General features: G+C 53.2%; 9 protein-coding genes across 18 annotated transcripts; 4 read left to right on the top strand and 5 right to left on the bottom strand.

The window, feature by feature from the left end:
* The first annotated feature begins 412 nt into the window (after positions 1–412).
* On the top strand, positions 413–14,070 carry ACTL6B (actin like 6B). Of its 2 annotated transcripts, XM_044233397.1 has the most exons (14): positions 413–505; positions 965–1,041; positions 1,245–1,410; positions 1,690–1,790; positions 7,899–7,996; positions 8,679–8,773; positions 8,855–8,961; positions 9,647–9,736; positions 9,892–9,953; positions 10,065–10,179; positions 10,339–10,419; positions 10,547–10,642; positions 10,839–10,925; positions 13,950–14,070. In XM_044233397.1, the coding sequence occupies exons 1-14, from the start codon at positions 481–483 to the stop codon at positions 14,028–14,030; spliced, it is 1,281 nt and encodes a 426-aa protein (XP_044089332.1). In that variant the 5' UTR covers positions 413–480; the 3' UTR covers positions 14,031–14,070. The 2 variants fall into 2 exon arrangements, with proteins under 2 accessions (XP_044089332.1, XP_044089333.1); XM_044233398.1 differs by lacking the exon at positions 965–1,041 and having other exon boundaries at positions 445–505.
* A 586-nt stretch (positions 14,071–14,656) lies between these two features.
* TFR2 (transferrin receptor 2) lies at positions 14,657–29,213 on the top strand. 2 transcript variants are annotated; one of them, XM_044233263.1, is made up of 18 exons: positions 14,657–14,677; positions 16,081–16,330; positions 16,439–16,625; positions 20,307–20,447; positions 20,554–20,665; positions 20,766–20,888; positions 21,260–21,376; positions 21,508–21,647; positions 21,927–22,090; positions 23,089–23,208; positions 23,725–23,807; positions 23,883–23,946; positions 24,033–24,100; positions 24,184–24,260; positions 24,340–24,424; positions 24,513–24,740; positions 25,052–25,192; positions 27,902–29,213. In XM_044233263.1, the coding sequence occupies exons 2-18, from the start codon at positions 16,207–16,209 to the stop codon at positions 28,184–28,186; spliced, it is 2,259 nt and encodes a 752-aa protein (XP_044089198.1). In that variant the 5' UTR covers positions 14,657–14,677; positions 16,081–16,206; the 3' UTR covers positions 28,187–29,213. The 2 variants fall into 2 exon arrangements, with proteins under 2 accessions (XP_044089198.1, XP_044089197.1); XM_044233262.1 differs by lacking the exon at positions 14,657–14,677 and adding an exon at positions 15,413–15,836.
* An 867-nt stretch (positions 29,214–30,080) lies between these two features.
* Positions 30,081–32,930, bottom strand: MOSPD3 (motile sperm domain containing 3). 3 transcript variants are annotated; one of them, XM_044233085.1, is made up of 6 exons: positions 32,857–32,930; positions 32,113–32,376; positions 31,812–31,887; positions 31,351–31,580; positions 30,393–30,557; positions 30,081–30,294 (listed from the first exon to the last, which is right to left on the bottom strand). In XM_044233085.1, the coding sequence occupies exons 2-6, from the start codon at positions 32,312–32,314 to the stop codon at positions 30,263–30,265; spliced, it is 705 nt and encodes a 234-aa protein (XP_044089020.1). In that variant the 5' UTR covers positions 32,315–32,376; positions 32,857–32,930; the 3' UTR covers positions 30,081–30,262. The 3 variants fall into 3 exon arrangements, with proteins under 3 accessions (XP_044089020.1, XP_044089022.1, XP_044089021.1); XM_044233087.1 differs by lacking the exon at positions 32,857–32,930 and adding an exon at positions 32,764–32,833; XM_044233086.1 differs by lacking the exon at positions 32,857–32,930 and adding an exon at positions 32,608–32,623.
* A 2,640-nt stretch (positions 32,931–35,570) lies between these two features.
* Positions 35,571–40,588, bottom strand: PCOLCE (procollagen C-endopeptidase enhancer). The gene is made up of 9 exons (XM_044233084.1): positions 40,378–40,588; positions 39,392–39,500; positions 38,707–38,965; positions 37,685–37,809; positions 37,073–37,209; positions 36,551–36,780; positions 36,228–36,305; positions 35,935–36,105; positions 35,571–35,802 (listed from the first exon to the last, which is right to left on the bottom strand). Exons 1-9 carry the CDS (start codon positions 40,470–40,472, stop codon positions 35,636–35,638), a joined length of 1,371 nt encoding a protein of 456 aa, XP_044089019.1. The 5' UTR covers positions 40,473–40,588; the 3' UTR covers positions 35,571–35,635.
* A 966-nt stretch (positions 40,589–41,554) lies between these two features.
* Positions 41,555–50,100, bottom strand: FBXO24 (F-box protein 24). Its single transcript, XM_044232541.1, has 10 exons — positions 48,910–50,100; positions 48,539–48,637; positions 48,257–48,440; positions 47,070–47,308; positions 46,599–46,833; positions 45,890–46,048; positions 45,498–45,619; positions 45,099–45,230; positions 42,478–42,648; positions 41,555–42,160 (listed from the first exon to the last, which is right to left on the bottom strand). Exons 1-10 carry the CDS (start codon positions 49,141–49,143, stop codon positions 41,798–41,800), a joined length of 1,938 nt encoding a protein of 645 aa, XP_044088476.1. The 5' UTR covers positions 49,144–50,100; the 3' UTR covers positions 41,555–41,797.
* A 1,242-nt stretch (positions 50,101–51,342) lies between these two features.
* LRCH4 (leucine rich repeats and calponin homology domain containing 4) lies at positions 51,343–62,518 on the top strand. Of its 3 annotated transcripts, none has more exons than XM_044232539.1 (18): positions 51,343–51,598; positions 55,338–55,482; positions 55,627–55,753; positions 55,911–56,016; positions 58,125–58,261; positions 58,403–58,518; positions 58,660–58,759; positions 58,996–59,086; positions 59,178–59,254; positions 59,373–59,434; positions 59,525–59,653; positions 59,788–59,856; positions 59,948–60,051; positions 60,180–60,263; positions 60,474–60,559; positions 60,733–60,870; positions 60,970–61,047; positions 62,377–62,518. In XM_044232539.1, the coding sequence occupies exons 1-18, from the start codon at positions 51,379–51,381 to the stop codon at positions 62,479–62,481; spliced, it is 1,974 nt and encodes a 657-aa protein (XP_044088474.1). In that variant the 5' UTR covers positions 51,343–51,378; the 3' UTR covers positions 62,482–62,518. The 3 variants fall into 3 exon arrangements, with proteins under 3 accessions (XP_044088474.1, XP_044088472.1, XP_044088473.1); XM_044232537.1 differs by lacking the exon at positions 62,377–62,518 and adding an exon at positions 61,364–61,999; XM_044232538.1 differs by lacking the exons at positions 59,788–59,856; positions 62,377–62,518 and adding an exon at positions 61,364–61,999.
* On the top strand, positions 62,495–64,655 carry SAP25 (Sin3A associated protein 25). Its single transcript, XM_044232542.1, has 7 exons — positions 62,495–62,575; positions 63,158–63,310; positions 63,486–63,586; positions 63,677–63,783; positions 63,885–64,038; positions 64,158–64,255; positions 64,338–64,655. Exons 2-7 carry the CDS (start codon positions 63,165–63,167, stop codon positions 64,623–64,625), a joined length of 894 nt encoding a protein of 297 aa, XP_044088477.1. The 5' UTR covers positions 62,495–62,575; positions 63,158–63,164; the 3' UTR covers positions 64,626–64,655.
* Positions 64,656–64,866: 211 nt separating this feature from the next.
* LOC122896052 (insulin receptor substrate 2-like) lies at positions 64,867–67,121 on the bottom strand. Its single transcript, XM_044233993.1, has 2 exons — positions 66,707–67,121; positions 64,867–66,521 (listed from the first exon to the last, which is right to left on the bottom strand). Exons 1-2 carry the CDS (start codon positions 67,119–67,121, stop codon positions 65,383–65,385), a joined length of 1,554 nt encoding a protein of 517 aa, XP_044089928.1. The 3' UTR covers positions 64,867–65,382.
* Positions 67,122–70,930: 3,809 nt separating this feature from the next.
* AGFG2 (ArfGAP with FG repeats 2) lies at positions 70,931–93,653 on the bottom strand. Of its 4 annotated transcripts, none has more exons than XM_044232937.1 (12): positions 93,144–93,653; positions 84,585–84,678; positions 83,620–83,735; positions 82,443–82,596; positions 81,666–81,831; positions 80,804–80,929; positions 74,631–74,751; positions 74,377–74,459; positions 74,114–74,200; positions 73,068–73,196; positions 72,655–72,740; positions 70,931–72,364 (listed from the first exon to the last, which is right to left on the bottom strand). In XM_044232937.1, the coding sequence occupies exons 1-12, from the start codon at positions 93,362–93,364 to the stop codon at positions 72,305–72,307; spliced, it is 1,443 nt and encodes a 480-aa protein (XP_044088872.1). In that variant the 5' UTR covers positions 93,365–93,653; the 3' UTR covers positions 70,931–72,304. The 4 variants fall into 4 exon arrangements, with proteins under 4 accessions (XP_044088872.1, XP_044088873.1, XP_044088874.1 ...); XM_044232938.1 differs by having other exon boundaries at positions 74,114–74,197; positions 93,144–93,651; XM_044232939.1 differs by having other exon boundaries at positions 93,385–93,650.
* Positions 93,654–121,896: the final 28,243 nt, after the last annotated feature.

Here is a 121,896-nt window from a genome sequence, read left to right as displayed (position 1 = left end):
GTCTTCCCTTCTTCCTTTCCCTCCTTTGCCCTGTGATTTCGTTCAGGCTTGAGTATGGCAGAACCTTGCTCAGGAGCCCGAGAATGGACAACTCTCCAGGACTACGGTGCATATTTACAAAAGTAAAGGAGCAGGGATCCCATCAGTCATCCCGCGGCGTCCTGGTCCAGATGGACAAAGTTTCCATCTCTTTCGTACGCGTGCTCTCTACCTGGCTATCCCTTGGGGTCAGTCTCAAAGTCCTTGACTATCCTCTCCCAAATCTTAAAGTTGTGGTGTCTGCCCCTTTAAAGCAGCAGCCCCCGGTCAGGTTATTGTCTAGCCTTGTAGCCAATCGGCGGCGCCATTGGGGGCGGGGGATCCGGCCTTCTGATTGGCCACCGCGCGCCCCGCCCCGCCCGGGATCCCGGGAGCTGTCCGGCCGCCTCGGTGCTGATCCCGCCGCCGCCCACGGGCCGTGAGCAACGCTGAGAGGGCATTATGAGCGGGGGCGTCTACGGCGGAGGTGAGCTAACTTCGGGCTTCAGGCTCCCCAGCCTGTCGCGGCCTCACCGGCAGCCCTGCACCCCGAACCCGCGCGACCTAAGCTCTGGGCACCCCAGGGCCTGTCACCCGGCGCTCGAACGGGTTTGGGTCCTGCGCCACTCTTACCTTGGTTCTCCCGGGTCGGTAGCTCGCGCGCACTGGGCTCACGCTCCACCATCCAACTCACCTCCTCCCGCACCCCGCCTCCGGCCCCTTCTTTCCCGGCAAAGAGAGTGACCTGAATAAGGCCACCGGGCAAGAAGGGACTCTGTAGGCTTGAGCCCACTCCCAGGACCCCAGACTCCAGGCCGAGCTCCCACCTGCCCTGGCAAGCCCTGACCTCCTGACCTTAGAGCTATCCAGGGCCAGGGGGCGGGGGGGGGTGGATAGCGGGGAGAGTTTGGAATAAGTCCCCTCATACACCTGTCTCCCTGCACAGATGAGGTGGGGGCGCTGGTCTTTGACATTGGCTCCTTCTCAGTCCGCGCTGGGTACGCTGGGGAGGACTGCCCCAAGGTGAGCTTTTCAGCCCCATCCCCGAGTCCCAGGGGCTCCAGACTCCGTTCCATGCTTCCTAGTGACCCAGGGTTCTCACAACCCAGAGAGAAGCTCTGGAGACCAGGAATGTGGGAATAAACCCATGGGTGGGCTGTGGACCTTGCTATGGGCCTGGACAGGGGCAGGAGGTTGATCCCTCTTCCTGCTCATGTTCCCTCCAGGCTGACTTCCCCACCACGGTGGGGCTGCTGGCCGCGGAGGAGGGGGGCGGGCTGGAGTTGGAGGGGGAGAAAGAGAAGAAAGGGAAGATCTTCCACATCGACACCAACGCCCTGCATGTGCCTCGGGATGGAGCGGAGGTCATGTCGCCCCTCAAGAATGGCATGAGTAAGGAGCCCCCACCCACCGTCTCCCGCCACAGACCCGGAGCCCACACACCACAACCCGGGACACATCACCCCACACCCATGGAGTCTACCTTGCAGCTGCCCACAGCTGCCTGGTTCCCAGCCCAGGGGCCCGACAGATACCTAGGAAGGGGGGATTTCTGCTGGAACTGATCTCACTTCCCCTCCCCTGGACTTGGCCTCCCTCCTTGCTTTGCTTCCTGTCCCTGGACCCTTGCTGGCCCACCCTCATCTCTCCATGCTGGTCTCCTGGCCCCAGTTGAGGACTGGGAATGCTTCCGTGCCATTCTGGATCATACCTACAGTAAACACGTCAAGTCTGAGCCCAACCTGCACCCAGTGCTCATGTCCGAGGCCCCGGTAAGTGCCTTACCCAAACCCCAGTCCTACCCCAGGGGCTCCCTGCCTCCTTTCTGCCTTTCTCTTCTCTTCCCCACCCTTAAAGCGTCTGCCATCCATCATCACTCCACTTAACTTTTCAGACTTTTCTTCCAGCTCCACCAACTTCAAGCACTTTTTTCCTCTCTGGTTTTAGTCTTTATCCCTCTCCCTCCTCCTGTTTTATCCATTCATATCTTTTACGTATTCCTGCTTATTTACTGCTGTTTCTCCCCTCCCCCCACCAAAGTCCTTTTTGGATCTTTTAACTTAAAAATTTTGCCAATGTTCTATATGTACATAATCAGTTTGCTTTATAAACTATGTTAAGGAAAGAACTACCACTCACATCCCCTTCTTTCCATTCCCCTTTTCCAGAGGCACCTGCTTTTCTTTTAGATAAGTTTTGTCATGTTCTTCCATATCTCTAAATATCACACTCAAAATGCTGCTTATGGATTTTACAGTTTTAGCATTGGTTTCCCATCACAGAAAATCGGTAGAATGTTGGGACGCTTGATTTTGGCTCAGGGCATGATCTCAAGGTCCTGAGATAGAGCCCCACCTGGGGCTTCATGCTGAGCTGGATCCTGCTTGGGATATTCATTCTCTCTCTCTCTCTCTCTCTCTGTGCCTATGCCCCTCCCCTGCCTTAGGCATGTGCACACTCTCTAAGAAAGGAAGGAAGGAAGGAAGGAAGGAAGGAAACGTTGAGCTCTCTTTCCTCCTTCAGCTCACACCACACACTTCCCTCATTCCCCACCTTTAAATATTGTTTTATTTTAAATTTTTTAAAAAATCATTTTCTGGGGCACCTGGGTGGCTCAGTTAAGTGGATGCCTTTGGCTCAGGTCATGATTCCAGGGTCCTGGGATCGAGCCCCACATCAGGCTCCCTGCTTAGCAGAGAGCCTGCTTCTCTCTCTCCCTCTGCCTGCTGCTCTGTTTACTTGTGCTCTCTCTCTTTCTCTCTGTCAAATAAATAAATAAAATCTTTTTAAAAAGGTATAAAAAAATTATTTTCTGTATTTATACAGTGATGGTTATGTATGCTGATCAGGTCTGGGATGGGCAATAAGCTACTGCCACTTCTCTTTCCTGCACAGCTCTTTTTCCTAGAACTGAATATTATACTGGTTTTTATTTTGCTTAGCCTTCTATTTATTTAATAATATGACCCTAAATTATTCATCTGCTTATTACTTATCTGTTTATATCTATATCCTTTCTAAAAACATTAACTCCATTAGTTACTCTTTTTTTTTTTCCAAAGAATTTATTTATTTGGGGCACATGGGTGGCTCAGTGGGTTAAGCCTCTGCCTTCAGCTCAGGTTGTGATCTCAGGGTCCTGGGATTGAGCCCCACATCAGGCTCTCTGCTCAGCAGGGAGCCTGCTTCCCCCTCTCTCTCTGCCTGCCTCTCTGCCTACTTGTGATCTCTCTCTTTCTGTCAAATAAATAAATAACATCTTTTTAAAAAATGGAGGCACCCCTCCATTAGATATTCTATCAATTTCATCTTCTTGAAGAAGTCTCTCCAAAAACCCACTGATTTGCTTCACCTTGGCCTTGTTTCCTTCTACACAAAGGACATAGCTCTCATCCTGACATCTCTCTTCACCTTCTTCTTAAAGCATCCCTTTACCTCTTTCCTATGCTAGAGGTCCTATTTCTTATATCTCATTACTCCTTTTCTTGATGTACTCCCTTGTTTTCCTGGAGCACATCCTCTAGTAACTGCCTTAGAAAGGTCATGAGAAGTAAAATTTTTAAGACCTTGCATGTAGGACCTTGATTGATAGCTTAGCTAGGTATAACATTCCAGATTGGAAATAATTTTTCTTTAAAATCTTGAAGGTGCTTCTAGCACCTATTGTTGTCATCAAGAAGGCAGAGCCCTGGTGATTCACAGATTAATACCCCTGGGGATAAAAATACATTATTTGTTTATAAAAAAATTTTAAAAATTTACAAACAAAACAAAACAAAAACAAAAACAAAACAAAACACACACACAAAAAAGGCAGAACTATCTAATTCCTGAACTTTTGGTGTAATGTTTTTCTTTGTGAAAGTTTGTAGAATTTTCACTTTGTCTTTAGTGTTGTGTAATTTCTCCATATTGTATTGTTTAATTTTCATCCATTGCTCTAAAAACTCAGTATGTCCCTTCAATCTGAAAACCTATGTCTTTCAATTCTGTGAAAAAATAAGTCAGTAATTATTTAATTAAGTAGTTTTAATTATTTATTTGATGATATATTTCCTTTTAAAAAAATATTTTATTTATTTATTTATTAGACAAAGAGAGACAGCGAGAGCAGAAACAGAAGAGGGAGAAGCAGACTTCCCACTGAGCAGGGAGCTCAATGTGGGGGTTGATCCCAGGAACCTGGGATCATGACCCCAGCCAAAGGCAGACACTTAACAACTGAGCCACCCAGGCACCCCTTGGTGATATATGTCTCTCAATATTCTCTGTTCTGTCTTTTGGAAAATATCGTTTGGATTTTGCACCTCCTGAACTGGTCCTCTCATTTCCTTGTCTTTTTTCTTGTGTTTTCCTTCCTTTTCTCTTTTCCTGTAATTACCAAGATATTCCCTCAACTTTATTTTCAGCCCTTCTATTGATTTCTTCATCTCTCCTCCTGTATTTTCAATTTCCAAGAACTCTTTTTGTTCCATGAATATTACTTTTTAGGACTTTCTGTCCTTCCTTCGTGGGTGCAGTGTCATGTGTTTTCTCAGAATAATATTAGTTTTGTTTCTGTTTTGGGAAGTTTCATTTCCCTGCATGATCTCTGTTCTTCCAAATTGCTTTTCCCCCCTGCCCTTTTTGGGAGGTCTCTATCTCATTTGTGAGACTTTTCTCAGATTTCTGAGAAATCTTTGGTTGTGTGCTTATGTTTGCAAGTGGTGGACTGAAACACTGGTTGGAGGCTCTGTGGGTTGGGGCACTCGTTGACTGTCATGATAAAGGATGTTGCTATAGGATGGCTTGCCTGGGATGATTGTTAAGCAGCCTCTGATAATTGGCGTCTTTAGATCTCTGATGTAACTCATGGGGAAGACTTGTACCCTACAGACAGGACTGGCCATCCCCTTTCTGGGAGCCAAGTGAGGGAATAGGGCTGAGATTATCACCATTTAATATGCATGGAATCACTTACTTCTCCTGTTTTGAGTATAATGTCTTCACTCCTGACTGTGTCAAGTGTCTCACCAGGACAGGGACCCTCAGTTTTACTCTAGGGAATAAATCTCCAGTCTTCTGCAGAGGTTGGGGTGGGTACTATCCCAGTGACATGGAACTGGGGAGAGAGTTTGGGGAGCTGTCACTTGAATGGCTTTAAACAATCTTATTTTAGCTTGCCCTTGACCGTAACTGCCACAGGTACCCGAAACTACCAATTCCTGAACGCTCTGAGGATTCTACAGTTTGACACAGGTTGTTCCTGGCTTTTTCCACTACCAACTTAGGAGTCCATGTTCTTGAATCTGTTAAGTCAGTTACCACTTAAATATCTGATTTCCAACCTTCAAAACTGTGTTGCTGTTTTTTCCTTCCTTATTATTCTCAAACCTTTGAGGGTGTCTCTCTATCTCTTCTTCTATCTCTTTTTTGAGGTAAAATTCACACAACAGAAAATTAACTTTTTTAATGTTAACAATTCAATGGCATGTAATACATTCACAATGTTGTGTAGCCATCATCTTTTTTTTTTTTAAGATTTTATTTATTTGTCAGAGAGAGAGGGAGAGAGAGCGAGCACAGGCAGACAGAATGGCAGGCAGAGGCAGAGGGAGGAGCAGGCTCCCTGCCAAGCAAGGAGCCCGATGTGGGACTCAATCCCAGGACGCCGGGATCATGACCTGAGCCGAAGGCAGCTGCTTAACCAACTGAGCCACCCAGGCGTCCCTGTAGCCATCATCTTTATCTAGTTCCCCAACATTTTCACCACCCCAAAAGAAAGTACATTTTCTTTTCTTTTTTTTAAGATTTTATTTATTTATTTGAAAGAGAGAGAGATCACAAGTAGGCAGAGAGGCAGGCAGAGAGAGGGGAAGGGAATCAGGCTCCCTGCTGAGCAGAGAGCCTGATGTGGGGCTCGATCCCAGGACCCTGAGACCATGACCTGAGCCGAAGGCAGAGGCTTAACCCACTGAGCCACCCAGGTGCCCCAGAAAGTACATTTTCATTATCCAGTTTCTCTCTACTCTCCCTCCTCTTGGAAGCCATCAGTCTGGTTTGTGTCTCAATGACTGTGTCTATTCTGGATCTTTCTTATAAATGGAATCATACAACATGTGACTTCTCATGTCTGTAATCTTTCACTTAGCATAATATTTTCAAGGTTCATCCATGCTGTAGCATTTATTTGGCATTTTATTCTGTTTCATGGCTGAGTAGCATTCCACTGTATGGCTGTACCACAATTTGTTTTTCCAATTTATCCACTCATGGATTTTTGGGTTGTTTCCATCTGTGGCTATTGTGGATAGTGCTGTTTTGAATAGTTGTGTATGTGGATTTATTTCAGTACCTGTTTTCAATTATTTTGGATATATAACTAGGAGTGGAATTGCTGGGTCATATGGTAATTCTGTGTTTAACTTTTTGAGAAACTGATTGTTTTCCATAGTGGCTGAGCAATTTCATCTTCCCACCGCAATGTACAAGGGTTTCAGTGTTTCTATGTCCTTCTTTCTTCCTTAATTATTATCAACACTCTAGTGGGTATGAAGTGGTATCTCATTGTGCTTTCAAATTTCATATCCCTAATGGCTAACAATGTTGAGCATCTTCTCATGTGCTGGTTGGCTTTTGTGGCTTTGTGTCCTTTTTTTTTTTTTTTTTTAAGATTTCCTAATTTATTTTAGAGAGAGAGAGAGCACAAGCAGGAAGGGTAGAGGGAGAGGGAGAGAGAACCTCAAGCAGACTGTGCACTGAGTACAGAGCCCAATGAGGGGCTTGATCTCACAACCATGAGATCATGACCTGAGCTGAAACCAAGAGTCAGACACTTAACCAACTGCACAACCCTGGCACCCCGCCCCCCTGTTTTGAAAAGTAACCTCTATGCCCAATGTAGGGCTCGAACTCATGACTCCAAGATCAAGAGTTGCATACTCTACCAACTAAGCCAGCCAGGTGCCATGGGTTTATATCTTTTTAAATTGTGCCCCCTTTTTATTTTATTTTATTTTTTTAGAGATTTTATTTATTTATTTGGCAGACAGAGATCACAAGTAGGCAGAGAGGCAGGCAGAGAGGGAGGAGGAAGCAGGTTCCCTGCCGAGCAGAGAGCCCAATGCGGGGCTCGATCCCAGGACCCTGGAATCATGACCTGAGCTGAAGGCCGAGGCTTTAACCCACTGAGCCACCCAGGCACCACTGAGCCCCCTTTTTAAATTTTTATTTATTTATTTGAGAGAGAGACAAAGAGAAAACACGAGTAGGGGGAAAGGCAGAGCTGGAGAGGCAGACTTCCTGCCGAGCAGGGAACCTGATGCAGGGCTCGAAACCAGTACTCTGAGATCATGACCTGAGCTGAAGGCAGATGCTTAACTGACTGAGCCACACAGATGCCCCTAAATTACCCCTTTTTCTGGGATCTTGGAAGAGGATAACATGGGATGTTTTAAGTCAACCCACAATTCCTACCAGAAATCCTCTTCTCTGCTTTCTTGCCTCTGAGATGCTTAAAGTGAGGAAGAGAGGGATAAACTGGAGGCTCAAAGGAGTCAAAGTACATATTGTACAATAAAGTGGCCCGTGGCCCTCTTGATAGTGGCCAGAAGTCAAGAGACTATGACTCTACCAAGCTCTACCAAGGGCTTTGTGTGTGAACTTGGTCGAGTCACTCTCCCTGAGTTTTGATTTCTTCAGCTGGGTTTGGATTGTAACCTTTGAAATTCTTCATAGTTCTCACACTCTAAAGGTCTGTGTGGATCAAGAGACTTGATCTCTGTCTTCAGTCCAAGTTCGTGTGTGTGTGTGTGTGTGTGTGTGAGAATGCGCGCATGCGTGTGCGTGCGTGTCTGTGCCTCTCCCTTTTTGAAGCCTCCCCTCCTGCACTTTCTCCCCAGTGGAACACACGGGCCAAGCGGGAGAAGCTGACAGAGCTGATGTTCGAGCAGTACAACATTCCTGCCTTCTTCTTATGCAAGACGGCTGTGCTCACCGCGTATCCTCTGGCATGGGCTGCTCTGGCTGGGTGGAGGGCCAGGGTGGGGATTGCGGTGTGTAGAGCAGGAGGCTGGACCTGATTCTGTGGAGATAGTGTCCTGGAGGGGCAGACACCCACCTTGTACCCCATTAGTGCAGAAGGACTCCTGTGGGCTAAATGCCTTTGACCCTGGGGTGGCCAGATCAGCAGCTCTTTCCTATTCCTTGAATCAGGCTGAACCAGGGTGGGGAGTGGGGGTGGGGGAGAGTGGGACCACATTGACAGCAGGGGCTGGGACTGGAGAAAACAGGGAGAAATATCTAACATTGAGGAGTTTCCTCCACAAACAGCCAATCAGCATTCATTTTTTAAAGTCTCTGCCTTGCACTGACCCCTGCCTGTGCTAGGCACTGGGGCAATAGGGCCCCTCATCTCAAGGTGCCCACAGAGCACTGAACAAAGACTAAAGAGAAACTGGGAGGGCAGAGGAAGGAGAAAGAGGAAGAAGTTGTGATTCAGACAGGGAAGAAGAGACAGGGGTCTCAGGAACCGTTCTCCAGGGGTGGGTCATAAGCCAGAATGAGAGATTTGCAGACTGTGGATCGGCTGGACCAGGAAAGCAGAGAGTGACCAGGCCAGACCTGAGCCCCAGTCCCTCACTTGCTGCTGCTATCTCTTTGACCTACCCATCCCACACCAGCTTTGCAAACGGACGTTCCACGGGCCTGGTGCTGGACAGTGGGGCCACCCACACCACAGCCATTCCAGTACATGATGGCTACGTCCTGCAACAAGGTGGGGGCCTCGACAGGGGTCGGGGATGCTTTAGTTGGCGGGGGGAGGGGATCCAGCCCCTAACACCCCCTCCCTTTCCAGGCATCGTCAAGTCACCCCTGGCAGGGGACTTCATCTCCATGCAGTGCCGGGAGCTCTTCCAGGAAATGGCCATCGACATCATCCCACCTTACATGATTGCAGCAAAGGTGGGGTCTCCGGGGAGTCTTGGGCACTCACCCTGTGACTGTTGACCCACTGACCCGCTAGATATCAGAGCAGGGAGCAGCAGGGTCCCCAGAGGACCCTGGGTCCAGTTCCTTAATTTACAACCAAGGCATTAGAGATCGGACAGGCTGGAGGTTGTGGCCAAGGCCATACAGCCAGCTGGTAGCAGGATGTATGAGGGCAAGCGGGATAGACCCAGGTTCAAGGTATGCCTTTGCCATGTAAGCGCTGTGCCACCCAGAGCAGGAGATCAAAGCTCCCCGCCCCTTGGTGTCTTCGCCTGCAAAGTGGCATTAACAGCATACGGGGCTGCTGGGAGTGCTGAGACACTGCCCGCGGGGGGTCCACCCTGGACCCCCCCATGGAACATGGCTCAGGAAAAGCCTGCTTCTTTAAGGTTCTGGTCTCCTGCTCTTTTCCCCGTGCCCTCAGCTTTCTCTGGCTGGGGGCTTTCAGATCAGCTGTCCCTGCTGCATGAGTGACGGACATGGGGACAGGCTCTCCCTGTTCTCTCTCCTTTGACAAGGGAAGGCAGAGAGACCCCTTTTGTAGGCAACAGAGCAAAGAACCCAGTGCCTGTTAGCGGCAGCAGCACGGGGGTGGTCGGGGTGGGGTGGACAGGGGTGGACAGGAGGAAGGGTGCTCAGAGGCTTTGCGCCCCCGCAGGAACCCGTACGGGAGGGCGCCCCTCCGAACTGGAAGAAGAAGGAGAAGCTACCCCAGGTTTCCAAGTCCTGGCATAACTACATGTGCAACGTGAGGAGCGAGTCCCCCGAAACAGCCCCAGGCCCTCCCCAGCAACTAGTCCCCTGCCATGAGTAGAGGGGAAGGGACAGGGAGGCCTGGCAGGTGGGCGGCTCGGGGATGCTGCGGAGGGAGCCCGGGCCCTGACCAGCTCCCTGGGTCCTCAGGAGGTGATTCAGGACTTCCAGGCCTCTGTGCTGCAGGTCTCGGACTCTCCCTATGATGAGCAGTAAGTGGCACCCCCGGCCCGGGGTGGGCAAGAGGGCAGGTCTGGGACTCTGGGGGTGCCCCTGGTCCTCTGTGAGCACCCCCAGGCAGAGTCTCTCTGTTTCCTGGGCAGGGTGGCTGCACAGATGCCCACAGTGCACTACGAGATGCCCAACGGCTACAACACAGACTACGGTGCCGAGAGGCTCCGCATTCCAGAGGGCCTGTTTGATCCCTCCAATGTCAAGGTTGGCCCCCCCACCGCCCCGGGGGAGGTATTGGTTCGGGGCTGGTTGGATTCCTCAGAGGCCTGCGTTTTGCGGGGGGTGGGGGGGTGCTGGGAAGGATCCTGGGGTCTGGGGAGAGAGGGTAGAGGGCCCCAAACCCCAGGTCACCTTTCTCGGCAGGGCCTGTCGGGGAACACCATGCTGGGTGTGGGCCACGTGGTGACCACCAGCATCGGCATGTGTGACATCGACATCCGCCCGGTGAGGCCTGAGACTATGTCTGGGCAGAGGGGCCCGCGGGGGGGGGGTGCTACCGGGAGACTGGGGGGGGGCTGCGGGGAGACTGGCAGGGGCTGGGCCCTGAAGGCGCGCTCCTCCCTGCTCCCAGGGCCTGTACGGCAGTGTCATTGTCACTGGTGGGAACACGCTGCTCCAGGGCTTCACGGACAGGCTCAATCGAGAGCTTTCCCAGAAGACCCCGCCGGTAGGGGCCCACCCCGACCAGGGTCCGGGCTTAGCTCTTCAGGACCCCGCCCTTCCTCCTTCCCACTGGTAGCAAGGCTTCTAGGCCACCAGAGCCGACCCCTCCCCGCCTGTGGCTTCCCAGACTTCCCCACTTCCAGCCCTGTCCCTTCCCGGAACGCAGGTGTCTGCTTCCCCCAGCCCCTCTTTCCCCCCAGAGCATGCGGCTGAAACTCATCGCCAGCAACAGCACCATGGAGCGCAAGTTCAGCCCCTGGATCGGGGGCTCCATTTTGGCCTCACTGGTGAGAGGGAAGGGGCCCTGGCTGTGGGAAAGGGGCAGACCCACACAGCTCCATCCCCTTGCCTTGTTATTCATTCATTCAACAAATTTTTATTTATTTAAAGATTTTGTTTATTTGACAGACAGAGATCACAAGTAGGCAGAGAGGCAGGCAGAGAGAGAGAGGGGGAAGCAGGCTCCCTGCTGAGCAGAGAGCCCGATGTGGGGCTCGATCCCAGGACCCTGAAAGCAGAGGCTTTAACCCACTGAGCCACCCAGGCGCCCCTTACTCTTATTTTTGAGAAAGAGTAGTTAGTGCTCCCAGAAGGGTGACTCTGCCATCAGGACAAATCAGGGAGGGCAGGAAGCTGGAGAGACTGGTGGGGGTTGAGACTGTGGCTGAGGCTCCCACTGTGCTAAGCAGAGGGGAGACACTGCAGATTGGGGGCGAGGAAGAAGTGTGACAGTCCCAGTCGTGTTTGGGAAGACTACGTCAGGCATGAGTCTCTGGAGATCAGGGTGTGAGCTGGACACGGTGGGGGGGACCTTGCGAGGAGGCTCCTTCCATTGGTCCGGAGTCACAGAGTGAGTAGCAGTGAGGACAGGGAGCTGGGTAAGAGGCAGATAGAAGGGGAGACAGGCAGGCTGGTTCTGGGGCAGTAGGTGGGGAGTTCTGTCTGCGCCTGCTGTTGGGCACAGGCAAGACGCTGAGTGGGGAGCTGGAGTTGAAAACTGCATCTCACGGTGTCAGTCCCACCGAGGGGACATTGGGGCCTTGACATAGCGGAAAGGACAACGCCTAGAACGGCAGCCCCTAGGGAGACAGACAAGCATCAGAAATACAGGAAGCTGGGGCGGGTGCCTGGGTGGCTCAGTGGGTTAAGCCTCTGCCTTCTGCTCAGGTCATGGTCTCAGGGTCCTGGGATCGAGCCCCACATTGGGCTCTCTGCTCAGCAGAGATAATATATAAATAAATAATAAAATCTTTAAAAAAAAAAAAAAGAAAAAAAGAAATACAGGAAGCTGACAGTGCAAAGTCAGCTGGGGGCCGGGAACCTATCAGCCATACAGTTCCTGTGGCCCCACCTGCGTGCCCGACCCAGTCCCCCGCTCCAGGGGCAGGCCCTTAGACGAAGTGTGGGGGTGTTCCTTCAAGGGAGGACCTGATCTAGTTCAAGGGTCACGAAGGGCCTCCTAAGGAGCATTCAGGCTGAGATGGAAGACTAAGAACTCTCGAGGCAAAGAGAGAGACGGTGCCTGGGCTATGGAAAGAGGCAGGCAAGACCTAGGCGATGGGCAGACACGGTCGGACCGGAGGTCAATAAGCTCACTGGGGCAGCCGAGTGGAGAGCAGCTTGAACAGGGCTGCTGTGGTCTCCACTGTGACGGGGTCTTGACAGAGCAGTGCGTGTCAGGCTGTGGAACCTGAAGCCCATCACAAGTCCAACGGACGGGATGTGGGCAGCATTTGGATCCAAGAAGATAGAGGGAAGGAGCCCAGGAGGACACCCAGGGTGCTAGCTCCTGGCAGCTGTGTCCAACAGGAATGTAATGCGAGTCACACATCCAACTTTAAGTTTTCTAGTAGCCGTATTTTAAAAGAGCCCCAAGAATCAGGAGAAATTAAGTTTAAAGAATATACTTTATTTGGGACGCCTGCCTGGCTCAATTGTTAGAAATGCGACTCTTCTTCTAGGGCTTGTGAGTTCGAGCCCCATATTGGGTGTAGCATTGGTGGTTCAGTGGTAGAATTCTTGCCTCCCATATTGGGTGTAGAGATTACTTAAAAACGGAGTCAGCCAGATGTCCCTCCTTTAAAAAAAAAAAAATCTTTAAAAAATGCACCTTATTTATATCCAAAATGTTATCATTTCAATATGCGATCAACATAAAAATGAGATTTTAAAAAATATTTTATTTATTTATTTGACAGAGATCACAAGTTGGCAGAGAAGCAGGCAGAGAGAGGGGGGGAAGCAGGCTCCCCACTGAGCAGAGAGCCCAATGCGGGGCTTGATCCTAGGACCCTGGGATCATGACCTGAGCCGAAGGCAGAGGCTTTAACCCACTGAGCCACCCGGGCGCCCCTAAAAATGAGATGTTTTTACATTCCCTTTCCTGGACTTAGTCTTCAGTATCCGTTGTGTATTTTATAACTGTAGGGCAATCTCAATTCCGACTAGCCACCTTTCAGGTGCTCCGTGACCACTAATATTGGCCAGCGCTAGTGTAGGAGGTGAGAGAGACCACTGGAGCAGGTCTGGGTCAGGCCTGGGGGAGCTCAGTGTGGTGGACGTGCTGAGTTTGCGGTCCTGAAGGACTCAGAAGGAAGTGCCCAAAAGACAGCTGAGTATTTGGGTTCAGCAATGGGAGGTTGAGGGAGGGGTGGAGTTTTAGTGCCTGAGCAGAAGTCCTAGGAGTGGATGAGCAGGTTCAGGACTGTGAGCCCAGGAGAGAAAAAGGGACAGTACCGGGGACCCAGGCACCAGCTTTCAGGAAGAGATGAAGCAACCATCAAAGAAGGGACAGTCCGAGATGCCCAGCACAAGAGACCCTCAAGGAAGGTTCAACGTGGGGGGGTGGCATGTAGAATAAAGACAACTCCAGTGAGGGCAGAGGAAAGATTCTTCTTGGGAATGTGGGAGACTGGACAAGTTTGTAAGGCCTGATGGAGTGACCGGTACAGGAGGAACTGGGGGGCGGGGAGGCTGGTTGCCCTGCGGCTGTAAGCTCCACTACCCAGCTCTAGCCCAGCGCAGGGCCCAGGGCAGACAGACATGCAATAAATACTTGTTGAATGAATGAACGAACTTCATGACTGAACAACGTGAGCGGGGGTATTCACCCTCTGAATTTGAACGAGGGCTGGGAGGCTTGAGGAGGTCCCTGAGGGTGGAAAGGCCGGGGTCCGAGGGCAGGAGAAGGGTTTCCAAGGGGCTGGGCCTGCACGGGTGGAAAGTGGGAGGACGCGACCCCCCCCAACCCCCCCGCTTTCCTCCAGGGACGTCCTGATGGCCTCTGTCGTCCCCCCCTCCCCCCCTCCCAGGGCACTTTCCAGCAGATGTGGATCTCCAAGCAGGAATATGAGGAGGGAGGGAAGCAGTGCGTGGAGCGGAAGTGCCCCTGAGGGCGCCCCCTCAACACCCACACGGCCGCCAGCCGCCCGCCGCCCGCCGCCCGCCGAGGTGGGGTAGGGGACGCCAAAGGCTGGGAGAGGGTTTCCCGGCTCGGCCTCCGCCGGCGCAGATCAAAATCCCCACCCGCCCATGCCCTCGTCTCTACCCCTCCCTTCTCGTCCGCTTAGATTGTGATGTTTCTGGGTTGAAAGGAGTAAAAATGTTTTAAGAAAACAAAGTTTGGCCTCCTTGGGCCGGGGGTGGGGTGGCGGGAGTGGGGACAGGGTGGCTGGGGGGAGGCGAGGAGAGGGCTACACCTGCGTCCCTTGGTGATCCCGCGGTGGACGCCGGGGCAAAGTCTGCGGGCCGGGGCAGAGCCCCGGGAGCCACAGGAGCCCGGAAGCCTCAAGTTTCAAAGGGACCGCGACCCAGGGAGGACCACGCAGCGAGGATCCGGCAGAAGCCCGCGAGAATGGGTCCGAGCTAGGAGCGGGGTTGGGGCGGGAACCCGGTGCTGGAGACCCGACCCTGAGCCAGGGGTGGGCGGAGCCAGGGGCCAGTCCCGGGGCTGGGTTTGGGCGGGGCCTGAGGCTCGGGCTGCGGTGGGCGGAACCTCAGGTGGGAGGCGGTGCCTAAGCCTCCGCGGACCTGCGCTCAGGTGAGCCCGGCTGCGCGGCGTCTTCTTTCGGGTCTTGGTGGCAAGAATGGAGCAGGGACTGGGGCACTAGTGCGCCCCAGCAGCTCTGAGTTTCTCTCCTAATTTGGGTAGGAGCTGAGGTTTCCCAAGGGAGACCCCGACACGGGGCCCCTGAGACCTTCTATTCCAGAGCTACTTTTCTGGGGGTCCTCGCTAGGGCTTGGGGACCAGCACCCGTGTGTGAAATTCTGGGTAAAACTTAGCAGTTCGTGCCTATGATGTGTTTCTGGGGTGCCCAGACCCAAAAGAGGTAGAAATCAAGTCCTTCTGTCACCAAAGAGGTGCCCAGAGAAGGCCGTGAGTTGTTGAAGGTCATCCAGTTGTGCTCAGGTCTTGACCAGGACTTTCCACCAATGCCTGGTGGGCTTCGACCCGCAGATCCTGGAGAACCCCGACTTGGAGCGCTCACTTGTCCCACTTAACCTATGCTCCCACCCATGCCCCTCCCTCCGCAGAAGTTAATAGCTTGAGACCCACTTTTTAGCCTGATTCCAATGAGACAGTCATCTGCAGGGCCAGACCAACCCCCAGGTCACACCATTGTGACCAATTCAGTTTAGGATTGCTTGGGGGCAGGTGTTGGGAGCCAGGAACTAATGTGTTACAAGGCCCGGCAGCGCACGTGCTTGGTGCCGGATGACTTGAGGGGGAGCGAGGTTTTCATGGTGGGGAGCTTAGGAAGGGGTCCCCAAGGACAGTGGAAGGGGTGGAAGCAAGAGACGGCATCCTTATCTTTTTGCCCTCCCCAGCCATCAGTCCCCCCTCCCCCACCCCTGACCGGAACTAGGAGGCCAAAGTCTGCCCCAAGGTCAAAAAAATTGATTGTTTTGCCGGGAAGGAGCGGGAGTGGGACTGTGGAGGGATTGGCAGGGGACGGCACAGCCCCTTGTCCTCTAGCCTGGGCTGGGGGTTCATATCTGGAAGGCTGGACGGAGGCCAGGACAGTGCCCCCACCCCTTCGAGGGGGAGAAGAACGGCTTGGGCCCAGGCTGCCTGCCAGGGCTGATAAGGGGCCCTCTTGGGGCTCCCACAAACGGTTTATCACTGTGGGGGGAACGGCCCGCAGGGCTCAGGAGGGGGCATGAGCATGGAGCGACTTTGGGGTCTACTTCAGAGAACGGTAAGACCAAATGGGTTGGGGGCCACTTTAGGCCTTCTCTCCAGGTCCTTCCCCCCCCTCCCAACCCCCAAGGCTGGTCCCTCCCCTTCGCACCGCCATCTCTCCCCTCCAGCTTGCCTCTGGGGACCCTTTCCCCTGCCTTGTGCTCCTTTGGCACTCCAGAGCCACTGACCGTTATGGCCAGATCCTACCCCCTGTGCCTCTTTCCCCAGTCTCATGCCCACCGTGCCCCCACCCCCTGCAGCAAAGGTTGTCCCCACGACCCTCTCAGACCATCTACAAGCGTGTGGAGGGCACCCGGCAGTGGCGCCTGGAGGAGGAAGAGGAAGAGGGGGAGGAGGGGGCTGAGCCAGCAGCCCACTTCTGCCCCATGGAGCTGAGGGGCCCCGACCTGGGCTCTCGAGCGGGGAGGCCAAACCTTGGACTCTGGGCAGCAACAGGACGAAAGGCTGCCCCCTACCTGGTCCTGACAGCCCTGCTGATCTTCACTGGGGGTGAGAGTCTTCCCGCCCCCACCAGGGAAGGGCCTGGGTTGGGGGGATTTCCGGAGTCCGGAGTCCGGAGCGGGGCACCAGGGGAGTCTCCATCTTGCCCTCCCCCAGCTTTCCTTCTGGGCTACGTGGCCTTCCGCGGGTCCTGCCAGGCATGTGGGGATGACGTGTTGGTGGTCAGCGAGGACGTAAACTATGAGCCGGGCCCAGATTCCCACCAGGGCACCTTGTACTGGAGCGACCTCCAGGCCATGTTCCTGCGGTTCCTGGGGGAGGGGCGCCTGGAGGACACCATCAGGTAAGGATCAGCCTGTCCCCTTCCCCTGGCCTTGTAAACCCTCATTCACTTGGTTGGACTCTGCTTCCTTAACTCTCCTTCTAGGACCCTGATGTGGGGTCGCTTCTGAGTTCTTCCGCTCGCCTCCCTGGCCTCCCTGTTCAGTGTGGTCCTGGGAAGGATGTATGTTTGGAGCCCAGGGGCGGGAGAGTGTTCTGGAGATAAGAGGGCAAAGGGCGGGACGCCTGGGTGGCTCAGTGGGTTAAATTCTCTACTTTCGGCTCTGGTCATCCCAGGGTTCTGGGATCCAGCCCCATATCGGGCTCTCTGCTCAGCAGGGACCCTGCTTTCCTTCCTCTCTCTCTGCCTGCCTCTCTGCCTACTTGTGATCTCTGTCAAATAAATTTTTTAAAAAATTTAAAAAAAAAAAAGAGGGCAAAGGACTTGGGGTCTGAACAGCACGCTTGGGAATTCGGGAGCGAATGAGGGAGAGCAGAAAGGAGGCAGGACAGATCCAGAAAAGTCCTGAATGCCACATCACGGAGCGTGGATTTTGACCTGGGACTGTGGGGAGCTCTAGGGGCTGGGGGCAGAAGGAGGGGCAGGGGAGCTCTGAGGAGGGATATTTAAAAGAATCAGAAAAAAAAAAGAAAGAAAGAAAGAAAGAAAGAAAGAAAGAAAGAAAGAAAGAAAGAAAAAACAAGAAACAAAAAAAACAAGAAAGGAAATGCATTTGAGAGCACAGACCATCTACATTATGGGAGAGAGATGCCAGCCAGAGGCAGACCACACGGGGTTTCTCTTGTTTTGCTGAGGTCACTTTCCCCATTGGGAAGGAGCTGCCCAGGCAGGTCCAGAGAAGAGGTAGAATCACCAGGAGCACTGTCTTGGGTCAGGAATAGTATTTCAGTGGATTCTCCTGGGGTTTCTAAGTAGAAGCTCACATAAGCCATAGATAGTAAGAGATACATAGTTTCTTTCTCAATCGTTATGCCCTTTCTTTTTCATTGCTTTATCACATTAGAGAGGACATGAATTTAGGTAATGATGACAGGAGATAGGCTTGTCTCCTGACTTGCATAGAAATTAAAAAAAAATTTTTTTTAAGATTTTATTTATTTATTTGACAGACAGAGATCACAAGCAGGCAGAGAGGCAGGCAGAGAGAGAGGAAGGGAAGCAGGCTCCTTGCTGAGCAGAGAGCCCAACATGGGGCTCCATCCGTGGGTCCTGGGATCATGACCCAAGCCGAAGGCAGAGGCTTAACCCACTGAGCCGCCCAGGTGCCCCAGAAATGAAGACTTTAAAACAATAGAATATCATGGTCAGATGGGAGGGGGAGGAGTTTTTAAATTTTTTTAAGGTGAGTGGCAAGAACAGTTTATAATACTCCTGACACGGTGGTTCAGTATCTCTGTGAAGGGCTTTTTTTGGTTTGGTTTTGTTTTTTAAAAGATTTTATTTTTAAAATAAAAGCTCAATAAAATTTTAAAATAAAAAGCTCAAGCTTAATAACCCTGAGATCAGGAGTCCCATGCCCACTGACTGAGCCAGCCAAGTGCCCCAGGGAAGGGCTTTTTAAATATCCCTCCCTAGCCCATAGCCCTCTTTCCCATCCCCTCCCCCAGAAGCAATTCATCTTTTTTTTTTTTTTTTAAGGTTTTATTTATTTATTTGACAGAGATCACAAGTAGGCAGAGAAGCAATGGGCAGGCAGGCTCAAGCAGAGAGCCTGATGCGGGGCTCGATCCCAGGACCCTGAGATCATGACCTGAGCCAAAGGCAGAGGCTTAACCCACTAAGCCACCCAGGTTCCTCTAGAAGCACCTCATCTGATGTTTGCTGTGTGTCTTTAAATTCACACATGGCCTTGCTATACATGTAATGTTTTATGGGCACATGTAGATTTTTCAAAACATAAATGTTTGCCTAAAATCCTCTGTGTCCATTATTTTAAATGTTAAGCCATATGGAAAAATACAAAGAGGAAAGTTTAAAAAAAAAAAAAATCAGTGGCGCCTGGGTGGCTCAGTGGGTTAAAGCCTCTGCCTTTGGCTCAGGTCATGATCTCAGGGTCCTGGGTTTGAGCCCCACATTGGGCTCTCTGCTCAGCGGGAAGCTTGCTGCTTCTCTCTGCCTGCCTCTCTGCAAATAAATAAATAAAATCTTTTTTAAAAAAATCATTCCAAGAGGCACTGCTTGGATGTAGCTATCTCTGTTGTGTGTTTTTAATTTTGATAAACTTTTTTTTTTTAACTTAACATGGTGTTTTCAAGGTCTATCCATATTGCAGTGTGCCCATCAAATTTATTGTTAGGCACAGGAATCCACACTGCGCATCACGTATTTTACAAACATATACTAGCTTGCTCTTTCTTTCTTTCATTTTTAAGATTTTATTTATTTGAGAAAGAAGAGGGAGAGCATGAACGGGGGAGGGGCAGAGGGAGAGGGAGAAGCAGACTTCCTACTGAGCAGGGAGCCTGAGGAGGGGCTCAATCCCAGAACCCCAGGACCCCAGAACCCTGAGATCATGACCTGAGCCAAAGGCAGACGCTTAATGGACTGAGCCACCCAGGTGCCCCTGACAGATGCAGTTTCAAACAGATGCTTGAGCTCCTGGATTGGGATGGGAGGAGGCAGCAGGGATGGTACCGAGAAAGCCCCACTGACCACGAGTCCTGGGGTGCAGGGGTCCTCTTGAGAGCTGAGGGGTGGAGGCTGGGACTAAGGCACATCCTGCACATGGATTTCGAAGTGGCAACATGGACTGAGGGGACCGTGTGTCGAGAGGAAAATGCTAAGCCAGATGCCAAAGTCCTTGATGAAAGCAGACAAGGGACAGATTGGCTGGAAGAAGGGCAGAAGAGGGGAGAGCTGGATGGCAAAGGCTTCAAAGGGGGTTTACCAGAGGAGAGATGGTCAGAAATTCCAGCAGTGGAGCGGGGAGCTTGCTTCTGCTCCAAGCCTGGGTGGTATAAGAACCCGAGTTCTCTCCTGAGCTCAAGAGCCCCACAGGAGACCTAGCCTCTCAAGGGACAGCTTGGGTTTCTGCCAAAGCTACAGGTAGAGGGGTACTGGATGAGGATGCTGAGGAGGGAGGAGTCTGCCTTGGAGCAGGCACAGGTCAAGTCCCATGGCAGGGAGACGGGGGTGGGGGGCAGTCTGTGGCAGGAGTGAGATGGAAGAATAGGGGGACAACAGGCTCACTTAGGTGGTGACAATGGAAGAAGACAAGGACCCGCTATCCTGTCAGGAACCATAGTATCAGATGTCTCTGTTCGGTGCAGCTGGAGGACGGGGGAGACGGAGGGCTGACGGAGACGGAGTCCTTTAGAAGAAAAGCGTTTTCATGGGTGGCCAGTGTGCATGTGTGTGTATGTGTGTGTGCACGTGTGTCGGGGGGCCGTAGATAGACTGGTGAGTTTGCCTGGGCAAGGAAAAACCTAAGGGATGGTGGGCAGGATAGCACGGTATCGGATGCTAAGGCTTTAAGCAGAAGGAGGTGACCTTAGAGATAGCCCAGGTGGTGACCGGATGAATGTGATGGCCCGGGTCAGGGAGAGACTTAGGAGCCCCTCGCCGCCCAGAGCCCAGGGCGACCCCACGTCTCTGGCATCATTCCCTCCTCCCGCCCTCTCCTCCAGGCGTCCAGAAGTCCCTCTCCCCTTCCGCGCCCCAATCCCGCCTCTTCCCGCTCAGGCAAATCAGCCTTCGGAAAAGGATGGCTGGCTCGGCCGGGATGGCCGCTCTGGCTCAGGACATCCGGGGGGCGCTCTCGAGCCAAAAGCTGGACCACGTATGGATGGACACGCACTACGTCGGGCTGCAGTTTCCCCACCCGTGAGTGCGCAGGGGGGGCGCGCTGGGGTTGCGCGGGGGGCGCGCGGGGGGGCACGCGGGGAGCACGCGGGGAGCCACGGAGACGCTCACCACCTCTGCTCTTCAGTGCTCATCCCAATACCCTGCACTGGGTCGATGCGGCTGACAAGCTAGGGGACCCCCTGCCACTGGAGGACCACGACGTCTACTGTCCCTACAGCGCCACGGGCAATGCCACGGTGAGCGCCCCCTGTCCCGCCTCCAAGCCAGCGCGCACCCTTTCTCGGGTGGCGGAGGAGGGACCCGGAGGGCACGCCTTACCGTCTTCCCCATCCCCAGGGAGAGCTGGTGTACGCCCACTACGGGCGGCCGGAGGACCTGCAGGACCTGCGGGCCCGGGGCGTGGAGACGGCGAGGCGCCTCCTGCTGGTGCGCTTGGGGGAGATCAGCTTCGCCCAGAAGGTGAGCGTCCCTGAATGGGGAAGTGGCGTGGAACCAGGAGGATGCGGGGCTGGGGAACAGGATAGCAGCGGATGGGACGCGTCTAGGAGGCTGTCGGAGAGAGAAAAGAGAGAACCAAGTGGGTCGTAAGAAAATGTTGGCAGGAAATGTTGGGATGGGGAACAAACACGGAGGAATGCAGAGGACGGTGGGACAGTGCCAAGGCACTGGGAGAAGGCGGGAAGATGAGGGTCAGGCGGTGCCCACAGGCTCTCTGTGGTTCCATGACAGCAGAGCGGAGCCCATGCTACTTCCCTTTTCCTTGCTTCTCCTGCCCTTACAACTGGGTGCTCTCCAGGAGAAGGAGTCCGTTAGCCACTCCCCTTCCCCAGGTGGCCAGTGCCCAGGACTTTGGGGCCGAAGGAGTACTCATATACCCCGATCCAGCAGACTTCTCCCAGGACCCACACAAGCTCGGCCTGTCCAGCCACAGGGCTGTGTATGGACATGTGAGTCTGGGGAAGCCAGCAGTGGATTCTTGGAGTCCCCAGAACTGGACCTCCTTGTCTGGGATGAGGCTGGTAGGCTACCCCTGGGAGCCCAGCTCACAGCTTTGGTGTGGACATCCCTTTCCTCGCAGGTGCATCTCGGAACTGGGGACCCCTACACGCCTGGCTTCCCTTCCTTTAATCAAACCCAGTTCCCTCCAGTCCAGTCCTCCGGCCTCCCTAACATACCCGCCCAGCCCATCAGTGCGGACATTGCCTCCCTCCTGCTAAGGTGAGGGGCCTGTGTGGGCCAGGATGGGAAGAGGAAGGGAGACATAGCTAGCCTGTAAAGTGCTTTTGCGTGAAGTAGGAAAAGGTCGATCTACTGCGTGGGCTCAGCCTCAGTTTGAGCAGGACACAACCTGCACAACTGTCCACGGCAGCAGGCAGAAGGCAGAAGTCGAGCTGGAGCAGGAAGGTGGGAGGGAAAGCGCCCAGAGGGAGCTCTGGGCACTTCTACAGCCTGGGCCTCTGTGTCGCTTCTGACCCTTTCTGCCCCACCTCTCTCCAGGAAGCTCCAAGGCCCTGTGGCCCCCCAGGAGTGGCAGGGGCGCCTCCCAGTCTCCCCTTATCGCCTGGGCCCTGGGCCAGGCTTGCGTCTCGGGGTCAACAACCACAGGGTCTCTACCCCCATCAGCAACATCTTTGGCTGCATCGAGGGCCGCTCCGAGCCAGGTGTGCTAGCTTGCCCAGCATCCCCCGCGGCCAGAAGTTGGGGAGCCACCACTCATGAACCCTGGCTAGAGATGGGGATGGGGCAGGTGGCCCTGGGGGCGTGGGCAAGAGTGGTGCTCAGTGGAGGGGGCGGCAGGGCTGAGCAGGGAGGGAGGCTGGCGAGTTGAGGCCGATCTGGGACCGAGAGGGGTGGCAAAGAGTAGATCCCATGGTCAAATCTGTCCAGAAACGGGATGGGCAGCTTGGCACAGTAGTGAGTTCTCTAGCACGGGACGGGAGCAAGCATGAATTGGGTGATCTTATAGCATGAACGGGACTTCCCATGAGATAGATGAACCTTTCAAACCTAACTAGATGTAGAGAGCAATGGGCAATCAAAGTGGGTTTTTGAGGGGCGCCTGGGTGGCTCAGTGGGTTAAGCCGCTGCCTTCGGCTCAGGTCATGATCTCAGGGTCCTGGGATCGAGTCCCGCATCGGGCTCTCTGCTCAGCGGAGAGCCTGCTTCCCTCTCTCTCTCTCTGCCTGCCTCTCCGTCTACTTGTGATTTCTCTCTGTTAAATTAAAAAAAAAAAAAAAGTGGGTTTTTGAGCCAAAGAGGGTGGTACCTACAAGCACTGATGGAGAGACACGGGGTGGGGTGTGGGGGGCGGGTGGCGGCTCAGAGGAGAATTCGGGAGCAGGGGCGGGGTGAATTAGACAGAGGCGTGAAGGAGGAAAAGCTGTCAGGACTTGCACAGGACATGGCCCGGCCAGGGAGGTGATGGAGTCCAGCATGAGGCCAGGCACCCTGCTGAGGGAGCAGGCCATCCAGGCAGGGCCGAGGGGAGGAGGGCCACTCTCCTTGAGGACAGCAAGGATTGCAGGGCTGGGAGGTAGAGAGAGTGGTAGGGGGGAAGGACTGGGAAATGGTGGGGAGGCCCCATGAGCACGCACCCTCCCAGGTAGTCTCTGGGTTCTCCCAGTGTAAGGACGTGGACCCCAAGTCTCCCCTCCTACAGATCACTATGTTGTCATCGGGGCCCAGAGGGATGCGTGGGGCCCAGGTGCGGCCAAGTCCGCCGTGGGGACGGCCATCCTGCTGGAGCTGGTGCGGACCTTTTCCTCCATGGTGAGCAACGGTAAGGTCAGGGCCTGGGCCGGGCAGCTGGGGCTGTGGCCCGAGCCAGCACAGGGCAGAGAGGCAGGCGGGCACAGGCTAGAGGGTGGCCAGGCAGACCTGGGCTCCAAACCTAGCTTCCTCACGTCCCAGCTGGCCCCGGACAAGTCGCTTCTCCTGTTTCCTGCTGCGAACAGGAGAGTAGAGTTGGCCCTTGAGCAGCACCAGGGTCGGGGGCGCTGACTCCGCTCAGCTGAAGATCTGCATGTGAGTGGACCGAAGTGGTTCAAACCCAAGTTCAAGGGGCAGCTGTAGTAACGGTCCTCGGTCTGAGTGAAGTATTAGGCAGGAGACTCCGGAGGAAGGCTAGCTCCGTCCCTGTGATAGTGGAGTCTGGGCAGACCAGGTGAGGTGGGCTGGGCTGAGGACTTGGTGGGAGGAACGGAGAGACCCCAGGGCCGCAGGACAGAAGAAGACAAAGGTGTGTCTCTGCTGGGCCTCCAGCGGAGCCCGTCCTCCTGACCCGCTCTGCTTCCAGGCTTCCAGCCCCGCAGGAGTCTGCTGTTCATCAGCTGGGACGGAGGGGACTTTGGGAGTGTGGGCTCCACAGAGTGGCTGGAGGTAATGTGGGGTCCAGGGCAGGGGATCAGGCAGTAGGGAGGATGGGGGGTTAAACTCCACATCCCTTACCCACAGGGCTACCTCAGCGTGCTGCACCTCAAAGCCGTGGTCTACGTGAGCTTGGACAATGCAGTGCTGGGTGAGTGGGGATAGGGGGCACCTGCTGGGTGCACGCTGGCCGCGGGGCCCAGCCTAGAGCCTGGCATCCTTTGTCCCTCTCTACAGGCGATGACAAGTTCCATGCGAAGACCAGCCCCCTTCTGATCAGCCTCATAGAGAACATCCTGAAGCAGGCAAGAGCCTGGCCGGGAGCCGGGGACGAAGGGAAGCTGGTGGCAGCCAGCGCCTGACCCGTGCCCCGCGTCCTGCCCCCCAGGTGGACTCCCCTAACCGCAGTGGGCAGACCCTCTTTGAGCAGGTGACCTTCAACAGTCACAGCTGGGACGCCGAAGTGTAAGTTGGGGCCAGGAGGGCGGGAGGACAGCTGTGGGGGGAGCCGAAGCCACACGCCCTCCAACCTGCCCACTCCCAGGATCCGGCCGCTGCCCATGGACAGCAGTGCCTATTCCTTCACGGCCTTTGCGGGGGTTCCTGCCGTCGAGTTCTCCTTCATGGAGGTGAGACTTCCTGGCCCTGCCCCGGAGCAGCAGCCCCCCAGCTTCTGTGTCCCCTGCCCCTGCGCCAGCCCGCGCCCTGTCCCGGCAGGATGGCCAGGCGTACCCGTTCCTGCACACGAAGGATGACACGTACGAGAACCTACACACGATGCTGCGAGGCCGCCTGCCTGCTGTGGCCCAGGCTGTGGCCCAGCTCGCGGGGCAGCTCCTCATCCGGCTCAGCCACGATCACCTGCTGCCTCTGGACTTCGGCCGCTACGGGGACGTGGTCCTCAAGCACATCGGCAGCCTCAATGAGTTCTCCGGAGACCTGAAGGTCCAAGATACCAACCCTGCTCCTGGCTTCTGGGGGTGGTGGTGGGGCGCTATATCCCCTTAAAGCGTTGCCCCCGCTCCTCACAGTCCTTAGGGTCTAGTCCCCTCCGGCAGCCCGGCCCCTTGACTCCTGCCCTACGACCCAGCTGGGACCCTCCCAACGACCCAGCTGGGACCCTCCCAACCACCCAGGTCTTCCCTCTCCCAGCATCCCGTCCCCCTACAGCCCCTCCTCCTGCCACCCCGGGGGTCCCAGCCTAGGCCAGGGTCCTGGCCCCCGCGTCTGGCCCCAGTCTGCATCTCCACCCTCAGGCCCGCGGGCTGACCCTCCAGTGGGTGTACTCCGCGCGCGGGGACTACATCCGCGCGGCAGAGAAGCTACGAAAGGAGATCTACAGCTCGGAGGAGAGCGATGAGCGGCTGATGCGCATGTACAACGTGCGGATCATGCGGGTGAGGCCCCGCCCACCCCTCCCCCCTCCCTCCGCCCACCCCCTCCCCCTCCCTCTTCCCCCTTCCCCTCCATCATCACACACCGTACAAGAGGCACAAGCTTCTGGCCCAGGAGGGGCAAATGCTTAAGAAATTCAGAGCAAGGAGAGCTCTCTTCCTCCTGGTAATAAGGTGGGTGAAACCCAGAGAAGCTGCCTGGGGGAGGTGTCAGGTAAAGTTATACAAGACCTTAGTCCTTGGCCCATTCCTCCAGCTTAGTTTTGAAGACTTTGCAACCCACACAACATCTCCTGTTCCATCCCCCCAGCTTCCTTCCATTTCTTTATCCCAAGAACTCGGTCTGGCCACCCACTGATTTTGGAAAATGGGATAAGTAGGGGCTGTGGGCATGGGGGAAAGTCTACAGGGAAAAATTAAAAACTGGAGCATCCTCTGTGAGTATAGAGTAGACAGCGGATTCTCAGTTATGCCCGACATTGAGTCCTCCTTGAGTCCCTGCCTGTTTTCCTTGGCATCACTCATTCTTTCTGTTTACAAACCCACCTCTCTTGCTCTTTCGTCCTTGCTCTTTTCTCCTGACCCCCCTCATTCTCTCTCTGCACTTTCCTCTTCCTCCCTACTTCCTGGCCTCTCCACCTCTCTTCCCCTTTGTCCCCTCCACGAAGACACCAGTGATCCTGCAGGTGAGACAAGAGATTGGGCCTGGTTCCTTCTCATTTGCAGATCTTGTTCTAACCCCTGCTGTCCCAGACTCCAGGAACACAAAATGATCCTCCCCTCGCCTGACCCCCTAAGTAGCTACATGCCCCCCCCCCCCATCTGTGCGTAAGGGACATGATTCAGACTCAGGGCTGGAGAGTTTAAGAATCAATACTTCAGAACCAGGAGCATAGAGCTGGGCCAGACCCAGGGAAGGTCGTGGCTCTAGACCAGGGGTATGTAAATGATAGCCCGTGGGCCAGACTTGGCCTGGTCCCTATTTCTGCAAGTAACGTTTTATGGAAACACAGCCACGCTCATTGATTTTCATATTGTCTGTGGCTGCTTGTGTGCTGGCTGTGGTGGTCAAGTTTAGCATTTGCAGCAGAAACAACATGGTCTGCAAAACCAAAAATATTTACGATGTGCAGAAAAGGTTTGCCAAGCCCTGCTTTAGACTATGATGTTGGCCTTGAAGAATGGACAGAACTTGGGTCGGTGCAAAGAAAAGACATTTCGGAGTGGAGAGGCCCAGAGTAAGGGTGTGGTGGGGACACAGGCCTGGTTGTCCTTAGGAGCAGCGTGTGGGCTAGCAGAGCCAGAACAGAAGCCTGTGGAGAAGCAGGGGGCAGAGGTACACCAAATAGTGGGATAGAGTTCACCGATGAGGAGCCTTGAATGCCAGGATGAGAAGTTTGGATTTTTAAGGGTCCGGGCATCAAGGAAATTAGGAAGGTGTTTGAGCAAGGAGGTGATGTGGGCGGAGTGGACTTTTAGGAAGGATTTGGCCAGGGTGTAAATGGAGAAGAGGGAATGAAGTTAGCAAAGACTGAGGTCTGGATGAGAGTGGCAGGTTGCTGATGAGCGGCAGAAGATGCCGCCCGTGCGTGAGGGAACCGGAGTGATGTGAGACGTGGAAGGAAACGGACAGACAGGGTGTTGAGGGAAGAGAAGGAAAACCACAGCAGAGCTGCCATTTACTGAGGGCTGTGTGGGAGGCTGTGTCAGGTGCCCCCTTACCCACTGGGGAGGTCCAGAAGGGTGGAGGGCAGGATTCCAGTGGCTCATTTGTCAGGTAGGCTTGGCAGTTATCCCACGAGGTCCACGGCTGAGCCCTTGGAGTGAAAGATGGAGGACTTGAAAAGATAGGTCCTAATGAGCTTAGAGATGACAATTTTCCTGGGGAGGCACCCACCCAGTGGGTATTGGAAAGTTTTCCAAGTGATTCTTTTTTTTTTTTTTTTAATGATTTGTTTTATTTATTTGAGAGAGAGAAGAGAGACAGAGAGCATTGGGGGCAGGGGGGCAGTCAGAGGGAGAAGCAGACTCTCCACTGAGCAGGAAGCCTGATGCGGGACTCCATCCTGGGACTCCATGGTCATGACCTGGGCCCAAGGTGGTCGCTTAACCAACCGATCCCTCCAGGCGCCCTCCCCAAGTTGATTCTGATATGCAGCCAGAGAAGAAAACTAATGGCGTGTAGGTAAGGAGATCAGAGGGTGTAGGTCGAACCCTGGGCTTGGCCGTGGGTGGTAGCAGAAGGAACCAGAGAGGGTGGAAAGAAGGTGGACGAATCCGGCTAGGAGAGAGACCGTCTCTGGAAAGACGTTTTGCAGGGAGGACAGACAGACAGGCACTTAATTAGGGCTTGCCAGTCCCTTTGACCTTTGACTCTGGGCTGTGGACGTTCCTGGCGGTGAGGGGGAATGTAGACTTCTTTGAGGCTTCAGCCGGGTAAGTGAATGGGTGAAGAGGGAAGACTGGGGAGACGTGGACCCAGGCTTGGAGGCCCAAGGCTCAGAACGGGATAGAACCCAAAACACAGCCCGAGGACACATCCTACCCAGCTGCTGGTGACGTCAAGGAATGGCCGCCCCCGATTGGGTAGCCACAGGGAGGTGGGACTTGAAGCAGCTGCAATGGTCCCAAGCTGGGTGGGGAGTTGCTGTTCTGGCCCGCGCTCTCGGCCGGCCGAAGCCCCACCCCGACCTGATCCCCTTCTTGGCGCAGGTGGAGTTCTACTTCCTGTCCCAGTACGTGTCGCCGGCCGACTCCCCGTTCCGCCACATCTTCCTGGGCCGCGGAGACCACACACTGGGCGCGCTGCTCGACCACGTGCGGTTGCTGCGCTCGGGAGGCTCTGGAGACCCAGGGGCCGCCGCCTCCAGGGTGGCTCCCGGCCTGGGCTTCCAGGAGAGCCGCTTCCGACGCCAGCTGGCCCTTCTCACCTGGACGCTGCAGGGGGCCGCCAACGCACTTAGCGGGGACGTCTGGAACATCAATAACAACTTCTGAGGTCCATGGTGGGAGGGTGCGGGGGGGGGGCGGGGAGAAGCTGGGGCATATGCCCCAAGCTCTTGCTCTCCCGTTAGAGTGATTTCTGGGTGATAGGGGTACCTAGTACCACCTGTCATTGCTGACCGATTTCTCATCAGCCCTTCCGGTCTCTGCAAGGGGCCCAGCCGAGGTGCCAGCACAGACACCCACCCCCAGGCCCTGCCGTGTAGGAGCAGGTGAGCTGTGCCTTCCACGATGGGCTGGCCATACTGTCAGCTAATCTGAGAGCATCCGCATGCTCATCGCACAGCCTCTTCCCCTTCAGGAAATGGGGTCCCCCACACCTAGCGACGCCTCTGGAAGGTTTCCTAGGCCCTGGGGAGGGGGCCAGCCCTCTTGGTGGGAGAATGGCTGGAACTGCAGCCTATAGCCCCAGCAGGTGGTCTGTGGCGGGAGGGGCTGGGGTTTGGACCTGAATAAACTAGAGGGTGGCAACTGTTCTTTACAAACACCTTTATGCTCGTTCCTTACTCTCACTCCACCCAGTCGTCCCTCACTTGAGACAGGGAAGGGTTGGGCAGAAGGGCCAGAGAAGGCAGAAGTAGGAACACTCTCTCTCCACGTCTTGGGAGGCCGCAGGCTGCGCTCTCACGTCCAAGGCAGCTGCATAAATCCTGGGGCTGGTCTTTGGGCTACTCCATCCTCTTTTGTTCCCAGTATGGCACAACAGGTCCTACCCTGGTTCCAGCATGAGCCTCTGCCTTTGCCCCTGCCCACCTCCTTGAGCCCCTTGATCCAGACTGGGTTCTCAGGAGCCTGGAAGATGGTCAGACCCTCCTCAGCTATTTCCTTCCCTGACATACTGTCCAGAACAAATTTCCCAAAGTGGTTTCTCGGCCCTTTACCTTGTCCATTTGCTTCTTGTAGCACACAGAATAGTGGTCTGGAAAAAGATGTTCATGTCGTAATTCCTGGAACCTGTGAGTGAATGGTACCTTACACAACAAAAAGGACTTTTTGGATGTGATTAAATTGAGGATCTTGAGATGGGGAGTGTTTCACGCTGAAATATGTCCCCCTCACCGGAGCTGAAGCCTGACCCTTAGTACCTCAGAGTCTGTATTTGGAGACAGGGACTTAGGTTTGAATGAGGCCATTAGGGTGGGCCTAATCCAATCTACTCAGGGTCCTTATAAGAAAATTTGTCACAGGGGCATCTGGGTGGCTTGGTCAGATGTCAGGCTCTTGACCTCAGCTCAGGTCTTGATCTCAGGGTCATGAGTTCAAGCCCTACACTGGGCTCTGCACTGGGTGTGGAGTCTACTTTTTAAAAAGGTGGGGGGTCTCTGGGTGGCTCAGTCAGTGAAGGGTCTGCCTTCAGCTCTGATCATGACCTTGGAGTACTAGGTTCAAGCCCTACATTAGGCTCTCTGCTCAGCAGGGAGCCTACTTCCTCCTCCCTCTCTCTGCCTGCCTCTCTGCCTACTTGTGATCTCTCTGTAAAATAAATAAATAAAATCTTAAAAAAAAAAAAAAAAAAGGCATCTAGCTCAAGACTATGAGACTGGATATGTGCAGTGGGCGGGATCGGGCCAAGATTTGTTTCTTTGTAGGTTAAGTACATTAGTTTAGGGACGGGACCCTATTTGGGGGGCTAAAGGGGACCTTAAAAATCTGCTGGCCCAATCCCCTCATTTTAGAGGTAGAAAGAGAAGCTCAGAGAAGTTCAGTGACTTGCTCAAGGTCACACATTTTCCCGGTGTGACACTAGGACCAGAACCCAGGTCTTCTATATCCTCACTGGGCTCCTTGACTGTCCCCCACCCCTTCCTGGGTCTCCTGTGGCCGGAAGGAGAAACTTCAGGAAAGAAGTGGGAAGGAAGGGGCTGCTCCCTCCATTTCTCAGTTTGATTTTAAAAATTTATTTTATTCAATTTGGAAAATGAATACAAATCCCTGGGTGCCTGGGGGAGGGAGGATGGGCGGGAAGAAGAGGGAGTAGGAACTGAGGCGAGGCATAAGCATCACAGTGGCTGTCTCATGGGCACGTCCAAGTCCCTGCCCCAGGAGGTGGGGGGAGGGTGAGCAGAGAGCTCAGGTCCGGAGGAACACCGTGGTGAGGAGTCCTGGAGAGCAGAGAAAGAAGACCAAGGGGGTGAGCAGCCCTGGGGCCCTGCTAGCCTCCCTCCTAGGTCCCCACGCCCCCAGCCACTACTGTGCTCACCCAGGATGTAGGCTGCCACCAACTTCTGTCCCAGGGTGACGTGCAGGATTTGGGGCAGCTGGCTGCCGAGCTCGTCCTGGAGCGGGAGCAGCAGGAAGGCCACAGAGACTATGCCGGTCAGCAAGAAGAGGAGGAAGGAGCTGGTGGCCAGTTGTGGGGGGCGGTCTGGGAAACAAAGGTCATCAGAAGCTCCACCCGCCCTCCTGCCCAGCCCAGCGCCCTCCAGGGAGGAAGCTGGAGATGGGAGGTGTATTTTTATGGGCCTCCAGGGGACATGTTGCAAGTGTCCCCTCCTTCCTGTAGCTTCTGTCCCCACAGGCATGAGAGACCCTCTCCCCTCTGGGCCCTCAGCACTTTTTTCTCTTCACCCTGCCTTCATTATTGACTCCTGTACATGTCCCTCAGGCAAGGGACTCTCCCATGTGCTGCCCACAGCTTGGTTTGGCGTAGTTGCTCAGTATGGGTTTTTTATTGAACTGAGCAGAGAGGAAGCAAATGATAGGAAGTACTGAGGTTAGAGCTAAGGAAGAACTTTTCCTTCTAAGTAGAAGCCAGAAACCAGGGGAACTAAAAAGCCTGCTTTTTGCCTAACCTGATATAAAATCTAAACTCCTAGGAATGCTTCTACGAAGAAGCAAAACACGGAGCCAGAAGACCCCTTCAGCTCCAGCTTAGCCCATCTCTAGGGTAATGCTCAAGAACTCGGGGCACCTGTGTGGCTCAGTGGGCTAAGCCTCTGCCTTTGGCTCAGGTCATGATCCCAGGGTCCTGGGATTGAATCCCGCATCGGGCTCTCTGCTTGGCAGGGAGCCTGCTTCCTCCACTCTCTCTCTCTCTCTCTGACTGCCTCTCTGCCTACTTGTGATCTCTCTCTGTCAAATAAATAAATAAATAAATAAATAAATTCTTTTAATTAAAAAAAAAAAAAGAACTCGAGAATTCCCATCCCCCGACTCACTCTCTGGGAAGTGTCTGGCCTTGGGTGGTGCTGTCCAGGAAGGAGGCCCTGGGTGGGGTGTTGGGTCAGGCTGTCCCTGAAGCTCGAGGGGGTAGGCTGGGGCCCTCAGAACCGAAGTGATGTCCTTGCGCCCCACCACTGTACCCTCAGCTCCCTCCTCAGACAGCTCAATGCGGAAGCGGTCCTGGACGTCATAGTGGCTGGGAATGGGGGCCACGTGGCGAATCACACTGGTCCCAAAATAGGAGAGAGACCCAGTGAGAGGAAGTGAGTAACAGGCAGTGATCCAAGTGGATCCAGGCCCCACCTCCCAGAAGCCTTCCCCTTAGGGACGCAGACAGAGGTGGGGAAAAAGGTTGCAGAGAACCAGGTCTGAGCTGTATGTTACCAGCTCCGGTAATTGAGACAAAGGTGGCACCGACCCCTGGCCTCCGTGAGTCCCCTCCACCCTCCTCACTCACATGTCAATGCAGGATTGAGGCTTCACATATCCTTCTGCGTCAAACACCGTGTATTTGGCCGGCGCTGTGCACAGGACTGAGGGGTAAAGGCACACAGAGACCGACTATTGCTTCAGAGACAAGCTTGCCCATGGAGGGACATTAGAGTCCCCCCTCCCTTCTAACCCAGGGCTGGACGTGACTCTTCCAGCCAGCCAAGCTTGGCTATCTGACCCCACTCATCTCACTCCTCCAGCCCGCACATCCCCCAATGTCCTGCTGCCAGACCCAGATCCCCGGCATGAGGCGCCCATCCCTTCACCTCGGAAGCGAAGCGCGGCTCCCGTGGGGTTATAGAGCGTCAGCAGCTGCCGGGGTCCGCTCCGCTGGTCCGCCCTGAATACTAGGTCCGGGGGAAAGACGAGGACAGGGACAAGTCCCGAGAGAGGAGGGGCGCCCCGGGACCCCCGCCCAGGAGCCCCCGGGCCCACCAGCTCCTGGTCCTGGGGCGCCCCACGGCGCATGCAGGCTGTGGACGGTGGACATACGAGGACAGAGCTCAGGGGACAGGGCCTGGAGTCTAAAGCTGGGGGACGAGAGGGGAGAAAGGGATTGGAATGAGATCGGGGGGGCAGGGCCTGGTCTGATGCCGCCGCCGCCGCGTCGGAACCCCGCTAGATGAGGCTCCCGCAGACCAGGCCCAGGCCCCCCAAACCCTTCCCCTCTCCAGCTCTGTCCCGGGTCCCTTTAAGCCCCGCCCCAAGCCCCACCTCATGGTCACGCCCACCCCATAAACCCTGCCCCAGCTGTTCCCAACCCGGGCCTCGTCTCCAGGCCCGGCTCCCGATCTCCAAAAGCCCCGCCCGCCCCGCCTCGGGCCCCGCCCCTTCCGGGCGTCCCAGCTCTTTGGCCAGACTCCGCCCGCCGCAGCGCCCCCCTCCGGAGCCGCCCTTTCTCCAGTCTCTCCAGAGACCTTTATTTGCGCCTCCGACTCTCCTCCCTGAGGTTGGCTCGCAGCGCCTTCGTGCCTCAGCCTCCGAACTGCCGCTCGTGCTGTGAGGCTTACCTTCTGGTCACTGAACCTGCCAATCAACTTTTGGCCGGACCGAGGCTGCCATCTTCCCGAGAGACCGGTTTCTGCACTTCCGCCGTACGGCCCCTGTCATTGGCTAGGGCGGCCTCGTTTCCGCCGTCAGCACGTGCCGATTGGTGAGTCTAAAGACGTGATTGGCTTGATCCCAGTGACGTATAACTTTACGGGCTACTCGGGGCAAAAAGCTCTACCCGGAGTAAGTCAGGGGGCCCGGCGGAGTTTGGGAGTTGGGAACTGGGCTTTGTTCCTCCCCACTGAGACCTCCAAGTCGCTAGAATCACAACCCATAGGAAAGCCCTCTTTTTCTGTTTTAATCCCAGGCTCTCCTAGAAGCCTTTGCAGTCATCATAGCGATTTTCCATGGTCCTAGTTGGGAGGTTGCTTCCAGTTGGGCTAGGATTGAGGCAGGGAAACTGCAGGGACCCCATTGTTTTGTTTTGTTTTGGTTTTGGTTAAGATTTATTTGAGAGAGAGAGAGCACGAGTGGGAGGGGCAGAGGGAGAGAGACTCCTGAAGCGGACTCCCCGCTGAGCGGGGGGGGGGGAGCCTGTTGCCGGGTGAAGCCGAGGACCCTGATCATGATCTGAGCTAAAATCCAGAGAGTGGGGCGCTTAACTGACTGAGCCCCTCAGGTGCCCCAAAAGCCGCCCCCCCTTTGATTCTTTTCCAGCTTCTATTCTTGCTAGGACCTGCACCCCCACCCCACTCTACACATGCCTCCTGATGCGAAAAGCATATGTCCTCCTTGTAAGGGACAGAGAGAGAATATCTTTGGAGGCTTCCAGTGCAATAGGTGATACTTAGGGAATGATCTGACAGAGCCGTCCTGTGCCTATTCAGGCCACTCTCACTAGATATCTGCAGGCCAAGACCCCCTGGCTTCAGGGAATGAGTGACTTATGAAGGACGTGGACCCTATGCTTGTTCTGAGCAGTTGCTGGATGCCTGAGGGAACAGGTGTAGTGGACCTCAAGAAAAGACGAGACTGGGACGCCTGGGTGGCTCAGTTGGTTAAGCACCTGCCTTTGGCTCAGGTCATGATCCCAGCGTCCTGGGATCGAGTCCCACATCGGGCTTCTTGCTCGGCAGGGAGCCTGCTTCTCCCTCTGCCTTTGCCTGCCATTCTGTCTGCCTGTGCTCGCTCCCCCCCCCATAAATAAATAAAATCTTAAAAAAAAATAACTTCAAAAAAAGAAAAGAAAAGACGAGACTCATGCTCTGTTCCTTTCCAAGTCTCAGGAATGCTCGCTCCATCTCTGTCTCTCTATGTAGATATAGATATATAGATATATCTAATGAATCTCCACACCCAACCTTCCTGCATCAGGATGTCAGTCCATGGCTCCTCTCCTGAGTTTCCCTTTCCAGCGTGGGACTCAGAAATCAGTCGCATTTGCATAAAGGAAGTAGGATTTACCAGCCCTGCCACTGGCATCATCCCAAGGTGAAGGATCTCACCCCAGGCCCCACGACTGGTTAGCAGTAGAGCAAAAATAAAGTTCATCTTATCCCAAAGCACCCCAACAAATGCAGAAATCCCTTTATCCTCTTAGACTTTTTTCTTGACAGCATAGCTTCACTTGATTATTTTATTATCTGCTTTTTATTTTATCTGCTCCGATAGAATGTACTTTTCCTCCCTACAAGAGCAGAGACTTTGTTTTCTGGTTCATTCCAAAGTGCCCACCATTTGAAATGAACAAAGGAGTGACTAAGAAGAAACTTTGAGCTGAGATCTGATGGAGTTAGGAAGCGGGCCATGAGAAATCAGGGGAGCGCATTCTGGATAGAGGGGATAGCTAAAAGCCCCGAAGCAGAAGGGTACTGGAAATGGTCAAGGGGCCACTGAGACTGGAAGTGATTGCAAAGGGGACAGCAATCACTGGGAGGATGGGATGCAGATCACCTAGAGCCTCGGAGTCTGCAGTAGGACTTCAGATTTTATTCTGAGACTGATGGAAAACTATGGAAGAGGTTTTCCTCATTTCTTTTTCTTAATGGCTTTGTTGAGATATCTTAGACATAGAAAAATTGTTAATGGTGGCATCTGGGTGGCTCAGTAGGTTAAGGGTTTGATTTCAGCTCAGGTCGTGATCTCAGGGTCTGAGATCAGGTGATCTCAGGTGAACTCACCGTCCCCACTTGGGGGGCACGGTTTGCTTGTCCCTCTCTCTCTGTGCCTCCCCCTGCTTCTGTTCTCTTTCCCCAAAGAAAATCTTTTTAAAAATATGTATACATTGTGAAAAGATTACCACAAGCAAGCTAATTAACATATCCGACACCTCTGTGGTGTGTGTGTGTGTTTTGAGAATAAGGGAGAGGGTTTATTTTTTTATTTTAAAAAAATTTTAAAGATTTTATTTATTTGACAGAGAGAGATCACAGGTAGGCAGAGAGGCAGGCAGAGAGAGTGGAAGAAGCAGGCTCCCCGCTGATCTCTGACCGTGGGATCCCAGGACCCTGGGATCATGACCTGACCCAAGCCGAAGGTAGAGGCTTTAACCCACTGAGCCACCTAGGCGCCTCCTAGAATAAGGGAGAATTTTGAGCAAAAGGTGACAAGGTCTTAGGTTCTTAAAAGATTATTCAGGATAGCAAACAGTCTCTTGAGTCTGTTGAGTTTAACGCATGAACGAAATCTCCTAGATGGACCCCCAGACTACAGAAATGGAGATGATACCCCTTCCTCCATCAAGAAACATTTATTTGGATAAGAAAGGAGTCTTTAGGGCTCCGGAAGGTAGCCTGGGTTTTAGGCCTGGGACCCAGCAGCCCGAACAGGCTGGGAGGGGCACTTCCTCTTGCTGAGGTTGGTGAGAATCTGGTCCTGGTTGGACCGGTAGAGAACCACGAAGCTGTCTGCAGGAAGGACAGGACCTCTGCTTTCGTCCACCTGGCCCATGATCAGATAACTGGCTCCTGGGGGAGGAGAGGGAGGGGTCGAGAGCGTGTTATTGAGACCTTGTAAGAGGTACGTCCTTGTCAGTCCTTCAGATTCTATCATTTTCATAAGGCTATATGTCCTCTTCCCCATTTTGCCACATCCGTTACCTTTCTTCATGGGGGGGCACTGCTTGCAAGGTACATAAAGCTTCAGGGGGGCGTCAGTGAGTGGAGAGGGCAGGTCCAGGCCTCCGGTTTTGTAAGCATCAATTAGACTGACGGTGACAGTGAGGCCCTCTCCTGGACCCCGAACCATGGACTTCACTGTTGCGGTCACCACTGTGGGAGAGTGGGCGTGAGAGGTTTGAGGCGACAGGAGGCCAGCTCAGGGCTGGAGCCAGGAGGGGGGACTCTGAGGACAGGAGGGGAGGTTAGAGCTGCTGGCAGATGGGGCTTCTTACCCAGGCTGCTGGAACAGAAGTTGCTCTGCAAGGTGCCTGTCCGTCGGCACTGCTTTGGGCAGGACACAGCAGGCACGGCTAGGAGGGAGAGGGGGTGATGTTTGTGGAGGGGGACCCACCCAGCAGGTAGGAAGGGCCACTTCCTTCATAATGGCCTCATTGATTTGAATTCATTCAGAGTTCTGGGCAGCACCCAGTACCAGACGTCAGTAAGGAGGAGGCACCAGTGAGTGATGTATGAATGAATGAATGAGTTTGGAAAGGAGGTCTTTGAAAGGGCTCTCTTCAGTCTGCATCCCCTTCCTCCCCCTTCCCAGACTCACCGGGGGCCCCCGGAGTTGCCTGGGCTTCAGACGAGGCCTTTGGTTTCTCTGCAGGTGGGGGTCTGGGCTTGGGGAGCGAGGTACCCGACCGGGCATCCTCCCCGGGGCTCCGGGCCTGCCCTTCGGCACCTCGCGGCAGGGTCTTGTAGGAGGCGGAGAAACCATCCGCCGTGACACTGAGGTCAGAGACGAACTGGACCAGGAGCTCGTTCCCTTCGGAAGAGATGGTACTGCGGGAGGCGGGGCACGGAGGAGGGGGCGTCAGGCGGGCCTTGTTGGCTGTACCAGCGTCCCGCCTTCGCAGGACCTACTCTCCTCTCCATGGATCGGTGGACCCGGACCTGTCCTGGTGCCAAGCCGGGTCTCTTGCCTGGTCTCCTACTAGCTCCGCCCACCCGTTTGTGGCTCACGGGTTCAGATCCCGCCTCTTCAGCTAAGCCCGGTCTCCGCCCACGCCCCAGTCCTTTCCCTGGAAAGGTGGAGACGCTGGGACCCACCAACCACCCGGGGCTATCCCCTCACCCCGGGGCCGTGTCGCCGCAGAACTTCCCCAGCCTCTTGGAGTCATCGCTCACTGCTCCGTTGAACACGCTGACCGAGTCGTAGCGGCAGTAGGTGTCGGGCTCCAGGTCAAACTTCCCGAAGGTCAGCGAGATCACCTGTCCCCGGGGAGAGACGAGGCTGCGCGGCTGGACCCCGGAAGCCCAGAAGCTCGCGGCACCTCCTCTTTCTCCTCCCGGGTCCCCCGTACCCCCCACCTCGTAAAAGCGTTCACACCCCAGCTCGGAGGGTCACACGCCCAGGGGAACCCTTCGGCGGCGTCTTCCGTCTGGGGCATCGTCTAGTCCTGGCTCGCGCTCAGGGAACAGACCCGGCCTCCACCTCCAGCGCCACCACATACACCCACAACCCCGTTTATGGATCAGCGTCGGGTACCTCGCTCTCGTAAGACTTGTCACAGGTGTGATTTTACACTTTTTGTTTGAGTGCAAGCAGTTCTGGGTCTGTTTTTTGCTCCCTACCAGCGCGAGCTCAGTGGTCGGGACCGAGCAGATGGTCAGTAAATCTTTGCTGGCTGCATGCTGCAGAATGGCGCCTGGGTCCCCGAGGGCGGCCCGGGCAGGGGGTCGGTACCTGGTCCGGGGGCGCGATGATGTGCCAGGAACAGCTGATGCCCGGGGGGTAATCGGACTCGGGCCAGTTGGGCGTGGTCAGGGTTCCCTGGGCCTTCTCCAGCCGCCCCCCGCAAAATTGGTGCTCTGGGGAGGGGAGAAAGTATTGGGGGTGGGAGGCGGTGGAGACCCTCGGTCAGCTCGGAGAGAGCTCTAGGCTGGAAGACTGTGCTGGAAGCTCAGACGTCTGGGTCCCAGCATGAGGGGACGAGAAGAGGGGTAGGAAAGAGGGGGTTGGTTAGCAGAGAGGGGGCCTGGAAGAGAAGGGCTCGGGGGAGTCTTGGACCTCCGGGCCCCCCAGGCAGGCGGTGGAAGGGGGAGGAGGCATTGGCTGGACACGGTCCCTTCTCGCCCCTCCCCCTGCCCCGCGGCCACATCGTTCCTCTTCCCCTGGGAGATCCCATCTCCCCGGTCCGGCGGAAAAGTCCCCTTTGCAGGCTCGGGAGTCCTCACGTTGTGAGGGTGCCCTCAAATTGGGGCACAGCCCAGAGACCCTTTTGGGGAGGTCTCTGCCTTAACACATTTTAGGGGAGACTGATGCCGCCAGGAGGGGGGTGATGGGACCGCAATCGGGAGCCCCGGGCTGGGTGTAGGGGGCTCCGGGTTGGGGGAACCTAGTTCCCCAGCCCGGGGGTGCCCCCTCACGCCCGTCTGAGGGAGCCCGATTGCGGACGGGGGCGGGCTGTTACTCACCGTCCCAGTAACCCCAGGCCGCCCATTCCACCCGCGGGTCGGTGACCCATTTCCGCCTCGCGCCTGGGGGGGGGCCTGGAAGAGGGGGTGGGTGGGAGCGGGAGGGGGGAGAGAAGACGGGGAGGAGGGACTGAAGGGGCAGTTAGTGAGGAAAAAGGGTAAGGGAGGTAATGGGGGCCCTAGGCTCTCGGGCGCCGGGTTTGGCGCGGGGTGGAGGTTAAGGCTGGGGGCGGGGCCTGCGCCGGGGGCGGGGCCAGGAGAGGGGGAAGGCGGAGGTGAGGGAGGTCTCACCAGTGCCTGAGGTGGCCCTCCCGCTGTACCAGAGCAGGAAGCCTCGTCCTCCCGTGCCCTCGTCCGCCGTCATCCTCAGGGTCACCTGGTTGCCGGGGGCGACTAAGGGCGCAGGCCGGAAGGTCCCACAGAAGCGTCCAAGCCGCTGGCCCGAGGTTCCAGACCCGGCAAAGACCTCCAGAGCATCGTAACGGCAGGCCGAGTGCTGCTCCAAGTCGAAGACTCGGAAGGAAAGGGACACAGTCTGGCCCTCAGGGACCTGAAGGCAGGGACAGGGAAGAGGACCCGCAAAGTCAAGGCACACACAACCCAGGCGGAGGGTACCTGCATTTCATACAGAAACTGGGCCTGAGCAGGAAGGGACCCCATCAGGGTGCAGAGCAGGGGGCTGGGGCTCTGCCCTAGCTTGTGGCTCAGGCAGGGACAAGATCTAGGGCATGGAGAGATTGGAGGGTTGAGAACGGAGTTGGGAGTAGGGGAGCAGGCCCTGAGTTAAGGAAGATGTGAGGACACTTTGCCACGTGTTACTGTGGGCACTGCTGCCCTCCGCTACTGGAGAGAACAGGGCTCGGACCTGGGAGAAGCAGTCGTGCAGGGACCGGAGGGGCCGGCAGACTGGGGTTCCCTTAGCAGTCAGGCCTGCAAAACTTCAACAAGGGGGTAGTGATCAGGAGGACCTTCTCACCGTGATTGTCCAGATGCACTCCTTATTCGGGGGGTAGAGGTTGGGGAAACCCTCACTTGCCACGTAACCTGACTCCCCGGTCACATCCCCTCCACACAGGAACACGGGTCTGGAGAACAGAAGAGGGGTCAGCCATGAATGGAGGAGAGCTTGGAACCGATAGGGTAATGAGGATGGGGCGGGGTGGGGTGGGGGGACGGGTGCAGGGAGGGACGCCAGGAGGATGGAGGAGAAGGGCCTGGGGGATCTGGGACAGCCTCAGCCAGCGAGACCGGGATTGAGAGGATTAAGAACAAGTGGGGCCAGCAACTTTGCTGTCTCCAACACCCCCAATCCCCACCCCCACCCCAACAGGAATTCCCGGAATCCTCCCCAGGCTGCTCCTCACTCTCCCCCCCTCCTCGCCTTGCCTGGCAGTCGGGGACAGGAGCCGCCTAACTACTTCCAGATGTGGACACAGCCACGAGGCCATGGGGGGGAGGGGGGCGGAGAGATGAGGAGCCACGGCTATGGCCCTCACGTTGAACCTGGAGACCAGATTTCCCCAGCTCCCAACCTTTGCCCTGCTCCTGTTCCTGCTAAGTACTTGAGTATCTGACTCCCAGGTCCCCCACTCACTCTCCTCTCTCCCCCCACCACCTCTGATTTCCCTCCTGGAATCCAGATGTCCAGCTACCGGGCAAGTTCAGAGTCTTGGTGCTCTCAGGTTCCACGGAGGGGGTCCAAGGGTCTGGGTGGGTGGGGAGACTTAGAGGACAGGGGACAAAGGGTGGAGGAATGGGGTGGGGGGGACAGTGGTGGCCCACAGATGATCGTGGTCTTGCAGTAGGGAGAGAGAACTTAGGGGCTAGGGGGGAGCTGGGGCTGTGGGAGATTTTGGGGGGGTCGTGTGTGAGTAAAAGAATCCACAGGATCCACAGGCAAAACCCCCAGGAATCAGGGCTTTTGCAGCTCACTCAAGCCATCTGGAAGGTGCCGAGACCTACCTGGTATAGTTGGGGGTCTGGCCCTGGGCGAAAGGTAGCAGGGCCCAGGCAGTGAGGAGGGGCCCCAAGAGGGAGGCTGTGGCAGCAGGCAGCATGGCCAGGGGGAGAGGCGCTGGGGTCCTCGAGTCAGTGGCGGCAGCTGAGTTGAGCAGCGGCAGCGGCAGCAGCAGGGATAATCAGGGCCAGATGAGGCAGCCTGGGTGTGTGGGCGTGGGGACTGGCCAGTGGGGCGGGCGGTGGGGAAGGCGGGACAGGGAGAGTTTAGTCGGGACAGTGGTGAGTCCAGGGGCCTCTCTACGTCCAGGACACATAAATATTGACCCAAGTAGGGGGTCGAGCAGTGAAGGGCAGAAGAAGCATCAAGCCTCAGCCACAGTGCAGGCATCGGGTCCCGTCCTCCGGAAGCCCACTCTGCCAGGTGCGCGAGCATCCTGCAAACACAGCCTCGGGTCCCTCATCATGATCCTCCCCATGCCCGCCTCCTCGGCACCCACAGGTCGTCCTTCCCTGACCCCCCGACATCCAGTCACTCACCCCCTTCCTGACCACCCCCTGGCTCCAGCTTATTTTCCACTACGGAATTTCTACTGTCTTCTCCCCATCCCCGGGGCCAAGACTACCCAGACTCTCCCCAGTATTTGGAGGTGGGGGAGTGGCTTAGGGAGGCATGGTATGCGGGCGGGGGGGGGGGGGATGAAGGGCACGTCCTCTGTCAGAGTAGAACGTAAGGGACAGGGACAACACAGGAGACTGAACCCGGGAGGTAAATCAGAGGAGGGGAAGAGAGGACTGACTTCCTGGGGACCAAGGGCAATGGGTAGGATGCTCTGTGAGGTCAGAAGCAAGTGGCCTGCTCAGGATGGGAGCAAGTCTGAGGGACAGAGGACCCCACTAAGAGAACCAGAGAACCGAGTACCATATGTTGCCTGCATCGCTCCAGAAGGTGGGGGTTGGACTTCCAAGTCCAGAAGCCGGGGGGGGGGGGGCATGTCTTGGGAGGGGGAGGGGAAAGCGAGCTGAGAGATGTAGGTGGTCAGGTCTGCAGCACCTGAATGCCTGAGCCACTTCTGCTCTGCCCCCCCAGCCATGCTCCTGTCCTCCGTCGCCCACCGAGCCAGGCATCGGGCCCCGTCCCCTGCCCCATTTTCCTCCCCGGCCCCAGGGCTCCAAACCGGGCCTCACTTCAGCCTTTTATTCTATTTGTCCATCAAATCTCTTGTCCATGATAGTCAGATTGGGGGCCCCTCCTGGGCAGCCCCCCAAACATTTTACAAAACAGCTCCCTGTCCACCCTGGCATGTCGAGCAATCCCCTCCCCCCGTGTGCACATACAGTGTTTACCGCTACCGCCCTGTGTCTCCTTAGCTCCTGGCCTAGGGCTGCACTCTCCCTCTGGGGGTGAGATGAGGAGGGGGAGGGGTCAGCTCTCAGGGTTTGGGGGACCTGGGCCGACCCCTGCAGCAGCCCTCTGCAGCATGTCCAAGGCCTCCCAAAAGAAATCCTTCTGTGCCGCCATCAAGGGCATCCAGCCCACGATCTCCTTCATTTTTTCCATACGATCCTGCAACGTGGGGCAACTGTGGATCTGGCTGAGGTACTCCTCACACGCCCGGGCTGTCCCCCCAGGGTCCTGGGATGCTCCGGGCCCCAGGCTGGGCTCGGGGGTCCCCACCACCCTGCTGGCTGGTAGGTCCCGGTAGGTGGGGTGGTGCTCGATGTCATGGCTGGACAGCATGTAGAGGCACTCTCTGGTAGAGCAGAGGGAACAGGCACACAAAGGAACCTGGGAGGAGAGAAGGGGCGTGGCTCAGTGGGGCCATCACTGAGGGGTTCCCAGGAAGTTCCAGCTGTTGTGTTCCTCCCTCTCCGGCCAGCCCTGAGCCAGCAAGTGAGCTAGGGCTGGCCGAGCCCCAAGGTTGTGTGAGGTCAGAGAGGGCCAGCAGGGTCTGCTGAGGGAGGGAGCCCGGGGCTGTGGTGTGGGGCCAGGAAGGGAGGCAGGTGGTGCTGGGGCGATGGGGCCCTCCCCGGGGTTCCTGTGTGCAGTCTGGCTCCATGGCTCCTGCCCTCCCTGGTTGCCTGCTGGCCTGACAATGCTCTGACCTTGACGTGGAGCTTCACGAAGGAGGCACTCCCCTTAGGCCAGCCAGGGAGGCGGCCTCCAGCCCCACAGCCGCAGCCCAGAAGCTCCTTGCTGAAGTCCGAGCTCTGGCTCAGCACCAGGGAGTGGTTGAGGCCACACCACAGAGCAATGGGGCGTTGCAGATAATGCACCTGAGGACACAGGGCCAGGATCCCTAAGGTGGGAACGCCAAGGATTTGGGGGCCCAGACAGGACAGGAAGGCTCAGGGAAGAATCTAGAGAAACTAGGAGGGGAAAGGGAAGGGACTCAGCGTCCCCCAGCTCCCACCACCCCACTCCCAGCCAGGAGGCAGACCAACAGCAATCGCTCCCTCGCTTCAGGATCTCCTGAAGCCCCAGTCGGACTGCATGGGGTCTAGAACTTTCGTCGGTTCCTCATCTTTGCTCCCCAGAAAACAGACCCTGGGCTACTTGCCTGAGCCCAGGGTCTGCTATCCGCTCCCCGCTGTCACCCCAGGCCTGTGCCAGCCCAGCCTTTCATCCTGCTTTCCAGCCCCAGGAGGAGGGCTCTCCTTCCTTTTCCCAAAGTTGAAAGACTCCCTCCCTCCCTCCAGGCCAGCCCCCAGGAAGGACTTTCCTTCCACTTATTCCTCTCTCCTGTCTCCAGCAAGTTCAATTGGTCCTATCCCTGTCTTTCGAACTGGCTACCCTATTTTGAAAAAACAACATGGCCACCGGATTCCTGCTGCTTCCAGCCTCCGTCTTTTCGGGCAGCAAAACTGGTTACGTGACCAGTCTGAGGTCGACCCCTTCCTGCTCTCACCATGGCCAGGCTTTCCTGCACTTTCTTGTGATCTGGCTTTTCTCCTTACTAAACTACTAACGTGTTCTCTCCAAACGCCCTTGACCTCCCAGCGGCCAAATCCGAGAGCCTCTCGCACACTTTTTCCTGAGATTACGAGGGCTTTAATTTTGAAGACACAGGCAAGTAATATATGGTCATGATAGAAAAGTTATAAAATATTGGTGAGCAAAGAGTAAATTAAAAATCACTGGCCAGGGGCGCCTGGGTGACTCAGTGGGTTAAGCCTCTGCCTTTGGCTCAGGTCATGATCTCAGGGTCCTGGGATCGAGCCCCGCATCAGGCTCTCTCCTCAGTGGGGAGCCTAATTTTCCCTCTCTCTCTGCCTGCCTCTCTGCCTACTTGTGATTTCTCTCTCTCTGTCAAATAAATAAAATTTAATTTAATTTAAAAATCTTTAAAAAAAATCACTGGCCAGGGGCACCTGAGTGGCTCAGTCCGTTAAGCGCCTGGCTCTTAACCAACTGAGCCACCCAGGCGTCCCAAGCGCCTGGCTCTTAATATGGGCTCAGGTTCTGATCTAAGGGTCGTTGAGTCCGAGTACCTCACTGGGTTCCACGCTTTGTGGGGAACCTACTTAAAAAAAAAAAAAAAATCACTGGGAATCCTACGACCTACTATAAACATCTTGCTGGATATTCCTCTTCACCGCTGCGTGTGTGTGTACAAATTGTATTTTTTTAAAACAAAAATGGCATTGTATTATGTAAAATAATTTTTTTTCACTGAAAACTATGGCCTGACCATCTTTCCGTGTCAGTGGGTATTTTCCTGCATTATCTGTCAGCCCGAGTCACTCCCTCCTGTTTGAAACTCTCTGAGCCCACGGCTTCTGGGATTTGGCATCCAAGAATGTGCCCATCGGGCGTCAGAGACAGCCTTTTCATTCCCTCTGCCTAGGACATTGGCCCCTGCCCGGGATTTGCCCCTCTATCCCTATTCCTGTCCATGTCAGCCTTGTTTCCGCATGGACCCTAATGCCAGCGAGACATTTCCACTTTAGGAAAAGTCCAAATTTACGCTCCTTCTCTTTCCTCAAGCCAGCATCCCTTCCCACGTTTGTAGGCATGCTGTCTTTCTTCAAGGGGTCTCACTCCAGAACCTCTTTTGTCCTCGGGGCCTTCTCCTCATATCTCAGCAGTTTCTAGGGCCTGTTCATTTCCTTTCAAAAACATCTCCGGGATCCTTTCTTTTAGGTTCTCACTGCCCCAGGCTCTTGTCTCAAGTGTTGCTGGGGCTCAACAGTCTCCCAGTGGGCTTTTCATTCCGTGGCCTCCTGTTCTCAGTCATGGGCGAGGGGGGGGGGCGGGGGGCGGTGGTTACCTTCTGCTCCCGAACCTCCTTCCCAAATCTGTGCCTCTCTGGGCTCACCCCCACCTGCGCCGCCTCCTATCTACTGATGTTTGAAACACTCTGTCTGCTTTAAGTGTGCGCTTTAAGTGTCTGCTTTAAATTCTCGTCCCCACTATACAGAATGCCTCTCCCTGTGCCCGCCCAAATCCGATCTGACCTACCAGGCCCCTGATGACATCTCACCTCTTCCGGTTAGACCAGCCCACCGCCCGGTCTCCCTGCTTCGCTGAATTCCTATTGGCACCTCACAGTGCCAACCCTGGGAAAGGTATGCACCAGTAGTACCACGGGCATTACCTACGGGTGGCTTAACTTCCCCAGGGAGTAAGGAGTGGATTCTAAAGATGGCGGAGAAGTGGAGAGATCCAGGGTTTAGGGAACTGGAGGAAGGGGGGCAGGGTGACAGTAACGGAGAAACGGTCTCACCTGTGTGGGTTCCCCTCTGTCCATTTTGTCCCCTGTCCCCAGCTGCCCATATCTGTTATTTCCCTGCATGAAGATTCGGCCAAATTCATCCACCAGACCAAGGTGATTGTAGCCAAGAGCACAAAATAGGATCTAGGAAGTAAAGCAGAAAGAGGAGGGGACTATTCAGTTCCCTCCAGGGGAACCCTGAGCTCTAGAATTTCCCAGCTGCTAACCTGCCAGTTCTAGCTGCCTTCTTTTGGCCTTGCCCGCTGCCTCACCCCTCTCTCTGGGTTCCCTGTCCCTCCCTGAGCAATCATTTGATCCCTGCTCACATTTCAGACCTCTGGCACCCTTCAAACCCTAACACAACCCCCCTCTGCCCGCCCCCTGGTCTGCCCCATCCCTCCAGGCTCCTACCTTGGCAGGCAGTGAGAGAGCAAGCGGCATCTGCTGGTCCAGGGGGTCAAAGGCTTGAAGGGTCCCAAAGAGATCACGATACACCCCTGGGGTATGCACCTCAAAATACACTCCCCCCTGGTCTGGGGGGTCAGGAGCCCTCAGCTTAGCAGCTTTGGGCACCTATTTCCTAGAGATAAGGCCCTACCTGGGAGAAAAGTTACAAGATCTGGGGTGTCTCACACCCACTAGCAATGTACCAGTTACGGTATCTGGGAACCTAAACTCATCTTTTCACTAGGATGCCCGGAAGGGTCCACCACAGAGCTGGAGTAAGTATCAGGAGGCACTGTCTGTATTTGTAAGGTCTGTTTTGAGACCAGGGTCTGGAGAAGAAGGAAGGTGGTTCTTACCCGTGATATAGAGAGTACTGCTCTGGTTGGAAGCCATGCAGGCCACACGAAGGTGAGGCAGGCAACGGGACACCTTCCTCAGGGCCAGCTGGATGGTGTAGGAGCGTGGCTGGTCCAGCTGGGTTTCGTTCACTACCAAAGAGTAGATCTTTCCTTCCTCTGGGAGATGGGGGAGAGGCAGACAATTATGGGGGGGGGGAGGGGACCCCCCCAATATCCACATTAAGTTCCCAGGAGACTCTCTAAGGCATACGGATGAAACATTTACTGTCCTAGAATGGGGCTGGAAGAAAAAAGGTAGAAATGGAATAATGGAAGAGTGACCCTGAGTCCAGACTCTAGCCCTTTACCACCCAAAATAAATCAGGCAAGTCCTTGAGCGTGAAAGATGAGTGGAGAGAACACCTAGCAGTGAGGGTTGGCAGAATCCAACTGGAGTGTTAGGAAGAATGAAGCTGAGAACTTGGGGCCCTGCCTGGCTAGAATAGTGGTTTCCAACTCCCCCCCCCCGACCACCACCACAGCACCCTTTATTCAAATGAAACTCATAGCATCTTAGACTAGGAGGCAGACAAAAAGCAAAGCTCTTGGATTTGAGAGCAGGATGAGGTGGCCTGCAGAAACCCATGTGAGAGGCCTCCTGCGCCCCTGCCGCAGGACCTGAAGAATCTGTAGAGAGCAGTTTGCAAACCACTGCTCCGGGCCACACCTGTGAGAAGCAGAAGAGCCCGCTGCGTCTCCTGACCAACGAGCACAATCTGTTTGAAGCTCATGGAGTGGTGGAAAGTCATCTTGAAGACACGCTGCCCACTGGACTGCAGATAGACCTCGACACAGTCACAGGCCCGGCTGCCCGTTGTGCCCACCATGCCTGGCTGCTCCCGAGTGGCCAATACATAGAGGTATTTGCGGTAAACCGTGTCACATCTTGGGTCCGAGGCAAACTGTAGGAAGAGATGAAGATGTCTGGGGTCTAGGCCTTGGGAGTGGAATGAGGCTGGGCCAACGGGAGCCTCTCACCGCCCAATGGGGTGAGCGATGAGGTACATGGGGTTCAGGGCTGGGAAACAAGGGCTTGTTTCTCAGTTCCTGGGACAGGAGGGTGGCTGTCCCGAGGAGGAGACCTCAGGGCTGGTGTGGTCCCCAGGTCCCCGCAGGAGGGGTGGGCTCTGCTTCTCACATCCTTGGCTCCGCGACACAATACAACATAGCGGCAGGCTCGCTTCCACTGGATCTGGCCAAGGGTAGAGGAGACCAGGGCATTTTTGAGGAAGAAGAGGGTCCCCGCGTAGTCAAGAATGAAGACGTGGTCCTTGGTGGGCAAGAAGCGGCGGTAGCCATGGGCTAGCAGGGGGGCTACGCTCTTGCTGAGACAGCGGCGGCGGCCCCCGAATGCCTGGAAGTACAGGCCCTTCGTGTCTGGAGAAAGGAAGGAGATGGAAGGCTCAGGGGGTCAGCACGGCACAGGGGAGAGGAATCAGAGCTTGGGCGGACTAGATTTCTCGGGCAGTGTGGTAGTTAGCAGCTCCCAGACCTAAGACTGGGGAACAGACCCCTTCCAAAGGACACTGGAAAGCTCAGAGCATATCTTTAATAATCCCCTATGCCTGAACTTGAGTTCTCTGCCCTCCTCAGCCCAGGGCACTACACATGCTTTGGAGCGCTTCTTCAGGCCACCCTTGCATCAGAGACATCGAAGGGAAAATAACACATAGAAAAGCAGCAGGAGGAGGAGTGAAAAAGAATGATCAAGAAAGGCCAGTAACCCCGCTCAGCCCAGGCTCTGGATCTGCTATCGGGATCAGATCAGGATCTCCCTCTTCAGTGTGTGAAATCAAGTACTTGGGTAGGGGCTCCCTGGGAATGGTTTAGAGCATGTTTCTCAGCCTGGAGTGACTCTGTCCCTCAGGGAACACTGGTTGTCACTTCTAGGAGGAGGTTTGCTCCTGGGATCTAGTCCGGGGAGGCTAGGGATGCTGATGAACATGCTGAAATGCTCAGGACACACCTCCACTCCAAATAACTATTTGGCCCCCCAATGTCAACAGTGACAAGGCTGAGGTACCCTGGTTTAGAGGAGGGAAAACTCCAGGTTTGGGGAGTAGTGGTGGTGTCCAGGGTAAGATTTGGAAGAGAGTTTGACTATGGAGAGGTTTGTTAGGGATGCTAGTAATGGGGGTCCCTCAGAAGGTGGGGCTAGAAGCTTGTAGCGCTGACAGCATATGTTTTGAATCTAATGGGTTCTTCCAGAGAAAGGGGCCCCGGAAGTTTGGCCAGGAATGTGGAGGCAACTCTGTGGAACAGGAGGGACCCCAGAATAAGGTAGGACAGAGGCAAAGACAGTGGGGGTTTCTGGGGGAGGTGTACAGTTAAGAATGGCAGCTCTCTTCCAGGGCCGGACCCCAGAACCCTGCTCTCGTAGGCGAGGACTGAGCCTGCGACAGATGCGTCTCCACACGCCCTCGGCGTCGCAAACTTCGTGGAAGTAGTGGCAGGTCTGGCCCAGAGCGACTACATCTCTGACTGGGAGGAATGAGATGATATGCTCCACCTGGGGGGGCAGGCGGGAGGAAGCAGGGATCAGTGGGGTCCCTCCGTGGTCTGGCCCCCTGCCCTTTATTCTTTAATACCTCCCTATGGAGGACTCACCAGCTCTGGGGGGAACAGCTGAACAGAAATAGGGTTCCCTCTTCCCTTCCTCTCTTCACCCCCAGGCTCTGGGCCACATGAAGGGCAGCTCCGCTTCACCTGCCCGAGGAGAATGGGGAGCACAGGGGTTCCATGAGAGTCAGGCCTCTTTTGCTGCCTTCTCTTAGCCTGTCTTTCATTAGCTACTTTCTTGGGGGCTCACCGCCCTGTCTTCCGGCTCTGTGTTCTCAAATCCTCCCGTCTTATTCTCTAGGTCCATGGGTCACCCTTCCCTGTCTGCCATGTTCCTTGGTCCACCAGCTCCAAAGAACCCCTCCCCCGATCTCTGGCTGTCATCTTCTTGTCCTTCCCTTGGCTCGCTCCCCCCTCACCCGGAGCCCCTCCTCCCGTCCGCACAGCCTGGTGACTTTTTGCAGCTTTCGCCTCCGGCTTCTCCTCACCATCCTGACTGCCCCCTCCCTGCTCTTGCCCTCATCTCTCCGTGCCCCTAGGCCCCCCGTAGTCAGCTCCTTGGCCCCCGTCCCTGCTGCCTTTCCCACACCATGTCCCCCGCCTGGGCTTGGGGGACCTCTGGGGCCCCTCTGCCTCCTAGGCCCCTCCCCCATGGAGTCTGGGAAGACAAACCTCTCTGTGACCTCACTGCCCAGCCACTGTGACCTATTTTCTCCAACCTGGCCTGGGGTTTTTCTCTTAGACAGCTCCTGGGTTCTAGCTCAGCGTTAGCCCCAGTGGCCCATGGGTTATGCATTTTACAGGAGAGAGAAAGTGGGAACTACTGGTAGATGAGGCCTTTCCTTTTGGGGAGTAATTCTGAGGTCCCTCCACTTGAGGCCCTTTTTTTGCATTAACTCAGCTCCACAGAGAAACACTGGTGAGTTCTTCCTACCTCAGCAGGCCAGGGCCTCCAGCGATTTGTAGCCCAAGAGTATAAACTCAAAAAAAAAAAAAAAACCAAACAAAAAAGTATCAACTCAGTTTGACAGCTGAGGGGTACCGGTGACCCCGCTAGACTCTCTTAGAGTCTTAAGATGAAAGTGGGGATAATTCAGCACAAACTCTTTAGTCTTGTAAAAACACACCCAAAGCATGTTTCCTGAGACAGTAACATCAAGGCATGTGTGAAGGACAACCTATCAAGGTGGAAGAAAGGGCTAGAGTTACTCTGAAACTTGGGGTATCTCCCACAGTCTAAGCTTTTAATGTAGTCTTACAGGGGAGAGGGGTGCCATGTATGAGAAACAGCAGAAGTTGGGGGGGGGGGTGTCTGTCCAGGTAGGACCAAAGGATCTACACCAATAAATTCAAGGAGTAACCGGATCTTCCAGGAACTTGAAGCAATCCAGTCCTGGAAAACCAGCCCTCCGCTGCCTAGCATTACAGACTTTATTGCGCTAGCTAATCGTCAGCCACCCAAACTCCCTTATTCATGGGGACTAGTAAACAACTACGTTTTGAAGACACCGGGGATGGAATTTTAATCATTCAATAAATGTTTAGGAATGTCAACATTTGAGATGTGATTTATAAGAAACTCTCAGTGGTTTGCGGTCAGGCAACTCTGTATCCTAAGAGAATGCTAAGATCTCTCAGCAGACAGAAGAAGGGTCGTCGGCTTCCTCCGGTGTCCGGGTCCCCTTTTATCCCTCCATTGCAGCTCAGGAGGCAAAGAAGAGGGTGCGGATAGAAAAAGCCCACCGAAGGAGCTGCTGGGAAACCGGTGGGAAATCGGGCTTCTAGAGCAAGCGGTAACTTGCGGTTCGATCTTGCCAACCCATCGACCTCCCTCCGCCTCGGTTTCCTCATTTGTAAAACGGAGGCCTTCTTCTAGAGGGCACGGTCCCTTCTGGACTAAGATCCCCCCCCGTCCGCCCTGGGGTTGTCATCACAATTCCCGCCCAGGCGCGCTCTTCGGGGCCGGGCGGCCGCTCTGGAGGCTCTCCCGTCTCCCGCAACCCTTCCTCCAGGATTGAGCTGGGCATCTCCGGTCTCTGGTAAGCCCTCCGTCCGCCGGGGCTCCGGACACCGCCGCAGGGCCTCAGCCTCCACGGCCAGAGTGGCCTCCATCTGGTCCCTTCGGATGCAAAGACCACCTGCGCACTGGCCTCAGGCATCGACTGGCTCCAAGCCCCCCACCCCCGGGCTTCCCTCGCGCGCTCAAAGCGGACTCGCTCCCTAACAGTTCCAGCTCGCACGCGCCACTCCAGCCCCTACACTGTTCCCAGCCGTGGCGGCGCGCAGAGCTCACATTCTTTACCTCAGTCTCAAAGTTCTAGCTCACCCGCCTCCTCCTAGGCGAAGGGACCGCCTTCTCGCCCATACTATTGGTAGGTACAGCCGTCCCTCAGAGAAGAGGCCGGGCCAGCTTCCCTCCGGAGGCTCTAACTGGCCTTTGTGACAGTCAGTCGCCTGTATCTGCCTTGCGATTGGTCTCCGTTGGAAGAAAACCTGGAGCCCCGGTTTGCGGTCGCTCGGCCTCTATCCCTTCTAGTAGAGCGCCGGCGTCTCCGTCTCCTGGTTAGACCTGATTGGCTCCATCTCCAGACCTCAGCATTGCGATTGGATGCGGCTGCGGGGGGCGGGCCGGCCTGGAGCGTCGGCCGTTGGCGAGCGCTCCATTCTAGCCCCCTCCCTTCTGTCGCCTCACTCCGGAGCAGGAGTCTCCACCCCCCCGGCGGGTTCTGATTAGCCACTTCCGACGCGTCTCGGGGCCGCTATTGGTTCGCCGGGTCCCTGAGCCCGTTTCCGCCCTCCTGAAGCGACTACGGCGGCTCCAAGGAGGGGGAGGGGGAAGGAGGGACGGCCGGTCCCGTCAGTCAGGCAGCGGGAGCCGCCGGGAGCGGATGGCGGCGGCGGTAGCGGCCCCACTCGCCGCCGGGGGTGAGGAGGCGGCAGCCACGACCTCCGTTCCAGGGTCTCCGGGTCTGCCCGGGAGCCGCAGTGCAGAGCGGGCCCTAGAGGAGGCCGTGGCCACCGGGACCCTGAACCTATCTAACCGGCGCTTGAAGCACTTCCCCCGGGGCGCGGCCCGCAGCTACGACCTGTCAGACATCACCCAGGCTGGTGAGTGCACCCGGCCCCCTACCCCAGCCGGGACCCTTATTTGCATAGCCCCGCCCCTGGCTTGTTTCTCACCGGGCTCCGGAATCTGGCCCGCCCCTTCACCTGACCGTCGGGGTTCTCGACCCCGCCGATTTGCATAACCCTGCTACCTCCCCCTCCCCACTTTGAGAACTACCGGACAATGAACGCGGTTCTTGTTTGCACGGAACGCCCAGCGCCCCGGCCGAGCGTTGGGAGAATTCCCCGGTCTTCTGCTTCTCTTTATTTGCATAGCTGCGCACCTGTAGAACGGTCCCGCCCCTCACCTGGTTGACTCATTTTCATGATCTCCTCAACCTCAGTTTTGATCGTCCCTTAAAGCGGCCCCCACGAGCCCCTCGGAGGACTCCTTTATCTTCCTCCACTTCGTCTCCCAACTTTCCCCCGCCCCCCGTTCCACCGAGAGGCGAGCAGCCTTAGGCCCTCCTCTTCCCTAGGATTTGCCCCTAACAACCTGGTGTTGCTGTTTACCGTGCCTGTTGTCCCGCCCCCTAAGGTCGCAGGCCCTCTCGACTCTTCTCCCCGCTAGCCTATGGGAAAGAAGCAAATATTCCATGTCCCCTCTTTTCTCCTCGAGCTCTTCCATCTATTATCCCTGACCCCCCTTATCCGAGACTCCCCCTCCTTCTCGCTTGTGTGAGGTCACTGTGGAGCCTGTGACCTCATAGAGACCCTAGAATTCCCGTTTCAGCTTCTGCTTTCCCCTGGAGGGAGGGAATTGAGGCAGTTGCTGAAAGGAAGGAAATCTTATCTCCTGGCTAGGAGTGCTGGGAGACTAGAGACTGTCCCACTGTCCTTCTACTCCCCCACTCACAGATCCCTCTAATCGTGCTCCTTCCTTCCTGGTGTCTCTCACTCTCTTTTTTTTTTTTTAAATTTTGTTTCGGCCTTTTGGCTAAGATCAAGTGTATTTGATAGAGATTACAAGTAGGCAGGGAGACAGACAGAGAGAGGGGGAAGCAGGCTCCCTGCTGAGCAGAGAGCCACATGCGGGGCTCGATCCCACGACCTGGGATCATGACTTGAGCTGAAGGCAGGGGCTTTAACCCACTGAGCCACCCAGGCGCCCCCTTCCGGTGTCTCTTGAGGGCAGGGTGTGGGGGACTCTACCATGACAGGTGAATCAGGCCACAGCTGCTCAGGAGGCAACAACCTATGACCTTGGGCTGGCAGCTGGGGGGTGGAGATTGGGAGTGGGGAGGAGGCCTGCATTCCCGAAGCCCCACCCCAGCCTAGCCCAGGGTGGGACTTGGGGCTGGGTGAGTGTCTTCCCTCCAGAGGACACTGCTCGGAGACTGGTTGCATTTCTTCTCCAGCAGGTGCCTTCTCACCTGCAGACACGCACATGGGCACCGGCCCTGTTTTCTCCACTGTTCTGGGGAGGACCGGTTTAAACCTCTCCACTTTACTTGGGTTGCTGGGTAAACTCCTTTCCCCACCATGCAGAGAGTGAGTTCAGGGACCGAGTGAGCCCCAGGAGCCATTCCTCTCCCTCTCAGTCTCCCCCAGCCGCCTAACCCCCCCAAGCTTCAGATTGACCTCAGCAGCTGTGTGACACTCGCCGTCTGTTCCCTTTCCCCTTGCTTGTTTTTTGACAAAGACCAAATGTTATTCTTTACTTCCTTAGGGCTCTGCCTCTGTGAGTGGACTCCTGGGGAAAACTACCAAGAACTCCCTGGCCCCTCCCAGCTCCTGCCCCCTCCCACGCTCCTCCACCAGCATTCTGGCTCAGGGTGCAGGCCCTTCTGAGTGAGCTTGTGTGTTGGAGCGGGAAAATCCCCGCTTCCTGAGGGCCTCTCCCCGCCCCGCTCTGCATGCAGAAATCCTGAGTCCTTTCTGGACCCAGGTTGTAGGCCAGGTGGACTCTGTCTCATCCAGAACGTTCTCCTCTGATCCCTCTCCCCAAGCAGATTGCTGATAGTTTGGGGTGGAAAAGGGAAGTGACAGTCAGGGTTGCGTGTACCCTGTCGTCTACACCTCCTTGCCCTACCGCCCAGACCAAACACTTCAACACTCCGCTCAATTATTTTGAGCCCTCTTCTGCTTTCCCAGCTCTTTCTGAAGCATTGTTTTCCCTGCATATCTCCTATGGCACAGGTCTCTGATATCCTCTGGACTCTGTTCCTTGGGGCCTCCGAAAGTAGGATGAAGCCTGAGATGGCGGGGAGGGGCGGCTCTCGCAAAGGAGAAGTGCAGCTCACTGTCTTATAGACCACATCCTGTGCCTCCTGTGCCCTGCCTCCTCCAGCCAGGCTCCCTTCCGCTCCGAGCTTTTGCCCCATCTTATCCTCCCCCATCTTCATCCCCAGCACGCACAAGTGCGCACGCACACCTGTGTAGATGCCGGGAGAGCAGGCAGGTGGAGGGCAAACGTAGGACGACTGCGTCTGGCCACCTCCGCCTCGGGGCAACCTGCTCTTCTCCCTTGAAGGGTCTTCTCTCCTTGCACACCAGGGCTGTGAGCAGAGAGGGAGAAAAAAGGAGGCCTGGTGCCTCGAGCTGTCATCCGCCCTGGTAAACATAGGGCCCACCAGACACAGACACAGAACCTGATAGATTGTTTCTACTCCATTTCCTGTCACAAGACTCATTTCCTTGGGGGATAGACCCCAGCTTCCCTCCCATCAGCTTTGGCTCAGGCCTTCCTGGGGAGGGCTGCCTAAGAAGCTCACTGAAGTTCTATCGCCAGGGACATCCCCCTGCAGGCCCTGGGCCCCTCCCTGTGCAGGGGAGGAGAGGAAACAGAAACCCAGGCTTGCAGAGCTCTGAGCGGTTAGTGTCCCCAGACTGGCAGAAACCCCATGCCTGACTCCTTTCATTGGAGTAGCAAGCGACCCCTTGAAATAAGCGGTGGTCATAGGCTTTACCCTCCCTGCCTTCCTCCCCGCTCCTCACCCACACCAAGACACAGGCAAAAGTGCTGAGCGCCTGAAGCCTGGGTCAGTAAGAGAGGAAGTAGAGGAGGGCCAGTGGGACTGGGAGAGGGTGGGAAAGAGGCCGGTCCTGAAGAGGCTGGGGTGGGAGGAACCTGAGGACTCCAGCTTCTGTCTCCAGCCTGGTCGGCTCGCCTTCCCCTCCTGGTCCTCGGGTGTCTGTTCCTTCACAAACCTTTGGAGTGGCTTGCTGGTCCGAGGGGCCGATGAACAGCCATTGTCCAGTGTGCCAGGAGCCTTACTTATTCTCTAGAGCCAGACTCTAATGACCCTTGGCTTCTCCCCTGTGTTGAAAAGAGGTTGAGGCTGGGGACAAGGCCCCCGTGGAGGGGCGAAGAGAGATTCGCTTTCTCAGTGGTCTCCCCGGGCAGCTTCCCATACTCACTTTGAGCCGCCAGGCCCATTACCTTGCTGTTTTCTTTGGAGCACCAGCCTTCGCTGTAAAACAGCAGGAACCGCAAGAATTCTAGAAGCCAGTCACCCTTTCCAGGATAGCCCTTCATTTGTGTACCTGAAGGTGGTTTGTCCTGAGGGTGGGCTTCTCCAGCCCAGTGACCCTGCTGCCTTTGCTGTTCTGCTAATGCTCGGAATGTGCTTGGTTTTGCAGAAAGCTTTGTTCTCTCCAGGGAGCCCAGGTTTACAGGCCTGATTCTTTAGGTCCAACGGGGAGGCGGACTACTGGGCAGCTAGCTCTGGGAAAGTCGAGGGCCCTTCTGTCCAGGGCTGGGCCTGTCCCCAGCTCTCCCCTGATTTCTTGCTTCTCCTAGACCTGTCCCGGAACCGGTTCCCCGAGGTGCCGGAGGCAGCATGCCAGCTGGTGTCCCTGGAGGGCCTGAGCCTCTACCACAATTGCCTGAGATGCCTGAACCCAGCCTTGGGGAATCTCACAGCCCTTACCTACCTCAACCTTAGGTAGGGAGGCATGGCCGGCAGAGGGTGGGAGCCCCAAGTCCCAGCGCACCATACCCTGAGTGCCCCTCCCAGTGCCCTGGAGAGAGGGCCGCACGGGGCTGCCGGGCCTGGGGAGTGAGCCCCATGCCTTTCTCCCTTCCACAGCCGAAACCAGCTGTCGTCGCTGCCACCCTACATCTGCCAGCTGCCCCTGAGGGTGCTCATCATCAGCAACAACAAACTAGGAGCTCTGCCTCCCGACATCAGTGCCTTGGGAAGCCTGCGGCAGCTTGTGAGGGCAGGGCAAGAAGGGGGAGCCGTCGAGCCAGGCACCGGGGGCCTTTGGAGAGTTTGGGGAGGGGGGCACTGAAGGACGTGGCCAGGGGCCGGAGGCAGTTTCTGATGCCCCTGGTCTCGTGGCTCCTGGCTTACTTCTTTCCTCATTGCAGGATGTGAGTGGCAATGAGTTGCAGGCCCTCCCGGCGGAGCTGTGCAGTCTCCCTTCCCTGCGGGACCTCAGTGTGCGCAGGAACCAGCTCAGCACCCTGCCCGATGGTGAGGAGAATAGAGATTTGGTGGGGGGGTGGGGGGGTGGAGAGAGTGTGTATGTCTGCACTGGAGAAGTCCTGAAGACTCTTCACAGAACATCACCGTCCTAGGTGCCCAGGGTTTTGCAGTGTATAAGACAAACTAAATTATTTGTTCTTGACTGGCATCCGTCTGAGGCTGACGAGGCATGGGTTATTAACTTTATCTTCACAAATGAGGAACAAGGCACAGAAAGGAGAGTGGGTAAGTGGGTTGGCACCCTGCAGAATCCCAAGGTTTGAAGGGGCCTTTAGGGCCACCCAGGGCCATCACTCACCCAGTGGGAGCTCTCGGGCACCTGAGTCAGATGATGCCCTGTGCCTCCTCCTCCAAAGATTCCGAGTCAGTGGAGCCATGAGCTGGAGCCCAGGCAGCTCCCGACCCCAGTTGAATGAGCTAATTGTGATCCACTCCAACATTTGATAGCCTCTGCTCCAAAGCAGGCACCCCTTCCCTTATTCCGCCGGCACTGTTGTGTGCATCCTGTGTTTTAGGTGGGGGTCAGGTAGACAGGGATGTCACTCACACCCAGGGCCAACTCTGAAAATGTCCGGGCTTCCCGGGGAGAGACAAGTGGAGGGACGTGCTAGAACAGGCCATGGAAAGAGCTGCGGGAGCTAGAGGGAGGCTTGTGGCCCTGCTCGGGGAGCTTGAGGAAGACTTCCCCCACCGAGGCGTGGCAGGAGCTGACCTGTGAAGGAAAGTTCTCCTTCCTTCTGCATCCCAGGCAGAGGGAACCCATGTGCAAAGCGTGCGGGTGGGAGGGAGCACTGCCAGGCACGGATGTGGTGACAGATGCAAGCCAGGGCCTGGTAGGAAGGACCGGAGCCATGCACATCTTGGTTTTAAAGAACAAGAGAGAGCGCCTGGGTGGCTCAGTGGGTTAAAGCCTCTGTCTTCAGCTCAGGTCATGGTCTCAGGGTCCAGAGATCGAGGCCCGCATCGGGCTCTCTGCTCAGCAGGGAGCCCGTTTCCTCCTCTCTCTCTCTGCCTGCCTCTCTGCCTGCTTGTGATCTCTCTCTGTGTCAAATAAATAAAATCTTTTAAAAATAAAAATTAAAAAAATAAAGAACAAGAGAGGCGGTCAGGTGGTCACCCATTTTCTCTGGGCTCCCCCTGCTTCTACTCTGGCCCTCTTTCCTTCTAAGTCGGTAGCACTGCAAACAAGCATTTGATCAGAGATCCGATCACATAATTTGATCTTATGTGACCATAAGAGAGACCCAGGCAAAAATGCCCTGGGGGCACAGAGGAAGGAGCAGTAAATTCCAACCTGTCTCTGGAGAGATTTCATGGAAGAGACAACACTTGAGCTGCACTTTGAAAGATGGTCACAAAACTGCGTGTCCCAGCTGAGCAAACAGCACGTGGAAAGGCCCAGAAGCCTTTCTGGCTTTATTTTCCCACATGAGGGGGTTCACAGGGCTGGAGGTTGTCTGATGTGGTGCGAGGGGGGTTCGTGAGATGGGAAATGTGGTCCGAGCCAGCTCACGAACACTCGGACCGCGCTGGGCCTGGGGGTGAGGAGTGTTCTTCTGTGTCTCTAGTCACCCCTCATCCGACTGTGCATGTTTGAGAAGTAGAAAAAGGGCACCCTTTTGTGTTGGTGGGCACAGCCTTGCCGGGGGCGGGAAGGGCTTAGCTCCTAAAGTTCCGGTAGGAATGCAGGCCACTCCTGCTTGGGTGCCCTTGCGCAGGTCATGGTCCGCTCACCCTCAGCAGCCTCGGCTGCAAGTCATGGTTTTTGACCATGTGCAGTGTCGCAGTTTGGGTCTTGGGGCGGTCAGTCAGGGATGAAGGAATGGCCGGAGTATGGGGTGGGTCGGCGGGGGCAGAGGAGAGAGAAGCCCATGAGATGGGCAGGAGCTCGGGGAGGGAAGGCCTGGAGGTGGGCCGGATTCAAGCAGGAAGGGAAGCAGGGAGGTTGTTCTTGGGGCACGCCCTCAGCCAGCCAGCAAGGCCAGAGGACGTGGTGGCCCCAAGGGTGGCGAGTGGGCCAGAGCAGAGGGCAGAGGAAGTGAACACAAGGCCCCACCCTTGGGCAGGCTCCTGACTCTTCCCTCACCCACCCCCAGAGCTGGGGGATCTTCCTCTTGTCCGCCTGGATTTCTCCTGTAACCGTGTCTCCCGCATCCCGGTCTCCTTCTGCCGCCTCAGGCACCTGCAGGTCATTCTGCTGGACAGCAACCCCCTGCAGAGCCCTCCGGCTCAGGTGAGGGGGGCGGATTGCCCTAGACCATGGGGACAGGGCTGGGAACGGGTAGGAGTTGGGAGATGAGTCCCTTTAGTAGCCAGGCAGGATCCGGGGGAGCCCCCTTCCCTTAACCCCTCCCGTGTGCCTCCTTATACCTAGATCTGTCTGAAGGGGAAACTTCACATCTTCAAGTACTTGTCGACAGAAGCTGGGCGGCGTGGGGGGTCTGCACTGGGGGACCTGGCCCCTTCCCGCCCCCCGAGTTTCAGTCCCTGGTAAGTCCCAAGTGGGAAGGAAGCAAGCCTCTGGTTACTTCCTGCCCCTTCCTGGCAACACGGACTCGTGGATTTTGGTGGGAGGATGAGAGGGCTTCTTGCCCGATGCTGGACTGACGGGCTCTCCCTGGCGGCCGCCAGCCCTGCTGAGGACTTATTTCCTGGACGTCGGTACGATGGCGGGCTGGACTCAGGCTTCCACAGCGTCGACAGTGGCAGCAAGAGGTGGTCTGGAAATGAGGTAAGGGCCTACCTTCCACGGGACATTGGGGGTCTTGGCTCTGGGGGAGAAACTCTGAGTCAGGACCCTTTGCTTGGTGCCTGGGAGTATCAGGGTGACTGTTCGTGTCTGGAGTGGTCTTTTTCCCTTGCCCAGGTATCTCAGGGAAGGGCTGGCTCAGCAGCAGACCCCAGGGGCATGAACCCCACGAACCCCCAGCACTACAGCGCAGCTCACTCCCGTTTTTGCATTTCTAGTCAACAGATGAATTTTCGGAGTTGTCCTTCCGGATCTCGGAGCTGGCCCGGGAGCCTCGGGGGCCCAGGGAGCGGAGAGAGGATGGCTCTGGTGAGTGCTGGGGTCAGGGTATGGGGTGGGGGCTAAGGTGCGAGTGCCTGAAGGCCCCCAGAGGCTTGCTGACATGCCCTGGCCTCTCCAGCTGACGGAGACCCTGAGCAGATTGACTTCATTGACAGCCACGTGCCTGGGGAGGACGAGGAGCGAGGCGCTGCTGAGGTGAGGGTCCCGTTCCTGGCCGCGTGCAGGTCCTGTACAGTGTGCAGGGTACCTGTGGGGGGCGGGGAGTAGCGCAGGCTTGGGGGAGCACTTCCATCTCCTGCTGCTCCTTCCTTAGGAGCAGCGGCCACCAGAATTAAGCCCTGTGGCGGGGGACACCGAGAAGGCGTCAAGCAGCAGGTACCCCGGAGCCACCTGACCCCGCACCTTTTCACCTCCCTCCTGTCCCCGGACCAGCTCTGCCTCACTGGTCCTGCCTCTGCCCCACAGGCGGGAGGAGCTGGCCGGGGAGGAGCGGCGGCGCCCCGACACCTTGCAGCTGTGGCAGGAGCGGGAGCGGCGGCAGCAGCAGCAGCAGCAGCAGCACAGTGCGCTGTGGGGGGCCCCCAGGAAGGACAGGTATGGGCAAGGGGGCAGGTTGGGCGGCGGGCCTGGAAATGAAGGGAAAATGGGTCCTCAGAAGTTCCTCTGCCCCTTGGGGTTGGCGGGTCCCTTGGCTGCCCTGCTGACCCCACATGTCCTTCATTTTCCAGTTTTCTGAAGCTGGGGATCAGGGCTGCTGGCGGAGGGGCCGCTGCCTCGTCCACTCAGGCCTCCTCTGAGTACGTGTCCTCGCAGATCCCCTCCCTGAGCTCTGTCCCTGCACGCCGTGCCCCTGCCATCCCCTCTAACTCGCTTCCCGTCTGTCCTCAGTGGCATGCCGAAGTCCAGTGCCACCCAGCCAGGAGCTTCAGGAGGACAGGGAGCCCCCGCCCCCGCCCCCACCTCCCAGGACCCCCCTCCTGCGGCTGGACCAGGTGGGACAGGGACTGGGGAAGAGGAACGGGACTCTGTAGGTGAGGGGGTGGCTGGGGCCTGGGGGCCTGAGGGAAGAGGGGTCTCTGAAGGGTGTCATTTCTGACCGGTCTCTGGCTCTGGCCCCCAGCGACAGTGCCTGCTCCCCGGCCACTCGGCTCCATTCAGAGACCAAACAGCTTCCTCTTCCGTTCTTCCTCGCAGAGTGGCTCAGGTGGGTTTCCCCTGTCCCCAGCGCTAACCCAGCCCTCAGCCCTGGGCTGCGGACTCCCCTTCTGGCCCGGGAATTCGCTAGTCTATTGTCCTTTGTGTTGAAAATCCCACAAGCACGGAGGCAGGAGATGTGAGTGCCAGACACTGTGACCCAGCTAGGAAGTCGGCGGCGGGTGACAGAGACAAGCCCACATTCCTCCCCTTTCTCCAGGCCCTTCCTCACCAGACTGTGTTTTGAGACCTCGGCGATCCCCCCAGCTTCTGGATGAAAAGGAGCTAATGGCTCAGCTGCGCCAAGTAAGGGAGGTGGGATCTGCAGGACCGGGCACAGTGGGGAGTTGAGGGGGCCACTCAGCTTCCTCGAGTTCCCTGGCTTCCACCGTACCCTGTGGGTGCTTCCACTGAGGGCACAAGGGGCAGGCGGGAGTCCCCAGCGAACCTGACCCCTCCCCCATCCTCCTGCCTCCCAGGTCCTTGAGTCAAGGCTGCAGCGGCCCCTGCCCGAGGACCTGGCAGAAGCTCTGGCCAATGGGGTCATCCTGTGTCAGCTGGCCAACCAGCTGCGGCCCCGCTCCGTGCCCTTCATCCACGTGCCCTCACCTGCTGTGGTCAGTTCTGTCCCCGGGCGGGAGGCAGGGGATGGGACAGAGGACGGCCAGGGCCTCTCCCTTACTCTCTTCTCCTTTTCCTTTCTCTCGTTCCCCCAGCCAAAACTTAGTGCTCTCAAGTCTCGGAAAAATGTGGAGAGTTTCTTAGAAGCCTGTCGAAAAATGGGGGTGCCTGAGGTATGGGGGGTATATTCTGGGGAGCCCAGGGCAGGTCCCTACTACAAAGGGTGGCGACGTTCCGGGCTCAGCTGAGCACTCCGCATGGGTGGCGGGGCTCCATTCACAGGGGTGTCTGCTCCCCAGAAAGAAGCATGTCCGCAAGTCCCCCCGTCCTGCATGTGTCCCTGCCCTGCATGTGTCCCTGCCCTGCACTGCGCATGTGGGCGTGGCTCAGCCCCTGGCACGTGAGGGCAGGGGGTGGGAAGGATTGTCTTGCTGCTGCTGCTGACGTCTGCTCTTTGTCCTTGTCCGTCTGTCCCTACTCCCTTCCTAGGCTGACCTGTGCTCGCCCTCGGATCTCCTCCAGGGCACTGCCCAGGGGCTATGGACCACCCTGGAGGCTGTGAAGCGGGTGGGGGGCAGGGCCCCCCCGCCCGTCTGGCCCCCTTCTGGTCTGGGCGGCTTCATCTTCTTCTACGTGGTCCTCATGCTGCTGCTCTTTGTCGTCTACACTCGGCTCCTGGGTTCCTAGGACCTGAAGTCACCCTTCCTCCCCGCCCCCATCACCCTATTTCTATTTATGACTCCTGTGCGACCCCGGTCCCTACCAGTGGTGCCTTCAGCCCCTACCAAAGACACTAGTGAGCCCCCTCCCCTCACAAACAATGACCTCAGAGGCCCCACTCTGGTGTACCCAGACCCTGGGCCCCCAGCCTCTGGCCACCCTCCTGTAGCCCCTTCCCTTCCCTCACCTCTCAGTGCTGATGGTGCCTTCATCCCTCCAGACCCTGCCCTCTGCTCCCTCAGAGGGTCGATCTCAACCTTCCTCCTTTTGCCGTCCCTCTCCCACCCCCCACATTGTTCTGGGGAGCTAAATTATCTATATTTTGTAGAGAGAACTCTATATTTGTAGGGGATACAGGGGCCCAGGCTGGGTCCCTGTCTCTGTGTATAAATTGTACAGACCGTGGCCGCCTCTTGTGTGTGTGTGTTTGCGTCTGCTCCTGCTGTGGCCAGGCCCAGCCCTGGCCATGCCCCAGGGGCTTTGTTTGTCAGCCTACCTGTTCCAGCATTTCCCTCTGGAAATGACAGGTCTCTGCTCCCCTGAGCCTTGGCCTCCTGTGTCATCGCCCTTCTGTCACCTGCTGGCAGCTTCCTTGTATCTCGTTTGTCCCCAACCCATGTCCAGGGTGCCCCTGACCTTTGCCACCTCCACCTGGAAGGGCCAGCCTGTCAGCCCTGTTTGCCCAGGCTTCTGTAGGGTTTCTCCACCCCCCTGCCCTCTGAGAAGGACAGGGAAGCCAGAGAACAAGGTGACGGGCACTTAACCTGGGCCCCTCCCCCCAGGAGTCCCTGTGCCAGCCCCACCACATCTTGGAAGAGGAGGGGGCCCCGGGAAGGGGCCTCCCTTACATCGCTGCTGTCATCCATGCACTGCTGGAACGGCCATAGGGGTCGAGGTCGGGTCACAGGGCTCCGATCCAGCCGGGAACCCAGGAACAGAGAAGACAGCCGCGTCCGGCTCTGCTCCCTAGCAAGGACTCTGGTGAGGGCGGCCTCAGGCTTGGCCCTGTTACTTGGGTGCCCCTCAGCCCGCCCAAGGGTTTGGAAGCCCGCCGGCCCAGCGAGGCCCCTGGCCGCCCCTGGGTGTGGCGGAAGGTCTAGGGTAGAAGACGGTCCTGGATGTTGTGTCAAGTGCAATAAAGAAGCCGGGCCCTATAGGTTGCCCCTCGGGTGTGCGTGTGTGTGTCCGTCTGCGAATGAATGCCGTGCGTTGTGGGAAAGGAGGCGGCCCTGCCGCGGAGCGCTGCGCTCTTCCGTGGCGGAAGGCGGGCGGACCCCGCCAGCCCCGCCGCTAGGGGGCGCCCGCGAGACCCCGGCGGGAGCGCGAGCCACGTGGCCCGGAAACGCGCTGGGCGCTAGCGTGGTCGCGAGGCCCCGCGAGGTGGGCCGGCGACGTGCGCTCGCGGGGCGAGAGGGCGGGCCGCCGCGGGAGGAGGGACCCTCGTGGGTCCGGGAGGAGCGAGGTGGGAGGCGCGGGCGGCGTGGACGGCGTGGACGGCGTGGACGGCGTAGACAGTGCGGACGCGGGGCCCAGAGTTGCTGCCCGCGCTGCCCTCCCCGCCAGACGCGGCATGTTGCCCCGGCCGCCTCCACTGTGGGACGCGGGCAAAGAGCAGGCGCCCGAGAAACAAGGCCCCTCGGCGGGCAGAGACCCCGGCGAGGTCTGGAGCTCTGGAGAGGAAGGACTGGGGGAGCCAGGAACCCCCCCACAGGACAGGTGAGGGGCCCCGTCGCAGGGAAATCCGACAGGGGGCCCCACCGTGGGAGGAAACCTCCGCCGCCCACACTGCGGACCGGGTGTGCTCAGACTCCCTGCCCCAGACCCCCCGGGCCCTGCCTCCGAGATAAGGGGGAGGCTGTGACGGTTGCACCTCAGTACTTCCCCCTCCCAGCCCGCAGCCCCCGTCCCGAAGGCCTTCCTGGACCCGGAGAGAGCAGCTGCTGCCCCGGGCCCCCCCAGGCCTGGCTGCCGAGCAGTCCCCGGGAACCCCGGGTAGGTACAGGCCTTGCAGTCTTTACTGCCCCAGACACCTTTCCACGGACTCCTGAGCCTCTTTTAATCTCTTCAACCCCACCCCTGCAGTTGCCCTTCCGCCCCAGATGGCCTGGGAGGTGGCCCCCTCAAGGATGACGGTCCTAGCACCCTGGGACCCCAGCTTCAAGGCTAAAGCAGGACCTCGGCTGGTGTGGGTTAGTTGGGAGTATCTGTGGCCCAGGCCTTGGGAGGGGGCAGGGGTGCCCCGGGAGGGGGCTGAAGCTCCAGGGATCCATCTTTCCTGCCTCTGGCACAGGGGCCCAGCTGTGCGTCAGGCGCCTCCTTCTCAGGCCGGACTTTGTGTCATCCCTCATTCTGGCCACTGTATGAGGCAGCGTCAGGCCGGGACCTCAGGCCCCGGGCCCCAGCAACAGGGCATCAGAACGGAGAGCACGTGCCCAGGGACGCAGGTACTTTGCTTGGTCCCCCAGGCTCCGGAGGTTCCCTGCGTGAGCTCATCTGGGAACCAGTGCGGCCCTCGCTGGTGTGGGAACCCCAGCCCACTGCCCTACTGGCTTTTCCTCCCCAGGGCTCCCAGTGATGGGCCGTGAAGATGTCTTTCTGTCAGACCCGCTGCTGCCCTGTGGCCAGCGTGTCCCGCTGTACCTGTCCGAGGCCCCTCAGCAGGTGAGTGTAATTCCTGCCCCGGCCTCGGGCCAGTCCCCCCGCAGGGCTTGGGAGGAGACACTTCTCCATTCGTTCTCCTCAGGTCATGGGCTCTCTGAAGCTGCTGCTCCCACCTCCTGTCATGACTCCCTGGGTCCTCCGCACCCCGTCCCCGGGCTGCTCCACCGCCTGGCTCAGTGGGCCTGAGCTGATCGCCCTCACTGGCCTCCTGCAGATGAGCCAGGGGGCTCCGAGACCTGCCTCCTCGGGGGCTCCCACGCCCCCTGCTGGCTCCCCAGACCCTGTATCTGACCACCCAGGCCCCAGTGGCGGGCCCAGCTGTTCTCGCTGCACTGACCCGTCTGTCCCACGAACTCCAGAAGCCCACTGAACACAGCTCTTCTGTGAGCATTGTGGGTCCCCCCCCTCCCCGCCGCAGGTTCTGTTGACAATAAAACAGTGTTTTGGTTTGCAAACAAACTCCTTGTAGCAAGTGAGTAGCCGAGTGGGGCATGGAGACAGGGATGGGTTCTCTTCCTCGACGTGGCTTAGGCTGTCTTCCTCTCAAACTCGCGTTACTCGTCGGTCACCCCTGCAAGGGGGCAGGGGAATCCGTGGACCTAAGACCTTTCGAGGCTGACCAAGCAGGACCGCTTTAATAGGGTATAGGGCATAGGGTGTGTGGGGTCCACAGTACAGTCTATAGAAGACAAGAATACGGAAGCAAGAAGGCTCTCAGGTCCACCAGGCTCCCGAGAAGGGAGGATTGTGCGAACACTTGCGTTGTATTGTGATTGTGTTGTCACTGGAAGAGGGAAATTAGGGAGGAAGGGAGTGGCACAGCACTTTCAGGAAACAGTAGAGATAAGAGCCCGGGTGCTTCAGCCCTCCTGCTCTGGGGCCCTGGGGCCGGGACTAGTTCTTTGGCTGCGAGGAGGTACAAGGCAGGCCCTGCAGGTGCGGGGTGGGGGGAGCAGGTCCTTGTGGGACCAGTCATTGAGGGCAGGGTTGGGGGCCAGGGCTGACCTGAGAGCAAGTCCTAGGGGGCCTGAGAGCCCCTCTGTTTTGGGAACAGTTTGAGGGGAGCAGGCAGGAAGGCATTCATAACTGTGCCCTGTTCTCTCCCTTCCTCCCCATCCATCCCTCAGCTAGACAGGGCGGAGCTGCCCACATCTCACCGGAGCCTCCCTGAGGTTCTGGAACTCGATGCGGGCATAGCTGTGTTGTGGGTTCCTGCTGTCGCCTCGAACCTCCAGTGAAGGGATCAGGTCCAGGTCAGCGTAATTGAGGCGGCCGTTGGGGGGTTCTTGTGTGGCAGTGCCCATTCCTAAGTAGTCAGGGGCCACGTACTTGATGCACACGTACTCCCCTGCTAGCTCTGAGGGCGGCTGCAAGGAGGGATGCGCCCCTCCTGGTCCCCAACATTCCCCCATGCTGCGACGGGGTCCTTGAAAGGAAGGCCCAGACTCCCCAGCTCCGAGCTCATAGGAGCCGGGCAGGGAGCTGGAGAACAAGGACCCTGGCAGAAAGCGGCTCATGGGAACGTATTCGGTGTCCCCGCAAACTTGGAGCTGGTCGTGGGGGGTTGCGTGGGCAGAGGCCGCAAGGCCAGGGGGTGCCATCACCATGTAGCCACCCGCTTCGCCACCCCCCATGGGCTCATAGTTGCTCCCGGCTCCCATGGCTACGTAGCCCCCTCCCAGCTCCAAGTCCTTGGGGTGCGAGGCTGCCAGCATCTGGAGGGTTTTCCTGTTTCTCTCCCCGAGGCCCCCGCGAGGGCTCCCGCCGCTTGACTGGGCTGTCGAGGCCAGGGTTGGAGAAGATTGGGAGGCAGAGGGTCTGTAAGCGCCGGTGGGGGGATCCCTTGGCAGTGGCTCAGCCCTGCCAGTGGCACCGCCCTCCCCGAGTCGCTTCATGGCGGCCAGTACAGTCTCGTGAATGCTTTGGGCCACCAGGGCGTCGGGCGCCTGTAGCCACAGCTCCCCGGGACCGGTGGGCGCCGAGCGGCCGAGCTCCAGGAAGAAGAAGGAGTCTGCGTGGCCGCAGCGGCGCACACTGAGCAGGGACAGGCGCAGGGCGGGTGGCGGAACCGAAGCCTGGGTGTCCCCAGAGCGTCTGCCCTTGGGCTTCCGCAGCAGGCTCAGCACCCCCGAACCCAGGCACAGGCGGTAGCGGCCGCTGCCTAGGCCTTGTGTTCGCCCCAGTCCCTTGGGCCGCAGCGTCACGGGCCAGACGTCCTGAAACGGAGCGAGAATCCAGGCGCCGGGGTCCTCGTGGAGGCTGGGACCTGGAGAGAAAGGGGGCCGGTCACAGGGGCTCTTGGGCGGGGGCGGTTGGAGTCACTGCCCCGAGAACTAAACACGTGTAAACGCTTCATATTTGAACTTGATTTCGGAGACTTACAGGGAGGGACAACCCCGGATAAACTCGCGATCACCCAAGCCCCGGCCCCTCGCCCTCGGCTCCGCCCGCCCCAGGCTCGGGCCTCACCCGCGGCCGCGCGCGCCTCCAGCAGGGCGCTGTACCACGCCTGCTGCTCCGCCTCGCAGGCCGCCGCCACGCCCAGGCTGCGGTCGCGCGTGTAGAGGACGATCAGGTGGCGCTGGCGCGCGTCCACGCGCTTGCTGATGGTGCACGCGCCCGCCAGGCTCACGCTGAGCTTGGGCGGCGCTCGGCCCGCGCGGAACAACTTCTCGCTCTCGTAGCACTCAAGGCGCGGAGGGTCGGCGCGGAGCACGAAGAAGCGGCGGCGCTGCGACTTCTGCTTCCGCAGGTGGCCGCAGAGCCGTACGTCAGCGGGACAGGCCCAGGGCCGCGGCAGAACCAGCGGCCTGTCCGCCGGCTCGGACTCCGGGCCCGCCGTGGGGCCACCGCCTCCGGGCTTCATCCCCGGCCAAAGGCAATCGGGGCTGAGACTCAGCAGAGGCGGGGTGGAGGTGGCGGTCTCCGGGGAAGGGGGCAGCGTCCTGACAGGCTGCCACCTGTCTTGATGCCCAGCGTCTCGCCCCTGCTCCGGACTTGAAGTTTGGGGCAGGGGGTCTGCGGTGTCCCCTCGCTGCGCGCGGCGTATGCGGCACTGGCTGCCGGGAGGTTCCAGCGGCCTCCTCGGAGGCTCGACCCCCGGTCGGCTCCCCACGCCTCCAAACGCCTCCTGCCCCCTCCCTCCCTCCCTCTGCAGACCGCTCCAGAGTCCCCACCCCCGCGGGGTTAACCCTCGCGCGCCCCGGGCGCTGGACGTCGGGCCGTGAGAGTGAAGTCTGATTGGAGAAGTCTAGGGGACCGGGCCTCCACCCCACCCCAAGCACCCTTGGGCTGGGATTGCGGAGGCGGGCAGTGCGTGGGCGTCTCCTCGGATCTGAGCTGACTGCTAAGCGAGCGGCCAAGTGAGGCCAGTGTGAGGGGAACTGCGTCGGGAAGCGATCCTGCTGGTAGGGCGGTCCGCAGTCCTGCTGATTTGGGGATGGCCCTGACACGCGCCACCTTCTGTTGCCGCCACTTCCCACTCTAGGCGTCCAGCACCTGCGTTCCCCCCAACAATGGTCCCATACTCTTTTTCCCAAGCCAGCCTAGCTCTCAGCGCCGCCAAGCACTGGGCTGTGCTGATTTCAGAAGAGCTGGAGTTTCAGGTTCTCTCTGCGTTTAGGGTGACAGGAGGGGTCTTCAGATAAGTGAGCTTTTAGATGGGTCTCTGTGCATAGACCACACCACCAGAGTCCCAGCCGAGGGGCCACTGAAGGAGAACCTGGGAAGAACCCTCTCATTGCCCTCAGCCCCTTCTCAGCACCGCTGTCCCCAAATGCCACCATGGGCCAGCTGAAGGCTCTGACCAGAGGTGCAGACTCTGTGGTGGAGATACCCTCTGCCTCTTCCGTCCTAAGATTTTGAGATAGGTTTGGGATTCAGACATTTTACACCACCCCTTTTCTGATCCTTCCAAGGACCACAGACTCCTGCAAGGGGGTGTGTGTGTGGAGGGGTGATGTCTCTAGTCACCGCCCACTCTGCAAGGCACCCCAGGAGCTGATGCTTCGGTGGGAGCCTTAGAGGACCTCCTATATCGCTCTGTGGCAAGTAAGAGCTAAAGCGGGGGCTGCGGGGAGGGTAGAGGAGGGGGAAGTGGGCAGCCGAGGCTCCTGTTGAAGACGGCACGTGGGGAGGAGGATATATAACAAGAATACCCAGACAAGGGAGGCCTGCGCTCTGTCTCAGGCTAGTCCAGAGGCCATGACAGTCTGAGCTGGGAGGGCAGGCCGTCCCACTGATGCTTCTCCATTTCCCAGGCCTGTGAGGAAGGGACTCTTCTGGAACACTGGGGAAGCCATAGTGCAGTGTGTGTGCAAGCTAGGATCCTTGACCGTCTTTTCAAGGGTCACGTTGAGAGTGAGGCGCATAGCACCAACCAGCATGGTGAGGGTGGGCGGCTGGCTGGTAGGCAGGGGGTGCCCGGGGCCTCCACCAGGTGCATCCGGGTCTGCCATAGCTTCCCAAGGAGCAGGGGAGGTGCCGTCAGCTCATGAGTGCACTGGGGCCGGTGGCAGTCACCGCCTTTGGTGGGCATCGGCCAGGGAGAAGCAGGTATGTCACAGACCTAGAAGTGGCCACCCAGACAGAAGTATGTTCAAGGCTACTGCCTCCAGTGTGGTCTTCACAGACTTAGGGTGTGCAAAGCAGCAAGCAAAAGAGATCTGGAGGCTCCTCCCCTTCCCAGGCTTGGTGCTGCTTGGAGGAACAGGGCATCCACAGGTCCTACGATGGGCTGTGCTTTGAAGCTACCCACAGGAGGCCTTCTTCATCCCTACTCCTTCCCGCTCCCCATCAGCCAGGCCACCGTGCAGCACCCCAGTCCTTGTGCAATCATGGCTGCCTCAGGGACCAGCTCCAGGCCACCTTGTGTCACTGAAGCCAGAAGTGCTGGGCACAGATGGAGCGGGAGGGAGCAGGGATCTGAGTACCTGCGTTCTGGGCAGGCAGTGCCAGGTGATTTAACCATGCTGGGTACCAGGAAAAGCCTGGAGCCAAACAATTGGCCTAATCAGTTGCCCTAGCAACATTGCCCTTGGCCCTACCCAGACAAGATTTATTTTAGCCTGTTGCCCTGGTAATGCCAGCTGCTCCCCAGGGACAGGAAATGGCAGAACCTCAGCTCTGCTGGGTGAGAACATCTCCTCCCAAGCCCAGGGGTCTCCCTCGGCCTCCATCCTTGGGGTGCAGGAGAGCCATGGGATGGAATCACCACATTCTTAAATCCCTATGGAAGAATCTCATTACAGTGACAAGAACCTAGAGGGAGGAGGCTGGGGAACTCAGGCTGGGCTGTTCCCATCAGCCCCTCCCTCCCCACTCTGGAGTTCTCCCCACTCTGTGTAGGGGGACGCAGGGCGTGCCCCCATCTCTTTCCTTCAGCCTTCCCCAGCATGGCTCCCAAGCCCCAACGTGGAGGGAATGGCGTTCTTCACAGTGGTCCTGGGGACTGTGTCCTTTGATCTCACCCACGGGGGCAGGTGACCTCCCAAATGCTGGGGCCAAGCCACAGGACTCTGTCTGCAGAGCACGGCCACAGCATCGGCCACCTGGTCAGAAGCCCAGGGGGAGCCTGGGCAAGCTCCACAGTGTGCATGGGGCTCCTCGGTTCGCCTGCAGTGGGGTTCGGACATGTGACCACAGACAGGGCCGTGCAAGGGCGGGCTGGGGGCAAGGTCAGAGGAACATGGCCCAGTCATTCAGACATCTTCTAGCAGGCCAGGGATTTTTCCATTCTTTGCTGCTCGCCTGGATACAGGAGGCCCCAGGGAGGCGGCACAGTGGCTACTCCATGCCAGGACAGCTGCGGTCCTCGTCTTGGCCTGTGCCCAGGGAACTCGGGTTTTCTGTCCTGGAGTTGGAGGCTGACCCAGTGTAACTTCTCTGATTGGTCCTTCTGCCCTGGCCAGTGAGCTGGCGGGAGTCCACGTTGGACAGAGTGCCCTGGGGCGCACGGAGGGGGACCGCAGGGAGGGCCTGGGCCGGGGCACCGAGCAGTAAGGAGATCCTTGGGAAACAAGCAGCAGGAGAGTGACTGAAGGGCCCTTTCCGTCTCACCTCCAAGCCTCAGTGCTCTTGGTTAGGAAAGGGAGTTGGAGTGGCCAGGGAACAAGTAAGAAAAGGGTCCTCCTCCTCCTCCACACCAGACCAGCTTCCTCCCCTAACTGGTTCTATAGAGAGAAAATGGGAAACAGGGACAAGGGACAGAGAGGTAATCAAGTGGGATAAAGAAAAATACTGAGAGAAGGGGACAGAACATGAAAAGCCCCAGGGACGGTGGTCTCTAGGAGATCCAGGCGAGAGGAGGAGGAAAGGGGCAGGGAGAATGGGAACACAGACCCAAGACAGGATGGGTTCTCAGCCTTGCGAAGGTGCGGAGGCCACGCCTGGCTGGGCAAACAGCAGCAGCTAGAAATATTTCTAGAGAAGTCTTCAAAGTAAATAAACCGCTAACACAGTCCCCACCTCTCCTTGCTGTTCTGCTGTTAAAGGTCACTGGGTGGAAAGACCCAGAGAATCCCAAGAATGAACAGCTGAAGGGCCGAGAGTCCCTGGGCAATGCGGAAAAGGGAGGAAAGTCTCTTGAGAGCAAGGCTGAACCCTGGGCTTCTCCTCTGTCCCTGCCCCGTGAGGTGTTTAACCCACACTGGCTACCTTGTCCCCACACAAACAGCCTGGACACTGTCGCTGTTGACACAACACCCTTGGCTGAAAACAGTCTGGGGAGGGGCTGAGGATGTCCCCGCCCGGGCCTGGGGGCGGTCCACTCCTGCACTCAGGCCGCAGCATCGGCATCTTGGAGCTGGCACCCCTGGGGGAGTCACCCCCTCACCTAACATTGCTAACCCGGTCCGGCAAGAATTCCTGTCCGGGGCCCCCGCAGCGCCAAAGTGAGACCATGGGAGCCACTTCCTTTTTTTTTTTTTTTTCTTTCAAATGCAGTTCTTTTCCAACATCGCCTGCCACAGCTTTGGCTCAGAGATTTGGGGGGTGGGGGAGGCACATGGGAAAAAGAAAGGAAAAAAAAAAAACAAACCAGCCAATTGCACAAAGCCTTTCCCTGGAAAAGCCCAGGCTCTGGGGTGCTCAGGACTCATGACTGGCCCCTCCCCACCACCCTCTGGAGCTCCGGCTTTGCTGGTCGAGGCACAGATGGGGGTCCGTTCCGTTCCCCATGTGAGAGAGCTGTCTGGGGGCAGAATGGCGGCCTGTGTCTATATATCTCTATGTGTGCGCGCGCGTGTGTGTGTGTATATATAATAGACTATATTAGAAAATTCTCTATGTATAAATATAAAACACCGGTATCCAAACATGACACCACAGCGAACTAAAGTGCTTGACAGGAGTTGGGCATGTCTAAGTAGTAGGTAAAACTATTATTCATCCTGAGTACCCAGGATGAGGGAGGTTGCCGGGGAAGCAAAACCATGGAGGGCCTCCTGGCCTGGTGGGGGTGGGGAGGGAGAGGGGGTGCTGGCACAAGCCAGCCTTCTCAGCCTGTCTGATCACTGTCCCAGGTCAACCCCACACCTTGACCCAACTTGGCCCACTGTGCTTCTGTCCACAAGGAGACCAGCACTGGAAAGTCGGGAATGGAGGAGGGGGAGGCTGGCTCCCACAGGGAGCTGGTCACTCTGTGCCCACAGCTTCCTCCGCCCACACAGCTGGGTGAGAAGGGACCACTACGTATGCTGAGGGCAGGAGGTGAAGATTCCTGTCATCATGATCAGTAATTTGAGAAATCAAACGCCATCACTGCTCTAGGCCAGGCCGTGCCTTCTCTCCTCTTGGGTCTCCTGCCTGGGTGAGGGCTGCGGAGAGGAGGGGAGAAGCCTTGGGGGCAGCTGACTTGGGAAGCTGCCCTTTTATCTGCAAGCCCCAAGCGAAGCATGAGCACCTCCACCATCCCCAAGACTGCTTCCCTGGAAAACAAGGCCCATTCTGGTCTCAGACCTGCAGAAATGCCACAGGCAAATGGTCACCAGAGCTCCTGGGAGTAGAGGGGTCCCAGATGGCAGGGAAGAGGCCCCCCCCCAGGCCACAGTGCTACAAGAATGGGTTGGTGGTTGGAGGTTTGGAGGCAAACGGGCTTGATGAGGATCCAGTCTGGAAAGAAACAACAACCACAAATTAGGGGATTAGGGGACAAGAGCTGGAGGCCAGAGAAAAGATGCGGCCCAGCATTCCTTTCTCCCCCAGAATTACCGCGCTGGGAGTTGTGGGAAAGTCAGGGGGCTGAGGCAAGCAGGGGGCAGGGGAGTGTGGGAGCCAACACCACCCACGGACTAACCCAGCACCCCCTGCGTGGTCAAGGCAGGGCTTCCAGCCCACATTGCCCTGTTCTCCTCAAAGGATTCTGTCCCCGACCCCCAGAGAGAGGCCATACCCGCACTCACCACGAAGGGGTTGGTGGAGGTCCCCGCTGGCTGGCTCAGTTGCCTCTGGCCCAGCTTGGCTGGTCCTAAGTCACTGAAGGAAGAGCCTGGAAAGCAGGAGCAGAAACTCAGCAGACGCAGCCCTGTTCCTCATGCTGGGGCTGAGCACTCCCCCCGGGGGCCTGCAGGCTGGGGACCGCCCCCCTCCCACAGTGGCCGCAAGAGCCTGGCCTTTCTGAAGTCTGCGAAGGAGGGTGTGGAGCAGAGTCAGAGGACACCAGGCTGGTCTGTGGCTTCTCTGGCCCCCCCTACTGGTCCAAAAGGGAACTAGCTCAGACTTCGGGCTCCCTGACAGCCCTAATAGTCAGGGCCTCCCCGCTGCATCCCTGCGGGGGCTGGGTGTAAGAAAGGAGGGTCTAGTCTGAATCCCTTACCATTCTGCTGCTGAGTCACCGAGGTCTGTGCGGGGAACAGGGGTGGTGGGAAGGTGCTGACAAAGGCCCTGGTGGGGGGCCCTGTCTGGGGGAAGCCAGGCTCAGCGCTGCTCATCCCAAAGCTGGGCCCTGTGGACCGAGGACGCAAAGTTCAGGTGAAGTTCTGGAACGCAGGCTGGAGGATGGTTCTTCCTGGATCTCTCCAAGACGGGGGACATGGGATAGCGTGTGTCCCTAACCAGAGGTACCCAGTAAAAGTACCTGGAGTGAGCCACGGAAGCTTTTGGCTTTCGCGCCACCTAGCAAACCAGGCCTCTTCCTGCCCACAGTGGCTTGTGGCACGGAGGGCACAGCAGTGCTGTGCAGGGGCGCGGCCCGGAACCGGGGTCAGCGCCAATGAAAGCAAAGTATCAGCGTTCTATGGGCCTCAGTGGTCTCCTCTCTAAAAGCAGGCTGGACCCCTTTCCTAGGGCTGCCGGGAAAAGCCAATAAGGGGTGTAAAGCTGTTAACAGTGGCATTTGCCACGCCTGTCAGCGGAGCTGGCAGCCCCCAGGCACACTTCCTGGCCTCAAGGTTTTTAAGTGCAACAACAACAAAGGCAGGGGAGGAACAGGGAGCCAGGAGATCCCAACACTCCAGGCCGATGAGAGCAGGGACCAGGGGCCGGGCTGCATGTGGGACATAGAAGCTGGGGGTTGGGGGGGGGGACACTGCTGAGGGGCGAGAAGGGAGAGTCCCTGCCACATCGGTCGCAGAACCAGCTCGGGAAGCAGCAGTCTGTGCGTCGTGATTCTGAAATTCTCATTCTGGGACTTGAGTGGTCGTACTCTTTGCCACCGGCCTGGAAATTCAGCCTGGTCTGGCCCGGTGAAGGGTGAGAAGGGGGCTGATTTCAGGACCGAGGCTGCCTGCCACTCCTCCGAACAGTGGTGTGTGTGTGTGTGAGAGAGAGAGAGAGAGACAGACAGACAGAGAGAAGGGAAGAAGGAGAGAGGGATTTGCGCCCTGGAGAGAGTCAGGGCCAGGGCAGAGTCCGGAGACTTACCTGTGGCCAGGCCGTTGGGCTGGAATGGGTTGGTAGAAGGCAGCTGCGGGACAGCAGCAGGTACTGTGAAAGGGTTGGTGAAGGCTGCTTAGGGTAGAAGGGGGTAGAGGTGGGAGAAAGAATTAATTTTTTCTCATCTGGTTAATATTCGGAAGACAGCATTCCCCTTGAGTTTCCTGTTTTCCCCCCTGCCCTCCCTGCAGAGTCCCCAGTTTCCTCTTGGCCTTGGATCCCCTCCCAGGGTCTTCACAGCCAAGACTCACCTCCAAAGGCAAGCCCAGTGCTGCCGCCTCCACCAGCTGTGGCCGACTGGAGCGTGGGGACCTGGCCGGCCACCCCGAAGATGCTGTGATGTGGGAAGAGAAGTCAGCACACAGGGCCCCGGGCATCAAGGGGAGTAGCAGGGCAAGGGACCAGGAGATGGCAGACCCTGTCCCAGCCCATGGGAGGAGCTCAGCAGGCTGGGAAAAGCAAGGCTCTGTGGCCCCAAGGCAGAGTCCCCGACCTCTGAACCCACCTGCTAGGGATACCTCCAGCCGATGGTCCGGGTGCCAGGAGGCCGCCCATATCTGCGAGGCTGCTGGGCTGACTGGCCGGTGCCAGAGGAGAGGCCGCAAACGGAGTCACCTGGCTGCTCCCTGGGCGATCACAGGAAACAGAACAGGTTGTGCTGGGGTGAGGCAGGAGCGAAGGGGCAGGAGGAGAGATGGAGGTGGGGGGAGCAGGGGAGACGCGGCAAAGTGATGGCATGAGTGCACCCATTGAGTGAGCCCCCTGGATTGTCTGGTTCAGAGGGCCCTGAGTCCCGCCAAGAGTACTAGGTAACAGCCCTCGGCCCTCCATCTCCCTAGCGCTCAAACCGCCCTCAGGTCGGGTCCATGTCCCTCTGGCTGTAGGCTGACTTGCGGTTCCCTTTTTTCCCCTCAAGACATGGAAATGTCTGTCCTTTCCTCAAATCAGCATTTATGGATAAATCCTAGGAAGGGGCAGGTAGAGGGGATGAGGGGGGGAGGAGCTGTGAGGGGCAGAAAGCCCAGATGCTCAGGAGCCTCCCCTGGAAGGTGGGGCCCCGCGGCGGAGCCTGCACGACGGCTCAGCTTCCACTCCCACTGGAGCTGCCCCCTCTCAGGAGGCCACCCTAAGCCAGGAGCTTAGATCAGGGTTCCTCTGCCTTCTCTGGTCATCACATCGCAAAAGAGAAATCCCCGAGGGCGAGCCCATGTGGGAAGCTTTCAAAACAGCCTGAGGAGCGAGTCCAAGACATCCCTGTCCTTTGGAGAAAGCCTTTGTCTCATGTCTATGATGGGCTCCGGTCCACCACTCTGGGCTGTCGTGAGGGCAAAATGAAGCTACGGATGGATAAGGCTTGACTTTTCTGAGTGCCGGAAGATTCGTACTGCAGGCAAACACGCTTTGCATGGTGTCTGCCACATGTGTAATCCGAAGTCGTCTGCTGGAGGACCGCGTGAGAGGGAGAGCAAGGTGACCTGGACTCCAGTCCGGGCCCTACTCCGGTTCCTGCTGCGACCTGAGCAAACCACCTTACTCTCCTGAGCCTGTTTTTTGCGTGCCCTCTCCTCGGAGGCCTGGAAGACCACCCGCTGCCAGGTTCAGTATTTTCGGCAAGTAATTTGGAAATCTATAACGCATGCACAATGGCGAGGTATCTTCATAACTTTTGATACAATAAACTATCTCTGGGGTCAGAGAAACCAGGCAAGGTCTCAAAGGAAACACGATGGCTGGCTCAAACACAAGCGAACCAGAGCTTCTCCTGGACCCCCAGCTCCAGGCTTTCCATGTGCTCTGTCTCCTCCTTGAACAGGAGCCCCCCCACCTGCCGCCCCCCACGGTCCACCCCAGCCTTCGGGCTTTAACAGAACCGTGTCTTCAGGTGGGCCTCCTCTGACCTCAGATTGAATGAGAGCCTGGTTTTCCTCTCCTGACACCTTGTTCTTTGCCCTTGTGGCCCTTGACATCTTTGTAGGGACGTGTTTTTGTTTCTGTATCAACTGTGTCCCCCTCTAGGCCAGCTCTCCCTTGCCAGGAGTTTTCTCACGGATGTAAGTTACAAATGTGCAAAACAGGACACATGCGGGGTAATTAACAGCAGCGCCGACAGCGAAAGACTTCATCATTCGTTCTATGTATTCATCAACACGGGATGGATTAAATAAATTATAGTGTACACATAAGCAGGACTATTGTGCAGGCATAAAAAAAACAATGAGGAAGCTCTTCGTGTACTGATGAAAAAAGATCTAGCTGTACTGTTCAGTTAAAACATAAATCAAGGTACAGAACGGCATGTCTATTATGCCACCGAGCATGGGGGGGGGGAGAGAAAGAAATAGGATGATAAGAAAAGTAAGTGAAGGCCACAGGCTCCTTTTCCCAGGGGCATGGCGGTGCAGAGGTGGGGAGACCGCAGCCCAGCCCGGTGGGGCTACAGAAGCTCCCCAAGGAGGGTAACCCGAAGCCCATTTGTGGGGAAGGAAGCCTATTTGTGGGGAAGGGGGAATGTGGTGGCAGAAGTGGAGAGAATGGAGGGGAGACTCAGATGAGAAAACTGGTGGGGAAAACCCTGTAGAGAGTGGGAAGGATGAGCAGGCAAAGGGCAGGTACTCCCCACCCCCTTAGAGGAGGGGGCAAGGAAAAGGTAAGATACAAAGCAAGGGAGGTAGCCAAGCCAGGCTGGCTCTCAAGTTGATGCTGCTCCCTGGCCCCCTCAAACTTTAGCCTGGCTTCCCCTAAGTTTGGGGGCTTTTCCGAAGACCCCAGGACTGTCATTTGAAGCTCCATGCTCTTCCTTCCCTAAAGGACAAGGCCAAAGCGCTTTGGTTTAAGGGGATCCTTCCAGTGCTAGGCATCTCCACTCGGACTTGGAGAAGCGGAGTCCAGCAGGGAAGGTAGGGGCCCACGGCCCGCCCTGCCTGCTCCGAGGTTCCAAGGTTGGGCTGCTTCCCGAGGGCCAGTGCTCGCCTTGGCCACCCTCCTTCTCAGTCCGTGGGCTTTTGACGGGAACCAGTGCAAGGCTATCACGCCACTGAGCACACTTGGTCTGTGTCCTCTCCAGGCCCCAGGCAGGCAGAAAGACTGGAAGCCAGGAGTCTGGTATTGAATCTTCTGATTCTCGGGGGCCCCTGGCCTTTCCTGGGCTATGATTCGGGGTATGTGGAATTTCTGAGTGAACACAGCTTCCTGTCCTCACTTAGGTCAGACTCTCCAGTCCTGCTCTGGGCCTTTGGGTCAGGAGCTCCCCAAGCTGGGGAGCTGCCCTTGTCCTGTCCGGCCGCTGCCAGACTGTGTGTCTCCCGGCGGACACTAGGGGGCAGAGCCGGCCCTCGCGACGGCCAGGTGGATCCAGCACTTTCGGCTGGTTCTGGGGAACCTAGGAATGGAATACCTGCGCTCGCTCGCTGCTCGCTCGTTTGCTTCCTCTACACTTCCAGCTCCCTATTCCCTGCGGCTGGATTGGTAGACATGCCTTCTAGCAGTTTCGGGGGAAATGGCAGTTTTAGAAACTTCCCCTCTCCAGACTCCCCCTCAGAAATATAAAAATACAACCAGGCTTGTCAGAAAAGACACCCACCTCTCACCCAAGTCTCCCTACTTGATCCCCAGTACTCCTTTATGGCACACTCAGGAGAACCACCCTCGTGATCACGGTGCGGTGGCAAGTGAATGGGACCTGCCACTCATCCGACATCGGGTCTGCCCAGGTCACTGGCCACGCTGAGCCGGTTTGGTCAACGGCAGAGTGGAGATCTTTCCGTTCTCGCGGAGATAAGATGGGGATGCTCCTCACAGTGACTCACAAGGGCTGGCTGGCTCTGGTGGGCTGCTGACCGTCTCTTTTAGAGATGACCAGACACTGGACAAAAGTTCACCCCAGTTTCAGCCGGAGAGGGCTCCGGATACCTTCCTTCTCTCCTTTAAAGGTTGGCCCTTTAGGCAACAGATTGGGACAGGCATGAATTTTTCTTTTCTTTCTTTCTTTTTCTTTTTTTTTTTAAAGATTATTTATTGGGGCGCCTGAGTGGCTCAGTGGGTTAAAGCCTCTGCCTTTGGCTCAGGTCATGGTCCCAGGGTCCTGGGATCGAGCCCCACATCGGGCTCTCTGCTCAGTGGGGAGCCTGCTTCCCCTTCTCTCTCTGCCTGCCTCTCTGCCTACTTGTGATCCCTGTCTGTCAAATAAATAATAAAATAAATAAATAAAATCTAAAAAAAAAATTATTTACTGAGAGCGCGAGCGAGCAAGCATGAGCAGGAGTAGGGGGAGGAGCAGAGGGAGAGGGAAAAGCAGGCTCCCCGCTAAGCAGGGAGCCCAACAGCCACCTGGGACTATAATCCCAAGGCAGGCGCTTAACCCACTGAGCCACCCAGATGCCCCAACAGGCATGCATTTCTGGCCAGACCAATTTATTACCACCTTGTACAGGCTGCTTCCTTTTGAGCTCTCATTCCAAGAACACTTCCCTCTTGCTACACTGAATACTCCTGTGCCAACTTACTTTCTTACTGGGAACATGCAGAAGGGCCAATTACCCCACACAGTACCAGCCGTGGCTAGTCTTTAAAACTTCTGTGAATATAATGTGCGGAATTATCATCTGACCCTAATTTCTGTTTTTCCGTTGATTAGTCAGGTTGAAAACACTTTCATCTTTTTCTGGGTATTATTAGCTGCTTGTATCTGTTCCGTGTTATCCTATTCTTATTTACATGAGGTTTGTTTTTTAAGATTTTATTTATTTGACAGAGAGAGATACAGCGAGAGAGGGAACACAAGCAGGGGTAGTGGGAGAGGGGGAAGCAGGCTTCCCGCTGAGCAGAGAGCCCGATGTGGGGCTCGATCCCAGGACCCTGAGATCATGACCCCAGCCGAAGGCAGACACTTAACGACTGAGCCACCCAGGCCCCCCTATTTATAGTTTTAAAAAAACACATGATGGCTATTAGCTTTTTATCTGTTTTCCATATTGTGATTATCTTTTCCCTGTTTCACGCCTTCAAGGACAATGAAAGATTATTATGGGACATCTTTTAGGACACCTTTTATCATTTAGAATGTGACCTGAACAATTTCTACTTCTTTTTTTTTTTTTTTTTTGAAGATTTTATTTATTTATTTGACAGACAGAGATCACAAGTAGGCAGAGAGGCAGGCGGAGAGAGAGGAGGAAGCAGGCTCCCCGCTGAGCAGAGAGCCTGGCGTGGGGCTCGATCCCAGGACCCTGGGATCATGACCCGAGAGGAAGGCAGAGGCTTTAACCCACTGAGCCACCCAGGCGCCCAACAATTTCTACTTCTTAGAAGTTTATGTGTTGTCTCTTGGTCTGTGGTCAGATTATAAAAGTGTTCCATGTTTGAAAATCCTGTCTTTTGATTACAAAGTTCTACTTCTATTTATTAGGTCAAACTTGTTCAAGTGTTAGTCAAATGGCCTACTTTCCTCCATATTTGTCTACCTACTTGATCTACTATTAATCTTGCGAGTCTGCCTCTCTGTAGCCGTGTTACATTTTCATTGTGTCTAACAGTTTCTGCTTTCTGACTTTCAAGGCTACCCTGTCAGGTACTTTAAGTTGGTTAACATGAGGACTTCTTTGTGAATTTTAACTGCGATCAACATAAAATGTCCCTCCTTGCCCCATTCAAAAAAACGAAACTAGAATAAAAACAGAAGCACTCAGACAATTCGCGGTGCACAGTGGGAAGGTGGTGGGCAGAGCGAGAGAGTAGGGGAGTCTGGGCTTTGGGCCCAGCTCTGCCCCGCTGTGGGCTGTACGACAGGGAACTGCCGAGCTGCTTCATGGGGAAGCTGGCCACCTTGGAAAGGTTCCTTCTAGACCTCAGAGCTCTCTGCTCAGAGCACCTGAGACAGGCTTCTACCTTGGGTGGGCTTTGGGGTGAGAAGAAAACTCACCAAAGCTGTAACTTCCAGTTAGCATCCGACTGGCTGGCAGTGGGGGTGGAGAGGGGGCAGGGCGGGTGGGGGGGAAGGGGAGAAAGAGAGAGCGTAAGTCACTTGCTTTCCCCAGACAGCGGGTCTTTCCAGCACACCGGCTGCCCTCGTGTGTGTCCAGGATGGACAACCGCAGAGGACCGGCCCCAAGGCTATGAAGACCTGATGTCTGGGGGCTCGGGGAGGAGAACAGGTGCTTTACAGCAGCGGCCTTTAGGGCATTTTCTTTTGAGGGGGTGTGTGTGTGTGTGTGTCTCAATTGCTGCACAACACAACACTGAGTTTACAGGCTTCTGCTCTAATGGGGATGAGTGAGGACTTCTGGAGACTATCTTGGACTCTGACCCAGCCCTCGCCCTTTGCGCAGGGTCCAGCACGGACCATCAGAGCACTCTAGAGGAAATCTCACGTACACTCTTGGTTTTTCGAGTACTGGGGTCTCTCCAACTTGCCCGTCAGAGATCTCCTATGCACACCCCCACAATTCCTGCGGCAACTGGGCTGCTGGCTTTCCAGGACAAAATGGAGCGGGAGCCCCTTTCCCTGCCAAGAAGTCTCCTCTGCCCCCCTCTTGCTTTCCTGGGCCTGCTTCTCTTCCTCCTCCGTCCCCTCTGCCCAGCTCTCTAGATCGGTGCAGATGCGAATGAAGGGCAATACATGAACGCAGTCGGAAGCGAGGAGGGGAGCGGAAGGGAAGGGGAAGAGAGCAGGGCAGAGTTTACCTGTGGGTGTGGGCTGGGCCTGGAACAGGCCTTGGCTGCCGGGAGGAATGCTTCCAAACACGGACGGGCCGGCGCTACTGCCAAAGGCATCGAAGTTGGCAAAGCCTCCGTGGGAGGGTGTCTGGCCTACAGGTGGAGGGAACATAAAGGCCATATATATAAAATGGACATATAATCGATAAAATATGCACTAACTGGGAAGGACAAAGGCCACTGATGGGACACTGCCTTTCCACAGGGTCCTGCTCAGGGAGAGATGGCAGGGGCCTGGGCAGAGGGCCAGAAGCCCGCTGGGGGAAAGGCGATGTCAGAGGCCTCCCAAGTTCACTCCCTACCATCTTCTATCTTTATTCCATGAGGCATTCACATTTTTGTCAGGGGCTACTTTGGGCTAAATCACGTGGGGGAAAAAAGTAGTAGGTTTTGGTGGGGGAAGGGGCTTGAAAGGCAAAAAGAAAAACTAGATACCATTTTATTCAACCCTCTGTTGGCTGTTGCTGATCTTTGGGAAGAGGACAGGGGAAATGGAACACAGGATAAGCCCCCGGCCCCATTTTAATGGAAAAAAGACAGTAATAAACAGGCAATCCAGTGTTCTAAGAGGAGGCGCTAGAGTCCCCGACTGTCATGTTTTCTGGTCAAACTCGCAGATATAATCCTGGCCACTCTCATCTGACCCCGGCCCTTCCAACCCTGATGCTTCAGAATTGTCAGCAGACTCATTTGTGGGACGGGAGCTAAGAGCCGGTGGGGGGGGGCAGGGGGTTTTAGGGGGGAAACTTGGTCACCCTAAGGGCGTGAATGCCTTGTGTCAGGGGTAATAATACGTTGTAGGAATGTTCTTTTCCCAGGTCCCACTTACCCCCGAAGGCTGGGAATGCAGCAAAAGCCGGTGCCGCCTGGGGAGCAGCAAAGGGGTCTCCTCCTATGTCGGCCAGCAGGTCAGTACTGGCTTTCCTGACCGAGGAGTGGGGAGGCGGCTGAGAGCTCCGGGGCTGGGACGTCCGAGGCTGAGACTGACTGACAGACTTGAGAGGAGAAGGCATGACATAGAGCACTTGGGAGTCCCAGACATGACCCGGCCCCTGCGTGGCTCTCTAGGCTGCCCCCAGATAGGCACGTGGAGAGAGAAGAGAGGGAGAGACTGCCCTCAACTGAGAGATTTCCTGGGCAGCAACTGGGCCCCTCACGTACCTAACCTCTCTGTCTTCTCAGCGACCAGCTCCCAGAAGCAGACATTTCAGAGCCTATCGGTGATGGGAACACTGAGCTACACAGGGATATTGCCAAGAGTACCCCCTCCCCGCCAGGTCCCCAGCCCTGGAGCTGGGACTTCCTCCTCTTTCCCAGGGGCTTGAGGCATTGTCTCGGCCCCTCCGCGTTTCCTTGGAGCAATGGTCAAGTTTGAGGTTGATACTGACTTCCCTAGACAGCACTTCCTGTTGGGTTCTTTCTTCCAGGAGACAGGAGGCCAAGGGGAGTCCGAGACATAGGTAAGAGCAGGGCGGAGAATTAACTTACATCTCCTCTACTGTCGTCTGCTAAGTCCGGAGCTGGGGCTGGATTTAGGAAACAGACATCCCTGTCTGCCGAATCCCTAGCTAGTGTTGGAGGGCGGAGGGCGGGTGTTGAGAGTTACCTGGCTAGAGGTGGAGGCAGCGGCGGATAGAGACGGCGCAGGCTCCCCCAGGAGAGTCCGCAGGGGCTTTCCTTCCGGGACGGAGCCCTGGATGGGGGTGGAGGCACTGCCTTTGGTATAAGTGGGCCCCTTGACTTGGTCTGGGGGGACATACCTTTGAGAAAGAATAGTCAGGCTGAGAGAAGAGGGTAACACCGTGCGCCATGGTCAAGTGCAGGCATCTGGGAAGCACAGGTGACAGCAGTCGAGTCCCCTGGCCTTTGCCCACTGATTTTCTTTTTCGAACTGAAGGGACTTTTGTAACTCAGTCAAGTTCTGCCCATCCTGAGGGTCCCTCTTTACTGTCGGATGCTTGTTCTTTTCTGCGGGAATGTTCACTTCGCTCTGACTTGGGCCGGGTTTTCTCTCCCCTTCTCCTTTCTCTTTCTGACATCAAACCGTTTGGGTTTCAAGTAATAACCTGCCAGCAATGCTGCTGGACAGGTGATGCTATTTTCCAACTCCTTTCCAGTCCCACAGAAAGCTTCTGCCCCCTCCTATTCAAAGTGCTCCAGTCTATCCTGCCAGCTTTTGCTACGTCTGATAAAATCCCCTCCACTCCAGCGTGTATGTACGTTCTACCCTGGAGGTATCTGTTTTGTCTGGAGGACACCCCCAGCAGAGTCTCCAAAATGCTGTTTTGTCCACGATGATCTCCTTGCTGCCTTCTCTTCTATGCCCTAGAGCTATCCCCCCAACATGCACATACCCCTGAGATCAAGCCACAGAAAGTGCCACCTGGGGAGAGAAAAGGCAGGGCAGCACAAAGATACTGTTCTCGTCACCAGGAGAACAGAACACACATAAACTGTGGATAAAACGCTGGTTTTTTAAAGCACAGGGCTCTAGGACATGTGCTCCCAGCTGCCTCTCTGCATATATGGGCCCAGCTGGGCTTTAACTTGCCCCATACTCCCTCAGGCCCAGCCCTTCTCCAAGCAGTCTAATGTCTCTCCAAAAGAGAGGCATCGAATCTGCGAGGTTAGGGACTGGGAACAAGTTGTCCTTTAGGCAGCTTTATAATTTTGAAGTCTGGCCTTTGAGAAAAGCCCCAGTTCAAGTCTGGAAACTGGACCATCCGACGAAGAATGTCGTGGGACATGGGTGTGCGCACAGCAACGGCTTTCCTCCTCCTTACCATCTCTTTTTCTCGTATTTTTCCTGGAGAAACTCCTTCACCTTCTGAGGGTCCCTGGAATCTGGTATTAAAGATGTCCGAGCATCAAAAAGGCCCAGCCAAATCTTCCTGCAAACCTACAGGCGTGGAATCAGGTAAGAGAGGAGTTCAGGCAGAAAGCACTTTATTCCCACTTTATTCATCAATACGTTATTTACTGAGCACAGACACAGCTGAGAGTCTGGGTGTTTCTACAAAGCAGACACCATCTCTGTCTTCACAGAGCTGACCATCTAATGGGGAGGTCATGCCTTAGGTAAGTAAAAATAGATTTATAATTACATGTTATGACACAACTTAGAAAAGAGAGGGCCATGAGAATTATGGGGAACTAAATCTGGAGGGGCGTGGGGTCAGGGACAACGGTTAGAGCTGTGGCTTCTAGAACACCCCTCCAGAGCCTTCCCTGGTCGGCACCCTCCAAGTAAGCCAATCACCTTCAAGCTAGGAGGACCGCTAACACCGAGGATGGTGTCTTCCCACCGCCAGCAGATGTAGCTGGGGAAGGGGTCTAACCCACATTCGAGGACACGTTTGGGCTTAAACCCAGGCTGCTGAGGGTGGGGTTGGTAGAGTTGGCTCCAGGAGATCTTACTCCAGGGGGCCGGCTCTGTCTACTCTGAATGTTCAGGAATGTGGAGCTCTAACTGTCCAGGGGCAGTCTTCCCTGTGAGTGCCCAGGAGTCACCCCCTACAGAGATTTTGCTCCTTTCCCCCCGATTCCTCTAACAAGGGCCTAGACAAAGCACAATTTGTATAACCAAGATTCCACAGATATACAAATATACATAGACAAGATAAACTATACACTAAATAATAATAAAAGAAACTCGACCCAAAAAGAAAGCTACAGTCTTGAGGCAAAGCGCCCCCTGGCCAGTAGGGCAACTGTACAGCCAGCAGGCATTCCATCGGTGGTGGCTCACCTCGTTTCCACGGGATTGCAGGAATACCACTTCAGGCTCAGTGAAAGTTGTCATGGAGATGGACTTGACTCGATGAGGGGGGTTTAGGCCTCTCCTGTGGGAAAGAGACAGGAAGAGAGGCACAATACAGTTAGCACTGCAGGTCTGTTTATGGGAGGAGAGGTGGGAAGAAGGGATAAACCAACACATGAATTAAGCTCAGAGAGATCCCTAATTCAAGGAAAGAAGGGAAGCGAGAATGTTTTGGAGGCTTTTAATGACAGTCAAGAATGTGTCATGTTCCCTGTCACTCTGGAGAGGAAGGCAGAGTCCGCCCACCCAGAAGCCTTCTCTTCTTTGTCTCAGTTCCGTGTTCAGCCTGCAGGCTGGGGGGGGGTACTTCCGGGAACTCAGAGATGGGCCCACTTCCCATTTCCTGTTTTACACCTGCCTGCCCCTCCTCTTTGTCTCAACAGAAAGTGTGGTGGTAGGGGTGGAGAGGGCCCCTCTCTTTCAGGAAGAGATCTCTGGGAAAAGAGATAGTCCAGGTTTTCTCAGCTCTCGATCCTTCTATGAAGCAGGAGGAAGTGAGCTTCAACCATGAATAGGAGATTGGCATGAATCAGGAACATGCATCCCGTAGTGATACTTCTGTGCCAGCTCTGTTGTGTTCTGTTAACTCTCTAGGAGTCTAGTTGTGCCCACAGAAGCCCTGTGGAGATTACAGTAGACAAGAAGGCTTCCTTGCCCCGACTCAGCTGCCCTCTGGAGTGTTCTCACAAGGGAAACTTGGCGCTAGGCCAGGTTCCCCTTCCCTTTTCCCTTAAGTTTTACTCTGGTCTAGACCACCAGCACTTATCGGATGAAAACAGAGCTGGCCAAACCACAATGAGTAAACCAGCCCCTGGGACCAGCACGTGAATGAGCACAGGCACCGGCAGGAAAGAGTTTCAGCTCATGTGGCTTTTCAGACTTAAACTCCCCTGGGGGGAAAAAAAATGAAAGGGCAAACCAAGATATGAAAATAAAAGGAACTCGGGAAGCGGGTCCTGGTTGATGCCATCAGGAAAGCAAAGAGAAAGGCAGAGACCACACAGTTTACCAAATGGAAACCGTAGAAAAAATTCAGGCTTACAGGTGCACGCACAAAATGAAGGTGTCCCTGCGAGTCTAGAAGAATGGCAGTGTTGTGTAAGCCTACACCGAGGCAGTGGGAGGGTAGGGGGGGACAGGTGACACAGTCCAGGGCGAACAGTGAAGAGCGGTAGCCCCTTTGAATGATAAATGACGGATTGCAGGATTCTAATGAAGGACACTGAAGGCTGTAATTGAAGGCATTTTCAGCAATTCTGCTGCTAGACTTTTAAGTAAAGGGTCTCAAAATACTCCTTTAAAAGACAGTATCAAAGAGGTCTGATGCCCCAAGGAAAGATTAGAGCAGCGAAATCCAAAAGCAAGGCTTTGTAACTACATGTCAAACAATAGCTCTTAAATCTGATCGGCCCTGAAAACTCTTCTAAGCACATTTCAGAGATACTCCAGTTTTCTCTCCTAAAGCCTGTCTTACTCATGGCCTAGTTTTGTCTTTTATATTCTTTCACTAGCTCTTGGTCACCTTAATCCCTAAGCCCTTCCCTCCCAAAGGCCAAACGGTCAGAGTTTAGCCAGAGCAGACCTCTCTGTCCCTGTGATCCCAGGGATTCCAACCCTTCCCCTCCCACTAACAAATATATCCTTTGGCAAAATACAAGGTATTGTGGTAGGCACTTGGAGGAATATAACAGTTATCACTCTGTATCATACAGATAACTTATCATGTAGGACCTAGTCCTTGATCACTGGGCGCTCACTTACAGTGACCCTAGAAGCCTGGGCAAAGATACTTCTCGACCTAGTTGGGTGCCATTTAGGCATACACAGAGCCGGATCAGGGAGAATGTGGTACCAGGATGCCGCAGTCAGGGAAGGAAGAGAAATGGCCATGGGAAATATAAAATGTATTACGTTAACACTAGAAAAACAGATTTGAAGCCTATCACAAAAAGGTCATTGACATTTCCTGAAAGGACAACCAGGAACTGTTAGCAAAGTGTAAACAGGGAGGTGTGTTTCCTAGTGCGGGAGGGACTTGACCCATTCATCAGTCTGGAGGGGATGATTAGAACAACAGAACTTCCTATGGCTGAGCTTGGACTAGAGGGTTTTTTTTTTGGGGTGGGGGGGAGATAGGATGAAGGGGAAGCAGAGAAAATAAGTGACTTAGGTGCTTTGGGCCAAATGAATCCGAGGGAACAGGGTGTTTCCGTAGCACAGCACGGACAGCAGTGCTCTGACCTTGATGTCTGTAGACTAGATTATGTATAACTAGAGCCACAGTTTGGGGGCAGGGAGAATTCTCTACAAGGCAACATTCTGCAGCCCAGGAAGAGGACCTAGTTACATGGCCTATGAGTCAGAGCTTTTTGTTTCTGAATCAGAGAGAGGCCACTGCTGGCTGACAGGAACAAGTTAGACACAAGAGCCCCTCTCCTCCCAGAAGCTGAAATCGAATGGTTGAGGGGTCTAGGGGCTCGCTGGGGACATAGCAGGGTCCTGCGAGGGGCCAGATCTGAGTCACTGGCCTGGAATCAAACAGAACCAATCTCCAAGCTGCCCCCAGTCTCCCGACATGACTCACAGCTTTCCCCCCAAAAGAAGTGAGAGCTAGGAGACACTGCCCTTCGGCTATCACGGCAAATCCATTCTGTTATTTCTGACCAGGTGGTGCTGGGGAAACACAGAGATAAATTTATTTGCCCAGAATAGGGCAAGTGTTTCCAACGGAAAGCAAGTACGTTACTAGGACTCGAGCCTTGGCCCATTCAGGAGGCCTTCCGCTTTGGTTTCACAGGGCACCTGACTGGCATTCCCATTTTGAAGTGCCCTGAATTACTGGCAGCCAAGGGACCTGCAGGGACCCTAAAGCCCGCCCAGGGCTCTCTCCTTGCCTCTCTCTCCCTTTCCTTTGATGCTACCAAGCGTAGGAGGATTCCTACAAATACCACACCTTTTGTTTTTCTGTGGTTGTTACCCTTACCACGGCCCGTATTTCGCTTCTGTCTTGCTTGGTGAAAGTCTCAGACCTGCTCAGCAGCTCAGTTTCTGTCAGGTCAAACAATGGAAAAAAACAGTTCTACCGGGCACCCAAGTTCTTTCCTTTGTGCCAAACTTGGACCTGGGAATTCCTGGCTTCTGAATATTTTGTGTTCAGGTTCATTCCCCCACCGCGGGGGGTTTCTTTGCTCCTGGGATTCCAGTCCTCTGTCTCTGAGCAGGGTTCTTATCTTGGATCCAAACATCACCAAAGAGAATCCCTTTTAGAGACTCTTACTAGTCCCTAATAGGAGAGCTCCCCACTTACCCTGCTGCAGGCTCAATTTCACTACTTTTAGGGAACTTCTTCCTAACCAAAAATCCCCGCTTCAACTCATTTCCTGTAGTTCTTCCTTAGTGACAGTGATTAACTGCTGTCCTCTGCCCTCCTCTTCAGGCTCATTCTTGGTTTCTTTGACGTTCTTCCCCCTTCTTCTCATCTCTTTGGATGAAAGGTGAGGTGGGAGGCGACGGAGGGACGGGACTCACACCGGGGCCAGGGACACGTCTGCCTCTCTCACCCAGACGGATGGAAAAGTACTGAATTATTGAGCAACACACTATGCCTTTTCCTCCAAGGAGATAAAAGAGCTTCAACGAGGAACCACTACCAGCAAAGCCAGATGGGGAAACTAAGGTACCTGGAAGTTAGGGACTTGTCACTAAGAAAGAGCTGTCAAGCACCTCTCCTAGGCACACAGCCCAGAGCTCTGTCCACCCAAATCCTGACTTAATCCCACTACTGGAATAAAGTTGTGCAGAAGTAGAGGAGACCAGTTTCTATTACTGAGTCCTGAAGGACTATGGATTAAAGATGGACCTATGGGGTGCCTGGGTGGCTCAGTGGGTTGAGCCTCTGCCTTCGGCTCGGGTCATGATCTTGGGGTCCTGGGATCGAGCCCCGCATCGGACTCTCTGCTCGGTGGGGAGCCTGCTTACCCGCACCCCCACCCCCTGTCTACTTGTGATCTGTCAAATAAATAAATAAAAACCTTAAAAAAAAAAAAAAAGGACCCAAACAGCCAGGTTAGGGAAGCATGCCACAGATTTTGCTGAAAAAAACTAGGCGTCAAAGACAGTGCCCATTCCTGATGTTAATGACATTTCAGGCCCTATCTATTTTTTTTACTAAAGAAACGTGGTCTATCCATTGAGGCAGGTGGGCAAACCAGAACAAGAAAAAAAAAAAAAAAACCAAACCACTGAAAGCACTGTTTTGGCAAAAGTACTTTTTAGCAGCAACCTGTCCTAGCTGTGCTCTCTACTAGAAGAGTCAGACACAACAAAACACATAGGCAGATGTGTATTTTGGGGAAATGAAAAGGACCTATATCCAGGTTAAGGAAACTAGGTATTGGACAAAAACCAAATGAATAAAACTAGGTCAAATTTGGGACCTACAATTGTGGCAGCATGAATATAAATTTAGAAACAGCCCAAACTAGCAGCTTCTCTCTCTCAATCCCTCACACCAACGCTGTGGTTTTCTGCTAGAGCTGAGAAAATATTTCTCATGAAAAAAGAAAATGAGAATGAGCTCTCACGTGTAGTGATGAAGCCATAGTTACAGCCACCCACCAGTATTAAAATCGAAAATTTTCTGCAGATCTTGGGAAATTCAACTTCGGCTGCAACAGTCAACTTTGCCACATCAGTCCGTGCAGCCAGCTGGGAGCTCTGGTAATTGTGCTCACTGCCCCCAGAACGCTCCACTCCCCCAAGAGGCGGACATACTTGTCCAACATCCTCGGCAGAAAGCTGGCTTTCAAAATAAAGCCAGTCTCGTTGTCTTCTTTCTCTGGCTATGGTGCTAAATATTGTACTTGAATTCTTGCCCTCCTCAATACCCTCGTCCTTTTTTTTTTTTTTTTTTAAAGGAGATTGTATCCTTTTTTTTTTTTTTAAAGATTTTATTTATTTATTAGACAGAGATCACAAGTAGGCAGAGCAAGAGGCAGAGGGAGAGAGTGGAGGAAGCAGGCTCCCTGTCGAGCAGAGAGTCCGATGTGGGGCTCGATCCCAGGACCCTGGGACCATGACCTGAGCCCAAGGCAGAGGCTTTAACCCACTGAGCCACCCAGGTGCCCCCCCTTTTTAAAAGGTTTTATTTATTTGAGAGAGAGGGAGCACACAAGTAAGGGGAGTAACAGAGGGAGAGCGAGAGGGAGAAGCAGGCTTCCCGCTGAGCAGGGAGCCCAACTCGGGGCTCAATCCCAGCACCCTGGGATCATGACCTGAGCCAAAGGCAGATGCTTAACCGACTGAGCCCCCCAGGCACCCCAAAACCCTCGTCCTTTAAACAAAGAATATTTCTTCTCTTTCCGTCATCATACCTCAGCGTGAGCTCCCATCACTCTCTAGCCCATGCTGAGCTTTACCTCACAGCACTTATTACCACCTCTAATTATATATTTAATGATTGACTTAAAGCCCATGGCTTCCACTACGGTGTAAGCTACATGAAGATGGGTACAGTACTGTGCACTGCCATATCTCCGGTGCCTAAGACCGTTATCTGGAGCTTGAAAGACACTCGGACACTCGATAAATGTATGTTGACAGATTGATTGAATCAATGAGCAGCCTCTTGGGGCCTACCATGATATTCACTTCCCAGCACCGCAAAATCCTCATCTGTGGGCAATCAACCATGTGGGTTTAAGATATTAATTGGTCTATGTGTCCCCACGGAGCCAGGCCCCTCCACGGCCTGCTAGACTGTGCCTGCTTCCTCTTGACTCGGCGCCCAGCGATAAGCACTTCCACCTTCTGTTAACGGCCCACCCGCCAGCTCCCAGCCTTGCCCAAGGTGCATCAGAGGGCACAGGCAGTACTTTGTGAAGACCCTTTCTTTATAAGGTTCCTTTGCCTTGCCCTACTTAGCTCATGCTAATTAGAACTTCAATTAGCACAGAAGTACCATCAAGAACTTAGGCACAGCCAGGAAAACTACAGCTGGCTTCTAGAATTTCCTCTTTCTCTCCTTATGATGTCAACATGCCCTTTAGTTTCAGCTTCCTTTATTGGCCCGGCCTTTTGCTCTTTCCCTAAAGACCAAAAATAATGAACACTGGGAAAGGTGGTCATGTTCTGCAAAATATGCCCTGATATTTAAGGAGTTAACTGGTCTAGCAAAAGAAATCAGGTTTGTTTTTTTTTTTCAAAGATTTTATTTATTTATTTGAGAGAGAGACAGTGAGAAAGAGCATGAGCGAGGTGAAGGTCAGAGGGAGAAGCAGACTCCCCGTGGAGTTGGGAGCCTGATGCGGGACTCGATCCCGGGACTCCGGGATCATGACCTGAGCCCAAGGCAGTCGTCCAACCAACCGAGCCACCCAGGCGTCCCAGAAATCAGGTTTTTAATGTGTGCCAGATCCCCTGACCCTCCTTCTGTACTGATTGAGGGATATTCATTATAGAAAGGAAATGTTATATATGGGATACTTTAAACCAAGATCTATAAAATATATATATATATATGTATTTTTAAAAGATTTTATTTATTTATTTGACAGAGAGAGATCACAAGTAGGCAGAGAGGCAGGCTGAGAAAGAGGAGGAAGCAGGCTCCCCGCGGAGCAGAGTCCGATGCGATGTGGGGCTCGATCCCAGGACCCTGAGATCATGACCTGAGCTGAAGGCAGAGACTTAACCCACTGAGCCACCTAGGCGCCCAAGATCTATAAAACATTGAAAATAGTGTCAGCCCTTCCATTTAGTCGGTGCTTTATCTTTTGTGCCATGCAGCAAACCATGGGGATGGATTAATACTGTTTCCAAACATTTCCTTCCTAGGACTCAGACTCTGATATGCCATCAGTTTGATCCCCCTGCTCCCAGACTCTATAATCAGATTTTCCTCTTCGTAACAGGATCTTCGGGAATCTGTTCTTTCTCTTTCTGCTAGAAATAGTCCTAAACTTCGCTCCGTCTCTCCTCAGAGTACTTGGCCCAGTCTCAGTTCTATCCTTTTGGCTTCACTTAAGTCTCTACCTTTTGACACCTTCCTGTTTGGGTTCTAATCATTGTCCCAAGAGCCCTACTAGCGTTTACTTAGACCCAAGTCGTTAACACACAAGTGAGGTCGCTCAGAACACAGAAGTTTGGCAAAGGAGGTAAAAATCCCAGAGAGAGAGAGAGAGAGAGAGAGAGAGAGAGAATCCTACACGGTATCTGAGGAGAGCTGGATCTTCATTTCTGGTCTGCCGTGATCAGAACTAATATCCAATACCAAATGCTGAAAACAGCAACCCCCATATGGCACTGGATAAATCAGTAAACCTCTCTTTGCTTCTGTTCTCCCATCTGTCATGTAAGAACAATACTGCTCCCTCCTTGGCTCCTAAACGTGTAAGAAGAAACAAGGAAAGCCCCCCCTTCTTAAATACAAAACGGACACACCAATATATTAAAGCAATACTGAACAAGTCAGAATGAATCTCCTGACGGACTTGGATAGAACTGAGATACAGGGTTGGTATCAAATGTTAATCACCATCTAACTAACTAATTTCCTATGCCGGGGGTGGGGTGGGGTGGCGGGGAGAACCTTACTCTGTAACCAGAAATCTGGCCTGGAACTGTGGGGCTCTAAATGAGCTCGGGCATGACCAAATCCAGTGCCGGTGCCAAGTGTAGCATTGCAGATTATACAACAGAACTCCCCCAAATCTGGAAAGAGCTGCCAGATGCTACTACCAGGATCAAGCCATGGCAACAAGAAGCTTAAAGGTGTAAACTATTACACTTAAGGATGGCTCATCCAGATCCCCACACGTCTGGCAAAGTTAAGCTCTCTAACAGGGTACACGCATCCGCTCTCATCGCTGGAGACCTGCACTCCAGAGCCCTGCACCATTAGGACCTGCCCCTGAACGCAGGAACGGGGCTCCTTAGCTGTCACTATCTCTAGGCTGTCAGCCCGGGTTAACCTACCTATTTTAAAGGGGTTTCTCCATCTCACACTCCAGGATGGGCACAAGCCGGAAGGAAGAAAAGGACGCCTCCCTCTAGAGCCCAGCTTCTTCTCCCTCCCCCTTTCCTATTTGCCCCTCACCACCTACAGAGAGTTCCCATTCAAGGTGTGTGTCATTCTCTGGCCCTTGAACCACCCCCCACCCCCGCCCCTATTCCCTTCAGCTCTCCCCCACTCTCGGTCCGGTACGGTCCCCCCCCCCTCCGGGAGTTTCTCCCTTCTTGTCCGGTGCCCTTCCTTTCCCCCGCAGCGCGACTCCAATCGTGTCTTGTCTCCCCTGCCTATTTCCCTTCCCCATGACAGCTCTCTGCAGCCGACGACCCTCTCCGCGCATCAGGAGCGTCCCCAGGCCTCCCCGCCGCCCGGACCTCGGCTCTGTCCCTTCGCCCCGGATCCTTGCTGTCCCCAACGCCGACAACACTCCGCAGCCCCTTCCCCGCACCCCCCCGCCTACCCGGCGCCAGTCCACTCACAGGAGGCCAGAGCAGGTGGTGCAGACGAAGCTGCCCACGGTGATGTCCACGTAGGTGACGCCGCGCTGGGCGCACTCGAAGCAGTGGCGGTTCCCCGCCTGGCTGCAGCCGCCCAGCTCCCGCACCCGGCGACACCACACCTCCGAGGCCGCCTCCGCCTCCGCCTTTCCCCCGCTGACCCCGCCACCCGGGCCTGGACCCTTCTTCGCCGCCATCACCATGGTTGCCCGCTCCCTCGGACCTCCTCCACGCAAGTCCGCAATCGTCCCTTCAACCCAGCCGTCTTCCCGCCTCCTCTGCCTCCTCCGCACAACCGGCTCCCCTGACAGAAGCTAGGGAGCTGGAGACGTCCGCGAGAGACTCCTCAACCCCTTGCCTTGCCTATTCTGCACGCTGATTGGTTAGTCTCCTCCCACCTCCTCACTCTGATTGGCTCGACATTGGACGGCCTTGGGTGACCGGAGCCCCCAACGCCACGCCCCACCGCCTTCACCCTCAGGCCTCTCGCGTTGGCCCGCAGAGACACTGCCGCGAGAGCCGTGCGTGCCCTCTCCCTGTCCCCGCCCCCTCTCGCCACTGCCTCCACGGCGGCCCGCCTCCCAGATTCGATTGGTGAGTCCTCGGAACACGGGCTCCGACGCTAGCTCTGATTGGCTGGCGAGGCTGCAAAGTTAGCGCGCGAGAAAGAGTAGGTGTCTCGCGCGTGCGCAGCCCTGGTCCTCCTGAATGGTGGCGCTGATTCCCGCCAAATTTCAAAGGCCCAGTCACCACTAGACGCTGCGAAGAGGTACGAAAAGCAGAAAAGTGGTCATGGAAGGGACCGAAGGGAGGAGGAAAAGAAAGGAGCCCTCAGAGGAAGGGAGAGACGGGAGGGAGTGCTTTAAAACGCTCTTTCATTTTACGGCTACGCTATGCCACGGGAAACCTCATTTTACGGAGAGTTTGGGTTACACGACTCGAGTTGGGTCACATGACCGGTACGTGGCCAGGCCAGGATGCTGATGTGGGTCGTCGTCTGACTTTAGAAACCCTGCTTTTAACCACCACGCCTTCCGTGGAACGGTGTTTGACAAACACGTATGGGTTTCAGGCGCTGTTCTAGAGAGTGGAAGTCCCCCAGCAAACCAAACAATCAAAATTCCTGTCCTTATGGAGCTTACAAGGCTAGGAGGGGGAGGCAGACGGTAATGATAAATCCTACGTAGAGAATTAAAATAAGGTATTTTAAAAAAAGATTTTATTTATTCATTTAACAGAGATCACAAGTAGGCAGAGAGGCAGGCAGAGAAATAGAGGGAAACAGGCTTCCCGCAGAGCAGAGAGCCTGATGTGGGGCTCGATCCCGGGACTCTGGGATCATGACCCTGAGCTGAAGGCAGAGGCTTTAACCCACTGAGCCACCCAGGCGCCTCTAAAATAAGGTTTTGTAAAGGAGGTTGCCTTGTTGGGTATTTTAGATTGGTCAGGGTAACCACCTCTATTGATGTCTCTCAGTGATATTTAAGGTGAGACCCGAGCAACTAAGAGGAGTCAGCCATGAGAAGATCCGAGGGGGAGCAATCCAAACGGAGGGAAAAGCAACTACAAAGTCCCTAGAGCATGAAGAAACTGGGTGTTTTGAAGCTGCCAAAAAGAAAGCCAGCGTGACTGGGGCATGGTGAGTGAGGGGCGAATGGAGGGGATTGTACTGGAGTGGGAACCAATTGTGTAGAACCTTCCAGGCTTTCGTAAGGAGTTTGGGTTTTCTTCTAAGTGTGTTGGGAAGCTGTATCAGTTAGAACTACATCCTCCTATGACAGAAAACTTTCAGTAATTAGGGCTTAAACAAAATGAAGCTTATTTCTCTCTTGTGTAAAAATCTCGGTAGGCGTTTCAGGGCTGGTGCATTTCCCCACTACAGCAGGGGCCCAGGCTCCTTCTATCTTGTTGCTCATAGGGCATTACCATTGCTCCCAAGTTCACCTTGTGATCTATTCCAGCTTCAACCATTATGCCTGTTACAGCAGCAGGAGTAGCCTGCTTTTTTTTTTTTTTTAAAGATTTTATTTATTTATTTGACAGAGAGACAGACCACAAGTAGGCAGAGGCAGGCAGAGAGGGGGGGGAAGCAGGTTCCCGGCTGAGCAGAGAGCCCAATGCGGGGCTCGATCCCAGGACCTTGAGATCGTGACCTGAGCCGCAGGCAGAGGCTCAACCCACTGAGCCACCCAGGCGCCCAAGCCTGCTCTTTTTAAAGACATGCCAGGAGACTGCACACAACCTCCTTGGCTCTCTCTGGTCAGAACTCAGTCACATGACCACACCTAAGAGCAAGGAGGGACTCTGGAAAATGTGTTCTTTATTTTGGGCTTCCGTATGCTCACCTGAACTTAAGAGGTTCTGTCATTGAGGCAGAAGGAAAGAAAGGGCATAAGGGTAAAACTACAGTGTCTGCCACAGCAGTCATGGAAGAATTGTAGCAGGGGCGAGGCATGATCCGATTTTCAGTTCTAAAATCATGCTCACTGGAGGGGAAATGGTTATAGGTGGCAAAGATTGGAACTAGGGCAACCAAGAAGTGAGTTCCGCAGTCCAGGTGGAAGGTGATGCGGCATAGACCAGGGTGTTAGGAGTGGGTTGGAGAGAGATGGATTGATTCAAGGAATGTTTTGGAGGTAAAATGCATGGGATTTGTTAATCCCTCATGGGATTACATGAGGTGACGAGGAAGACAAGTCACTGGCAACCTTGCAAGAGAAGATTGTCCAGCGGAACTCTCCATGATCGTGGACATGCTCTGTCGCTGACTGTCCAATATAGTAGCTCTCAAGCCCTTGAAATGTGACTAGTAAAACTGCAAACCTGGGATGTTAATTTAAATTAAATTAAAATTTAATTAATTTAAATTTAAATAGCCACATGCGGTTGAGGACTATCATAGTGGACAAGAGCAGCTCTGGATTTTTGTGTTGAGCAACAGGGTGGCTTATAGGGCCATTTCTTGAAGAAAGGGACACTGTAGCAGGAGCAGGTAAGTGGATGCTGAGAGCCAGAAATCAGAAGTTTTGCTTTGGACGTGTTGATTTGAGATCCTTATGAGGCCTCCAAAGGGCTGATCAAGGAGCCAGGGGGATGTATAATCTGGATTTGCAGGCGAGGCTAGAGCTGGACATGTCGGTTTAGGAGTCATCAATAGCTAGGAGTTATTTAAAGGTATGGGACAGGTTGAGGTTGCTTAGGTACAGCACGTAGACAGAAGAGGGCCCAGAACTAAGCCCTGGGAACCCACACCTGTACTTTGTTCCACCTCTCCAGCTACAGAGTGTCTCTAAAAGGAGGCAGCATCAAGTCACATCCAGATAAGATAGATGTGACATCTCAGGCCACTTTAAACATTCTTTCTAAGTTTCAGAGTTCACTGCTTCAACGTGCTGCCCATTCTTCCTATATTCTCTGTAGCCAAGTGTTGGTTCTTACTATTCTTTTTTTTCTAAAGATTTTATTTATTTATTCAACAGAGAGAGTGAGAGAGAGATCACAAGTAGGCAGAGAGGCAGGCAGAGAGAGAGGGGAAGTAGGCTCCCCGCTGTGCAGAGAGCAGGATGAGGGGCTCCATCCCAGGACCTTGAGATCATGACCTGAGCAGAAGGCAGAGGCTTAACCCACTAAGCCACTCAGGTGCCTGGTTCTTACTATTCTGAAACCTCGAACAAACTGGTAGACTTAGCTCCCTCCAAACCCTGATGTATACAACAGTGCGGGAGGAAAGTAGTATATTTATGTGGATTGTGATGGTTTTCTGTTAATTTGTGCCACTGGGTGTGGTGGTTCAAGGAGGCAACCACCACCCTCCCAGGCCCTATCAGGGAGTAACAACCCTACTTCCCCTTCATAATCAGGGGAGCAGGCTAGCACAGGAACACCCTTTCCTGCCATTGCCCTAGTGGGAGGAGGAGTCCCAAATGACCAGGGAACCCTAATTGGGTTCCTCAATGACAACACCTCACCCTAGACCATTATGTCTATAGAGCATGAGTGACTTGGGGGATGGAAGCAAATATTTTTAGAGAGAAAAGTAATAGAGCGGTCACCCTGCACCTCCCAGCCCTCCACTGCAGCCCTAGGCTTCTGGACCTCTGTATTGGCCGAGAGAGAACTGACATTGCATTTTGGCGAGAGTTTGAGATCACATATCACTTTCTACAAGAAAGCGTCCCAGCCTTACAGGTGCGGTCTCTTGGATACTGCTAGATCTGTTTTCAGAACACCATTTCATTGTTCTAGAAGGCCAGCTGCTTCTGGTGCATGGGAAATACGATAATGGCCCATGGCTTGCCAACTGTCTCATTTCTTTTTCCCGGGAAGTGAATTTCTTGGTTGGAGACAATTTTATCCAGATACTCTGTTGTTACGCAAAGTCAGTAGTTCCAAGAATGGTAAAGTAGAGGCATAAACAGCAGGGAAAGCAAACCCAAAGACAGAATAAGTGTTTCTTCCAGAGTGCATCATTCACCACACCCTCTGTCACACAAGGGACCTGACAGAGCTGACCTGCCACGGGATTCCTGACAGGTCCCCAAGAAGCCTGTTGCTCTGTTAGGACTTTAGGACTGTATCCAGCTCCCTCCTGAATTCAGTTACGTTTATAATACTTTATTTTTTCAGTTCATTTTCTTTGTTTTTCTAAGGAGAGATCACGTTGTCTTCAAATAGTGATAGTGTTAACTTCTTTTTTAAAAAATATTTTACTTATTTATTTGACAGAGAGAGAGACAGCGAGAGAGGGAACATAACCAAGGGGAGTGTGAGAGGGAGAAGCAGGCTTCCTGCTGAGCAGGGAGCCTGATGTGGGGCTCGATCCCAGGATCCCGAGATCATGACCCAAGCCGAAGGCAGACAGACGCCCAACGGCTGAGCCACCCAGGTGCCCCAGTGTTAACTTCTCTCTCTCCCTCTTTTTTAAAATAAGGATTTATTTATTTATTTATTTATTTGACAGACAGAGATCACAAGTAGGCAAAGAGGCAGGCAGAGAGAGAGAGAGGGAAGCAGGCTCCCTGCTGAGCAGAGAGCCCAATGTGGGGCTCGACCCTGGGATTATGACCAGAGCTGAGCGCAGAGGCTTTAACCCACTGAGCCACCCAGGCGTCCTTGGTGTTAACATCTCTTGATGGTTTTTGTCCCCAGTTACTTTCTTCTGTCTAATCAAGTTGTTTGAACATCTAAAACTAGGGTTCGCTTCTGTCCCTCTGCTTACTCAGTTCCCCCATCCCAGACATCCGAGACTCATTCTGAAGGGGCTTTTGTGCCCCACGGTTGCCCCTTCACCGTTGGAGAAATGTACCGCTGGCTCTTTTTGAGGTAGGCAATGGCAGTGACTTGTCCCCTTTCCTTCCACATGCTCCTCTGCTAGAATTCCAGTATCTGTATCGTGTATCTGACGAGATCGGGCGCGTTCAGGGTGGTATGGCCGTAGACTGTATCGTGTATCTGAATCTGTGTCGTGGATTGAGGTTTTAGCTAGTTCAGTGTTTTGCTGAAATTTGTATTTCTGTTTCTTTTTTTTTTTTTTTTTAAGATTTATTTATTTATTTATTTGACAGACAGAGATTACAAGTAGACAGGCAGAGAGAGGGGGGGAAGCAGGTCCCTGCCGAGCAGAGAGCCTGATGCGGGGCTCGATCCCAGGACCCTGGGATCATGACCTGAGCCGAAGGCAGAGGCTTTAACCCACTGAGCCCCCCAGGTACCCCTGTATTTCTGTTTCTTATTCTCCACATTGCTGTTGGATTGTTGCAAGAAGATAAACAGGGAAATGCTTCCTTTATGCTGCCGTCTTCCCAGTGGGACTGTGCATGGGCTTGTAGCGTAATAAAGTTTGAGGCAGTCCCCTTCTGGGTGGTACCAGCATACCACGTAGAACCATCTGTAAATTGGCCAGCACCAATTTCCCTAGCTTAATTAATCATAGAGGGGTTCCCTCTCACGGGCTGATTTTGAAGGTGAGGAACAATGGGGCAAATGAAAGCTGACTTGACAGGCGAGGGAGAAAGGATATAAAGACATAAACAACATGCTCAAGTAACTTACTTAGGCCTTCAGGATCTGGAGTCGATGTGATATAGGAGAGCCCTCTTCCAAGTTGCCCAATTTTGAGGAGAGATGGGGTTCAGGTCTCATGGTAACTTTACATTCCAGGTAGTTACACCAGACTTCAGAAGCAGCAAGCTAGGAGATGCTTCCTGAAGTTATATGCTGAAATGCGGTCTTGCTTCAGAGCCCGGGAGGCCCCCCTTTGTGACTTTCTGTTCGTAATGCTAATGGTTTGGTCAACACCTCCAGCACCATTGGGTTAGCAAGGCCCCAAGGGCATCTTGCTCTGCAGCCTAGGCTAGTTTCAAAACTTCCTTTTTCTTCTTCTCCTCACTCAAATGGATGTATTTTCAGGGCAACCAGTCAACGAGTCAAAGAAGGTCTCCTCAGTAGGGTTGTTCTATGCAAGTTGGCCATGGACCCTCCCATGCCCACAGATTTTTCCAAGGAAATCAACCTGTCGTCCCATAGCCCACACTGATGGGCAGCCCACTGTAGCAGTAGAATGATCCCTGGTCACAACTGACAGGAGGGTAGGAAGACCCATGATCCCAAGGCGGGCAAATCATACCATGGCCTGGGGCCTTTAGAGTTGTCTGATGTGAAGAGACAAGCGAGGAGCCTTCAGCTTCTGCCCATGATGGAATAACAGGGACTTCGTTCCCCCTCCGATGTTAAATGATCTAAAAAGGGACAAAATATGGGGGACCTGGCTGGCTCAGTCGGTAGAGCGCACGACTCTTGATCTTGGAGTTGTGAGTTCGAGCCCCACATTGGGTGTAGAGATTACTCAAAAATAAAATCTTAAAAAAAATTTTAAATGGACAAAATATACAAAACACTGGGCAATAGGCAGGCACGGAACAGTAATCCCTGAGGAAGGGGAAAAGAATGAGGTCGGTCCTACCGTTACCCCAGCTTGCTGCCTGGAGAGAAGTCCCAGTCTGTAGTAAAAAGAGGGGAACCCATACAGAGACCACTGGAACTGAGAAGACAGAGTTGAGGCCAAGAGAGCTTGAGTTTACGGGATAAAATACTGGAGAGAGAGGTGCAGAGAGATAGGAAGAGTTTCCCATCAGAAAGGAACAAGTGAAATGACTTCTGGAGATCACACAGGTCTGGGACTAGTTCACATTCCTAACAACCAGAATGGAGAAATCTCAAATACACAAAACATTCCGAGTACTCCGAAGGATACTGCCTTGTAGGAGAGCTAAAGTAGCCCTAGACTAAATGCTGCTTTGGTCCTCACCAACAAAATTTAAAAGAAAGGGGCAGCTGAGTGGCTCAGTGGGTTAAGCCTCTGCCTTAGGCTCAGGTCATGATCTCAGGGTCCTGGGATCGAGCCCTGCATCGGGCTCTCTGCTCGGCGGGGAGCCTGCTTCTTCCTCCTCTCTCTCTCTGCCTGCCTCTCTGCCTACTTGTGATCTTTCTCTGTCAAATAAATAAATCTTAAAAAAAAAAGAAAAAAGGAAGAAATTTAAAAGAAAGACTTGAAAAAAAGTCACAGGAGTGCCTGGGTGGCCCAGTCCCATTAAGCGTCTGCCTTCAGCTCTGGTCATGACCTCCACGTCCTGGGATTGAGCCCCGTGTCAGGCTCCCTGCTCAGAGGGGAGTCTGCTTCTCCCTACCCCTGCTTATGCGCTCGCACTCTCTCTCTCTCTCTCTATCCCCTCCTCAAATAAATAAATAAAATCTTTAAAAAAAAAGAAAAACAAAGTTACACACTTATTTCCAAATAGCTTGGCTGCATCCCAAAAGACAGGTCAAAAATATTTAAAGGAAAACAAAGAAATCCAGCACCCAAATGTAAAAACTCACAACGTCTGGCATCCAAAAAAAAAAAAAAAATCAGAGATGCAAAGAAGCAGGAAAATATGAATCATGGTGTGGCAAGAAGATCTTGGAAATTAAAATATGAAAACCTCGGAAGAGTGGTTAAGAGATAAAGTTAAGGAAATCTCCCCAAAAGTAGTTCAAAATGAGATAGAAAGAAATTATGAGGTACTTAAAGGAACAGCCCAAGAAATCCAATATATGAATAGAAGTTATAGAAATAGAGAAGAGAAAAAAAATGGAGGGAAAATATCACTGAAAATTTTTAAGAAAATTTCCCAGAATGGAAGGGCATGGGGTTCTAGGTATAAAGGACTTGGGGCACCTGGGTGGATCAGTTGATTAAACGTCTGATTCTTGATTTCAGCTCAGATCATGATTTCAGGATGGTGAGATCTGGTTCCCTGATGGCTCTGTGTTGGGTGTGGATCCTCCTTAAGACCCTCTCTCTCTCCCTCCCCGCCCAACTCCCACCTTTGTGCACGCACGCAAGTGTGCACACATGTGCTCTCTCTCTCTTAAAAAAAAAAAAAAAAAGGACCTATCAAGAGTCCTGATGCAATTGAGGAAAAAACTAAGAACCTCACCAAGGCACAGCCTTGTGAACTTTAGAATAGAGGAGTTAAAAAGAAGAACTATGTAAGTTTCTGAAGGTACAAACGATCCAAATTAGAATTTATAATAGTAACTCTGGAAGCTAGGAGGAAAAGGAGCAACGCATTAACATTCTGTAGGAAAATGACTTCCAACCTGCAATTTCAAGCACAGCCAACCTACAATTATGATTACTCTAGAATAAAGATAGTTTCATTAAGGCAGTTTTCGAGTCAAGTGACAAAAAAATCTAAACAATAGTTACAATTTCTTTTTTTCCCATTTCACATAGAAATCCAGGTCACTAGAGTGGCTTTGTTGCATGCAACCTAGTTTCATTCCAGTCCCCACTCGGCCACGGCCAGGGTGTGGCTCTCAGCCTCGTGGTCCAGGATAGGACGGTAGCATCCTCCAGATGGAGGAAGGGATGATAAAGAAGGAACCAGGGGCATTTTTTCCAGCTATTTCTTTAAGAAGTTTCTCAGAAGCTGCCAAATGACACTTCTGCTTACATGCTGTTGGTCAGAATCTGGCCACATGGCGACTTAGCTGAGAGGGGAGCTAGAGAATGTAGAAAGACAAACTTTATTTTGGATGGTCTTGTGCCCAGCTAAAACCTCTATTATTCTAGGGGCGTCTGGGTGGCTCAGTGGGTTAAAGCCTCTGCCTTCGGCTCAGGTCACGATCTCGGGGTCCTGGGATCGAGCCCCGCATCAGGCTCTCTGCTCAGCAGGTATCCTGCTTCCTCCTCTCTCTGTCTCTGCCTGCCTTTGTGCCTACTTGTGATCTCTCTCTCCATCAAATAAATAAATAAAACCTAAAAAATTAATAAAACTTTTATTATTCTAGAAAAGCAGAAGACACACATGGGTAGAATAAGTAGCAATTTCTGCTACACAGACTTGAACATTTTCTGAGCACTCTTTCTCAGAAGCTACCAGGAGTGTATACTACTAAAGTGGAGGGATTAAACAAGAAGGATGAAGACTTAGGATCCATGAATGAAGGTATCCAACACCGAAAGATGGCACTGTGACAGGAGATTCCAAGACCGCAGCTGAGTGAAAGCCTAGATAGCAGCCTGTTTGGAGCGGAAGTCAGAAGGTTCTAGGAGGGATTTCTTTAAGAAGATGAAACTGATAGACGACCTAATAATTTCCCTTCACCTGGCAAGCACAGCAACATACATTTACTTCTGGGACAGTCTACTCCATATGTTTGAAAATAATGAGAAGACATGTATATGTCATTGTTTCATCTAGGAATAAATACCTAGAAAACTATGCAAACAAAAAGACAAGGCCATTATTAACACCAAGGAAAACACATGGGAAAACAATAACATTATAACCTGGGGCTCAGTCGTGAATGGCATTTATATAGTTATAAAAATATAACTCTTAATATCTTTCTGACTACATAGCAAACTTATATTTGGAGGATGGTGGCTTGTGTGTATGATTAGGAAGTGAAACAGAGCTAGATCTCACTGTGGATAGTACAGATGAAGGCTAAACCTGAAAGATACCAGTAATTCAAAATATAATCTATTTTTTAAAACTTTATTTATTTATTTATTTATTTGACAGAGAGAGAGAGAGAGAGCAAAAGTAGGCATAGAGGCAGGTGGAGAGAGAAGTGGGGGGAAGCAGGCTCCCCGCTGAGCAGAGAGCCCGATGCGGGGCTCGATCCCAGGACCCTGGGATCATGACCTGAGCCGAAGGCAGAGGCTTTAACCCACAGAGCCACCCAGGCGCCCCTCAAAATATAATCTGATTATTTGGAAATATGAAGATAAATACCAAATACCAAAATAATCAGCCACAAAAACTGAAACGTCCTTGCTTCAAAGGAGCTAGAAATAGAGAAGGATTGAAAGGGGTCTTCTGTTTTTTTTTTTTTCTTTTCCTAGCAAGCCTTTGGAATTATTTAACTCTTTAAATTATGTACATGTCAAACTATATTAAAAATAAAGAAAGAAAAGGCAGAGTCTCTTTCCTGGGATTTTCGGGTGAGAAAAGCGGAATCAGATGGAAGGAGACAAACACTAACAGGGATGATAGTGGGTAAGCCACGAAAATAATCTGGGATAGAAGAAAATCCATAAGGGCACCTGGTGGCTCAGCTGGTTGAGCATCTGGTTGGTTGTCTGCCTTTGGCTTGGGTCATGATCTCCAGGTCCTGCTTCTCCCTCTCCCTCTGCCCCTACTGCCTCCACCACCCCACTCATGCTCTCTCTCAAATAAATAAATAAATAAATAAATAAATAAAATCTTTAAATTAAAAAATTTAAGAAATTTTATTTTTTTAAAAAAGATTTTATTTATTTCTTTGACAGAGATCACAAGTAGGCAGAGAGGCAGACAGAGAGAGAGGGGGGAAGCAGGCTCCCCGCCGAGCAGAGAGCCCGATGCGGGGCTCGATCCCAGGACCCTGAGATCATGACCTGGGCCGAAGACAGGCTTTAATCCACTGAGCCACCCGGGCCCCAAAAATTTAAAAGAAATTTTAAGCAAAAAAAAAAAAGAAAAATCCAGAAATTTTTTTTTTTTAAAGATTTTATTTATTTATTTGAGAGAGAGAGACAGTGAGAGAGAGCATGAGCGAGGAGAAGGTCAGAGAGCGAAGCAGACTCCCCATGGAGCTGGGAGCCTGATGTGGGACTCGATCCCGGGACTCCAGGATCACGCCCTGAGCCGAAGGCAGTCGTCCAACCAACTGAGCCACCCAGGCGTCCCCAGAAATTCTTATTCCTAGAGTTTTCCTGGACCCAGAGCTTCCTTGAATTTCAGTCTACTCGAAGTCAAGACCCCACTGTAGCCTCAGATCCAGGATAGTTGGTCTCTGTCATCTAGTTCCCTTCCTTGAGCTTTGTTGAATGAACTTTGGTTACTTACAGTCGAAAAAAAAAAAAAAAACACAAAAACCCTGTTAGAATAGAGGTATGTGCTGCTTCCAAAACTCCTTTACTAGTTGAAAGGGTCTAAAATGTAGGAACTTGATTTTCATTTCCGCCCCCTCCCCTTCATTTCAAATGATATATTCCATTATTCTTTATTCCGGTAGTCTCCGAAGATCTTCATTCATGTGGCAGGTCCTCATATTTCTTCCAAGTTTTACCTCACACTCCCCCATTACCTTCATGTCTCAGCAGGACATGAAAGAGACCCGCTACTTCCTAATGTTCAAGGCCAATCAGCATGATCTCACAATGTAGCAGCTGAAGGATGAGGAGTCAGTTAGTGTGGTCCGCCGTCCCTGTTTGCCAGTGGTTTCCTGGGATTTAGAACTTTCAGATCATCATGAGCAAACCCAACCCTTAGTCATCCTAGGTCAAGCGGACTAGGTCCCCGTGAGGCTATGCTGCTACACCTGCCAGCGGCCAGGTGGTGTGGGTCAACAGAAACAGAGTATTTTTATCGTATCAATACACCTCATTAAGCTTGAGGTAACCTTCCATTATTTTCCAAGTCCTGTCCATCTTCTTTACCAGCCAGTCTGGAGAACTGAGTGATTCTGAAGCAGGCTTCCTGCAAGGCTTCTGTCCTCTTATTCAAGGAGCTCTGGGTCTGTAACTCATTCGGAGGTGGTCACGGCCAGAGGGCCCCCGGCTATGCAGTATGCTGGCTTGACTTACATCTTTGTTCGTTAAGCTAAGGAATTATTTTGCTGTACAAATCAAGCAGAACCCAGGCCTGCCCATCTGTTCTGTTCCTGCCAACACTTCAAGCAGAAGCCAAAACCTCAACTCAGTGTGTTAGGCCATTTTTTGCACCAAAATGATCACACCTACTTGGCTTTTGCTTTTTTGTGGCCACAGCTAGGGGTGATCTTCAAAATATTTAGCAGCTGGTTAGCACATGGCCCCGCTACTCAGAACAGACATTGACTTTAGCATTAAGTCTGAGTCCAGGAAGCCAACAGCTGGGCTGGGTGTTAACCCTTTAGCTGCCAAATGAGAGGGAGGTCTGGTGGCCTGGAGGCCGATGGACAGGGGTGAGGCATCAGGGGACTCGAGGTAGCAATTTACCAGCTGATAAGAAGGCATTTCAGTATTTCAACAACCTGCATGGCCATTGACAGAATGTCAGCTTGGCTGTAGCCAAGCGCAGAGATGGGATGGTCCACCCACTTTACTCTTAAGACCTGCCTCCCCGTGGGTCTAACCACCTGATTTCCTCCTTTCCCAATGTTATCAGTAATTTCATTTTGATTAACAGCCTTTCTTCCTTGTTCCTGGCTGGACTCTTCCCCATGACCTGCCTCTTATTCTGCATGCCCCAGCCCCAGCCCCCCAAATATGTTTTGCTAATTAGTCTTTCATCAGTGGTGAATTTTCCTGAAGAAGATGAGGTGTGGCGGGGGGGGGAGGCAGCCATAGCAGGTCAGTGGCCGCGATGCTGTCATTGCCTTCTCCTTCATCCTTGGTATTTATTCATCTACGATATGCCAAGAGCCATCAGGCTCTTACGTGTCAGCTTGACAAAGTACAACCAGCCAAGATGTATTCAGGAAGAGAAGGAAAATGGGGGCGGGAGGAGGGAACAGAGACCGAGACAGGCAGAGACCGAGAGAAATAAAGGAGGAAGGAAATGAACAGTCTACCCTCCTTTATTTATTCCATTTCCTTGATTATGAACCCACGGGACTCAAGCCTACATAGTCACTCCTGCAACAATTCCTTAGAAAATTCCTGCGATTCTTTTTGCCTGTAATTCCTTTTTTCCCTGCTCAGACTTTGCGCACCATCCTTGGTTTCATGATACTTCCAAACTCCTATGACCAGATGTTCCTCATTACGAGGTGACTCATCATAGTTGCTCGGTAATCGTAGAGTGCAGGAGAAATTATTTGGAGGGGCCCAGGAGACTGGGGAGCTTCATTCTCTCAAGATACTGCTATTCCAGCTGCCAAGACTTCAGTCTTTGATAATCGAGACCTCGGTTTTAACTACAGAAAACCGGCACAGTTGTGAACTCCACAAATGCTGTCATTTGGCACTTTACAGTATCTTTTGTTATTATGAAATATTTGGCAGAAAATTTTTGCGGTAATGTATTTGAAGACATGCAAGGAATACCTATTAAGTGTATTAACTGTGGTGCGTAATGTAGATGAACGTCGATAAACCTACCACTCAAGAAGTAGAATATAATGAGTATTCACTTTAGGGGTGTAATTTTCAGCGGTTTTCGACCTCTGGCTAATAGTAAAAGGAATTTCTTGTTGCAGGACCAGACTGGCCTTCAGTACTCTCATCTGCTCAGGTGCCCTGGGACTAATATTTGTTCCTTCTTGATGCAAATCACTTAATGCTATAAAAAGTGTCCACTTAACCCTATAGTCTTTATACTCTTTATTCCTTTAGAATGTCCCTCAAGCAGTGATTCTCAAATGTTGACATACTTTAGGATCCGCTGGGGAGATCTGGAAAACCCTGACGCCCTAGCCCTGCCCTGGAACAATTAAATCAGAATCTCTGGGGGATGTAATCCAGGCATCCGTGCTTTTTAAAGTACTTCAGGTGATTTAATGTGCTCTAAAGGAATGGCAGTAAAGTCCACCAAAGCTTTACGTTCGGTGGCTGTAGAATTTGAATACCAAGACTTCATTAACTGTGTTATAAGCCCATGGACTTCTCACTTCCCCTTCAGGGATGTCAAGAGATCAGCTCTTCCTCTTCCTCTCTCTGTAACAGAGGTTTCCATACCTCTTCTGAGATTCTGTTTATTGCAACTCTACTCCTGGCATAAAATTCAGTGTTTGTTAGGGTAGTTTGGTATTTCATTTGCAAGAAACGCAGCTAACTTGGAAAAATTTTAGTTAAAGGAAAGGGTATGGGTATATTGTAAGGATATAAGAGGGCTGGAACTGGAAATCTACTCAGAGTCTGAGGTTGGGCTGGCGTCTGGTTATTGTCTCTTCTGTCTTTTGCGGCCTACGTACCCTTTTTCATGTCATCCTTCTTTTCTTTCCTGTCTCCTCCCGAAGCAGTGGGAATCTCATTAGTTTGGCTATTTCTTTCTTTTCTTTTTTAAGATTTTATTTATTTATTTGACAGATAGAGATCACAAGTAGGCAGAGAGAGAGGAGGAAGCAGGCTCCCCGCTGAGCAGAAAGCCCGATGCAGGGCTCGATCCCATGACCCCGGGATCATGACCTGAGCCGAAGGCAGAGGCTTAACCCACTGAGCCACCCAGGCGCCCAGTTTGGCTAACTATTTCCACTCAGATTCTGTATTAGGCAGTCCCTGGTCCAGTCACCTGTGGCCAGCATCCACTTAAGTAAAGCCCAAGGCTCAAGTAAAAGGGAAATAGCATGAAAATAGCAATAAGAAAATAGAAGAAACCATACTAACATCAGACAAAAGAGATTTTAAAAGAAAAAACTATTAGAGATAAAAAGGGACATTTTAGGGGCACCTGGGTGGCTCAGTCATTAATTGTCTGCCTTCAGCACCAGTCAGGATCCCAGAGTCCTGGAAGGGAGCCCCGCATGGGGCTCCCTGATCGCTGGGAAGCCTCCTTCCCCCTCTCCCACTCCCCCTGCTTGTTTTCCCTCCCTTGCTGTGTCCCTCTCTGTCAAATAAATAAATAATTTTTTTAAAAGATTTTATTTATTTATTTGACAGACAGAGATCACAAGTAGGCAGAGAGAGAGAGAGAAGAAGAGGAGGAAGCAGGCTCCCTGCCCAGCAGAGAGCCCGATGCGGGACTCGATCCCAGGACCCTGAGATCATGACCTGAGCCTAAGGCAGAGGCTTAACCCACTGAGCCACCCAGGCGCCCCATAAATAATTTTTTTAAAAGGGGAAATTTTATAATGATAAAAGGGTTAATCCATCAGAAAGATATAGCAATCATAAACACATACACAACTAACAATAGAGCCCCAAAATACATGCAGTAAAACAGAGAATCACAGGGAGGAACAGACAATTTGCTAAAATAGTAGGAGCCTTCCCACTTTTAATAATGGGGAGAACTACTGGGCAAAAGATCAACAAGGAAATGGACATGGAAAGCGGTTAACTAGACCCAGCAAACAGAGTGGAAGATCCTACCCACCAAATGCAGAATATATATTCTTCTTAAGTGCGCTTGGAACATTCTCCAGGGTATGTCAGGCCACAAAACACATCTCAATAAGTTCAAAAAGATTGAAACCATACAAAGCATGTTCTTCAACTTTAATAAAATGAAATTAAGAATCAAAAATAGAAGAAATTGGGGAAACTCACAAATATTTGGAAGCTAAGCAACACAGTCCTAAATCATCCTGGATCAAAGAAGAAATCATCAATGAAATCAGAAAGTAATTTGCGATGAATGAAGGTGAGAACATACCACAGCTTAGGAAATGCAGCTAACGCTCAGAGAGGGAGATCTGTAGTTGTTAATGCCTATGTTACAAAAAGATAAAATCACTACCAAAAAGCCTGAATTATGCTTAACAGTGAAAGACAGAATACTTCTCCTTCAGGAACAAGACAAGGATATCCTCTCTCACCACTTCTGTTAAACATTGTCCTAGAGGTCTAGCCAGGGCAACGAGGCAAGAAAATTAAATAAAATTAAATAAAAGGCATCTAGATTGGAAAGGAAGAAGTAAAACTATTTCTGTTCATGGATGATATGATCTTGTAGATAGACACCTTAGGAATCCACTAAAAATCTATTAAAACATGAGCTCGGCAAGGTTGCAGGATATAAGACCAACAGACAAAAATCAATTTAATTTTTTAAAAGATTATTTATTTTTTTATTTAACAGAGTGAGAGATCACAAGTAGGCAGATAGGCAGGCAGAGAAAGAGGGGGAAGCAAGCTCCCCACTGAGCAGAGAGCCCGATTCGGGGCTCGATCCCAGGACCCTGAGATCATGACCCAAGCCAAAGGCAGAGGCTTAACCCACTGAGCCACCCAGGCACCCCAATCAATTTAATTTTTATGCACTAGCAATGAATAGTCTGAAAGTGAAATTAAGAAAACTCAATTTATAATAGCATCAAAATAATAAAATACTTAGGAATAAATTTAACAAGAGTAAAATGTATATTGTGAAAACTACAAAGAGCATTGCTGAAAGAAATTAAAGATGAGTGAAATAAGTGGAAAGACATCCTCTATTAATGGGTTGGAAGATTAATATTATTAAGACGGGAATACTTCCCAAATTGAGCTATAGATTCAGTCCAATCCCTATCAAAAATCCCAGGTGGATTTTTGAAAAAATTGATTCTAAAATTCATATGGAAATTCAAGGGACTCAGGAGAGCCAAAATAATCTTGGAAAAGAACGAGGTTGGAGAACTCACACCTTCTGATTTCAAAATTTATGACAAGTCTACAATCAGCAACACAGTGTGATATTGGCATAAGGATAGACATACAGATCAACTGAATAGAACTGAAAGTCCAGACATAAAACTTTATATTTGTGGTAAGTAAATTTTTGACAATGATGCCAGGGAAACCAAATGGGGAAAGAATAGTCTTTTCAACAAACATTGATGGGACAACTGGATAGCTACATCTGAAAGAATGAAGTTGGACAAAAGTTAATTCAAAATGGACCAAACATCTAAATATAAGAGTTAAAAGTATAAAACACCGAGAAGAAAATACAGGCATAAGTTTTTATGACCTCGCATTTGGGAAAGGTTTCTTAGATATGACACCAAAAGCATAAGCAAACAAAGAAAAAATAAATTGGGCTTCATCAAAATTAAGAATTTTTTTTTGTTTCAAAATCAAAAAGCAAAAAGACTGGGGTACTTGGCTAGCTTAGTTGGTCGAAACAATCTTAGTTGTGTGAATCTTGATCGTGGGGTGGTGAGTTTGAGCCCCATGTTAGGTGGAGAGATTACTTAAAATCTTCAAGGGGTGCTTGGGTGGCTCAGTTGGTTAAATATCCAACTCTTGATTTTGGTTCAGGTCATGATCTCAGGGTCCGGGGATCAAGCCCGGCATCAGGCTCTCTGCTCAACGGGAGCCTGCTTTCCACCCCCACCCCTCGCCTACATCTCTGCCTACTTGTGATCTCTCTCTGTGTGTCAAATAAATTAAAAAAAAATTTTTTTAAATGAGCAAAGGATGTGAATAGACATTTCTCTAAAAAAGATACACAAATGTGCAAGAAGCATAAGAAAAGATGCTCAACATCATTAGTCATCGGGGAAATGCAAATCCAAACTCCAAATCAATGAGACACCCCTTCACACCCAGGAGGATAGCTTTTATACAAAAAAAGTAGAGGGTAAATATTGGTGGGGATGAAGAGAAATTGAAAGCTCATATGCTGCTTCCAGGAAGGCAGAATGGTACAGCTGTTTTGGATAGAGTCTGGCAGTTGGTCAGATAGGATGCTCTTCCACTTCTTGGTGTATACTTGTGAGAACTGAAAACATATGTCCACTCAAAACCCTGTACACAAATGTTCACAGCAGCATTAAGCATAACGTTCAAAAAATGGGTGAAATGGTAACGGAGACAAAGAGTACAGTTACCGTGATGAACACTGAGTAATGTACAGAATTGTTGAATTTTGGGGGCGCCTGGGTGGCTCGGTCTATCGAGTGTCTGCCTTCTGCTCAGGTCATGATCCCAGGTCCTGGGATGGAGCCTCTCTCTTTCAGTGGGGAACCTGCTTCTCCCTCTCCCTCCACCTGCTGCTCTGCCTACTTGTGGGCTCTCTCTATATATAAAAAAAAATTGTTGGGGCACCTGGGTGGCTCAGTGGGTTAAGCCTCTGCCTTCGGCTCATGTCATGATCTCAGGGTCCTGGGATGGAGTCCTGCATCGGGCTCTCTGCTCAGCGGGGAGCCTGCACCCCCCCCCACCGCCTGCCTCTCTGCCTACTTGTGATCTCTCTCTGTTAAATAGATAAATAAAATCTTTAAAAAATTGTCGAATCATTATATTGTATGCCTGAAACTAACAGAACACTGTATGTTCACTGCACTTCAATTAAAAAAAAAGTGGGAAACAATACAAATTTCTACCAACTGATGAACAGGTAAACACAATACAGTATGTCTTTACAATGGGATGTTTGTGTGTGGATGACCCTCGAAAACACTATGCGAAGTGAAAGGACCCATCACACATTGTATGATCTCATTTATATGAAATGTCACAATAAACAGATCTGTGGAGACGGGAAGTCAATGAGTAGTTGCCGAGGACCGAGCAGAACGGTAGCATTGAGGAGTGACAGCTAAGAGGTAGGGGGTTTCTTTTGGGGATCGTAAAAATGTAAAACCAGTGGAATGTATACTTTAAATGGGTGAATTACAGAGTATGTGAATTATATCTTGATAAAGCTGCATTGCATATACATACAAGCATATACATATATGGCAGTATATAAATATATCTACATATATATATGTGTATATATATATATTTTTTCACATATATATATGAATGACCGGGGCTGTTTTTCTTAGGCAGTGTAAGTGGAAAGCGTGAAGTTTTATAGCCTGCCCTAGACAGGAGGCCAGGATGGGGTAGACTGAGCTAAGGCAGTGGCGGTCAAAGTGCTCAAATCAGTATCAGGTGATTGATGCACATGGGGACTGAGGGAAGGGAAGGTCCAGGAAGACTCTCCCTGACTTTACATGTTCAGTTAGTTCCAAGTCCTGCCGACCCCTAAGAGATCTCCCTGTTGCCCCTCTCTCCCCCTGCTATGGATTGAATTTTGTGTCCCTCCAAAATTTATGAGTTGAAATCTTAACCATCAGTGTGATGAAGGCGAGTCCTTTGGGAGGTTGTTCCTTATGGCAGAGCCTTCATGAACTTGATAGTGCCCTTAGAGAAGAGGCCCCGGAGAGCTCCCTTGTCCCTTCTGGCCAACGTGAAGATAGCAAGAAGACAGCTGTCTATGAACCAGGAAGCAGGTTCTCCCTAGATACCAAATCTGCCGGCACCTTGATCTTGAACTTTTTAGTTCCCAGAACTGTGGGAAATGAGTGTCTGCTGTTTATAACCCGCCCCCGCCCCGCCCCGGTCTACTGCATTCTGCTACAGCACCACAACCCTTCATCCAATCCATCTTCTAAACCACCACCATAGTATCCTTCCTAAAACTCAGATACGATTGCACTACTTTCTTCCTCAAGATCTTTCCAATAATCTAAAGCCAGTTTGTCTCCCACAGCCCCCTCCCCCATGTGCGAGGACTTGCGCAGACACACCCACTCATCCTTCCTCACAGCCACAGGGAACCATGTGTCTTCTTTGATCTCTGCCACATCTCTCCTTTGCTAACCCTGTTCCCTCAAGCTGGAATGTCCCTCCGCCTCCACACCTACAAGGGTTGAAATTATCTCCATTCTTTAAGACCTGATCATGATTCCACCAACTTCATGTAACCCTCCTTTCTTTTCTTTTTTCTTTTTTTTTTTGTTTTTTTGTTTTTCACACCCCACTACCTTTGGAACCCACAATCTTGTAGAGATACATGAGACAATTGAGTTCTGTACTACAATGTGATAATAACTAGCCGCTGTGTGCGCAGGGTCCTAGGAGGCCGGGGGAGGAAGTCAGAGTCTGTTCAGTCATTTGGAAGATTGAAAATTCCACACTCAAGTTGACTTACCAGTCTGAGCACTTAGAACTCTGTGAGGAGGCACTGATTTTATCCTAATGGGTGCCTTTCCACCGATCTGCTGTTTCCTCAGGAGCAGAGGCTATGTTTTTGATTTCTGTACCTACAGCACCTAGGAGGGGTCCTGGCCAGAAGGGGTGACAAGAAACCTTTAGAGAAGCCTGAACAGATGAGAAAGGGTGTCTGACTCATCTTGGAGGAGGGGCAGGAAGTACTTCCTAGAGGAGGTAGCGTATGAGTTGAATCCCAAAACAAGCGTGGAGTTGAGCTGGGGAGGTTGGGGAGAGGTTTCTCCCACGAGAGAAAACTTGAACAATGGCATGGAGGTGAGCAATCTGGCCCCCTTGGGGAGCTGGCAGGAAGTCAGCATCCCTGGATTAAGGTTTTAGAAAAGAAAGCTGAGGGGCGCCTGGGCGGTTCAGTGGGTTAAAACCTCTGCCTTTGGCTCAGGTCATGGTCTTGGGGTCTGAGATTGAGCCCCGCATCGGGCTCTCTGCTCAGCGGCGAGCCTACTTCCTTCTCTTTCTTTGCCTGCCTCTCTGACTACTTGTAATCTCTGTCTATCAAATAAATAAATAAAATCTTTTTTAAAAAGAAAAGAAAAGAAAGCTGAGAGAGAAAACCTAAAAGGGCCAGATCATGAGGGTTGTGAATGCCGTGTTGATGAATTTGAAATTGACCTACAAAGCAGTGGGGGGCTCCTCAAGGGTTTTGCCAGAGAAGATTGGATGAGTGTTATGTAATGTTAAGGAGAGAGATTCTAAATCCATAGATTCCAGCCTATTCAGAGGACTCTCCCTTCTTAAAATTTTAGTATAATTTGGTGTTGAAAAATAGGCAATATGGTCACACCATTCAAAACCCAAAACGTCTAAAGAGATATTGTGAAAAATCTTTCTTCCTAATTTCCAGACCGTGTGGTCCACAGCTCTACCTCCAACTCCCTTATCTGGGAGAAATCAAGTATACCAGAGGTTCCAGTCTTGTCACGGACATATACAGGCACACCTCATTTTATAGTGCTTTGCAGATAGTACAAATTGAAGATTCATGCTCACCCCCGGGTGAGCAAGTCTGCTGGTGGCGTTTTTCTAACAGCATTTGCTCACTTCACGTCTTTGCATCATATTTAGTTGATTCTTGCAATATTTCAAACTTTTTCATTATTGTTATATTTGTTATGGTCTTCTGTGGTCAGTGATTATGGCTCACTGAAAGTTCCAAAATTGGTTAGCGTTTTTTAGCAATAAGGTATTTTATTTTATTATTTTTAAAGATTTTTATTTATTTATTTGACAGACAGAGATCACAAGCAGGCAGAGAGGCAGGCAAAGAGAGAGGGGGAAGCAGGCTCCCCGCCGAGCAGAGAGCCCGATGTGGGGCTCGATCCCAGGATCCTGGGATCATGACCTGAGCCAAAGGCAGAGGCTTTAACCCACTGAGCCAACCAAGTGCCCCCAGCAATAAAGTATTTTAAATTTAAGGTATATACTTTAAAAAAAAAAAAAGTTTTATTTATTTATTTATTTGCCAGAGAAAGAGGGAGAGAGAGAGCGCACAAGCAGGGTCCCTGCATGAGCCTGATGTGGGACTCAATCCCAGGGCCCTGAGATCATGACTGGAGCCGAGGGCAGATGCTTAACTGACTGAGCCACCCAGGAATCACCTATATGTTGTTTTTTTAAGACATAATGCTATTGCACACTTAAGAGACTACAGTATAGTGTAAACATAACTTTTATGTGCATTGGGAAACCAAAAAATTCACTTGACTTAATTTATTGCAGTATCTGCTTTATTGCAGTGGTCTGGTGCCAAGCCCACAATATCTTTGAGTTCTGGCTGTTTACAACTTGCAGCCCATTGCTTTTTTTGTTTTGTTTTTGTTTGTTTTGTTTTGTAAGCATTGCTGTTTACAAATTGCAGCCCATTGCTTTGTTTTTGTTTTCTCATTAACAATATATCTTGGGGGGGGCACCTGGGTGGCTCAGTTGGTTGAGCAACTGCCTTCGGCTCAGGTCACAGTCCTGGAGTCCCAGGATCAAGTCCCGCATCAGGCTCGCAGCTCCATGGGGAGTCTGCTTCTCCCTCTGACCTTCTCGCCTCTCATGCTCTCTCTCACTGTCTCTCTCTCAAATAAAATAAATAATAAAACAAAAACAAAAACAAAAAACAATATATCTTGGGGTGCGCCTGGGTGGCTCAGCTGGTTGGGCATCTGCCTTCGGCTCAGGGGCTCAGGTCATAATCACAGGGTCCTGGGATTGAGCCCTGAACAGGGCTTCCTGTTCAGCAGGGAGACTGCTTCTCCCTCTCCCCCTACCCTTCCCCCCAGCTCATGTTTTCTCTTGTGCTCTCTCTCTCTTTCTCAAATGAATAAATAAAACCTTTAAAAACCAAACAAAACAAACGGGAGCCTGGGTGGTTCAGTGGTTTGAGCCTAAGCCTTTGGCTCAGGTCATGATCTCAGGATCCTGGGATCGAGCCCCAAGACAGGCTCTCTGTTCGACAGGGAGCCTGCTTCTCCCTCAATCTCTCTCTCTGCCTGCCTTTCTGTCTACTTGTGATCTCTCTCTCTGTCAAATAAATGAATAACATCTTTAAAAAAAATAAACCCAATATATCTTGGAGATCTTTCCTACTAGTCTCTAAAGAGCTTCTTCATTCTTTTTCATGGCTGTTAGTCCATTGTATGGCTATTCCATAATTCATTTACATTTTGCATATGCACAAGTATATCTGGGGCACTAATTTTAAAGATTTCTCCTTAACACCCAAAAGTTTCACTGATCTCCATGAAGATACTTGTGCTGCCTGCTGATAGAAAAAAATACGTATTACAAAAGACTGCTCTGAACTCGGGAATACTTTTAAGTGAATTTGTGCTTTTACGTGTTATATAAATTTGAAAGTAGGTATGTGTATATGAGACCTATCATTTTCCCGGTTCACAGACAATGTTCAGTGCATGTGTGGGTCTCAACACCCACGTGCCCTAACTGGGTATTTCCCCCGGGGTGCGGGTGCCTGTCCCTCATTACAAGACTTAGTGTATGAAAAAAAAAAAAAAAGACTTAGTGTATGAGTAATCTGGGGGCAAAGCAGAGGTGGAAATACAGAATGGTTCCTAGGTCCTTTACTGGAATGATGACACCAGGGGGACAGCAGGTTTGGGACAGGGAGAGGCACACAATATGGGCATGTTGAGTTTCCTCTGTCTCGACAACACATATGTGGGATTTTAACCTCCACGACATTGACGAATATCCCATCCTAGTGGGTTTACCAGCTGGGGATTTACTAGGAGAATGTGTGGGGCATTCATGGAGGAAAGGTTGGACATCCTGGACCACTCCATCTGAATTTCTTGAGCCCATTCTCAGAGGCCAGAGAAGGTCCCACTGCTCCACGGTCAGGGTGATGAAACTCCCCGACATCCAAGAAATAGTTAAATATAAGTACTCCCTTCAGTGCCAAGCCCTGTGTCAGAGCCCTGGTATGGGGGTGCCCCAAGACTAGTAGGGGATACACAGAGAAACATTTAATTAAATATTATGTAATACAAAATGGTTGTGGTGGTCCTAAAATATGTCCCCATATTCTATAATGCTCCCCCTTCCAAACAGTAGCAGCTAATTCCCCTCCCCTCGAATGTATGCTTGGCTTAGGGACTCACTTCCAACCAACAGAACGCGATGGAGGTGATAGGCCATGACTTCTGAGGAGGTTATATAAGACATTATGCTTCTACCTTGATCTCTCTTGGATCCCCCTTTCTGGCGGAAGCCAGCTGCGTATCACAGAGGCTGCAAACACTGTGGAGCAGAGACAAGCCAATCCCGTCATGTCCTGAAGTTCTGACTCACAGACACTTCTAGATAATAAGTAATCACTGGTGTTTTCAGTCACTATGTTTCGAGGTCCTTTGGAATACAGCAACAGCTAACTAGTTTAATGGTGGCGAGGGAGCAGAGAGCACTAGGGGAACACAAAGAATGGATAATTAGCTCAATACGAGAGGTCTAGAAGGCTTCCTGGACCAAAGAAAACTTGAACTGAGTCTTGAAGGGTGCATAAGAATTATCCAGAAAGATTGGAAGAGTGTTCCAAGCATAGAAACAGGACAGGGAAAGGCAGGATGGCTTAAAACAGCATGGAATATGGGCATGAGCTACAGATGTAGCTTAACCCCTTTGAAGAGGGTCCCAAATAAATGGGCTTGATACCCAGTTCTTTCTAGAACAATCCTGTTTGCTACATGTTTCCTCTTGGCAAATGTACTTAGCACAGGACAACGGTTTTTAGCTTGTTCAACCTTTGACCTTTCACAAGGAGGATTTCAGAAATTCAAGAGTCTCAGACCACACACACTGTCCCCTTTTTTTTTTTTTTAAACCATCAGAACACTTCCTTTCCTGAAAAGAGATATCCAAACTTAGATGAGCATCAGAATTAAAACACAAGAACAGCAGATTTCTGGGGCCCGATGCAATGCTACTAGATCTTACCCGGACAGGGCTCAGGATTTAGTCCAAACTTCTCACTTTACAGATGAGAACAAGAGACCCATGGGACAGAGCTGAGACTAGAACCCCAGCCTTTTCATTTCTCCGTGTGGTCTTGCCTCCTTATTCCTCTACTTCCCACCAGAGCACCTTCCTTTCATAGCATCATGGCCCAATCCCAGCCGTGTGATGGTTAAATATCGTGTGAGCTACAGAGGTTTGGCCTACAATGTAGATTCCAATCTTTGCATTCCGCTTCTCCACAAGCCGTGACTAAAAGAGAATTTGATGTACTCTTGAAGTTTTATGTCCCTTACTTACATTTTTTTAATCCTAGCTTTCACTCCTATGCCTAACCACAGACGTTAAAAAAAATTGAGATATAATTAACATATCATAAAATTCACCATCTTAAAGTACACAGTTCAGCGGTTTCCAGCGTAATCACAACGTCACGTGACCATCACCACCCCTCTAATTCCAGAACATTTTCATCACCAAAAAGAAATTGTGTATCACAGTCATTCCCCATTCTTCCCTCCCTCCTATCCCTTACTTGTCTACATTCTGTCTATATAGATTTTCCAATTCTGGAAATTTTGTATAAATGGAATCATAAAATATGTGACCTTTTGTGTCCAGCTTCTTTCATATCGCATGATGTTTTTCAAGGTTCATCCAGATTATATATATGCCTCATGCCTTGTCAGGGCTGTATACTACTCCATTGTCTAGAATGCAGTGTGGAACGTCACATTCTGGTTTTTTTTTTTTTTTCAGTCATCTGCCAAAGAACAGCCAAATTGTTTCTACTTTTTGGATATTATGAAAAATACCACCATGAACATTCATATATACATTTTGCGTGACATGCATTTATAAATCTTTTGGCCTGGGAGTGTCATCACTGGGTGATTTGGTCATTCTATGTTCAACTTTCTGACGACCTGCCAACTGTTTTTCATAACCACATCTATATTTACACTAGGGAAATAATATTTAAAAAACTGAAAGCCACTTACCCACAAGGGGAAAAAAATCATAAATCATATCACTCAGAAGTAACACAGTTTAGGGACTTTGAGTAAATATGGAGGTTCACTCATGTTTACCTCTTCTCCCTCCTGAAACCCCACTAAAAAGATAGTGAACAATTTTCTTTTAAGATAGAAACCCTCAGGGGCGCCTGGGTGGCTCAGTGGGTTAAGCCTCTGCCTTTAGCTCAGGTCATGATCTCGGTGTCCTGGGATTGAGCCCCACATCAGGCTCTCTGCTCAGCGGGGAGCCTGCTCCCCACCACCCCCGCCTGCCTCTCTGCCTACTTGTGATCTCTGTCTGTCAAATAAATAAATAAAATCTTTTTTAAAAAAGAATTTAAGAAAAAAGATAGAAACCTTCGGGACAAAGAAGACAGAAAGGAGACAATAGCAACAAAATGTCTTGAAGTTAAAAAGCAAAAGGACACTGGTAACTGATTCACAGCCAACCACAGAATGCTCAGACTTAATGAGCAGTGGGGAAGCCTAGTAGAAAGCCATCTGGCATCACAGCCACCAGAAAGCCTCCTTTGTTACAGATACCAGATATCCCCAAATGTGGGAGTGCAAATGGGGGTTAACAAAGAGATCAGATAAAAATTTGTAAGAAATTTGCACACCCATGCCCACAGAAGCATTATTCACAATAGCCAAAAGACAGAAGCAACCCAAATATCCATCAACAGATCGCAGATAAACAAAATGTACATATATACGATGGAATATTATTCAGTCTTAAAAAGGAAGAAAATCCTGACACCTGCCCCAGCGTGGATGAACCTTGAGGACATTACACTAGTGAAATAAACCAGTTCCCAAAGGACAAATACTACATGATTCTACTTCTGTGAGGTCCCTAGAATAGTCAAATAGAGAGAGAAAGTAAAATGGTGGTTGCAGGAGCTGGGGGCGGGGATGGGGAGTTGTTATTTTTTGGGTAGTTTTGGTTTTGCAAGTTGAAGAGTTCCTGGAGATTGTTTGCACAACAGTGAATGTACTTGACACCACTAAGCTGTACACCTAAAGGGGTTAACATGATAGATTTTATGTTAAGTACATTTTACCACCATCAAAGCAAAGTTGATCAAGAAACAGATTCTTGGATCCCCTTCACCAACCTGAGCAACGGAACAGTTTCTTCTCAAATCCAAGCTGAAGATGTGATGTTGACTTTCTGGGGAGGTTTAAATAAGAGTAACTCTGGGCCAGAGGATGTAACACAGCTGAGGGCAGGGATCTTAACAGCAAGCAAACTCTCCGGCCAGCCCCTCTCCCTTTGATTTCCTCTTCCCAGACGTCCATGGGTGATTGGTGGAGTCCTCTCTGGAGTAAGACTTGCTCAAGAGAAAGACCTTCAGATACTGATATATAAATAGAGAGCTGAAGGTCACCCCAGCCTGTGATATGAAAGATAGAAATCAAAGCAACAAGGAAAAAAATGACCTTGAAAGAAGCAGGAGCAGAAAGTCTTAAAGAAAAAATTAATATTGTCAGTTGTTGGAAAGATAAGATTAGATAATTCATCCTTGAGGCGAAGACAAAAGACCATTAAAAAAGGAACATTCAGGGGTGCGTGAGTGGCTCAGTGGGTTAAAGCCTCTGCCTTCGGCTCGGGTCATGATCTCAGGGTCCTGGGATGGAGCCCCGCGTTGGACTCTCTGCTCAGCGGGGAGCCTGCTTTCCTTCCTCTCTCTCTGTCTACTCTGCCTGCTTGTGATCTCTGTCTGTCAAATGAATAAATTTTTTTAAAAAAAGGAACATTCAGAACAAAAAAAGCCTTTGAAAAATTTTAAATATGGGGGTGCCTGGGTGGCTCAGTCATTAAGCATCTACCTTCGGCTCCGGTCATGATCCCAGGGTCCTGGGATCAAGCCCCACATTGGGCTCCCTGCTTGGTGGGAAGCCTGCTTCTCCTTCTCCCACTCCACCTGCTTATGTTCCCTCTCTCACTGTGTCTTGACCTTTTAAAAATCTTTTTTAAAAATTATAAATATGAGGGGTGCCTGGGTGGCTCAGTGGGTTAAGCCTCTGCCTTTGGCTCAGGTCGTGGTTCTCGGGGTCCTGGGGTCAGGCCCTGCATCAGGCTCACTGCTCAGTGGGAGCCTGCTTCCCCTTCTCTCTCTGCCTGCTTCTCTGCCTACTTGTGATCTCTCTCTGTCAAGTAAATAAATAAAATCTTTTAAAAAATTATAAATGTGCTATTGAAAATAAAAAATTCAGTAGAAGGGTTTGAAATAAAAGGTGAAAAAAATCCCCTGGATAATAGAACAAATGACAAAGATACAAAAAATAAGAAGGAAAAAAATAAGAAAACCCAAGAATCCATTTAGGAGATTGATCTAACATCAAAAAACATTAGTTTTAAAGAGAAAACTAGGTGGGAAGAAATGATCCAAAATAATAATAATAACAACTCTAGAAAAATTGCCAGAATTGAGAAACTTAATTTCTACATGGAGAGACCCTCATATCCCATATGTACTAATATAATGGATTAAAATAAGTCTATATTAAGATGAAACATCTTGAAATTTCAGAACGCAGAATACAAACCAAAGATCCTGAGAGTTGATAGAAATAATAGGGGATCAGAATGATCTGAGACTTCTCAACAATATTATTGAAAAGTAGAACAATTTTTTTTAAGTAGAAGACACAATTTTTTAAAAAGATTTTATTTATTTATTTGACAGAGATAATAAGTAGGCAGAGAGGGAGAGGAGGAAGCAGGCTCCCTGCTGAGCAGAGAGCCCAATGTGGGGCTTGATCCCAGGACCCCAGGATCATGACCTGAGCCAAAGGCAGAGGCTTTAACCCACTGAGCCACCCAGGCTCCCCTAGAAGACTAATTTTTAAAAAGAAAGAAAAGTAGAAGATCATCAGGCAACACCTGAGAAAATACAGATACATCAAATCATTATATTGTACACCTAAAACTTATACAATGTTGTATGTCAATTCTAGCTCAATTCTTTTTTTTTAAAAGATTTTATTTATTTATTTGACAGGCAGAGATCAGAAGTAGGCGGAGAGGCAGGCAGAGAGAGGGGAGGAAGCAGGCTCCCCGCTGAGCAAAGAGCTCGATTCGGGGCTCGATCCC

The sequence above is a fragment of the Neovison vison genome, chromosome 14, assembly GCF_020171115.1.
Source record: "Neovison vison isolate M4711 chromosome 14, ASM_NN_V1, whole genome shotgun sequence".
NCBI lineage: Eukaryota > Metazoa > Chordata > Mammalia > Carnivora > Mustelidae > Neogale > Neogale vison.
The sequence above is the reverse complement of the archived record's forward strand: the minus strand, read 5'-3'. Positions and strand labels throughout refer to the sequence as shown.

What these genes read in the sequence shown, in the direction of transcription:
- ACTL6B (XM_044233397.1), top strand. Translation starts at nt 481, where the DNA reads ATGAGCGGGGGCGTCTACGGCGGAG. An exon ending in CGGGGGCGTCTACGGCGGAG is followed by an intron (nt 506 to 964) that starts GTGAGCTAACTT and finishes CTCCCTGCACAG; the next exon opens with ATGAGGTGGGGGCGCTGGTC. An exon ending in GGCATAACTACATGTGCAAC is followed by an intron (nt 9,737 to 9,891) that starts GTGAGGAGCGAG and finishes CTGGGTCCTCAG; the next exon opens with GAGGTGATTCAGGACTTCCA.
- TFR2 (XM_044233262.1), top strand. Translation starts at nt 15,798, where the DNA reads ATGAGCATGGAGCGACTTTGGGGTCTACTTCAGAGAACG. An exon ending in TTCCTCCATGGTGAGCAACG is followed by an intron (nt 23,209 to 23,724) that starts GTAAGGTCAGGG and finishes CTCTGCTTCCAG; the next exon opens with GCTTCCAGCCCCGCAGGAGT. An exon ending in TAGAGAACATCCTGAAGCAG is followed by an intron (nt 24,101 to 24,183) that starts GCAAGAGCCTGG and finishes CCTGCCCCCCAG; the next exon opens with GTGGACTCCCCTAACCGCAG.
- MOSPD3 (XM_044233085.1), bottom strand. Translation starts at nt 32,314, where the DNA reads ATGCGCCGTGGGGCGCCCCAGGACCAGGAGCTGGTGGGCCCGGGGGCT. An exon ending in AGCCGCGCTTCGCTTCCGAG is followed by an intron (nt 31,888 to 32,112) that starts GTGAAGGGATGG and finishes TTTACCCCTCAG; the next exon opens with TCCTGTGCACAGCGCCGGCC. An exon ending in GGTGGCAGCCTACATCCTGG is followed by an intron (nt 30,295 to 30,392) that starts GTGAGCACAGTA and finishes TCTGCTCTCCAG; the next exon opens with GACTCCTCACCACGGTGTTC.
- PCOLCE (XM_044233084.1), bottom strand. Translation starts at nt 40,472, where the DNA reads ATGCTGCCTGCTGCCACAGCCTCCCTCTTGGGGCCCCTCCTCACTGCC. An exon ending in AGTGCATCTGGACAATCACG is followed by an intron (nt 38,966 to 39,391) that starts GTGAGAAGGTCC and finishes CCCTGCCTTCAG; the next exon opens with GTCCCTGAGGGCCAGACTGT. An exon ending in GTGCCCCCCCATGAAGAAAG is followed by an intron (nt 35,803 to 35,934) that starts GTAACGGATGTG and finishes CTCCTCCCCCAG; the next exon opens with GAGCCAGTTATCTGATCATG.
- FBXO24 (XM_044232541.1), bottom strand. Translation starts at nt 49,143, where the DNA reads ATGGGGGAGGGGCCTAGGAGGCAGAGGGGCCCCAGAGGTCCCCCAAGC. An exon ending in GAGAGCTGCCATTCTTAACT is followed by an intron (nt 47,309 to 48,256) that starts GTACACCTCCCC and finishes TCCTTTCTCCAG; the next exon opens with ACACGAAGGGCCTGTACTTC. An exon ending in TGTGTCGCGGAGCCAAGGAT is followed by an intron (nt 46,834 to 47,069) that starts GTGAGAAGCAGA and finishes CTCTTCCTACAG; the next exon opens with TTTGCCTCGGACCCAAGATG.
- LRCH4 (XM_044232537.1), top strand. Translation starts at nt 51,379, where the DNA reads ATGGCGGCGGCGGTAGCGGCCCCACTCGCCGCCGGGGGTGAGGAGGCG. An exon ending in GTCAGACATCACCCAGGCTG is followed by an intron (nt 51,599 to 55,337) that starts GTGAGTGCACCC and finishes TGCTTCTCCTAG; the next exon opens with ACCTGTCCCGGAACCGGTTC. An exon ending in TGCAGAGCCCTCCGGCTCAG is followed by an intron (nt 58,262 to 58,402) that starts GTGAGGGGGGCG and finishes CCTTATACCTAG; the next exon opens with ATCTGTCTGAAGGGGAAACT.
- SAP25 (XM_044232542.1), top strand. Translation starts at nt 63,165, where the DNA reads ATGTTGCCCCGGCCGCCTCCACTGTGGGACGCGGGCAAAGAGCAGGCG. An exon ending in GCAGTCCCCGGGAACCCCGG is followed by an intron (nt 63,587 to 63,676) that starts GTAGGTACAGGC and finishes CCACCCCTGCAG; the next exon opens with TTGCCCTTCCGCCCCAGATG. An exon ending in TGTCCGAGGCCCCTCAGCAG is followed by an intron (nt 64,256 to 64,337) that starts GTGAGTGTAATT and finishes CGTTCTCCTCAG; the next exon opens with GTCATGGGCTCTCTGAAGCT.
- LOC122896052 (XM_044233993.1), bottom strand. Translation starts at nt 67,121, where the DNA reads ATGAAGCCCGGAGGCGGTGGCCCCACGGCGGGCCCGGAGTCCGAGCCG. An exon ending in GGGTGAGGCCCGAGCCTGGG is followed by an intron (nt 66,522 to 66,706) that starts GCGGGCGGAGCC and finishes CTTTCTCTCCAG; the next exon opens with GTCCCAGCCTCCACGAGGAC.
- AGFG2 (XM_044232937.1), bottom strand. Translation starts at nt 93,364, where the DNA reads ATGGTGATGGCGGCGAAGAAGGGTCCAGGCCCGGGTGGCGGGGTCAGC. An exon ending in CACTGGGCTTGCCTTTGGAG is followed by an intron (nt 74,201 to 74,376) that starts GTGAGTCTTGGC and finishes TTCTACCCTAAG; the next exon opens with CAGCCTTCACCAACCCTTTC. An exon ending in CCTCCACCAACCCCTTCGTG is followed by an intron (nt 72,365 to 72,654) that starts GTGAGTGCGGGT and finishes GTTTCTTTCCAG; the next exon opens with ACTGGATCCTCATCAAGCCC.